Below are 106,491 nucleotides of genomic sequence, written 5' to 3' on the forward strand. Positions count from 1 at the left end.
TTCAACCACTCTGTCTTACGACTATATTTCCTCTTTGGAGGGAAATTTCTTGGTGCATAAATAATGAAGACAAAAATTTTTTTCTGATTTGCGCGTAGCTATCATTTCGCACTAACTGCATGTGATATGTATACATATCAGATTACTCAGTGATTTTTGTCCTCCTCACTGATTTATTTTACTGTCTTCACTTTTCGTCTACATGCTCATAAGGAACATGCCAAATTCAAATACAATGCATTACATTTAACGTGCTCTAGATTGTAAACTGAATATGTTTCATGTAGAAAACCATTACCAAAATGCCAAAACAGTTCTGACACCAAATAGTTAATATTGGATAGTTGTCTGGATAAATACAAATATTATTTTTATGATAAGTTAGATCTGTTAGAGGGAGGAGCAAAAACAGTAGTCCTAAGTACATTTTATTAATAGCGTTATGGAGTAATGTAATCACACTAGAATTGCAATCTGGCAGCTGAGATATTTTTGTTCTTTACAAAAAGAAGTTGCTTTCTTAGGGATTCTATATTAGAAAAAAAAAACACAGTATTTTTTATTGCCTGGGTGGGGATATAGTAAAGGACAGGACTAGTCCTGTCCTTCAGTACTTCAAATTCTTTTAAGAAGAAAAGTGAACTGCAAGCACTGTTTTCAAATGTAGAACATGATCCTGAGGCTGTTGAGCTTGTATTTAAAGATTCCGTTTTGCCACTTTGCTATTTTAATGTAATTTTAAATCACTTTGCCACAAGGAGGAGAGAACAAGAAAAAGGTGAATGAATAAAATAAATATATTTAAATAGGGGTGTGGGATGCATGTAATCTATAACATGTAGTTTTGAGTGTCATGAATACAGTGACACTCAAAGTCTCTTTTGTTGCTTTTGTTTTAGTCTGAAAGGTAAACGCGTCACAGCTGACAGCCCAGCCCGTTGATCTTTTTGCAAGTTATTAGTTGCTAAGCTAAGGAGGACTGATGGGCTCCTAGGAAGAAAACCCTAAATTGTCTAAACAGGGACGCCAAATATCTTCATCCCCTTTAACCCAGATGTATTTCAAGAATGAGGTACAATAAGAGGTCTGATCCTGCATTATTGATATATTTGAAACTCCCATTAGAGGAAGATACTGTTTTATGAATCAAGAGTCTTAGGAAGCTTTGGTTAGCAATAGCATTTCTGTAACCTGCAATAAAACTCTTGTGGATTAAATCAAAGGTTAAAACACAGCTGTGTTTCTTAAAGCCCTAAGAGATTGTAGCATCCTCATGGAAAATATAAATAAATGCCTCCTTATATTTTAAATATGTTGCTACTCTGTTTTATTAATTGTGACTTCTGAATATACATAGCTCTTAGCTAGCACAAATCATTTTCACTTGTAGAATTTTCCAGGGAAGTGATGATGATAAGTTCTTGAGCATCATGCAGTCTTATTCATGTGTGTGACGTAAATTTTCCATTTGTAGAGGCGAACGTAATGTTTGCTTTGGCACTCACAAGGGTATATTGATTCTGGCAAGATTTTAATATGCTATGTTGTTAGTTAAACAAAAGTGTGACTTCACAAAAAACAAACGCTGAAATTTGAATGGCCTTAAGCAAAATCAGCTGTTTCTCTTCCACAATTTACACTGCAAGCATTGGTTGCCTCTTTTAGAATAATAGTGCCTGATTTGGAAGTAATAAGATCAGTGACTATTTTAAGTGTCGAATATCCACTGTCTGAACAGTTGTAAGATTCACAGAAGGGGATATGGAAAAAGGCATAATTCCCAATAAGAACTTTTGAATCGGAGTAGCACTTCCTGTGTTTTGGCTTTATGACATTTCAGTTTTCAAAAAGCTTAATCAAAGACATATTTTTAAATGCCTCCAAATTATCTATATTAAGCAAGAAGGACTACTGAAACAAAAGAAGAAGATGTAGATGCAGAGATGCAGACATCTATATAGAAAGAGGCAGTTTAAAATGGCTTATTGTTAATTAATTTCTGGAGGAAAGAAAAACTAGTTTATTGATATAGAAAACTGCACTAAAGTTTCACTTTTGACATGTGAAGTTAATTCTTTAATCAGATGTGTACCTAAAATTAATTTATACATATCCTATAAATATAAAACATTTTAATTTGTAATTGCAGATTTTCTTTAATTTTTTGTGGAGTTCTTTTTGGTTGTTTCAAGCATGGCTTCCTAATGGCAATTAGAGAAAGGTAGTCTTGCTAGATCTGAGCTTCAGCTTCATTGGCTTTGGCTTGCTTTATGAATACTATATATTTCTTGCCCAGATGTACATGGTACTTACTGATTTAGACCTTGCTTAGTTTTCAAGCAAGTGTGAGGCAGTTAAAAAGTGAAGAAAGTGACCAACTTTTTTTCTTACACTAATTTTGAAGTATCTAGTCAATAACAATTGGCTCATATAAAAAAAATTTTGTCTTTTTCTTAGCAAAACGGTGGTGATTGTGCCACATTCACAAATCCACTGAATCTGAAAAGGACAGCCAAATGCAGCCATGATGAATAGAACTCTAGGAATGCTAGGGAAGAGTTTATTGTCTTGGAAACTGCACAGCTAATCTCCTGATTCTGCTAGTTAATAATGGCTAAAAGGTTATAGCAAACAACCCCAGAATTTGTATTAAGCAATGGTGGAAATCACTTTACATAAATTCTGCTACTTTGTTTTCATTTGTGGTGTGAACTTTACTCACTGTTCCAGTTTGCTCTTTGATCTGTTGACATGTGGTTTGCTTCCTCTTTTTCCTATGTGTAGTGGACAATGGAGCAGTTTCCCAAGGAGCTATATACACAAACATTTGCAGTAAAGTTGGCTGTCTGAGTTATTGTTAGAATTGAAAAAAGGGAGATTTATGTCCTTCTGTACAGATTGCTTTTTCTTTTTGTGTGAATGCAATGAATTGTATAGATGCTAAATTTTATGTAGTGGTGGTGGCTGTATTTTTTAATCATTTTAAGTCAAATGTCAGACAATCATAGAATGGTTTGGATTGAGAGGAACCTTAAAGAGCATCTAGTTCCAACCCCTCTGCTGCAGGCAGGGACACACACCTCCCGCTAGACCAGGTTGCTCAAAGTCCCACCCGACCTGTCCTTGGATATGGGTATATTGTCTGTGATAATAGTTCATATATAAACAGTTTCTTCTCCATAGAGCATCTTCATAATGGAAATAAAACATGTCTACACATTGCAAAAATATTAAACGCTGCTATTGTTAACAATACAGTTCACTTTGCATTTCAGTATATGTAAACTTCTCCACGTTTGGAACAAGGATGGACGTGAGGGTTTTTTTACGTCAGTTATGTGCCAGTTCCCCTTTTCTTATGAATCATCCAGGATTTGGACAAGGTAAGTTTCCTATATGTGGTTGCACTTTGTATGTAGTCAGTAAGAATGACATGGTGAGAGTAAGAACTACAGTAAGAACCATGGGTGTCTTAGCAGGTTCTCCTTTTTACCTGTGCCTCCTGGCATGCAGGTCATGCCTGGACTGGGCTTTGAGCTGAGAAGAAACTTCTCTGTTGAGAGACCATCCTTCACCTCTTGCTAGTACCTCTCTCTAAAAGGAGAACTTGCCTGATTTGAAAGCAGGAGCCATGCATGCAAGAGGGGAGAATGATGAAGATGCAGCTCAAAGGCAGGCACGAGAATGTTTCCTCTGGGAGCTAGGGTGAGAAGCAATCTTGGATAGACTGACCAAGAAAAATGAGATACAGAACAGGGAACTGAGGAACAGGACACTGTGGACACGATTTACAGAGAAGATTTGTAACAGGATACAGTGGGACAGGGTGAGGACCTTGGGCCTAAAAATGAATGAAATGAAATTAATTTATTAAATTATTTAAATTAAAAAATAGAGGAGGCGAGAGGAGAAAGGGGACTATTCATCACAAAAATAGGGTGAGATCTGGGTAAGCAAAGCAATCAGTACAGGACTGAAGGTAAAAAGACATATCTTCAAAGTTTTTATTCTCCCAAATGGTAATGCATTTTCACATCTTAGTGGAATATTACAGGTTTTCTCTTTCATCCATATGTGCAAAATGCATTTCAATACATTAAAAAGATTGAATGTTTCATTTGTTGTAGTTTGTATGTGCTGTGCACATGTTTTCAACAGTGCAAGCAAGTGATACACCTGCTTTTGCTTTCTCCTCAGGGAAAAATGTTTTTACCTTCTTTCAAGTAGAATCCTATAGTGACAGAAGCTACATTCCTAACCTCCTGGGAAGCAAATACCAGAGAATAACAGAAGTGTCTATATCCTGATTGTGTGCAATCAAGGTAGAACAATTAAATTTACTCCATGTGTTCTGATGATGTCCCATTTAAATCAAGACAATATCTGCAGATTATCACTGTGAAGAGCCTCCCAATATCAGTTTCTGTTATACTTGCATCTGTTCAAGAGAACTTATAATGAATTTGTATAAACTAGAAATAAAACTTTAAAAAATAGCAGAATAGGCTTCATCTGGGATCATAGCAATTTAGAGATGGAATATGTTTTGTTATTTTAAAACACTTATGGTTGCAGAGGAGCACTTATCCAAGAGGCTGAAAAATTAGCTTATTTGAGGTATAATGTATGTCAAGAATATTAAAGCTAATATCTGTGTTTTAAACTTTGTATATTTAATGTTAGCTAAAGCTATCTTGTCAATTGTTGCTGTGAAAAAGGAGTTAGCAACAAGATAGTCTCATTTTCAGAGGATATTTTATTGATTGGGTTGCTACAATTTTGAAGGGAACTCAAAAGATTAAGGAAGCAAGTGAATTAGCTTAATAAGGCTAAAACCCACAGATGACATATACAATTTGATAAATAATTACATTAAGAATAATCCAGGCATTCCTGTGTTTTGATACTAAATGAATTTTTAAATTAATTTAAAAAACAGTGTTGGTGGATATGCCTAGTTATAAAAACAAGCCAAATGTTAAAATTTTTAAGTATGATGTAAAAATAGAATGCTCTATAGCTACTGCATAAATCCAATGTATAGTTTTCTCTGTAGTGTGTCATGTTCAGTGAGAAGAAAAAGATGCACCAAAAATAGATAGTGAAGTTTTTTCATGTCTCTAGGAATTTTCATATGAAAGCAGCTTTGGGAATTGAATGATAGTTTGAGAATGGCATATAATGTTATGTTTTAGTATTTAGAAGGTCTAGTTCATACCTTTACATGATACAAAAAGCAAGATGAATTAGTCAAGTTGGCAGGCAACAAACTTTCATTGTATATATTTATCTCCATGCCCTATTAAATCAAGGAATCCCAATGTTCACAAGGCTAAAAGATTGGTGAGTTACCAAAATCTGGTTGTATTAGATTTTTCCATTTTCATTGTTATATTTGTGAATGGGAAATTTTGCATATTTACTGTTCAAGATGTTTAAATGCTTTGATTAAAAAACCAAATAAACAAAGAAATAACAACCCTAAAACCTTTCTCATTACCTTTTGTGAGGTCCTAACATTGCTCAACAGTAGAGCTGAAGAATAGGCCTGAATATAAAATGGGTCTAGTAGACACAGTTACCAAATTAAGAAAAGATAGAGCGAGAAAACGGAAAGTAATTGGCAATAAGGGAAAACGGAGAAGTAATTGGCAATAATAATTGATAATAATAATCGGCATGACAACATGTAGTCCTGTAGCAATCATACAGCACTTAGTATTTAATATGGAATGACAAATTCAGTACAGCTCCTGAGAGAGCAGGAGAGAGATAACAGTGTTGCCACACTTCCCTGTCACTCCCGACTGTAAACTGGCATGTGGACAAGCCAAAGGCCAAAGAATGAAAGTAGTTGGTTTGCTATAAGAGTTACAATTAATTAATTATGCTTGAGGGTGGTTGTTTTGGAGGGTTTCATTACAAAGCCACCACTAATTATTTCTTTCCTTAGTGTCAGGCACACTGTAGCCTCCATTTCCTTCTGATATAACAAGTGCTCTTTAAATGGAGGAGTGCATCTTTCAACTTGAATAAAAGGGTTGTTGTGCAGTGTAGCATTTAGCAGATGGCCTTAGAGAATCTAAACCCACCACTAGTCTTTTATTTTACACTAGGAAGGGCTTTGCCATTTTTAATGGCTCTGTTTGCTACATTCCCTACTAAGCACAGTAGTCAGATGATGTTCTGAGGAATAGGGCAGCTTAGCTTCCAATGACATTGATTACACTCAACAGTGAGAGCATGAGAAAGAGTAGTGGGTGGAGAAGTGAAAAGGCAGTGTGAGGCATTTCAAGGAGGAGATTTGCACTGCAGCACTTGCATGTGGGTGACAATCCCTCAGAGAAACAATTTTTACTCTGAAGTGGAGCAGAGTTGAATCTTCTGTGCTCACTTCAGGTTTAATCTCCATCCCTGCAAACTACCAGTGCAGCCTGTAGTTAAATGTGCATTTACTTAAAATAAAAAGAAAATAACAGGAGCGAGAAGCTGCATTTTTTGCATGGAGCTCTGATTTCACAGAGAGAGACACTGGCATGTTAATCCCTGGCATAAATGGGTGCAATTCTCAATGACAATGCTAAGCCTGTTCCCACATGGGCTGAGCTAAACCCAAAGATGACACACAATGCTGTTAAAAATCATTCATTTAATCCCTTTTGAATTTTTGCGATCTAACAACCAGAGATGTTTGTGTTAAGAAAAGGTGATATGAAAAAGCTGTCATTGTTGTGGACCATGATTTTCTCTGACATATAAATTACGACAAACAGTCATTATCTTATTTTAGATAAAAATGTCTTCTTTTTATTCAAGAGTGAATATTAGTGAATTGAATAAATCATCAGGGATAGTTACCAAACTCTGAAATAAGATCTGCTTTTTAAATTAGAAACAGTCTGAGCTAGCTTATACAAAGAAAGAAAACCAAAACCATCCTGGCAGTGAGTCTACATTTTATTTTACCAAAGTTTATGAGGAATCAATGCAATCAACAAGAACCTTGGGTTTAGTTTCTTCTTCTTTTACATGTACTTATTTTAATAGCAAAAGAAAGCAGATGGAAAAGGAAGCTGCATGGTACACAGTCTACAGAAAATGCAAGTATTCTTATATCACTTAAGATATTTAACAAGCTACTAAATCACACTCTTCTTCTTGCATCAATTGCCTGGAGGCAGAATATCAGAAACAGTAAATATTTATTTTACTTAGAAACAATGTTAGTAAAAGGCCTCAGGGTTTAATCTGAAAGAAAAAAAAATCTTTGAATTTTTGACCCATATTTCCAATGTCATTTATGTCACTTTAAGTCCAGAAGACTCTCAAAGTCTGTAGAGCTTCTTCAAGATATTGACTAGTTGCTCACAATTAGAATCTAAATTAATGGCATGTGCTTTGGTTTTGGTTGGAGTAGAGTTAATTTTCTTCACAGTAGCTGGTATGGTGCTATGTTTAAGATTTGTGCTAAAAACAGTTTGGTTGTATAGAGATGTTTTTGCTATTGCTGGGCTACACTTGCACAGTATCAAGGCCTTGTCTGCTTCTTGTACTCCTTCACCAGTGAAAAGGCTGGGGTTGCAGAGGGGTATGGGAGGGGACACAGCACAGCTGACACCAACTGACCAAAGGGATGTTACAAACCATGGAGTGTCATGCTCAGCATGTAAATCTGGGGAAAACAGAAGGGAGGGAGGGACATTTGGAGTGACAGTGTTTGTCTTCTCAAGTCACCATTGCTTGTGGTGGAGCCCTGGCTGTCCTGGAGATGGCTGAGCAGCTGCTGGCCCGTGGGAGGTGCTGAATGAATTCACTCTTTAGCTTTGCTTGCGTGCACAGCCTTTGCTTTACCTATGGAACTGTCCTTATTTCAACCTATGACTTCTCTTGCTCTTACCCTCTTGACTCTCCCCCGCTCCACCAGCGTGGAGTGAGTGGTGCTGGGGTTAATCCCTGACAGGGCCTAATACTACCTGTAAAGATAAAATTACAAACAGACATTAAAGTACAAAAATACTTTATTCGCTACTCTTACTTTGTTTAAGGGCTGAAATTTGGTTGCTTACATATGTGTTTATATTTTTGTGTAGGATATTCCGAATTTTTTATCCTAATAAATTCTGTGGTGGATAATAAGTTTTATGAAACTTCATAACCGACCAGATAAGCATGATTTATTAAGGTAAGTGATTTTTAATAAAATCCTTAAGACATGTTCATATTTGTTGTTTTTCTCTCAAATACTTGAGAAAATTACTGTGAGAAAGTATGCCTATTCTTAAAACTTTTGAAGTCAAAAAAAACAACAACGTTTGTGAAGATAGGAAAAAAACCCAATAAGGGAAAAATGGCTTTTTTAATGCATTGTCAGGAAATAAAAATGCATATTTATGTTTGCCTATGTTTTTACATTTCACAGACGTGTTATTTGATTACCAAAAGACTTTGCACAATGGTGTGTGATTCTAAGGAAATCCAGTAAAGCAATATCATCTAAACTTATATTATGCTTTGGGCTTCCATTTTTTTCCAATTGCTCATTCTCCTTTATCTAAATTAGTAAATCAGATTAAAAAAGAAAGCAAACATGACACTCTTTGGGAGTCACAGATAGCTGAAGGTAATGCAGGCAAATACTAGCTAAGTGTTTTTTCCGGTGGACTTTCCATTCCTGTATGAGATCAAGAATACAGCAGTCTTATCTGGTGTGTTACCAGCAATTTTGTTTAGTAGAGGTATGCTATATGTATGCTTGTGATGTTTATATCATTTTTATATTCTTGTTTCCAGCTACACTACCTTCTGATTTATCTTAATAAAGCTTTGGGAGACTCTCAAGTGGAGTGTAAGTAAGTATTAGATATTTTAAGTATACATTACGTAAGTATTACTGGTTGTAATCTTAAAGTGAATAAATAAAAAGTTTAACATAAACATGCATGTGTATCCATGTGTAACTACATAAACAATGACAATTTCAGGCCTCTTGGTTTTTATGCTCAGCTTGTTTGGTGAGATCAGTAATGAATGTGCAAACTTTCCCCAGGGTAGCCGAGAGCAACCTTTTCTATCTCTCCAAGAGTGTCAGTACTCCCTTTTTTAAAAACAAAGCAAAGCAAAACCACAACAAAACAGTTATTGCCAAAGATAAGCCTAACAGGCTTAAATTATAGATATACATACATGTACATATGTATATGTGTATGTTTAAAAATAAAATGAGAGCATAGAGAACATCAGCAGGCTGAGAGGTAGAGAAATGGAAATTGGCTGGCATCCAAGTAAAGAAAGGTCCAGCCACGAGAAAAAAGAAATTCTTTAAACAGGCATTTAACAAGGAGAGAGATAAAGGTTGTTCACTTAGAAGTTTTTCCTTAAATAAATGGTTGTATGGAATGAGTTGTAAAAGAAGTTAATAAAGGTCTTTCTGGTTATTAATCTGGAAAAGTATACAAGCCATAACTTTCACGTTTGGACTTTTGAAGCACTTTTATGCAAGGGGCCTGCTGGGGATCTGCATTCTTCTGCAGTCAGTATGGATGCTGAGTCATCAGGAAAGCTGGCCATTTGGTTTTTGGTTTCTAAATATAGAGGTGAGCATTTAAAGCCCTAATCTGCTAACAATGGGCACTCGTATGCAGTGTTGGTAACATGAATGATTTCATTCTTAATAGGGTTGTATCAAAACCAAGCTGTGCTTGTGTGACACATAGTCCTGAAGAGCTATGGTTTCTATAACAAAAAATTAATTTAAATTTAAAAATTATTAAAAGAAATATAGAAGAGCAACAAGTTTCAGTCTTTGATAAGCATCAGAACCCTCTCATGGTAGGTTGTGTATCTTTGCTATATGCAGAGGAGGTGGAACAAGTAGACTTTGCGGGAGGGAACATAAGAGCAACCTAAATTAAGGAAGGAAGCTTAGATTAAGCCTTAGAAGGGGTGAATTATGACTCTTTGATTGTGCTTTAGCTATTGTATTCAGGGAATAAGGAGTTTGTGGGAGTATGCCTGAAAATTTTCAGTTTGATAATAATATTATTGAATAATATTATCAGAGATTTATACTAACATCACTTTTGCAGCTGGTGTACTATACTAGCATTCAGTACCTAGATTGGTGTGGGTTTTTAAATTTCTGATGAAGTTCTGCGCACTTGGTTTGTTTGGAAACTTTGCGAAAGTAGGACCTATGACATTCAAAATGCTGTGACAGAATCAGAATTATCAGAGGCATTTTCACTTTCACTTTAGATAAATTTGTATAATTCAGTATTCAGCAGTAGGAGGTCATTCTTTATAAAGCAAGCTTTTACATTGATGGTTCAGTGTTTTATTTTGACAGCATTCTGTGCCTTCTGCATAGATCCTAGCTGAAGAGATGCTGACTGAATGCTTTGCCACCTGAAGATGTGGAACAGGTAGGGAGCAATCCTGCCTGGTCAGCAATACTATCAGTTTGGCTAAGCACGTCCCAGACCTCAGCCAGTGACTCACCCCTGGCTCACTCTGCTCAAATCTGCTGCTGCAGAGTGTGTGCAGCACAGGTGCCATCTCCCCATCCGGGTCTTCCAGGAAAGTGAGTCCTTGAACAAGCTGGGAGCTCCCACGGGTATTGTTCTGGCAGGCAAGTGTGGCCCAGGGGTGCTCCAGCGCCTAGAGCTGCTCTAACTGAAGCACATGCTTCATTATTTAGATTGCTTACAGTCCAAGTGGGCAAAACTCCTTGTAACTGAATTAAAGAAAGACTATCTGCTAAGTGGATGGCAGCAGAGGAAAGACTGTTTTGAGGAAAAATAGTTTTTTAATTTAAACTTTGTGTCTTACTTTCATCCTGAGAATACACAGTATGTTTCAAGAGCTATTTTTTGTAGGTGAAATAGCTGGGAATGGAACTCTTTACCAGGATGTAAAAAACCTGTAGCTATGTTAAGTGACAAAGCTCTGGCCATTGCATCCAGCATGCAGTGCTTTTGTACAGTGGCAGTTCATGTGCAGCTGATTCATCTGTCAAAAACCAGCCGTTACCTTACTGTAGGATGTGAGCTTCAAAATGAGGCTGTGCCCTCATTTTCTGTGAGAGCTTAAAGCAGGCAAAGTTTGAAGGTTTAAAAGTTAGTCAGCCATGCATGAGTTTTAAAGCCACGACAAATTAAGAACTCATTAAATCTTGAAAATACTTGAATTTTATCAGTTTCCTTCCAGCTGGAAGGAAAGACTTTTGTTGTAAAATCAAGACTAACTTGATTTTACAACAAAAGGGGGTTTCTTGACAATGTTATAGCAGCATGATGAGAAGAATCTTTTTTTTGATTGAATGAGGGCAGAGGAGTCTCCTGGCACTAAAAAGTCTGGCCCTAGCATAATCATCTTGTCTGTTCCTCTCATGGCAGCAGGTAGGTGGAGTCAAGGTCTCTGGGCTCCAGAAGATAAATGCCTAATATGTGACCTACAAGTATATTTTTGCTGTCTGTGGTAGTTATAAAGAAAACAACAAAGTCCTGGTTTATTCCACTAGTAGAAAAAATTTTATTATCCAGCCCATTTCCTAATGTTCTTTGGAGAAGACTGAATCCTTATTTCAATTATGCAAGGTATGCTGAAGATATTAATTTGGGAATTTACTATTAGTTTCTATTATAATTATCTTTATTTTGGGTGCTGCCTTTGCACAGACTGAAAACCATGATACATGTCTTTTTCTTAATTGAACTTTTTACTGTTATTTTTCTATATTGTACCTACAACCTTCCAAATACCTAGTTATTTCATGTGTTCTACCATAAATATATAATAGTGAAACAATTGGAAAAATACAGAATACAGCTGAGGTGGGACAGAGATATGGAATGAGTTATTGGTTGTCTAAAATACAGCCACAATTCCAGCTTAAACTCTTAATATTGTGTGACCAGTTACTATGTCTTGTTTGAACCTTATGTGAAAAAAGCCCCATGGAAAATGCAGCATATTTAATGTGTTCACAAAACTGCTAGGGCTTCTTTTTCCAGTTTCACTCATCCCTGTTAGTTCTGACAATGCTGCCACATGACTTGTGGTGAAATTAAATTCCCATAAAAACCCACAAGTTTGGGGTATAAAATATACTTGTGAATTCCTCTAATGAATGTGCCTTGCCATAAAGAGCCTACAGCAGCTTACTGGTCAGTGGCTATTATTATGCACAAATAAAATCCCTCTTGTGAGAACACCTCTATTATTACACTTATATTATAATATGACATGTTTTCTTTCATGTGATTCCTAGGATGACCCTGTCTCAAATTTGATGCAACAAATATTATGAGGGTTCTGACCCTCAGGAATCAAGTAAAAGTTTTGCCACAGACTTCACTTAAGACAAGATCTCATCATAAAGAAATGTCATAGTCAGATCTAGAACTGCTATGCATACCTTTTCAGGGATCTGTTAACACTTTGATGAGTGTAATATCAAGAGTTGTTGGGCTCTTTTGGCAAAATTAAAAAGAAAGATAAAGAAAAAAATGCTGCAGTTTGAGTATATCTGTACATTGCTGTGTTGTCAGACCTGCTTTTTAAATTAGTTTTTAAGTTTTTATAGGAAATGCTTTAATAAAATACTAATATGGAATGTTCTGTTTGGCAGCCACAGAAAAGAAGCAGTCCGGAGTCTGTATCTGCTCAATACAGAAAAGGCCCATAACAGAAGCAGCAGAATGGTTTAATATGAAGAAATTTGAAAAGGGAAGCTAAGCTATTCTGTATTCTCATTTATTAGACAGGGAGAGGGAACTGAAGAGTAACCTTTAAGGAACTCAAATTGCACACGAATAATTTGCATTTAGAAAGGATGTTCCTTTCATGTTCAGTCGGTTTATTGAATCCATGCTAGATTCCTGTAAATGCTACACAGGTTTTGCATCCCCAGTATTTTACCTAAATGAAAGACTAACCTTTGGAATCTGGCTTGGCTATATTACATTTATGTTTAGTCTAATAGAGGTGAAGAAAGCCATTGAACTGCATGGCACAAATTCTCTTGGTCCTTTGGAAGCAGCTTTAACAACAATCTCACTTGGATGTTGAGAGTGACAGGAATTAACATCATTCCTGTACACAGGAACATCCTTCTACTTGAACAGCCTTCACAAATTCATGTTTCAGTAATCTACAAGGGCAGAGTGTGGTGCTGAAGGAGGAAAAACTGAATATACTTTTCATTCCTGTGAGAAATTAAAAAGAAGGCAAATTCTTTGAGTGGTAAGCAAGTCTGCCTTCATTTTGATTCTACTAGTCTGCCATAAAGAAACTTCAAACAATGCCTATTTCACTGAACAAAGATATTTTGAAAATTATTGTCTTAAGGAGCTGTGGGGTTGGTGTGAATGTGAATAGAAGTAATTTTGTTCCTTTAGCGTACAATATATGTTGACAGTAAATTCTTCCTGCAGACAGTGGTTATAAGAAGTTTTGCCTTGGGGGTTACACAAAATGCTGTATTAGAAGTATAAGAGAAACCTTGCTTTTTATGTGGGCCTTCTTAATAATACACCTATTTCAATCTCCTTCTGTTTCAGCCTTTGTGTGTAGATCTCTCAGGTATCTTGTACAGTCTTTGTGGACAAGATAATATTTAACAAGGTGCTTGAGACTTGTAATATTTTGGAATTTGTGATTTTTATGCAAAAGCAAAATCATATTGAAATCAGACAGGAATATAATTTGTCAATTATACTCAGGAAGTGCTTTGTGGAAAAATACCCAAATCAGTAATAGAGAGTAGATATTTCATATTCTATTTAATATACTTGGCATTAGACACATCAGATTGTAAGTAGCATTTTTAAGTTTATTCCTAGCAGTAAGTACTTGTTTGTATTAAGGCAGGGGGATAGTTTGGTTCTTATCCTGAAAAGCAAGAAAAAGCTAATGTCTTTGTGGACTCTGCACTCACACTGTCTTTATGGGAACTTAGCAATAACAGTGCAATTGCTCACTCAGCTGAAGTCTGGAATGTCCTGAGTTATTCTGAATGTGTGTTAGCCTCAGTTATTGGCACTCTGGTCCCCAGATGGAATTTTTTCTTCCAGTCCTCTGCAGCATTCCTTGTCAAAAGGACTACTCTTACCCTTTACCACATGATGGTAGAAGGTCTAGAGTTTGGAATGACAGTACTGAAAATTGAAAACTCCTATAAAAGAGGAATCTTAAATTTTCCAAAAAAAATTCCTATGTCATCTTTGCTTTCATTTTGTTGAATCCCATGACAAGAAACTATCCAGTAAACAGTTTACTATTGCTAAATGTCAGGGCTAAATAACAAGAGCCATGGATAAAATAACCAGCATAGTAAAGGTTGACTAAAGCCATATATAAACAAAGGCCTCTCAGACAACCTGCATATTTTTGTATGTGTCCTATCAGCTAAAAAAGGCATGGCATGGCTGCAATCCTCAAGTTCAGTACAGCTGCTAAACTAATTGGTTATGAACCTGTGTAAGAAGTTGTCCCACCCTGGTGAATAATCATCTCATCTCACCCATTGTTAACTCAGTTGGGTTAGAGTGAAGGAGATTTGGGAACATGCACAGCAGTAAGTTTGGCACTGAAGACTTGCAGAAAAGACAGAAGAATGCTGTGTATTCTCAGAGATGGAGGATACAGGTCATCTGATCGTCTGCATCTTCTGTTCTTTGCTCTACCTATTCAAAGAATAATAAATTGGTATCAGTATTCTGCTCCATTTTCTCTAAGCACTCCAATAATGAGATTTGAAGTACTTAAGAGATCTACTAAAGCTCAGAAATAAAACATCAGTCATCTAGACCAATGGACCTTTCTGCAGTAAGAGCAAAGCTTGACCATGACAGTGTTTTCCTTGGAAACATTTCAGCCCTGTCTCAGAAACTACAGGTAAGGAAGATAAGTATCCATATTTGTGTGCATGTGTGGGTAAACCAAAATAAAAATTCCAAAACAAAGCAAGTTGACTTGCTTCTTCCCAGCTCCATGTAGAATCATAGAACCACATAGATAGCAGTTGAGTTGCTTTGTGCATGCCTGAGGTGTGGTCAGGAATCAGTATAGAAATGCATTAAAAATAGAACAGAAAAAAGAAGCTAATGTGCAGAAATGTCTTGCTGCTATTTTGTTTGCCTCTAAATGTTGTTGTAAGTAAATGAGCATGTGCAATTGGCCATGGATTATCCTTTATACTAAAGTCAATTTGGAACAAGTTTTACAGCATACTTCATCACTTCTTTGGATTTTTAAAACTTTTTAATAACTTGGCATATGAATTTATGAGTGTACTGTCGTACTGTCATCAAAAAGAAGATCAAAATAGTGACTAGAATAAGTGAAAAGGAGATAGAACTGGCACAAAATCTGTACGGAACAAAGAAGTTACCTTTATTATTCAAAGTACAACTCCCGTTGGGAACTTGCCTAGGTATCATATAAATCATGATGGAATAGGTCCTCTAATGAAGGACCATTATGATGGGAAGCAGGTAGTCTCCATTTGAAATAAAAAGCTAGGCACAATTATACTGGTTGTTAACGTGCAAGCAGCTAAAAGAGCCCTGTGTGTTATTAGGCACTTACCCTTACTACCTGAAGTGGAATTGTCTGATAGGAAAATTGGGTGGGACTTTCTGTGGAAAAAAATGCAAATTGTGTACCAAGTTGTCTGTATGAGTCTTATGGCTGATTTTAGTGGTTTAAGGTTAAGTTTTCTTGGTAATGAAAGAAGTATTTTGGCTCTTTCTGAGGACTGTAAACTTTATTAAGCACATGCATGACAAGTAATCTGATAGCAAACTATGTCTTCTTTGCCTCCCTAGTCCCTTAAATGTGTGCTGAATCCCTTCATCTGAGACAGGCATTGCTTTCACTGTTGTTGCCTATGACAGATGAATATGAATGGTGAATCTGTCTTTGGAAGGCAGAAGATGAGATGCATTGTCTTTTAGTGGTCAAGTCTGATAGACATCCTTTTTTTATGTGTCAGTATTGAGTCTTATAAAAGATTTCTCAAAGTGAAAATAAGTTTTCCTGAGAGAGAAAGATAAGAAATAAAGGATTAGTAACTCCTACTGTGAAAGTCTAGCCCTATTTCTAATGCTAGGTTAATAGTTGGTATTTGTGATCTGAAAGGCCTATGATTCTAATGAGAGATTTGCTCCTGACTTCAGGATGATCACAGTTTTACTCCTATGGAGCAGTTGGCCTTTCCTAGGAAAGCTAATGTATAAAATACAGCCTCTGCCAGCACATCATGAATGCAACATGATGGGAAGAGGATAACATTGAATGACATCCATAACCAATAATAGCTGCTATGAGCATCCTGTCCATGGGTGTACTAATGTTAGCTACCAGCTTGATTAATGACATGGAAATGCTAACTCTTTTCTCTGAATAGTGTCTGAATGCCTCCTGCCAGAGCAGTGGAGATCACCTTCTGCTGAGCTTATACATATATGTGGGAATGGAGCCATTATGGGTGCTTCAGAGCATTGTGTAATAGCCTCTTCCAAATGAAGGGGGCTCTGAGGCACCATTCAGTTTTTCAGTTTGTACCTGCCTGTTTTTGTTTGCACATGTACAATCAGCTGACTCTCAGACCAAGGGGTGCCTTGTAGCTTTAAACTCAGCTGTGTAGTCTGTGTTAGGGATTTTTTCTGTCTCTATAAAACAAAAAACAAGACTTATACTAAAGATGGCCCCAGAATTTCTTTGCAGTGATCCTCCCTGAGAAACTTGAAGTTTCTTTATCAAAAATGGGAAAACACGTGAAGAAATGTGTGTACGTGGCAGAGAGACCTTGAGAAGGCAAGAAAAGGATTTCATTGAATAATTTCCAAAAAGTAAAAAGGAATTATTTGTATCAAACCAGAGGGAAACAGTAGTGTGAGGGGACAGAGTCCTTTTGCTGTCTGAAAGTACTGGAAATTTTACTCAAGACTGGGCAGAGTTCTGCATTGTGGTATTAGATGTCAACATCCTGAGATACTCAGCTTGGCACAGTGAGACCACTTCATTGCCTCATTTCATGCTAGTGTGCTAAATATGTCCAGAACTTGGCTTTTTATTCTATGTGCAATAGATTAAATTCTCCTATTTTGACAGGGAATATCTTTAGCAGTATGCCCTGAAATGCCTTAGGGATTCATGCTGTCCCTTAATCAATGCTGCAGACGATGCAGTTTTGATTTTTTTCCCCTCTAATATATGAACTATGACACTAGATTCATCCTGGCATACATCAGTCAGACCAGACTGAAAGCATTCAGTTAGAGCCACTTCATTACCAGCACAGAGCCAACAAATAGGGGACAATCTAAAAAAGGGAGATTGAAATATAGCATAGATGAGAAATATATCTCAAAATAAGGTCATAATGGAGGATATAAATTGCACAGCAATCCAGACAGCAACAGGACATCCTCAAAATATGCTACAGCATCTGCATACTGATACCGACTTTTACAGATATGCAACAAATACGGATTGTTTGTGAAATGAACAGCTATAGGTCAAGATGTAACATAACAGAAAAAACAACTTTGCAAATATAAATATTTATTATTAGTGGACAGTAATTGCTTCTTACTAAAATTGGCAAGAATTATGAACCCAACCCCCTTTAGTACTTATTGGAGAATTAGAAGGCTAATGAGCGAGTGTAGCAAAAAACCCTCTTCTGCCTTCTAGAAAAATCAGCAAAGCTAGACCATAATGAAGAATACTCTAGTGTATTGAGAGCTACTGGGCTGCAGATCCACCACTAAAAATCTCCAGTGCTTGATACTGAACCAAGAAAAGAAAAATACAAAATGAAAAATCCTGCATTGGCTGAAGGACATGCAGAATTCTTCCCCATCTCTATTTGTTGCGATTGTTAATACTTGTGTGAAACACTGCTGGACTGCCATACAGCAAATTACCAGCAAGAGATTAATGTGTCTGGTTTGATCTTCGAGCTCCTTTGATAAGATGCAGGGAAGAGTTAATGTCATCTCTACATATTGTGGCATGTTTAACATCTGCTATTTCTTTCTGGGTTTGCTTGCTGTTTCAGTCCTTAACTTATGACCTTTTCTTTTTTTAATTTAGCCATTGATTACACCTCAGGATATGTGATTCATTTGAACTGCAAAATCCCTATTTCTTGTGGTACTAATAAGCATTGTGCCTAGTGAAAGCTGTAGCAGAAGAGAAAGGGAGGAGGCCTAACAGGCTTGACACTGTCTTTTGTCTGTGTTGCAGCAAGGGGAGAAGGAAAGATGTATAGTAATTGTCTTATCATCGTGCACATATATACATGTACATAAGCATTTTTAGTTGTTTATCTAATCCCTTGGATGCTTTTTCAATGCCTGTCTTAACCCTTTGTTCTTGAAGTAAGCAAGGAAAAACTATATGACAGGCATTTAATTTTTTTCTTTCTCAAGTACAGCTAGTGTCCCTTGTGCTGAGAAGAAAATGGGACTATGTGGAAAGCTAAATTTCAATTAACACATCAAAGGGCAGTTTGTGGTGTTTTGCCTATAACTAGGATTTAACTGAGTTGCAGGACTCTGGGAATTTCGTGTTTTTCTGTAGGCTCACTTACTGCATTCTTACCTCTCCTACTTTTCTGCTCTTCCTCTGCTTCTCTGAAGGGGACAGATGAAAGCAGTATGATCTTGTTGAATATGGTTCTTGCTGATGAATTAGATGAACAGCTGCTGGGAACAGTCTAGGAATACAATTTGGTGAAAAAAAGAGATGAGATAAAAAAAATCCCTTATGATACCATTCATTCTATATGCAGTATTATACCATATTGGTGGAAAAATGGGAAGGCCTAAAACTCAATTTCACTTTGAGCTGGTTTAAAAAGAAGCAATTCTACATACATTGCAGCCACAAAAACATATATTTATAAGCACAGACTTACTTTGTAGGTAGCAACTGCACAGCTGTATGCATTTGATTTTTTGCATGCATAAGAACTTACTTTTACAGGCAAACTATTGTACTTTCCTCTCACTATTACCCAAACAGTTATGCTAATTCTTACATTATGTAGTTCATCTCTTTTCTTTGTGCTTTAAACCAGCTTGGAAGGGGAAGAAAATCCTACATTTTGGCATGCAGGACAATCAAAAATCCAATCCAGAAAATGGAAAAGTCATTGGTGTGTCAGTGTTCCTGCAATATCCTCCAGCTCACATTCTTGTATTGTAAAAACCCAGCATGCAATTGTGTGCTAAGATTGGAAATTAAAGCTAATCTCCTCAGTTGCCTTATGAGTGTTATACACCAAGTGAAGCAATAGTATTTTGCTTTCTTGTCTTGCTAGTTTAGTGAATTCTTTCAAAGTTCTTTTTCACCTAGCAGAGTCTGGGAAACACACAAAGAATTAAACACACCTGTCTACAGAAATGGGAAAGAATTACATTGATCTTGGATCAATTACCACTTAGTGTAGTTCTAATAATTTGCATATTTTGGAAAGGTTGATGGGGGTCTTGGTAATATAGAACCTGCTAAAGCCTTTGGCCATGCATCCCATATTTTGCACCAGATGTCTGTGGTTTACTGACTTGTTTTCTTTCATCCCACTGCAGGCCAGTAGTAGGAGTTGGATTCTTTTCTTGATTGGTGAGTTTAAAACAACTGAAAACCTTCTTATGTTATGTACATTTTGTAAACTACAAGCTTGGTCTGAAAACATAACCATTTTAAGAGTTTTAGGCAAGTAATTTTAAATAAATAATTTAAAATGTTATTCTGGAACAGAATTTTTTTCATGCTTAGAAAAATGGAAGAGGTCTTTTCGATAGTCATGAAAAATGGAAAAAGAAACATGCGGTTTTTAAAAATTAAATCTTATAAATAATCTAAAAGTTTAATAGTTATCATGAAGATTTCAACATAAGTGATGTTTTGGTTTCTTTAACAGGGATTGCATGAGTTCTTGGGATGGAAGTGTCACCAGATCAACTGTGACTATAGCTTGACACTCTGTGTGTCTGTGCATGTGCATAGCCTGATTGGATCTGAGGAGCAGTAACAGTGATACCTAAAGCTGCTGCAGATAAACACAGGGTTCTGGTGACAGCATCTTAAGTACAGGAGAAAAGCTCTTGTGCAGGTTATGTTTATAATACCACTATATCCCTGAGGTGCTGACAGAGCTTCATTCACAGCTTTTCTGTGAGTTGTTTTTCTGTATTTCATGTTTCACTTCTCTTTCTTGATGAAAGTCATTGATATTACTTCTCTTTAAATAATGACATTAAGAATTAACATCATAATAACTTTTAGTACCCTGGTTATTTTAAAAGAATTCAAAATCTCAATTTGACTTCTTAGTGGTTGTAAAAGGTATGTTTTGGACAATAGAATTGTATTTTAAGAAATAATGTAATTAATACAGAATAATTAATTTTGACGCATATATGTATAAAAAGCGCTAAAACTAGTTTTCTTAATTTTTTTTTAAATTTTATGAATTTTTATTTTATGTGGAGGTTTTTTTTTTATTTTACTAAGGCACTGGCTCCCCAGTTGTAACAGTTGTACTGCTTGATCTGTAGCAACCAAGCTAAATGAAACAGGTTCTCCAGTCATGAAATCATCAGAGTGGGGAAAAAAAAAAAAAAAAAAAAAAAAGGAGGTCCAGTCTATCCCTGTTGTGGCAGGAAATGGGTAACTAGGTCATCCCTGACAGATGTTTGTATAGGCTGCTGTTAAAAACCACAAATGAAGGGGATTCCACAACCTCATAAATCTATTCCATCTAATCTAGACTTTAGGTTAAAAGGATTTTTTTTTTTGTTGCTATTGTTTCATTTTTCATATCTAGACTACTCTTCTTTGATGCAAATTAAGCAGTTACTTGTTATAATTCAGGTGTGTACAAAGATCTGTTGATCATGACTTTATGTGTGCAACCTTTTATGCATTTTACACCAAGTCTTCCTTTTTCTGAGGAAGCAAAGCCTCATTTCTTCAACCTTTCCTTGTAAGTCACATACTCAAAATATCATTCTTGTTGATTTCATTTCAACTCCATCCAAATTGTTGAAATTGTTCTTGGAGTGCATTGCCCAAAATTGCACAGAATGCTCCAGCTGAGACCTCAGCAGCACTGAAGATTGCAAAATAATTAGGTCCTGCCTCTCACATACTGCTCACTTCCTAATACATCTTGGAACGTGAAATGCCTTTCTGCAAGATCATCATGGGGACTCATATTTAGTTTGAAATTCACTTGAACCTTCCTATCCTTCTTTGCAATCTTTTTGCCTTGTTAATGCATCATCAGGTTATGTTAATATACTCTGTCTTATTTTTCTCAATTTCAGCCTGTCTAGTATGAGCTTATTGCAGTTGTAGTTTCTCACATTATCTAAATATTTTGGATTGTGATCTGCTTACTTGTGTTTGCAACCCCCTTCCAGACTTTTTGCAAATTTTACAAGTTTACTCCTTTTTCTATTTTCCAAACTGTTCAATGAAAATTTGAGTAGAATAGGATGGATGAGAAGTCCCTGAAGGATGTTACTGCAGTGCCATCCTACTTTGCCAGAAAACCACTAAATAAATACTTTTTGGAAGAAATACTTAACTACTTTTGTGTCAACTGTTACTTGACTTTGTCTACACCATTTTTTGTATTGCAGGCAAAATTAGAGAGGACCCAACTAAAGACTTTGTTAAAGTACAGATACCACATTTACTGCTTCCTTCTTGTTCAATAGGCATGCTACCCTTTCTAGGAAGGAAATTGGAGAGGTTTGACACAATAATGATCCTAAAATTACATTTTAAATATACTATGACAGTATCTCTCAGAGATGCATAGTTATTTATGAAAGGCCAATGGCATTTTGTTTCCTAAGGCAGTGTTTTCATAATTTCTAGTCTTTTTGAACCTCTCTTGCACTTCATGAATTCTCAAAAAACCCAAACCAAAACAATGACCCCCTCCAGAACACCCTTCCCCTGCTCCCGTCCCAGAATCATGATTCAGAGATTATTTTATCTTTTAAGTGCTCCAGGGTAATTTTTAACACATTTTCCTATGGAAACACAGTTTACACAATCCCACATATGACCAGTCAGGCCCCACCATGCCTTTTGAACTTGTTGCTTACTCTCCAACTGAAGTGGTCCAAGTAGTTGTGGTCTCAGAGATGCCACATTTCTAAAGATTTTGTGAAAATAAACAGGTAAATAGAGAGCCTACCATGGCAACAAGGAATTCAGTGTAAATGAAACCCTGATATCAGGTACTGGAAAACTCACAGAATAATGTTATGAATATTCCAGCCATAAATTTCAGTCATACTTTTTGCTCTGGGCTAATGCAATCAGGAGACATGAGGGTACAGGGAGGCTGGCTTTATCTACTGCTTTTGGAACTACATGTTTAAGTCAGCAAGATTGGAAACTGGCATTTCTTAATATTGCTTAACACATTCCTTCCCTTTTCTGGTCTGTGTGTCTTAGACCTTCGTTGAAATTAATTGCTTTGCAAGTCTGACACCAAGATATTTTGTAGACACATTAGGCCAATAAACTTTGAATATTTCAGAATTCTTTGTGTGATGTTATTTTCTGTCTTTTACTTAGTCTTTTACTTAGATCCTTCCCTAGATTAACTCATATAGCCTCTTAGCCTTCATCCTTTGTTCCTTGTGTGAGTTTACTATTCTTTTAAATTCCTTTTTAGTAATCGGTTCTTGTTTTCACCATTTTGCATGATTCCTTCCTGTTTTTCAGTTAACCAAATAGCTCCTGATGAAGCCTTGCTGCTGCTCTCTTTCAGTGCTTACTTTTACATCAGGGTAGTCTGCTGTTGTGCCTTTAATACACTTCTTTCAGTAACTGTTGGCTCTCCTATTTCCTTATGAATTTCTTCCAAAAGATCTACCCACCCATTCATTCCGTAAGCCAAGAAAAATCCACTTTTGGAAAGCCATACTCTTTCTGTCACTCTATGCTTTCTTTGGCATAATTAATTTTATTGTTTTATGATCGGTTTTGTATTTATATCTTCCACCTTTGTCTCATTAGGAAGCATTAACTGATGAGCTAAATATGCAAAGCAGCCTTTCCTCTCTTATCTCTTCAACTGTCTCAGTACCCTGAAAGAAAGGTTCTTCCAAATCTGCTGACTATGGGGCTGTTATCTTTTTTTTTTGGAGGTGTACTTGGACAGAACAAGGGGTAGGACACTGAACTGAGTGGGTGTCAGAACAGTTGGAGCAAAGCAGCTCCCCTATTCCCAGCACAGCGGGCATTGCAGAATGATGCAGCAGACCAGCTCATCCGGAGCTGGAAGGGAACAGAGGCAGAGAATCTGTAATTAGAATACTATTATTTTAGATTCTAATATTTAATTATCTGTCAGGCTTATTGTTGGTGTTTTGTGGTCAAAATTTGAAGACTTTATTCAACAATTACAAAAAACCCCAAACCAACAACCCTAAACTGGTAAGCCTGTTGCCTGAAAAAAGCATCAAGACATGCCCCATTGCTATTGGAAACCATATACATGGCTCTCTGCAAACACTGTCTGTCTCTAATGGCTTAAAATCAAAGGCAACAAAATAAGCTCCAGGCAAGACAGATACTTCAGGAAAGAAGATATAAGGTGTAAAGAGTGAGACAGAACTATGAAAGACGTGTGGGAAAGCATGAGCTTAAAAAAACACGGAGAGGAAGCCTGACAGATAAGAGGGGCCTGTTTACCTGAGAGCAGCATTGTAAAAGGAATAGCCTGAGTGTAGAAAAAAATTGCAGGGAAGAGCAGACAAGTAGATTGCAAGGGACATGGGAAGGAAAGTAATATAATAAAATGAAAACAGACAGATGGGGAGAAAGAAAATGAATGTAGCATCCATCCAGACTTTTTTTTATTTCTTCACCAGGGAACATTTTAAACCAAATTATTTTTTATTAAAATTACATAAAAAATAAGATTGTAAAGTTGTCCTTGATTCTGCCTGGAATGTAGCTAATAATCAAAGTAGCTAGAGCTGGAGTAGAAAGGAACATTTGCATGGCAAAAAAAAAAATCCCCCAAATTCCATTTAATTTTTGTGTTTGGTTTGACAGGAAGTTGTTTGCAGGCTTCTTGGAGATTTGGAACAAAAAACATTATAGCAGAGGTGGATCACTGGATCTGACTAATGGTGATGATATTAAAGGTATAATAATTGCAGTTTATGACAATTACATAAATGATAAAAATATAACTGTGTTTATGCAGTGTTTGTGTCTAGTTCTTAAATGTAGGCCTAATGTGATAACATTGTTTTCATTTTAGCTTCTCTGCATCTTGATAAGCTGGTAGGGAAGATATTTTTGCTAGTGTATTATTTATGCATGTTTTTGTTACCTTGCAACTCAAAGTTGCCAGCAAGTGCCATATTAAAAAGATTGTAAAGCATGTAGTGCAGTATATGGCTTAAGAATACAGCTCTAATTCAGCGAGTCTCAGAACTGATTTAATTGAGTTCAAAATAACTTTTTCCTATAAAGGTGTTATTGCACTAAACCAGTTTTAGAAAACTTTAACTAAACTTTTAAATCAATGTTAGTACAATTGCAACATTCCTATTTGCTCATAAATAGAAATGCTTTGTGAGAAACAGCTGCAGAAGCTGTTCCAAGCTGAGATAGTGTTCTGTCACAGCAATGCACTTGCTGCCACAGTCACGTGGCATTTTACATTGGAGTTGTGCCAAAACTGCATTCTGAATCTTCTGACCTACAGAACACAGACTGGAAGATTCTAGCCATTATCCCAACCCAGACTGGCCAGGTGCATGTTGCTCTAATCCAGGGAGTGTCCATACATGTGCTCAGCTGTGTTAGGAGAAGGAAGGACAGAGTGTTGGAGCTACAAACTTCCAGCATTCACCAAGACAGAGGACAGTATTTTTTTCTGTTATGTTTTTGCAGTATATTGCATTACATCTAACCTAGAAATGTCATAAGTATATCATTTTGATGATGAAATAATTTCAGCATTTTCTACACAAGGTGCTATACCAGTGTGTCTCCTTAGTTGCAAAAATATTTTTCTACTATGCTAGTTAAATCAGATTGGCTGCTGGTGTTGGCATAGTTATAGGATTTGTGTAGGTCTTTCTATGTATGGGGTAGTGAGTGCATGTGTATACATATTTTTATGTATAAAATTCATAAATATTGGCAAATATGCAGTGAGGCATACTGTAAAAGCTTATGCTTTAAGAAAATAGTGCTACAGGTCTATTATCCAGTGCTAGGCTGACAAGGAACTAACAAAGAATTTGAAACCTCCATTTCACTGGCATCACAAATAATTGAGGGGATCAGTGAAAGGATACTATGTCTTGGTTGCTCTACTGTCTTGTGCCAAGTCCAAGGAGATGGAAGAAGCTATATGTGAAATAGATGCCAAAAGCATCAGAGGTAAAGACCCTAATGATCTCTGACTCCTGGCATTTCCCTGGTTTGTTGCTGAAAAACTGATTTAGGTTTGGAAGCATATGGTTTAGCATATAGTTTAGAGCATATAGTTTACTACTTTGCAAGGGTATTGTCATTTCTTGTAACACTTCACTTTCCTTCCCAAAAGAACCAGACTGCTAAATCAATTTCCTCTTCTACCTCTATTTCCAATCATCTTGTGAATTGGAGGCCTTCCTTCTAATTACTGACATAATTTTAAAATGGTCTTATTTGGAACCTCTGTGTAAACATACATTATTCATGTAGTCAGTTACCTGGTGTGGTCAGTCACTACACCTTGGTATTGCACTATCTGCTGCTTGGATGAAACCTGAGCCAGCTAATAGCAAACTGACTTTGGCGGGAACAACAGAAGTAAGATATATGCAGTTGTTAACAAGATGTAATATTTGATGTTATTAGGTACAAATCTTTCATGAGGACACCAAAATGTATTTGGTGCCCATGAACAATGAAGGTCTCAGAACAGGGAAGGAACTGCCATATCTCTGTAACTTGCCCCACAGTCACAGCATGTTCTTCCTTAAGAACATATGAGATAAATTCTGGATTTTATGTGTAATGTTTGAAATGATGTGTCTTTGTTCTCTAAAGGATATAGGGGGAAATTTTGTAATTGACATTTGACCTGAGCACACAGTAATCTTTATAGATGCAAGGCAGATGTCTCCAAAGACTCCTCCTGCTGTAATCTTCCTTATTGTCACTAGTCTGACAATTAATTATTTTCTTTAAGCACCTTGCTTTGCTATCTGCCAGTTAACTCCTCTTACTTCCTAGAGATTGTGAAATTACTGTGATAAAAGTTTCTTACATAGATTAATTCCAGTGACGAAATTGAAAGCTCTTACAATTTTAATGTTTTTCAGGATTTTGTTGCCTACCTTTTTTCATCTTAGAAATAAGGAAAATTCCTTATGCTCTTCTGTTCTTCAACTGTCCTCAATTAGAGAGTTACTACTCCCATAAACATTGCCAACTTTCATTTGACACATTCTTATGAGAAAAACAGCACACAGGCTTCTTACTCCTCTCTGTTCTGATCTGAGTTTTGAGGTCCTCCTCCTTAGGAATTAGCAAAACTAAATGAGTTTTCTGAGACTTCACCTGGCCACAAGTTTTCCCATGTAGATATGTGTGTGGTACCTTATTCATTGTTATCCAGAACAATCCCACTAAAAGTTGATTCCGTCTACCTACTATCTCAAGTTATGCCTGATGTTAATGGTATGCAGTGTTCATACAAACCTTGATAACAGACTATTCTGTTCCTAAAAACTAGAAGGCAAAGAGAAATATATAATATATATTATATTTTCAAAAAATAATTAGTAATACTTAGTACTATTTGAGTTGGATTTCATATTTATTATTTTGGGCAGGTGATGCTGACTGACTGCTCACCACTGTGAGAGGAAGGCCATCTCTCTGGCCACTGGATCATAAAGTTTTATTGCAAAATAAAGACAGGGCATTCAAGGAAAAGCATTATGTACATTTACGATGCTATTTGATAGGGGAAGTCTTTTGAAATTTGAAATTTCTGAAAAGTACTAAGGAAGGTGTTCTCTCCTGCCATGATACTATTAAATTTGTAACACTGAAGCAATGTGGCTTACAAATAAAGGGGTACATTAAAATCAGTGTCAGCTCTCACTCAGTAAGAAAGTAGGTTTTCTGTAAACTAAAGAGAGGAATATACCCAGCTCCATATATTCTTGAAGTTATACATGTTGTCTCATCTGGAGATGATCTATATAATTCACACTCTGCTTTCAATCTCTACATCAACACCTCATGAAACCAAGAGATACAGTTCTACTTTATTACAAAATGCACACTCAACCCGTATTTTGCAGCTGATACTGTGCTCTGTAGGGAAGTCCTGCAGTATGTGCCCACTTACTCCTGGTCCCTCGATGAGGTGTGGTCTAACACATTATGAGATGGCAAAGATCTGATTATTTTTCATAGTGCTAATGAAAATATAAAAGACACTTCAGCATTTTTATAATATTTAATCTGCATGTCTGATAGAGGAAGTAATGAATGGGATCTTCTTCATGATGTTCTGTTCCCCTAATCAAAGCAAATAATGCTTTATTTGAACAAGTCTCAACTGTGTCAGTGGAATGATTTGTAGGCAACAGTTTGTAAGCAAAACTGGAAGAAAGAATGCTTGCTTATGTATGGTTTTGTAAGGATAGCAACGGTTTGTGTTAAGTGGATGCAAAGGGCTATAAATGAAGAGACAATTTCTTTCAGTTACTGCTTTACTTGGCAGATTTTAAAAGCAGCATGCTGCAGCATGATATATTTATCAGGAAACCAGGTGCATGTTCACTTATGCTATCATATGGATTGTAGGATTATGAGTATGTTTTAGTTTTTACCTAGCAAGAATATTCTATACCAGCTGCTAAGTATTAATGCAGTCAGAGTGACCTAGCACTGTTTTACTTCACTCCCAAGTATTGGAAATTACCTGATGTAATTTGCTTACATAAAGTAAAGATATAGATATATATCTATATATTAGCTGTTACTAGATATATGCCCTGGAACTGACTTGTTTATTAAGTAAACATACAAATTTTTACTTGAAGTTAATACCAAACTGCAAGGAAACTTCCAGCTATACTTGTGGGAGGTGAAGATCTTAGATAATTTCACAGATGTCACTTTAAAAGGAAGAGACAGAATTAGTAATATGTATGTTGTGCAGAGAGCTGCAATCCAACATTAGTAATCTATTCCTGTCATTCTCAAATAGAGAGGAAAGTAGGTTAGTAGATGGACAGGATGTCTCCACACAGCAACCACAAAATAAGCGCCATGCCTGAATGATGAAGATATTCTTCATATGTACAAAGTGCAATGTATCTGCAACCCGTGATTTTTTGTAAGTAATCAAAGTCATTTTTATTCCTGTTATATATATAAATAGATATATATAATATATTTACCAGTTGCACTGGTAAGTTAAAAGGCTTTGTTTCAGAGGTGACTTCCATATATCTCACATTCTCAGTCATGATTATGTTAATTTTAAGGAAGGAATAACTGAAAAAATCGGCTAAGTTTGCACTTTAGTCTCTAAACTCAAGGCAGAGAGGGACGTTTTGAAATTTGACAGGTCGGCGTTGGTGCCCACCTGGGAGCTCCAGCCTGGTGGTTGAAGCGGGTGAGGTGATGGGCCTGGTAAATGGCTCCTGCCCGACTTCCAGTTCACCCGATGGGAGCTCCCGCTCCCCAGCGAAGCGGCTTGCAGCTGACGGCCAAAGCCTTCTCTCTCCCTCGGGACATCAGCTTCTCCCGAGTGCCCCCGAGTCTCTGCTGCCACACCGTCCTGCCCGGGAGAAGAACGCTGAGACGCGGCAGGCGCCCGAGAGCGCCCGGAGATGCTGCCTGAACAATGTTCACCTGGACCGCGCAGGGAAGAGCCCGCTCAGCCTCGCCGCTGCCGCCCGCACTCTCGCAGCGGCGGGCTGGGCTCGCCCCGCGCGGCCGCACGCCGGGGAGGTGCCGGGCGGCGCGGCCCCGGCCCCGGCCGCGGCAGCCGCGCGTACCGTCTTCGCCGCCGCTCCCGGCCCCCGCCGCCCCGCCCCGACACCACCATGGCCGTGGCGGCGGGGCGCGGGGGAAGGCGAGGCGGCACGGGCGGACCGCGCCGCCGAGGAAACCGAGAAGGAGGGGAGCGCCGCGGCCTCAGGGGAGCTAGCTCCGGCTGGGCCGGGACGGCCAACGAAGGGCCGCCCGCGGCGCGGAAGGTGCGCGCTTGGGCAAGGCGGGGAGGTATCGCCGCGGGACGGGCGTGCACGGGGAGAAGGGTCAGCCGGCGGGCGGCTGCGAGCCGGCCCGGCGTCGGAGCCCGGAGGCGGGAGCAGCCGGCGCGCTCGGTCCGCGCGGCGCAGTGGGGCCGGGGGCAGGTGCGTGCGCGGCTGGCGCCGCTCCCGCCGGCCGCCCCTGGGCGGCTCCGGCTCGGCGGGGCTCGGCTGGGCGCCGGCAGAGCGCGGCGCTCGCTCGGCTCGCGATCGTGTTTGCGCATGACCCCTCCCCGCCTGCGCCCTCCCTCCCCTCCCCGGCGGCAGCGGCGGCGGCGGCGGGGAAGGTTGGCCTCAGACACAGGCGGCTGCTCGGCGGCGGCGACGCAGTGCAGAGGTGCGGGCAGGTTGCGCTGGCCCCGCGCCCCGTCTCTCCGGCGCCCCGCCTGCCTCCGGAGCTCGCTCCCAGCCGGCGGCCTCCCCGCGCCGGTGTCGGGCCGGCCCCCGGCCATGAGCGCGGCGCTGGGTGTCCCCCGCCGCGCCGCCTTCCCCGCCGCCCCCGGCGGCTGCCGGGCTCCAGGAAAGTAGCTTGATGAGTGTCCAAAGTAGCAGTGGAAGTTTGGAGGGGCCGCCATCTTGGTCCCGGCTCTCCACGTCCCCACCGAGCCTGCAGGGCTGCTCCGCGGCGGCGGCGGCCTCCCAGCTGCACGGCGCGCCGCCCGGCAAGCCGCCCAAGGAAGGTAACCAGCGCGCCGCGGGGCTGCGCGGGGGCCCGGCCCTTGGGGAGGGGCTCAGCTACCGCCGCCGGAGGCCGGTCCCGGGCCGCTGGGAAGCGGTGGCGGGAGAGGCCGGTGCCCCCGGCGGCGGCGCGGGGTCAGCGCTGGGCCCGGTGGTGGTGAGCGGAACCTCGGTCGCTGGGCGAGCGGGGCCCCGCCGCCCCCGCCCGCTCGTCAGCGCGGCGGCGCCTCGTTGTTACCCCCCACGCCGGGCCGCGGAAGGGGACCCGCCGTGCTCCCTCCGTCCCCGGGCCGTCCGCCTGCCGCAGCCGCTCGCGTCTCCTCGGGCGGCCGCTCGCCGCGTCCTCCCCGAAATAGGCTCCCCTCCGCCAGCGGCTAAGTAGAAGTGCTGCGCCGGAGGATGCAGCCGCTGTTGCCGGAGGGAGTTGGGCACTTTTGGCATCATGGAGGTGGGAAGAGAGGGGCCGGAGGTTCGTCCCCGTGGGGAAAGCGCCCTGGGGGGCGGCCGGTTTTGCGGCCAGAAGTGACAGGGCGCCTTGCGGCCGCCACGGAATGACTGCAACTTTCTCCTGTCCTCCATCACGCCTTCGATGATAATATTTTTCTCCTCCCTCCCCTGCTCCTCCCCTCTTGTGTTACACCGACAGCGACAGCAGGGTGTTGTGGGTGTTTGCAGGGAATATCTGTATGAAGGTTATGAGCAAACAAGTCCCTTCGCTGTTCCCTTTCGGGTATTGTCTGCTTTTCCTCCTTGTGTTGTGTTGCCACAAGATGTAGCAGTTATACAGCTAGTGAGTTGCTCGGCGCTTTTAGCTAAAATAACTACTTGCTGAACGCCAGTTAGTGGCGGAGGAGAACTTTTATGCACAGATACTTGCATACCGAGCAGTTGTATAATTTTAATTGATTTGCCCCAGATTAATGAATACCATGTAGCATTTCTTGTAGCATCTGCAAAACGTCATCGCCCAAGCAGGAAACTTGCTAACTTAAAATAGAAATAGTTGCGAAGATGGAGAGTCTTTGTTTTTTAGGTCTTCCTGTGGTTGCTTGCTTGCTTGTTTTTTTGGTTTTCTTGTTGGTTTTTTTTTTTTTTTTTTATTTGGTTGATAAGCAATGTAGGGACTTGGTAACAGGGATTCGACATCCTGAAAATGTATAATGCAGGCTGGTTTCTCCATTTTCCACACCAGTAGTTGTCAGACTTGTATCACTCTGTCACTTTTGCACATGCTCCTGCAGGTAGATTGACATGAAATGCTCTAGAAAATACCTGGGAAGGAATTATGGTATATGTTAAAGATGCTGAGTAAAGTGGCAGGCATTTTGTGCTCGTCTTCTCTGGGAAGGCAAAGCTGTTAGAAAAACCACCAGCAGCAGCCAAATTCATAGTTTTAAGTTTATTGAGAGCAGGTTTCTTCGCTATTGCAACTCTTGTTATGAATATGCATGCAGGTAATATGTGTATGTAGGATATTTTTGGATGTATTTCAAATACCTGCCATACAAATTTGAAATTATTATTGCAATATAAATTATATGTCTATTTATTTTAACAAAAAATTGTGATCCTTTAGTGGCTCTGTTGAGACAAGAGAAATATGTTTTGTGAACTCATTTTTAATATGATGATTATGCTATTTACATTTTTCTTTCTTGCAACTCATCCTGTTGGATTTTTCTGGGTACTGTAATTTGCATCCTCTAATTCAGATTACGGGTTAAAAGTAATCAAAACCTTGGTGTTTGCTTGGTACTGTAATGTGTTGTATTTGCATGGTGTTCCTGGGTTGTGTTTAAATTGTGTGTCCTCGCTAGGGTAGCTCTCTTTCAAAATGAGCATAAGCTGCCATGCTTGGGTTCATGTTTTGCATTCATGCTTGTGGGATGTTATCAAGGGATCTTACTTTATGTATATATGTTTTACAAAGAAATATCTTGCCAGAAATCAATAGGCCCTGAAATAAAAATACATTAGTATATTCATAGACATTGCCTTATGTATGTGAAAGATTGATGCCAGCTCAAACTATTAAGCAAGGAGTATTTGCCGTGCACTGTGTTTATGGGAGCCTGGGCCATTATCAATTCTAAACTTGTGATACCTGGTGATGTTAATGGAGCTTGTGAGTTTTGGAGCAGTGCACAAGGCTGCTGGCCCATGCTGGATCACAGCTGCATTGCTGCTGGTGCCAGTTTTGAGTGGGTAATATTTACTGATACAGTGCTTTTGGCACTTGTGCAGAGCTTCTTTCCCAGCCTGGCCTTCTTGTTTGTGGATTAAAATCCCTTTGGTTGGCTTTGGTGAGAGTTATGTCCCTGTTGCCTTTGGAAGTGCAGACCTTCACAGAGTGTACCACGTGTGCTGTGGCTGATCTGACCTCACCTATGAAGGTCTGGTATCAGCTCACGTCTCACATGGGCATTTGAAGATTCTGGTTTATTAAGAACAGGAACCCTCACTATCTTGATTTAGAAAGTTCTAAAAATATTTTTGGAATCTCTAATAAGAAAAAAGTAGAAAAGGAAAGCTCTGGCATGTATAACAATTGCACAAACACATTTAAAAAAATGGCAATATCTTGTCAGTATCAAGAGACTACTTGGAAAAGACAGGTGAAATTAGAGGAAATAATATTTTAAAAATATTTTAATCTTTTAAAATGTGCTGTAACATTGCAGCAACATTTTCCATTGGATGCTGTCTTCTATATCTTGATCTAGAGTGGCCTCATGGCTTTGCTGTATTGATTTGAATTTATGTTTTGAGGTTTTGAAATAAAAAGACAGGGATGGACTTGAATACAGTTGCAGCTGTACACTTTTACTGTATAAGAACTATCTCTTGTTTGCATTTTAGTGTAGCTTGTAAATGTCTGTCATTCTGTCAGTTGTTTTATATTCCCATAATTTATGTGTGGTATATGTGGTCACTTAAGAGCTCTGCAGTAGATGTTATCAGGAATTTAGGAGGACTGTTATGCAGTATTATTTTACATACTGTATGTGCGATTGTGTGACTAAATCTTGTGCCATAGCTCACATAACTGCAGTCACACAATTTCGTGCTTGAAGTTTCTTTACTTTTGTCTGCTTTACGTGTGTAACTAAAAGTATTAGAGCACATACCTGCAAAGTGCTGTTTTGTAAATGGAGAATGTTCGGGCCAATGCTGACAAGGCAGAGTCAGAAGAGATTCCACAGATTGCCTTGCGTTGGAAGGAACTGTAAAGATCATCTAGTTCCAACCCCCTGCCATGGGCACAGACACCTCCTACTAGACCAGGTAGCCCCATTCAGCTTGGCCTTGAACACTTCCAGGCATGTGGCAGGTGCAACTCCACAGCTGCTGGAAGGCAGCCTGTTCCAGAGTCTCACCATCCCCAAGTAAATAAATTATTCCTAATACCTAATCTAAATCTACTCTGTATCCATTTAAAGCTGTTGTCCCTTGTCCTGTCCCTTCATGCTCTTGTAAAAAGTCTCTGTCCAACTTTCTTCTAGGCCCCCTTTAGGTACTGGAAGGTGCTGTGTGGTGTCCCTAGAGCCTTCTCTTCTCCAGGCTGAACAAGCCCAACTTCTTAGCCTGTCTCCATAGCAGAGATGCTCCAGCCCTCTGATCATCTTCATGGCCTTTGTCTAGGTTCTTCCAGTGGGTCCATGTCCCTCATTGCTCTCCAGGTGGGGTCTCAGCAGAGTGGAGTAGAGGGGCAGAATGCCCTCCCTTCACGTTAGAGACATGCTGCTTTTGGTGCAGCCCAGGACATGGTTGGCTCACTGGGTGGTGCTGCAGTGTCTTGCAATTAAGCACAATGCTTTGTAAGTTATTTTTTGTCTTTACTGTTGGCTTTCAATACTCTGCTAAAAGCAAAATAGAATGCCAAATAGAACTTTGAATTAACACAACAGAAATGCAAATTTCAGTCCAAATTTATATATAATGGCATAATGGCTTTTATATATAAAATAACTTTATATAAGTTATTTTTTGTCTTTACTGTTGGCTTTCAATACTCTGCTAAAAGCAAAATAGAATGCCAAATAGAACTTTGAATTAACACAACAGAAATGCAAATTTCAGTCCAAATTTATATATAATGGCAAAAAGGTAAATGGTAATATGATGGTAAATAAACTTATGCCATGTATTTGACAGTCTTTGAAGAAGTTATGTTGTATGGGTAGCAAATTTTGGTGGTGACTTTTTAAATAAAATTTGATAAATGTGTATTGTTTGTATTTATTGTTACCTAAAATGTGATGGTAGTTGTGTGTCTGAGCACAAAGGTACAGTTTATTTCCTCCTTAAGTTTCCAGTCTAGAAAATGCTTCTAGATGGCAGGTTGTATCTGTATGCTACATACAATAGATTAGTCCATGAACGTGAAAGCAACCTGAATCTCATTAAAACTTTCAGGGTTGTTGTTTGCATGTAGTGTAAAACCTCAGCTACTTTATTTGCTTTAACAGGAAGCTCTCAGTAAGTTTGTTGGCTTTTATCATTCAACTGGAGATTTAAAATTTTATTGATTTGGCCAGTTTATATGGGGGCAGAGAAGAACAGGAACACTTTTTGTATTTAAAAATGATGGTTTATTTTTACTCAAAATGAGCACAGCAATCATAAAAGGTTATTTAGGCTGTCTGTAGCATGAGAAGGTGTCTGAGATTAATGTTGTGCCAGTGATACACACAAATTCTAGCTTGTGGTATTATTGCTGATTTTGTTGAAGATGTGATTCTCATAGTAAGCTGATGCTTATGCCAAATTCTTTGGAGATCTTGTAGCATGTCCAAATGAGAAATGGGAAAGGAAACTTTTTTAATACAAATCCTTTTTTTGAATCTGGTTTTCTAAATGCAAGTGCTGTAGCAAATAGTGTAAATTAGTTCTTGGCCAGCTGTTTCATTTTAATTCTGTTTTATTTTGCCTGGAATGGAATTTCTCATTAGCCTATTCCATTTTAAATTGAGAGAGGGAATTGACATAGGGACAGGATGTTTATATTTATTATCTCCATTCAAGTAAAAAAACTTGTTATTTCTCTCATCCTTTTTTTTTCTCTCTATGTTTTTTCTTGTTTGCTTTTTCTTTCAGCAAGCTAAAGTAAACTTGCTTGTTAGTAATAACTGTAGTCTGCAGTTAGTATTGACATTTCTTTGGATTTTCTTAGAGCCCGATAATCCTAAATGATTGCAAAAGATTGTTGTTACTGCTGGGAAACACTGCCATATATATATGCATCATGAGCAAAGTTAGTTCTATAGAATTTTGCTACCTTAAGAATTGATATTATGGAAATATGACAGGCTTAAATAGTCCTTTATGCTTTTTGTGTTCTTGGTATAAGGCTGTGTTTGCTCCCAATCCACTTACTCCTGTACTAAATTTTTTGCTTCCATGCTGAGCTTTTTTTCACAAGAAAAAATGTTGAGGTTAGTAAATTGTTTTTATGCAGTAGAGTAGTTCTTGAATTGTAGCTAAAAAGCATAAAAGCACACAAGTGGGAGGAAGAAAAGCTTTATAAACTTCTTTCTGTTTGGCTTGGTGTGTTTCAGTTATAAAAGAGGAAAAGGCAGATTTGGGTTGCCACATTGCTCTTAGTGGATATGAAGGTGGGTAGAGGAAGAAGAGTGGTCAGGGTTTCTGTTGAGAATGCCAGTACTTCAGTTATGATCGTTGGAGAGCAGTTAAACAGAAGCTGGCCACCATAATATAACCCAGTTTTTTCAGGTGTTGCAAGTGGAAAACTTCTAATAGTTGCTGAAAATAACAAGTACTGCACTTTATGTTCAATACTTAAGGACAAAGTTCTCTAGGAATAGGGAAGCATTAGTGAGCATCAGAAGGTATTTTGGATCATCCATTTCCCATCATCCTGACTCCATCCTTATTGACATGCTTTGTTTGGGGTAGGAAGTAAGGGTCTGCTTCCTTCCCAGGCACCTTCTCTCTGGAGGTCTTACTCCTTTCTCTCATTCCTAGGCAGAGCAATGGGATATACTAGCAGAAAAATCTTGGCACTTAGGCTTTTCCTGGGGAGGATGTGGTAGGTGGCAGGAACATGACTGCTTGTTAGCTTTAATTCACCTCAAATTTAGTCCTGGAAGAAGGGAGCAGAAGGTCTTAAGTTGGACATGCTGAAGATGCTGGGGGAAGACTGGGACTGTGCGACCCTTTGGGATGGGTCCGTGCTGGAGGGATTGACTGAAATCAGTGACTGTATTATTAATCATGACTTAAATCAGTGAGCAGGAAACCCTGATTAAATAATTGTTTTTAATTTTATTTTGCATTTGTGCTTAATTATTTTTCCTAAAAAAAAGTTGATTCTAATTGGTCTAATTTGATCATACCTCTTGCTAGGCAGGAGGGGACACATCTATATGCATTTATTTAAGGAGTTACACTGCTTAGGTTCTTTATGTTTAAGAAATGTAATTCCCCATGCTTTAGACAGCTTTTAGCTAACTTTGTTAGTTAAATAAAGTGAATTCTAATTGTGTTACGTACATAATAAGAAACAAATATATCCAAATGTGCTTTGCATTTAAACCAGAAAAAGGAGAATTGTTTGTAGTTTGTGAAATGAGTAAATTACTTCTGGTCACCATGCCTTGCGAAATTTGGAATTAATAGATCAAATGTAGTCACCCGTCCTTCATGCTCATCATTTGGAAGAGAAAGCCAGGCTTTCCTGCTTTCTGAAAAAGTTGTTGGTTGCTCTTCAGCAGTTCTGAGTAAACCAACTGCTGAAGTGGTTAAGCAAACAGAAATGGCTGAGGTGGTTGCTGGTGAAAGCTGATCAAGTGCTTCAGAACTCCAATTCAGGCAGCTCACCCACAGCTTCCAGTGATGTGATGGTCGGTCTGCCAGCAGAGCATTCAAGTTTATAATGTTTGAATATTTTTGTCTTTTATGAATTTAATAGATCATAAACTTTAAACCTCACCATAGATTCTTATTGCTCCAAGCTTCGATTAAACATTTGGTGTTGAAGCATATTTTTAAAATACACAAATAACAAAAATTGCCTGCCTTGTACTCGCTCAGTAGCTTTAGGTGGAAAGGCTCTGAAGCTGACAACTGTCCTCCAAGGATTTAGAGGGACAGCTTGTGATTGTTGAGTGACTACACAACTGCAACAGGAATCTGGTCACTTTGGAGTGGGAAAGTTAATTTACTGGAGCTTTTATGTGAAACTGGACATCACAGGGAAGGTTGGTATTCCCTAGGACCACCTCTGCTTGCTGAGAGGTGACAGCAGGAGCTTAAGCAACGTATCTCACCTCATCATAGCTGCAGTTTTAAGTAGGTGGAAACCTAAGGCTGCAATGCTTTCTTTATAATGTCCTTAAGAACAAAGCAGTCTGAACTTTGTATTTGAAGAGATGGGAATGGTGGTAAGAAACTCCAGTGTCTTTTACAGGAAATGAAGCCTGACCATAGTTATTTGGGGGATTGAGGAGTACTAGATTACATTTCTAGATCCATTTCATAGATCTATACCTATAAGAGAAAAATAGCTTTTTTGGGGAATAAAGGAAATCCTGATGCTTTTAGAAAAATCTGTTGTGTGATGTCACACACCCCCGGACTTTTAGCTATTTAATTTTGTAACTACCTTGAACTGAAAGATTCGTAGATATTTCAAACACTGTGTCTTGCAGCTGTAACTTTTGGTGGATTGCTTTTATTTTTATTTTTTAATAAGTAAACAAACTTCTGAACTATATGCTGAAGGGCAAGAAATTGGAAAGTAATCTTACAAATAAATATATGAGTTTCATAAGTCCTGCAAATCTGAAACAGAGTCATTTAGATACTGGTCTTCCCACAGTGGGACTGTGATGATCTTGGGACCATGTAGGTTGACCAGCAGGGGTGTTTCCATTTCCTTTCTCCACCATGGAACTCTTTGGGCTCTTGGTTCTATGGAGACAAACTCAGATATGCTACAAGTAGGATTTGTAAACTTCTTTTTTTCACTCCTGTGGCTTAGACTAATCCAGCCTGTACACTGCTTAGCTGTATTTGGTAAATACAGGTTTATTCTTCTAGTTAATACTATGTTCCTATAGCTTCCACAGTTTTGTTCTTAATTTTGCAACAGTACTTTAGCCAATTTTAGTGTGTATCCTAATCCCCTCTTGCTAACTACTTTGCTTCTCAAGGATGTTAAAGCCTTTTCTATTTCTTAGAGTATTCTTAGTAAAAGTGATGTGAAAAGTAGTGTCCTTTAAGAAGTTGATATTTTCATTATAAAGCAATTGAAAATAAAATCCATGCATTATCAGTACTAATCACTTTAACATCTGTAGCGTAGTCAAGAGTGGTGGTGGTCTAGGAAGTGTGATTATTTTTATAAATAAGTTTTTTTTAATTTTAACTGTGGTAGCAGTGATGATAAAGAGTGGTTTTATTGGTATTACTAGGGTTTTTCTTTGATTTTTTTTCAGGGTTTTTTTGGCAATTCAGTTGTTTCTTGAGCTGGTGGCTGTTTGGGAGTGGTTGCTGTGTCTTTGATACATGTTTTAGAAGCTTCTTGACTATTAAATTAGTGTCATGGTTTAGTTTCAGTAGTTTTGGTCACAGTGCTAAGATTTGGTAAGAGGTTCTCTTGTAAGCTCTAACTTTGAATAAAGGGGAGTAATTCTTCTTACAGTACTTGTGTTCTTAGTCTTATGAAGGATCATTGTGAGGAGTGGGATTTTAGTATTTTAAAGTTACAAGTAGAATTCAAATAGAAGTAATTCCTGAAGATGCAGGATGAGAATTTTTAAATGAGATTTAAAAAGCACTTTCTGCTGTGCATGTTATGGCCTCAGTTTGCTTTTCTGAAGTTCATTGCTTACTGAATTTACTTATACAATCAGATTGTATATGCCTCTTTGTAATCAAATTGTATTATTAAATGATTGTGATACAAATAATGCTTAAAAGGAGTTACACCAGTATTCAAACTCCAAAGCAAATGTCATGTTGGTCTTCCTTGTTAGGTGGTATTTTGTATTCTGCATTCATACATGATTTTTTCTCAGTTGCTTGCTTGATACATACTACTATATCCAGAACATGCAAGTGGTTACTATTAAGGAAGCAGCAGTTTTATATGTCCTGAAATTACACATTTTTATATATACACAAACCATTTTCTCTGTGAACTGTTTTATCATTAGGAATACTAATGTTGCTGATAGGACCCTGCATTTCACAAAGCAGTCTCATAAACAAGCTAAACTTACACAAAGATTTCAGCTGCTTTTTAGTAAAAATGTTCTAAATTCCTATTGTTTATTGTTACATACCTCTTAAAAACTTATGTCATTTTTTCAAATACATAATTTTGTTAAATCTGATGATGATTGCAGATGGTACAAAGATTGGCATCTGATTGGTTAATCATGCTAGTTTTGCCATATCGTGAATTTCAGTTATTGCTACTGTTTGTTTTTAAGCAGAAGAACAGAAATGCGTAAAGTTCACAACAGCCCAGTTGTGTTTAGATGATACATTAATACTGTATTTCTTGTATTTTCTCCCTGTTTCTTATACTTGCAACATCTATCATAATTTGAGTATGAAATAGTGAAGCTATGACAATGAAATCTCCAGTGAGTTACCCTAATAGTGGCGGGGTATGGCTTTTCTTCCCCCCACCTTGTGTGATTGCTAGTTGACCTGATTTGTTCTCTTGGCCAAATCACAACATGCTGTTCTCTGAGCCTTTCACTTGTTTTTTTCTTCCAGAGAAGTGCAAACAACAGGCACCAGTCTCTGCCAGTGTCTGACACCACCTTCCTGCTGTTTCCCTTAAACCTTTCTCTTCAAGTTCGTTCAAACCAGGAAAAAAAAAAAAGGAAAATTTTCAGCTATTTTTACTATTTTTTGTGTGTTGTTCTTGTGGCTTTGAAATCCCATCTTTCTAAGGGAAGCAAGCAATGAGGCAGCAAAACCAGTGACTATCAGAAGTTGCACAATTTGGTAGTATGCCACCATTCCTGCTGTCCCTGGATGCTCTCTCCTACACCACCGGGACACACTGCCTGACTTCTGCATGGGTGACCTCCAGTACCATCCTGCTTCTCTGCTTCCCCTGTGCTTCTCTAAGCAGTGCTCCTCCTGCTAAGTTTTCATTTGTGCATGCTGTTGGTATTGCTGGCAGGAGGACAGTCTTTAGGTGTAGGGAGTGGGTGGGTGCAGTAGGAGCAGGGACCTTCTGGATGTTTGACCTCCCACACTCAGCTGGAGATGTGCTCAGTGAGACCATGGTCCAAGGACGTGCCCAGGCGTCTCCTCCCATGTCCTGCAGCACATCTCCATGCAGGGGCTCTGTTGCTTAGTGCTGGCAGCAAGGACAGTGCTTTGTGCACTTAGGATTTCCCAGTCACAGGCACATGTGTCTAGGAAGGCTGGAGAGGAATGCTTGTTTATCTGAGGTGTCAAAGTTCTCACTGACCACAGTTACCACTTGAGAAAAGGTGTAATCCAGTTTTAAGGTTCTTGTGGGTAATAGTTCAAATGAGAAATTTTTGGGAAATGACAGGTGTTTTTAGTGTTTTTTCAGTCTTCATTGAAATTGCTCATGATTTTTCAGGTTTAAATTAAGACAGGTTGTTACAAATGCTTTTTTTTGTATCCATTGAGTCATGGAATTTATTTGGTTCATTGTATCAACATTCCAAAGATAGTGAGTGGAATGGTTTATTTCTGAAAAAGAAGTCATTTTTAGTGGCATTTTCTCATTTGGTAAATAATCTTGTTAGTATGTAGTACTCACAGAACAACATTTTGTTGTGTGAAAGCAGTAGATGAAAGCAGTGACTCAGTGTTTCAGGTAACTACCAAAATAGGTAGCATGACTATCTATTAGGGATGGAAAGGGTTTCATTAGAGACTAGCCTGATTTTATTTTAACAGTTAGACCCAAACCTGCCCTGTGTACTCAGTTATTTGTTTTGCTATTTGCTACCTTGTATTTAGGAGTTTTCCCGTGGTTAGACTTTATCACATTCATATTTGCTGTGGCAGTGCAGGAGCCGAAGGGGACCTGGCTGCCAGCTCTGGGGGCGTGTGGTGTGTGTTGGCCCTGCCTGCTGGGCACAGGCAGGGCGAGGAGGGCAGGTTCCAGCTCAGCCTGTTTGTTCTTCAGAGTGCTGCTGCTGGTGAAACTCCTTACTGATGTGTTTTTATTCAGTTGCTTTGAGTAAAACTGAAGGTGTTGTCACTGAGACAGCTCGCTAAAGCAGCAGTCTGGGTGGGGAGTGTGGTGCATGTGGTGGATACCCCCATGCACCTGCAGACTTGTTGGGGCCTTGGCAGTGTCCAGCTAGGGCAGTGGTCTCATTTGGACTGTTTCTCTTTTCCTACTGATGGAAGTAAGCCTGGTCTGGTTCTGGGTCCTCTCTTAAGTCCGTCATCTGTTTGGTGATAGATCTATTCAGTTTTAAAGCATTTTCCATGTGGTTAGCTGGTGCTTAGTTACCCCAAAGTGGATCAGTTGTGTTAAATATGTGCCAGATAAAAGGCATCCCAGTTTGTCAGATGTTGGTAAGGTGTGCTGCTGCCTCCCAGTAGCATGGTCTGTTCTGTCTCTGTTAAGTTGGCTGCTGGAAGTAGGCTCCACAAAGCCTGCTTTAACCATCCAAGGGATTCATGGTACTCCCCTGCCTCTGGTGTGAGCTATTTGGAGGAGAAATCCTGCTTTATCTCCTGTCAGATGGGGAGGAGAGGTTGGATCACTCTTGCTTTTGCTAAAATTATGCCTACAGTGGTCCACAGAAGGCAGTGTAACATCCTTATCCCTTGAGAATAAAAGGGCAGTAGTTCTGTGAGTGTTCATGCTTCTGCATGGTGGATGATGTTAATTACAGATGAGTATTTTTACTGGTGTCTTGAAGTATGTTTTTAACGTATACCTGAAAATATTATTTTGATTCTCAATTTGTGATATCAAAGACTTATAACTCCGCTCTTTCCTAATTTCTGGTTGCCCCTAGGGCTTTAACTGCATTTTTGAAGTTTTATTCATGTGATTGTAGACTGTGTTCCACAAGGTTCGCTTAGCCAGCAAGATGGGCACTTCTTCGGAAGGGACTGTGTTGAAAGGAATGAAAATCCCTTCTGTTTTTTTTCTTCTAAAACTTGAATGAAAGTGATAGTATAGCAGAAAAGAAAACTGGTTTAAAATTAGGCAATGAGCTTTGGATAGGAGAAATGGCTGTAATGCAAATTTCTTTAGTGATAATGCTGAGCAAAACTAAAACTGAATTTTTGACAGATGATTACATAGGATGTTTCTTTGTGTGTGAACTGAGTGAGTTTTAAATTTTTAAAAATATTCAGTGCTCAAAGTTGCAACTGAATTCAGTGTATACTGTTGGTATCAACAGGCTTTGTAGCTGTGCTGTAAGGCATAAAAAGCTTGAAATATTCCCTCCCCCCGTCATAGCCTTAAACCTAGTTTTTTATGGATTCATGTGTCATTTCACGTAAGTCTTTCTTTTCCTCTATCTGTAGAATGGAACCAATGCTACAAGGTCCCACAAAAATGTAGGTGTAGTCATTAACATGTCAGCTCTGTGTGTGTGTGTAATTTCTCTAGCCATGTTCTGAGAGTCTCCTCCCTACAAGGGACTTTGAGGAAATGCGTTTCTTCCTGTCTTCAGTGAAACTTGGATTGTTTAAGATGTAAATTAAAACAAAATAGACCAAGGTTTGGTTCCAAGCTGAAGGAGCAGCTGGTTACTGACTCCTCTGAGCACCACCTAGGCAGGGTGCCTCCAAGAGAGCAGAGTGAGCCATTTCACAGGTAGCATGGCCTGCTCAGCATCCTGCATAGGATCCCTGTTGCACAGGCCCTCTGGTGGTTTGTGCTGATTCTTGTGATTCTGCAGTCTAAATATCTTAAAATATGTTATTTTTGTTTCAGTTTTTTGTGGTTTCTATGTTGTGTGGGCCATACAGGTATTTTGAAAAAGGAGGAAATCAGTGGTGTTGCTGGAGGTTAATACCTTTTTCTTAAAATGCTGTAGTGCAAAAGCCAAAATATTTTGTGTATCTTGTAATTACGATTAATGGTGAATTTACTGTCCTAGTTTAATCTTAGAGGTGTAATGAGCTTTTTTTCATGTTGGATGTTAAAATTGTATGGAGTCTGATGTTCTAGGTGAACACAATGTAATAAGTGAAATAGATGAATATATTTAGAAATACTTATGATTTGTTTTTTTTTAGTTTCTTATTTAGAACACGTCCATGTAACAGCAAAACCAGTAGAGATTAAGAGTTAGGTACTGCAGTCAGCAGTTTATCCTGTGTGCTCCAGGGAGCAGAGCACTTGCCTCGAGGGTCAGTGGGCTGTCTGTACTTGGGAGATTTTGTAGATCATGAGGGTAGAAATGGCAGTAGGAGCTAGAGAAGTAAGGAGATTAGGAAGTTCGGGGAATTAGCAACTGAAATACACTTCTCTTGACACAAATACAGCTTTCAGATACGAAATGACTGGTATTGTAATTCAGAAAAATAAATTTCTTCTATTAAATTGTTGAGGGGTTTTGGCCTGCCTCTCTACTTTATGGGTAACTTCAAAAAAATTTATTTGGGGAAAAGCTGCAGCATCTCGTATTTCGTCCTTCATAGTTTACTTTTTCTGAGGAGGGTGAGAACCAAAAGCCCTATGGGAAGAGACATTGCTTGCTCTGTTCCTGCTCAATAGGTGACCTCTGCTTTTAGCTTCCTTTCCACTCCTCCTTCAGATAGCAGAAGCTACTGTTTGTTTTTGATATGAGCAAAAGGCCTGTGCCATTTTAAATTCTTGCAGAACAGCCATTTCGTGGACACAAGTGTTTAGAGCTCTTGGTTTGCCTCCTTATCACTGAATACTGCAAATAAAATTTGCTGTACTTTCTGGTGTTTCTCTAGGTAGCTGTTTCTTTTTCAGGACTGCTCCTGGCTTTTAGTCCTTTTCAGCATAGAAATAAATGGAGGGATGGAGTGTAGTGAGCCTTTTGTTCAGAGTGGCATGATTTGAGAGTATCACAGAACTGGTGTTATCTTGTGACCTGTTAGTCTGCATCACCAACAAGTGACCCATGAACTTGCAGTGTGCTTCTCCCTGCTTGCTGCCTCTTCCCCAGGGGGACAGGGAGCGTCTGGTTTTGGCAGCAAATGAAGCTGAAATGGGCGGATTCTGCTGCTCTCTTTCTGTTTGGATACCTTTTACAGAGTTGCCTGGAAGCAAGAGTAATTGCTGCACATTTCTTTACATAGATGAAGAGGGAGATGTAGAGATAGGCAGGCAGCACGTCACCTGCAGATGTGCAGCCCAGGCTTTAGGTTTTATCTCTCTTGACATAATGCTGTGTTCCAGGCAGATGTTTGCTACATAGACAGGCAGTCTTCTAGTGGTCTGCCACAGATGTCTTGTTAACTTTGGCCAAGACAATAGGTGCTTTCTGAAAAATATAAACAGGTTTTTCTTACCTTATAGAGGGATTGTAAGCATGACCTTGTCTGTGCATTACATATCTGTTTATTGTAGTGGGAGTAATACAGTGTAATACATCAACATTTATACTGCTCTATAGGACACTAGCAAGGACTTGTTTTACTTTTGGTTGACAAAGGCAACCTAAAGGAGTGCCATAATATTTTTTTAACTTTTCTTCTAACTTCATAGCATACAGTTATAAAGCAATGTAATTAGTGGCATTTTTTCTTAACCAGACCATTGATTTTAACTCTGAAAACAGAAAAGTTACTGCTTTTGACCTTATAACTGTGTAGTAAATATTCCCTTTCCAGGAAAAAGCTGCATGGAACCTAGATAGGATTGTTGAAGGCCTTTTGGTAGATTTTAGAGACGTTAGGATCACATTCATGCATGCATAGACTATAGTGGTTGAAGATGACAAGAAACATGAGGTGGATGTGTTAGCTGGCTATCCAGTTGCTGCCAAAACTGACAATTGTCTGGAACAAAACTTTATTAAAAGCACTTTAAAAGAGAGCTTTGTATCTCTGATTATTCCGTCACTGTAGCAGATGTTCAAATTAGATGCTGTCATTAAAAATGAGTTTTCCTGAAGATGTATTTGATTTTCAGTATCTGTATATTTGTTCTAAATGGACTAAATGCTTAGAGCAGTATTTTCGACAGTGAGAGTTAACTAAACCTGGTCTCTGTTATCACTTCCTTTAGCAATGAGCAGTGCAAAATGGTCAGTGAGTACTGCCTTAACAAACTTATTTTTTTCTGTTTCTTTGTAACATTCAGGCTCTGGCAGCTTGCTATTAAGTGGTGGAAGTTGGCCTTGTTGAAAAAACACCAAAATCCTTTTGCCAAATCAGAACTTGCTCTTGGTAGTTCAGAATAATGTAGAGAACAGTTGCAAGTGAGGAATCCAGACCTTTTTAAAAAGCAAGTAAATGTGACACTTAGGATGATATAGCAACAAATTTCAAAGAAATGGATGCCATTCTTTGTCATGAACATGTTCAGGATATCACTTGTGTAGTTTTATATGTTCAGAGTGTTGATTTGCCATGCTTGTTCTGTATGTGGTATTGTAGCCAACAACATGAAATACCTGGTTTTAGCAGATTTTTTATTATTTAAACTGTTAATTGTATGAGTTCAGAATAAACTTTGTAAATGAGGGCATTTCCAGAAGGAATATTATTCACTGTTGATACTTTCTCAAGTGGTGTTTTTTTTGTAGCAGCTTTTCTGTTTTATTGATACAGGAGGGCTTTCATGATGGGGAAGGATATTGCAGACTGGGATTTTGACATAGGGAGTACACTCTGATCATGCCTAACTCAATACTGTTTATTAGAGCTTAAAAGGCATTATTGGACATGGAAAGTGATTTTGGATGTGGGGAGTTATTCTTCCAAGTGGACTGTTCTGCAGTGGGGCACAGCAGTGTTTCTGTTATAGTGCCCATGAACTGATCTATTGAATTCAGTAAAGGTGTGCAAAGGAGAGGAGAGAATACAGTGATACCAGTGTTCAAAGTGTAGCCTCCTAAGTGCCATTGAAGGGTGGCAATTCCAGACAAACGGCTTTTGATCTATTATAAATACAAAAATATAGAATCTTCCAGGTTGGAAGAGACCTTCAAGATCATCCAGTCCAACCATTAGCCTAGCAATATCATTGAAACCAGTATATATCACTCAGATCTAGACACCTCTTAAACATCTCCAGGCCTGGTGAATCTACCACCTCCCTGGGCAAGTTATTCCAGTGCCTGACCACTCTAAAAGTGAAAAAGAGATTTCTCATATTTAATATGAATTTTCCCTGTCTCACCTTAAGGCCATTTTTTTGGGTCTTCTTGCTGAAGGCAAGAGCCTGGAAGAGCCTGGCCCCCACCTCAAGAGCTTGGAAGAGCCTGGCCCCCACCTAACTACAGCCTTCCTTGAGGGAGTTTTAGAGATGATGGGGTCCCTCCTGAGCCTTCTGAAGACTGAACAACTCACTCAGCCATTCCCCACAGCACAGGTTTTCTAGACCTTTCACAAGCCCTTTATTTGACAGGCTCCAGCACCTCAATGTCCTTTTTAAAATGAGAAGCCTAGAACTGAACACAGCATTCAAGGTGTGGCCTCATCCATGCTGAGTACAAGGAGAAATATACTTTGTGTTCTTTCAATTGTTGTTTGTCCCTTCATTCCCTTCATTCATCACACGAAGCATTATTCAACAGACTCAGGAAGGACCTTGCCGTGGTTCTGTTGCTCATAGCAGTGTTTGCTATGCTAACGCTTCCTGTACACAACGCACCTGGAGTTTTATTGAAAGTCTGGGAAGTGGATAGAGAGATACCATGTTGAATGTTCTGTGCTATATCTTATTTTCTCTTTATTAATTAGTTCATACTTGCCAACTCCTATCCCTAATACAAAAAAACCCATCCTGCAAAAATAATGGCATCATAATTTCTGGGGCAAGATGAGAAAAGTTTGATTGGTGAAGAATTCCTTCAAGAAAAGCTGCCAGAAAGAAAAATATGTCTGAAAACTGACCTATTGAATGGTTTTACCTGCCAGATAAAACTAAATGTTGATTTAGTTTCTGAATAATGAATAAAATTGAAATGAGACACAGCACACCATTGTTTCAATGAATATTGTGAAAAAGTAGCTTTCAGACCATCAGCATCATTAATTTAGATTTCAGTCTTGAAAGCTGTCATAGGCATACCGGTTTTACCATTTTTTATACTTTGGTATAATTTTTACAGGTACTCAGTTGTGGCTTTTTTTCCCCTTTTCAGGTCTTTCTCTTACATTACTGTTTGTCTTTCTTGGGTACTGCACTGCGCCTCAAACAGGTTGTATTTACACCTGTGCAGTTGTTGTCTGTGGAATCGAAGGAAAATGTAATTTCTTGTATAGGGGAAATACTGTCACTCAGAAATTCCTGAGAATTAATTCTTTATTGATTCAAGCATTACTCTTGAGCCAGGTGTGTCTTTCAGGAATTCAGTTGTACTTCCAGGGGGTGGGATTGGTAGAAGGACTAGTCAGAAATGAGGTGTTGCTAGGACAGGGTTGCATGGCATTTTAGCCCCAGTTACAATAGAGTAGACCCCAGGGATCTGTTGTCCTCTCTGTTGTTTGAATCGCTTGCTCCCTGGGCTGTCAACGAGCCATCCTGAGCTACCATCCTTGTGACATACACCTACTCACATGAGTGTATGTTGTTGGCCTTTGGCCAAATTAAAGCATTGGTAGGCAACTTGTAAATTCATCTCTGCCTCTGCTGCCTACAGCCATCTGATGAGACACATAATCCTCAGGAGATCCCTAAAATACAGCGCCTAGCAGGGAGAATTAAACATTCTTAAATTGTTACCCACAAATGTCTCCTAGCTGGTCTGGAGTTGGCCCTAGTGCTTTATTCATAAGTCTTTTTTCAAGGTGTTGGCAGGGGTTCCCTCAGGAACATATTTCTCTGTAACTCTCTTCTCTTTTCCAGGTTGTTGGCCACAAAATTGAAATAAAAAATTGGCAACACAGATATGAAGTCTTAAGATCGTTACAATTTTTTTTAACATTAAAGAATTGATTTCTGTTATAGAATGACTAGCAGAAAATTACTTATCTATACAGCAGCCAAAGTTTTCTTTATTTTAGATCGAGTTTCTGAACTGTTGAGCTGTTGGGTAAAGCGAAATAAACAACGTTCAAGAGCTACTGTAAATTTAAAAAGATTTCCAAAAGGAAATAGACTGCTGCATCTTGAGGACAGAAGGGACATGGAATATTTTCCTGTTCTTTGGGCACTAGAAAAATTAATTTTTATTAACCCAGCAATCTATCCAGAATACATTTCCTTGTCAACTTTTTAGTCCATGGGAAATTGGTTAGAAGTTACTGTGTTTGGGGATATTTTTTTTCCACATCAGAAAAACCTTTAATTCTCTGCTTAGTATTTTAATATGTATAATATTTGTCAAAAACTGCTGTCTTTTTATGTTCTTAGGAAAGGAGTTTTTTTCTTATACTTTTAGATTTTCCACAGTTGTGCTTTTTTAGGCTAAAATTTGGCAGTTAGATTATTTCCCTCCCACAGGTTTTATGTAGACCAAAGCCTGATCTGTCTGCTAATTATCTGTCTTTTAGCCCTCAGTCTCCTTTAGATTAATAAGAAAAGCATGTTAAGTTCACCTAGGCACCTTAGCAGTGCTAGGGGGGTGTCTGCAGTGTTATGTGCCTCAGTGTTCTCAAGTGCTGAGGAATACTGCATTTTCACTGTGCTTTAAAATGACTCTTGATTAATTAAACAGATTCTGTTTTTTCTTTACCCTGGGCTTCGATATATCTCTCTGCCATTAAGATTTTCTTACCTTTTATGATCTTTTCAAAAGGCTAGTTTCACTTGAACATCAAGATATATTTTTATCCTTTCCTGTTTCATCTACTGCCACTGTTAGTTTCAGATACAGCTAAGGTTTTCAACTTGAATGTGGTACCTTGAACTTTTTCAGGTTACCTGTTGTTTGGAGGTTATGGTATCTCCATAGTCTTCTGTAAAAGAAGTTAATCCTGTTCCTTGGGAACTCAATGCTTTTAAGCATTTCTAAACTCCCAGGGTAAACTTTGTCATGAGTAATCTGTAGCTGTTTGTTCAGTAGTTTGGAAGAGCTGTAACCCTGGGGCATTGGTAAGTAGTGTCCTCTAGGCTTTGGATTGTCTGGACATAAATATAGGTCTGGGATTTATTTGATTTGCTTTGCTTTAAATCTCAGAGATTGTCTCTTTTTCTCTGCCCTACTGACTGCTCATTTCAATTCAGTGGGATCTTCTTGATGTCAGGATTGTGATTACCATTGGATGGTGACGTACTTCAAAGGCTTCTGCTAAGAATGGGCTGTATTTCTGCTGTTACCTTGAAATTGAACTCTTCTCAAATTAAAACTGCTTGGCTTTATGCCATTATACTATCATCTCAACTTGATTTCTTAGCACATTACTCATTTTCAAGGCTGTTTCCAGTTCTGTTCTCTGTGATTTCCAAACCACACAGTGGAAGAGAGACTATCCAAGACATGGTTTCGCAACACAGGTCAATTTTGTGACTTTGTTTTTTTGTTTTATCAGTTTCTCAACCCCCCTGCCCAAATGTTCTATTTTAAATTGAACAGGTGTTATTTTCCAACTTAGAAATCAAGATTTCCATTAATTCCATACAGTTTGATGTTTGTTGGTTTGTCTTGCTTTTTCACTTGGTCAAGCTTATATTTTAGTGCTCCCTCTATTGCTTGACTGACAACTTGTCCTGGGTCACTTTATTCTCCATTGCTTTTACAAGGCACAGAAAGTATAATCTGGAAGAGACTTGGATAATGTTTACCTAACTACCGAGTAGTTTATTACCAAATAGTTTATTTGAGGCAGAAATATTAGCTTCATTAGCCTATTTTCCTGGAAATTAAGAAGTCCTTTCTGGTTGGTTCTGCAGTAAGGAAAACCCAGACTTTCAGATGGATAGGGAGGAAGAAGGAAGTTGAGTGCATAGTTTGATTGGTTTGGTTTTGGGTTTGGTCTGGGTTGGTTTTTTTCCCCTAAAGGAAGCAAGAGAAGAGCTCAATTAAAAGGAAATACATGTGGATGCAGATATGTATCTTCATGTTGGTGAACAGAGAAAAGTAGTTATGTGGCCTCATTTTTAAGAGACTACTTAAGGGTTTAACAATCTGGGTTTAGTAATTTTCTGTAGTCTGTTCTGCATTTGATGTTTTAAAGCTTTTCTTTTACTTGCTTGCTGGTAAATGTGTATTCTAGAATGACAAGAGCTATCATACTCAATTGTTATGAAGTTAAATTATTGGAGCATTACATAGTGGGTGGGATAAAACCATATTTAGGATATTCCAAATTGAAAGAAACAGTTACTTAAGGACTTCAAGGATTGCATTGCAGTGCTGTTAAACAGTGGCTTCTATACTTGGAGTGGTTACTATGCTTAAACTCTGGTTTGATACCTTTAAAGGAATCTTGATGAAAAAACAGATAAGGAAGTGAGGGCAAAAAAACCCCAAAAACCTGCTTTCCAGGCTGCTTTTCCTGCTACTGAAAATGTGTACGCTGCCTCTCTGCCTCCTTTTTTGCCCCTTGCCCTTTTAGCTGGTTATTAGTTAGAATTACTGTTCTAAAGGATGCTACTGCTATTGAGGAAGACTACATGGCACCAATATTACCCACCTTAATGTGAAGTTTTCCTAAAAATATACAGCACAGAACTCTCATACTGTGTGCATTACCATAAAATCTGAGTGCCTACTAGGAGCACATCAGGAAATTCAATTTACATTTGGGCTTTTGTTAAACTGTCTTTTTCTATTCAACAGATAGGTCTCTGTGTTGAAGTATTTTGCTTTGGCATTAAAAGCTATATGCATATAAATGCATTAAAGAAACCAGACCAAACCAGTTTGGCTTTCACTTAAGTGAAAGGTGGTTTGTGCTGGCCTTGAATTCAGGAGAAGGGGGCCTCAATCTAATCTGGAGAGTTGTTCTAAGAAGAATTTGGCTTCTGCATAATGAACTTTATCTTCATTGTAGAAAGCTGACAATGTGTGAAGCTGTTGATCTTTCTTCATTTCAAAGCTGTAATTGATGGCCAGATAATAAGAGTCAATTCAAGGTAATAAGAGAGTCAAAGATAAATACTGAGTTGTGGGGCTTGATTCCATATTTAGTGGAAAAGAAAAATAGTCTGATCTGTCAACCCTTTGTGTTTGGATCTGCAGTGCTGTTCTGTGTAATCTACCAGTGTTCAAGATAGAAGTTGTAGTACAAGAGTATCACAAAAGATGCAGTTTTAGAAGGTGAATAATTGCAGCTGCAGCTCTCTGCTAAACTTTTTCTCTTAAAGAAAATATCAATTTTATTGAGGCCTGAGCGAGTACTTGGTTTCATAAGTGGATCATTTGGATCATTGTATTTGGAGGTGGTGTAGAGCCTTGGGATACAAGTGTAATTGCACTTCACTGTTTTTTGGTCACTGGTTCTGAAGTGTTCTAACTACCATGCTTTTTTTCAGAGTGACATACACTTAGAAACTTCTACTGTTATAAAGCAGATTAGTAATAATTTAAACTTTTCTGACAAATCTGTTGTGATTAATTCCTTATGCTTTTTCAGAGCAATAATTTCCCATTAAGGTATGGATTATATCCATGCATACTGGGAAAGATATGCTGAACACATCTACTAAAAAAATATATCCTTACTGCACAGTCCATTAATGTAAGAAATATTTTTTATGTGTATAAGAAGTGTTCAATTTGTTGTAGAAACCCTTGAAAGCAGTACACAAGCACAATTTAAGGAGCAAGAGTTTAAAGAGGATTCCTGATTGTTCTGCACTCAGCATACATGTATGTACACAAACAGTTTTAAACCCAGGCAGTTTACAATGTAAAGGATGTAGTTGGAGAAATTTTTACTAGGCAAGTGCAGGAGCAGCCTTACAGCTGCAGAGAAGGCAGCTACAGTTTCAAACTGTGTCATTCTCCTGCCTTGTTGGAGAAGAGTCTCCAGCTCTATATATGGCTGCATTTGGGTGTAGTAACAAAATATGGTATCTCCAACCTGCCACTCATGGTTTGATTTTTCAAAAGATTCTGCCACAAACATTTCCTGAGTGTTTCCTTCCCAGCTGTTTATGTCTTGGTGTGATTTTCTTCCACTGGAGGAGATCTGTTAGCAGTTCCTGTGGTAAAGGTGTGTTAACACCTCACTTGTTGTCATCTGCCTTCCTAGAGGAGCAAGGGCAACTTGGATTAGCCAAATAGCAGAAGCAGTGCTTTCCCTGCCTGTGGTTAGCTCTATGGCCAGGAGTGGCCAGAATTACAGAAAGATCTGTCTAGGGCTTGAATGCTGAAGATTTTGAGATACCCAAGAGTCCCATAAGAAAGTGTCTTTTGACTTCTTAATAGCAAGGGAAAAGCTACATTGATGCTTTGGTTAGAATGTTAAGCTGATGGGTAGAGATTTATAGCAGCAGTTAAACTTTGAAAACTAGTTTTCATAAAAACAGAATTTCAAAAGCTTTTTTTCATGGCACCGTTCTTTGGTGAACTGCTGTGTTGTCCTGTGGGACTGAAAAACACCAGCTTGTTGTGTCTTAGTTGGAAAAAATTGAGCCTGTTTTACCATGTGGTACTTGAAGGATGTGCTATTACAATAGTGCATTAAGACTTCAACATGAAATATCTTATTTAAAATAAAGCAACTGAAATGTTTCCAATTGAAGAGAAACTGAATGTTCAAATAGATGAAAAGGTAAAAAACACAGAATGCAGTTTGTGTAAATACAAAAGACTTATTTGTCTACATCGTCTTTCAGACTCATTAAACAGCCATAAGTGATTTAAATACAAATTAGGAAGCTGCACATCATGTTGCAGCCTACTCATGTAGGCTGAGCTCATCAGAAACTCCTTTTGTTCCTCCATTTCCTTCCACCTTACTTTCCCTGCAGATGCCAGCAGCACTGCTTTACTCCATTTACAGGGCTCTGTTGAAGCAATCACCTCTGCAAGGGTCTCTGTTATTCTGGGTTCCTTTTTCATTGCTGATCCTGCTCCTTTTTTCTCTGACCTTTGGACCTCCATGTAACACTGCATTCCTGTGCATGGGTTGAGGACTGCAATCTACCTTCTGATTTTCCATTTTTCCCCCTGTAATTCCTGCTTGTTGATCTTTGACACTGACAGTCTAGCATTTAAAAAATACAGAAAACAAGAGCACTGCAGAATATATTACAGAATTGGGAGGTTTTATGCTGGAAACGACTTTGTTCCTGTCAGCTAGTTTTTAATCTATAAATAATTGCCGGGTTGGCGTATTGCATACTGCAGGCTCTATGTCTCTTCCATGCCTCTAACAGGTTCTCATTTTCAACCAGAACTGACAAGGCTATTCTGATATGCAGAACTTGCCACAACATTTTTGTAATTCCTTGAGTGCTTTGGTTATTAGGTAACAGGTGGTGTGTCATTGTCAAGTTGAGGGTACAAATCCTTTGTTTGCATAGGCCAGTGATATGTTTGGCTTGTTTGTGAAATGTTCCACTGTAAATATTAGGAAATGTATATAAATTTATATATGTATTTTTAGGAGCAATGGATGAACTTCATAGCCTGGACCCAAGAAGACAAGAATTGTTAGAGGCAAGATTCACGGGAGTAGTAAGTGGCAGCACTGGGAGTACTGGAAGTTGCAGTGTTGGAGCTAAAGTAAGTCCTAAGAGCAGTCATTCACATCTGCCATTTTGAGATGCTAATTTATCTCACACCATCTCATTTTCATACTGTTAATGTGATTTACTTGTAAAAGCACTGGGTTGGAAGAGGCTCTCAGAAAAATCCCTGTTTGTTATTTTGCTTTGAGATAGGATTGTTTATCTTGAACCTTTCTGTGACAGGGATGTTGAATTGTTCTTAAAAACACCGAAGAATGAGCTTATACAGGCTCTTTTGTGGCTTTGCTGTAGTGCACATGTGATCAGAGATGAAAGATTTTCCCATTATTTAGGTGGAGTTGTCCCTGCTGCAGATGACCGTCTACTTACAGAGTAGTAGTGTGTGACATCTGTTTTAGTATTAAACTTTTTTGAAGATTAGTACATATAGATAAAAAAAATATTTCAACATTTCTAGACATTTACATCAGTTTCTCTTACTTTCATTCTAGAATTCCTGTCTTTTAGTATCTAAGCCAGGATGCAACACTTTACGAAGAACCTTATGAACACTGAATAATTACTTTCCATATGTTGTATATTTCTTTTCAGTTAATACATCTGCAAAATAATTTTGTCTTTGTTGCATATTCTGTTCAAGTTACTAACTTCAGCTTCTAAGACTGATTGCTGCAATACTGTTGCCTAGCCAGAGGTACTCCATTTTGTATTTGTGCATTGGAATGTTCTCCATCAAGTATAGTACTTAATAGACTGATATTAAAAAGGTGTCATACTAATATTTTAGGTGCGTTTCCCTCATGACTAAATTACTTCTGAATTCTGTTTCCAAACTGTTTGCAGTACCCTCATGTTTTAAGTGCTTTACACAAACTTGTAGTATTTTTAGCTTCCTATGCTGTATTTTAGTTACCAGTATAGATGACAGAACCAAATACTTCCTGATAGAAGACATTGTTAGAATTTCTGAAGACATGTCATGTATCAATGGCTATGAACAAACTACACAGAATTGAAATTATTATATAGTGATCTTGCATCATAATTTGCTTTGGAGAGTGACCTGAGGGTAGCTGTCACAAAGCTGTAAAAAGGTGATCAACTTGTTACTACCATTTAAACCAAGAAGTGAGTTAGATAGTCAGGGGAAGAAATGAGGTTGGATTGACACAGTGACATTGATGCACTCTCTAAGTGTCTTCTCATTATAATTGCAAAATTGTATATTTGCCATATCTTATGCTTAAAATTAGAAAGAGACAAACACAATGATTCTGGCCAGTTTTGTTTATTTATTCCTTGGGTTCTCTAGTACTGCTTACTCCCCTAATTAATTAACTCATTTTAATAGCTCAGGTAGTTTTCATAGTTCACATTTCTATTTATCCTTTTTTATTACTAAATCTGTACTTCTAACTTCATTGAACTTTTACTTTTTGATACAGCTGTTTCGGTCCATTGCTTTGTTGCAAATTTTCCCTCATAATCTGTCTGCTGCTGTATGTGTAATACATTTTTTAAAGGCATTATCAGGTTTCTTGGGGTTCCTCTTTAAAATTTGATTCCCTGTGAGTCACTGCTTACCATTTCCATAAATCTGTTGAAGTCTTTTTCTTGTTGTCTGTTGTTCAGCTGATTTCAGCTGTTAGCCAAATTATGTTCCACTTTCACATTCTCAGTTTGTTCATCTAAGTTAGCCAGAAAAAGAAATTTAAAAGAACTAATTTCCTTTTTCACTCTGCCACGGAAAAAATACATTTCTTGTCCCTGGTGCATTCCAAGATTTGTATCTCATCCAGTTGGTTTCCAAATGTATATCTAGATGAAGTGTTTTTTTAATACTATCCAATGCCTTAATAAATGTTTGCAGAAGATGCTGTTACCACTGTTTCTTACAGATGCAGATCCTCATCTAAGACACTGTTGTTCTTACCTCTAGTCCTGTGATTTGTTACACCATCAGTAAAGCTACAATTCCATCAGTTTTGTTTGTATTTCTTTTGTTTGTGACCATTCAGTGTATCCATGCAGATAATGTGAAGTGTAGTAGCTGATCTGGGCTGTGTTTGGGAAAAAATACTTTATAAAAAATATAGTCTGTAGTCTTGGTGGGGGATGTTCGGACAGGCTTAACTGATTCTTATTAAAAAAACTGATAAAACATTTTTGATCTAATGTGCAGAGGTAATTGGGAAAATATGAGGTATAAATGTAATATCCATTGGTCTACCTTCACTTTGAAGACCAAAAAGAAAAAACTTCTTTGTGTACAATCCCGAATCCCCATGTTCCAGATTCTAATTTTCCTAAGCTAGCAAGACAATACAGAGCTTGCAACTTTAATAGTTATTTTTTAAATACTCTGGGTCATTATATACTTCTAGTTATTAAATTGAAATGGACTCTTATTTATTGGGAATACTCTTTTGAAAGGCTATCCTTACCATATATGTTGCTGAAGAGTTTTGGAATTTATGGGGGTAAAAAAGCCCATCATGTTCAAGCTTTTTCAGCAAGCAAGGTTGGAAATACAAATGTAGGTTACTGATATTATTGTTGTATTAGACTTCGATGGCCAGATACTGACACAGGACAAGGAAGAACAAGATACAGACATTTGTGTATACTGAAGACTGCCCTGGGGGTGAAAAACATACATGGAAACTTTGTGTGTTTAACTAACATTTCTCTGGACATTGTAATCCAGAGATGATCTAGTTATTCAGATGTCACAGATGAGTACTGTCCTGCAAACTGATACCAGGCTGGAATTTAATGCTCAGGAGCAAACTGCCTTGGAACTACTTCACTTCAAAGTGTTTGTTCTGCCTTCTTATATAGAAGAGACTGGTCCATCATTATAAGAGTTTTGGTGGGTTTTTTTAATAAAAGACACTCAGCTGATGATGACTCATTAAAATGTCCTTGTGACGTGCTGTGTTCAAAAGATCTCTGAATAAATCAGCCTTAGTAAATTTCTAAAAAAATATTGTAATTTGGGACTGTATCACTACTTGGGGTTGTTGCTGTTTTTTCTTCCCTCACTAATGTAAATTTATTGTGTTGGGGGAAATTTGTTTTAAAAATGTAGAATAATACTGTCAATAGGTTTTAATTTTCTCCAAGATAGACTAGACTGTTGCAAAGATTATTTTTTAAATCTATTTCATGACAGAAAATTAAAACTTGTTTTAATTAACACCTCTTTTTCTTCAAAAATTGAAAAATTCTAGTAGTCTCTAGAACTTTCTCCAGTGGTTTTGAATATGCTAGGGTTTTACTTGGCTCAAAAGCAATGGAAATTCAAAATTTATTGTCCCCTGTCAAAATATTCACCTGTCAAACTTCTTCTCCCCTTTCCAGTTACAAGTGCTCTATAGTTAATTTTTCCATGAGAGCATGAAATTACTGTTACTGGTTGTAACTGTGAATGGTAACAGTGGATTATGTTTTATAATTCTGTATATAATGCTGAGTTTTTTATTTGTCTTGGTAGGCCTCAACAAATAACGAGAGTTCAAATCACAGTTTTGGAAGCTTGGGATCTTTAAGTGATAAAGAGTCAGAGGTAAGTGTATGGGGCAGATCATTATTACCTCAGAATTTTAATGCTAACAAGTAATTTATTTTTATTCTTTGATGCCATATTTTGTATAGGAGCTTTTAAAGTAAAATGCAGACTACTCAGATAGGTAGGAAAGAGCTTAAATTACTGGAAGACATTATCTCTTGGAAGAGGAACCGTGACTACAAGAAGTGTGTTTCTTTGCATTTTGGGTCATGAAACTAGCTGCTTCTGCTTCTCTGTTATCTATGTAGTCATGGTCTGAGGATGCATACAGCCTTTGGAGGTGAAAATGCTTACATAGTTTGCTGTCTTTTGTTTCATAAGTAAAAAGTGTTTCATCAGTACAGATAGCTTTGAGTGATCTTTGGATGAATCTTTGAAAATACTCTAGAAACTAGTTTTACTGTGTTTTCTTTCCAAATGGGGATTTATGCCAAGGACAGACATCCTTAGTAGACGTCATCTTTATTTGTAAAAGCTGCAGTTGTCACTGTGTATTTTCTTACCTAAATCGAGTTTGTAATCCAAAAAAAGGATTCATGCTTTTATTAGGTTTAAATGTGCACAGCTCAGACTTGCCTTGAGTAGAATATTTTCCTCTTAGTGATGAGCATTGCTGTAGTTGCACTAATACTACAGCTCTTAGAATGTACCTATTTCGGGGTTGGTGAGTGTCTGACAGTTTTGCCTCTGTGTGTCACAGATTGTGTGGATAAGATTATATCCTTTGTAACCAGGAGTGGATTTCTGGCCTAGGCTACGCCTTGTGTGACGCTGTGTCATGCTGGAGAGATGGTTGTTTGGAATGTGCTGTTGGTGTTATTTTCATGTCAGAGCTTTACTTTGGGGCCTGATTGTTCATTTGCTCAGTCACTACAAGATGCTTTTTTACTGGGCTGTCAGCAAGTGAATTTAATTGGTTCCCAAAGCTGATACCTTATAAATAAAAGTTCTGTATGTGTGATTTGTTTTTCTTGTTGAAAAAAGCTCAGCTATGTTTTTTTTCCCCCTCACCTTTCCCAGCTGGATTATGCATCCAACTGCATAGACTATTTTCTTAACCAGAAAATTCTGTCTGCCTGTTGTTTTTATTCATGGCTTTTCCTAGAAATACTCTGGGTAGTGATGCAGTTCTGATGTAGGTGTGGGAATGGAAATGTGCTGCAGTAGCCTGAAGGTTATGATGCATTATTGCAATTCCTTGACAGAAAACCATATCTATGAGTAGTTGAATGAGCTCAGAACACTGACTACTTGCGTAATAAGTTTTTGGTGTAGGAAAATGTTATTTTACAGTTCTATACATGAGATACAGAGGCAAAGATTTTCCAAGGCATGTGAGTTTGAAAGTCTCTGCACAGTGTTTTAACCTCAGGTCTTGCTTCTGAGTAAGGATAGTATTTTGTCTTTAAAATATTTTAAGACTTGTATTCTAAAATAGAAATTGACATATTTTTCAAAAATGCCCCTGCACAGAAGTCCACTGTGCTCCTTTGCACAGTGAAAGATGAGTCTTACTGACATTGAGTAGCAAAATGCATTTTCTTGCCTCTTTTTCAGAAGTTGTTAGTTGTATTCACTCTATTATAATTGTAATAGAGTGAATACAAGTATGTTAATAAATTTTTACAGTTATTAAAGTTACATCGGGTTACTTATACGCTAAAGTACCATAAAAAGTAAGCTGTAGATCTTAGTACTGCAAACAAGTTGTGGGATTGCTTTGTTGTGCTGGTTTTTGTTTGTTTTAATAGCATGACCTTGAAGGCTTCATAGTTACAGTGATGGTAGTATATGGAAATCAGACTTGCTCACTGGGGAGGCAGTGCCATCATTTGATGTTGGAAGAGCACTGTTGTATTGCAGTAGATCTTGGGAGAAAAAAAAAAAGTAGATATGCAAATCTCAGAATCATTGAAATTAATTTCTAGCAAGAGTGTCAATTTCTGATCAAACCCTGATGATGCATTCATGTCATTACTCTGTGCTTTCATCATGAAGTGGCACATTAAATCTGTGAATGTGAAGGGAAGACTCAGGGGAAGCACAGTGAAATTGAGGGGAAAACTAGGATCAAGACCAAGATGTATGAGGCTCTGCTAGTATGCCAAGCTGTGTGTGACTTTAATCTAACCCTAAAAGTATTTTATCTTGCTTATGAAATAGTAAGATTTTAATTTAAATCTTGACTATATGTAAATGCTTTGGCAGCTACAGAAAGTAGGTTCAGTCTTCATTTACCAGGGAGATACTCCCCAGCCCCATTAGCCTTCAGTTTCTTGTAATTCATAGGACTCCATTCATTAGGAAGGATTTTGGAGTACATTTTCTAGTGATTGATGTGTGCTGTACATTATCATGCGAATTTTGTGCTTAGAAAAGGGGAACATGACCTTGTTGAGTAACCTCATTAATAACCTCATTAGTGTGCTAGTACTTTCTGGTTTGGAAGGTTAAATTAAACACTGAAAGAAATCAGAAGAGCTTAAGGAAATAGACATTTGTGAATTACTTGAGTTTTGAAACTATAAACCTCTTTAAATGGCTGGTTTTACAAGCCACAGCAGCTGGAAACTAGTTTTGGTGGGGGAAATCTTATGTGGCTTTTCATTAATTAGATTTTAAACTTTTTTTTTCTTGATATGGTTGGTAAAAATTACTACATTAGAATGTAACTGCAGAATTGAAAGTTGGAAAACAAGAATAACATGAAAATGCTTGGTTAAGTAGTTTCAATTTAGTTAGTGGAAAGGTAGCTTAATGTTACCTATTTACCTGGCAATAATTCCAAATTATTAAAGTTAAATTTCTAAGCTATGCTTTCTGCTTTTAGAATCAATAGTCTTGAGTTAACTCCATTTCCAGAAGTCTGTGTTATATACTTTGCTAATGTATGCTAGCACTGTAGAAGATGCAGATGTCAGTTGGATGAGTTTATTTAAAATAAAATATATTTAATTTAAACTTAATTTACAGCCTGATAATACAGCATTTATGGTTGTAAAACTTCCAAAGATATCTTTATGATATTTTGACACACAAGAGTCAAAACACATAAAAAATACATGGTATAGGTAGGGAAGACCTTTCTTGTCCTGCTTGTTCTTTTAGTCTAATAATTTTCTAGGGATCACAGGTAGCTTAAAGTGGTTCTTGCCAACATAAATACTATTGGATATTTGTAGTAAATTCATGTTTGAGCATATCCACACCAAGATTTTGGAATTGAAAGGTCCTTGAAATGATTTACTGATGGTTGAAATTTGAATGTTGATATAATTTGCTGTGTTAAGAAAGCATACTTGGAGCACCAAATGACAGATGCAATAAAATTAGAAAATGATGGTATCATGAGAGAATTAATATCTTGTCACTGATCTCAAATTTAGTCTGAGCTATTAAGGACCTTTGGTTTACTGGTAAAATAGATCATGTAATGTCTCCTGTGCTTCCTCCAGTTATGTATGAGGCACCATGAAGAATACACACACACAAAGCTGCAATATGCTGAACGAGAGCAGCTTTTATTATCTAAATTGGGGAGACTAACTGGTTTGAATCCTCAGATCAAAGAGGAGCAAATGCAATTTAGAGATGCTTCTGATCACAGCCCTTTCTTGTTATCTATGTTGTACATGGTGATTGTAATTTCCAGGCAGCTGTATAGAAAAATTTATTCCAGAAATATTAACAGATCTCTGTTTTATCACTTACCATTGATACTTGTCTTTCTTTTCCTTGAGATAAAAGTATATGGGGAGGATGACACTTTCTAAGTGGATAGATATTAACATTTAGAGGAATTTTTGCTCTCTCGTTTTTCCTCTTTTTCTTTCTTTTTAATTCTCAGCAGATTCTAGAAATCTATACAAATTTTTATTAGTTTGGAAATATCTTTTACACTTATGAAAAAGTTTAACATTATTGGCTTCCTATAGAAGTACTGGAACTTTGTGTTTATGCTACAGTGGTGTGTAGGAAACACCATCAAGAATCAGATTATTTCACTTAAGTATTAAGCTTTAAAACACCCACACTAAATACAGAGATCTTGGTAAAATATAAACATAAATGAAACAAAAATGGGTGTTCAGAAATCCTGGAATGAATGAAAAGGAGTAATTGCTTCAGAATTAATATGTGGAATTGCCTTTTGGAAAATAATTTAAGAATTACTTCTCACTTTCTTAAGTACCTCTTCTAGCTTGTACCTGATTGACCAAAGATCATATTATCTAGTTTGACTACGATCTGAAATTGCATCCCTGCTGAATTGTGAAATCATGTTTTATGGATGAGGATTTAAATTTATTTCATAATAATACAGCAGTAATACAAATAAATAGAGCCTGTGTTGCATCATGTTCTTTTTGTTGTTTGTAGACTCCAGAGAAGAAACAGTCAGAACCTTCCAGAGGAAGAAAAAGAAAAGCAGACACTCAGAGTGAAAGCAGCCAAGGTAAATTAAAATGTAAATTGACTAGGTAGTGATTGCATGTAATACAGTTTTGATTGTTAGCCTTAAAAATTCTGCATTTTCGCCTACATAAGATGGCTGTTATATTTTGGATGATAAGTTATGCATTCTTGTCACCCTCCCATTTGTCACTGGGAGGGATGGGCAAGTAAAACATGAATGGGACTGGTAATTACCCAAAGGAATCATGGGCTACTGCATGTGTAACTCACAGCTACGATACAACTCTGTAATATTGTTAAGAATTACAGCAACTCTTCTCATGCAAAATACCTTGTGGTTTGAATTTCTTTTCAGTAGATAAGGGGAAAAAAGGATTACTGATTACAATATCTGATGCTTGATTTACAGGTATATATAAGAACTTAATTATATTCTTCCTTTTTTGTGGAAGATTGTAGTAGTTCAGAGGGGTGGGGAAATCATGATAAGACTGATTTCTAATTTAATATTTACAAAGTTTAGTTTTTGTCATTCCTCTCTTTTGTGTGACTTTTGGGTGAGAACTGGTGGAAATTTAACCTCAAGACAAAAATTCATCAGAAGGGGAGCAGAAATAGTTCTGATAACATCTGCATCAGCTTTATTTTTCATTCTAACAGAGCTAGAAAATGCCACTTCAGATATAAAGCAATGGGCTCCATATCTGGAAGTCTTCATAATGCAGCATGCTATTAGTAGAATAATCATGTTGTTTGATTAAAATTAATTTCTTCCTAAGTGTTACTTTGTAGACACCTGCTTTGTTCAAAGAACCTGAATGAATTTTCCAATTTTCATTGTTCTAGTAGCTTATCCTTCCTCTTACTAATGAGTGTTGAAATTAGAGATGATGGAAATCTTTTGGCCTTTTTAATATAGAAAATATGATAATAATATCTTATCACTGTTATACTGTCAATAGCAGTAAAACTGAGTAGTCTGCACTGCAATATTCTCAAGGAGCTGGCCTAAGAAACTGCAGCTTCTTGGAGTGGTACAGTACAGTTGGAGCACAGCAAAAAACCTCTTATTGTATTGGGAAAAAAACAAGAAATCAATCTCTTGTATATTGCATACCCAGGATATTGACTTTTTAATATGTAAATTAATCCATAAGTGTTGAAGAAAGGGATTGTTTAGAACACAGAACTAATTGGAAGGTGGTATAAATCAGTATAAATCTATTCATAATTGGCTGTGCCAAAATAATTTGACGTATTTCTTCAGTGTGGAGCTCTGTAACATGACATCAAATAGATTTTTCCATACTGAAGAGGAATGTAGTCTGTCTCTTTTACCTGCATGAAAGTAAATTTGATAAAGTGAAATATGAGAATTAAGCATGAGGACAGAAATCACTAGCAGAATTACAGAGCGTAAAGAATTGGCTGGAGGGAAGTAGTAGCAATGCATATACTGACTGGGTAACTACTGGAGAAGTTGGCTGTGTGCTGTTCTAGGTCTTGGAATTATTTTATCTAAATTTTTCTGTTAGAAGTCTTGACACAAAAAGGGCTGACAAATGTTTCTAGTTTTTTATGTTACTTCTTAGTGACACAGCATTATGCAGCATTGTCAGTACAGAGGTATATTGAACTAGAGAGAGTTCATCAGGGCTGAAACAATAGAAAAGCTTGAAAATCTTTGCTAAAAAGTGGAAATCAAAATTATGGATCTATGGGTAATGACCTCCTAATATATTGCAAAAATTTCTTTCTATAAATAAAAAGCTCTGAACAATTGTCCATTTCCAAGATGTCTCCTAACAGGTTGTCTGACTTCTACAGGAGAAAAGCCCAGTCTTAAGATTTATGGGTCATCTTAGGGCCAAGCAGAAGAAAACATTTGTGCATTGGATAAGGTATAGGTGCAATCTCTGGAATGCCACATGTAGCTCAGGTCCTCCTGGTGAAGAAATAAAATTCATGTTTGTTCTTCTGAAGTCTCAGTCCATTTAAGATAAATTCTAATCTCAATCTCTGGTGTTTTATTTCCCTAGTTAACACTGTGAGTTACCCAATTCATTATCAGGTTAAGAGTACTGGAAATACTTGTCATTCTCTATGCCCTCACTGTTACTGGCACCTAGGAAAATCCTTGGACATAATATGTGGGCATAATAACTCACCTGGAGTATATCATGTTAGTAGATGTGGTCAATTTGATGCTTTGAGATAGGCCTTGAAAAGGGGAGGGACTTAAAACAGAAGGTTTGATCTGTAGGATGAGAGATAAGTTTTGTGTTATCTTTAAGAGGTCTAGGGTTTCTGTAAAGTCTACTCTAAACTGGTTTAGGAATTGAAGGTGACTTAATATCTGATTTGTTTTGGGAATCCCTTAATTACCTATATAGGGACATCAAGTATTACCACATCAAAGAAAACCAATTAACAAGTGGTAAGATTTTACTATCATTATTTTATAGGTAAAAATGTAAGACATCTCCACAAGTAATTTATTTAACCAATTCTAATGTATTGCTGTATTTATTGCAGGAAAGAATATTGGGGGACATTTTATAGGTAAAAATGTAAGACATCTCCACAAGTAATTTATTTAACCAATTCTAATGTATTGCTGTATTTATTGCAGGAAAGAATATTGGGGTTTTTAGGTAAAATGCTTCCACAAGTAATTTTTTACAATTAATGGTTTTATTGCAGGAAAGAATATTGGGGGACGTGGTCACAAGATTAGTGACTATTTTGAGGTAAGAATTTTGTGAATTTTACTTTGGTTTTAAAATTTTCTTCTAAAATATCCTTTTAGCTTTTTTTCGATGCTACAGCATTTTTGGTTATAATGGACAGGCCTCTTGAGAGATTACTTCTCTTTTCTTTCTGTATGCTTCCGAGTATTAAACCTTGAAGTAGAGATGCAGTCATCTCTTGATGGACATGAACTGAACTAAAATACAAAAACCATTATCTTTCACACTGCGGTTTAGACAGCTAAAGGTTGCACTGATAAAAGTGATAGAATCTGATTTAAAATTCTGTGTACAGATGAGCTGTAGAATGTAGTGTGTACTTTCAGTAGATGTTTAATGTATTTTGAGAGGACTTACTCATTGGGGGTCCCTGTGTGCTCCGCAGTACCAAGGTGGGAACGGCTCGAGCCCAGTGCGAGGCGTGCCTCCTGCAATCCGCTCTCCTCAGAACTCACATTCCGCTCCTTCTTCTGTAAGTCTGCAACTTCATAACTGCACCACATGGTTTTATAGCCTAAAATTGAAACATTGGAAATAATATGTATTCAAGGGGGGAGTTTACAAAGGAACGAGTCCTGGGAAAGAATTCATTCTTCCACCAGGAAAAAAAGAAATCAAATGAAGTATTAAAACTAAATTCTCTGTTAACACTGGGTTGTTTTTTCTTAAACGTCTTTTTAAATACAAGGTAGTTATGTAAAAGGTTGAATAAATGTTAAAATGTTGTAATGATGTCTATTCGTAGGCCTCACACAAAAAAGGGGAGTTTTTTTTGTTACTTTTAAGGAAACTTGGACCCCTAACTTGGGACTTCAAAAGCTGAGGTTTTGATAAATTGTAATTTTTTTCAATAATTGATACCTTTTGCCTCTAAAATTCTCTTTGGTTGTGCTAATTCCTTTTTTTTCCTTCTCATAAGCACAATTTCAGTGCCCGGCATACCAACGTGCTAAATGGCTAAACAAATTTTGCCAGTTACAGAAAAGAGTTGTTTCTCTGAAGGTGGACCTCAGCTTTTATTCCATGTGCTTTCAACTTCAGGCATCCTCTTGGTCTTGCCAACAATATGGAGTGTAATACAGATTTTGGAATTCAGCTTGAAAAAGGTCTCATTCGCACAAACTAGGTTCATTAACAGGATTTGCTTTCTGATTTGCGCTAGCTTCCCCTCTCAGGTTGTCCCATCAGAACTAAACATTCCAAAAATAACTCACATTATTCTTGAGTTGTGAAAACTCAGAATCAGAAAAATAAGTCTTTGTAAGACTAACATTACCTTATGTCAGTCTTGTATTGTCTTAAATCTTTCAGTCTGTTTCCCAAAAGTGACAATCTTACTTTTCTCAGAGAATGTATTGCATCCTTCCTGAGCTGCAAGTGGTGTGTAACGCCATACTGATAGCTCTCAATGCAGTGCTCCCAGTGGTGGCATGTGTACAAAAATACCTTATTTCTCTGTTTCTTTGAGATGTTCCTGCCAAGAGTTGTACCAAGGCTATGCTCATAATTAAATACTACAGCTGTATCTGAAATTCTTTGCTTTCATGCTTTTCAGGTTCGACAGAATAGTCCTTCTCCTACTTCATTAGCTTTTGGGGACCACCCTCTCACACAACCAAAGCAGTTATCTATTAAAATTACTCAGGTAACTTTTTGAGTAGATCACTTTACATTGCAGGGGAAAAAAAAAGTAGTTATGTTTATTTCTTTGTCTTTTAACTTCTTATAAACTCTTAAAGACTTTGAAAAGCTTTGGTTTTTAAAATTGCCGAAGCATTTTTTGGTTAAGTTCAGCAGCTCATAATTTAAATATCTCTGGTGAGTTTTGTATTCTGCACTTGCTCAGCTCCCAGCATGGCACTTCATGATTACATAGATGACCATGGCATTGGTAGGTTTTTGCTCAAGATTTTAGCTGTTGTGTGGTTTTAGAAGTAGAAGCTGCTTTTTCAGGCAGTATTTGAATTGACAGCTGCCATTGTCATACTGCATTTAAAATCCGACATTGAAGAAGAAAAATGAGATGGATGAGATGGCAATCAAAATGATCAACACAATTCTGACATGACTTTTAAAAGCTGAAATCAACTGTTTAATTCTCTCTGCCATTTCTGATGTGATCTGTTCTTTCACATTAGTCAGAAAAAGGTTGCTTACCTGTTGACTGATACAGAGAAATTAATTAGTGGATGTTTACATTCTTGCCCTGTTTTTTATGCTTTTTTATGTACAGTAACTTCTCAGTTGGTGATGAAATCTGTTAATCCTGCTAATGGTTTGTCCCAACTGTTCACAGTTGTCCTCATGAAGAGGGAAAGTGATTTTGAATAAGAACCTTTAATGACACTTCCAAACACCTGAAAATAAGATTTTTCTGGTCTTGTTGAATGTTTTAAAGTAATTTATTTCTCTGCCTAATAAGCATAAAAAGAATAATGCTGTAGTTGTAAAAGGAAAGGATAAATATTTCAAAATGTTCTTTCTAGACTGATCTCACAATGCTGAAATTAGCGGCACTAGAAAGTAATAAAAATCAAGACTTGGAAAAGAAAGAAGGTCGTATAGATGACTTACTCAGGGTAAGTGTTGGACATGGGTAAAGGTATTTATTCAGAACAGCAAACTGAATATGAGGACAATTGTTTTTATTTTTAAAGAATTACTTAAATAAAAAGTTATAACAAGTTTTTAATTTTCGTTATTTTTTTCTTAAACCTAAGAAGTCTGTATAATGAAATGTATAAGTTTTTTTCAGCTTCTGTGCTACAACTTGTTAATGACTAAATATGTTTATAGACTTCTGAAGGTGCAAAGAAAGCTGATGCCATTTGCAGGCAGTTGATTAATTCCTTAAATTCATATTATAATTCATCTAATGGGTGGTTTTGGAGGTTTTTTTTTTTGTTCTAATTGTGAATAGCCTTTATCTGTGGAAAAACTGTTGGCATTTTCAGAATGGAGTTGATTTTGACAGAAATAAATACAGGAATGAATAACTACTTTCAATTTGAAAGCTATACTATGCTCTAAGACCTGTTTTCAGAGAAAAAAGAAATATGAAATATGAAACAAACCTGTGTTTCACAATTTGTAGTCTGTTTAGTGTTTGTATGTGTACATACTTAGGTACAATACATAAAAATATTAACCCATACAATGATGTACTATGAAGTTTTATATGTAGATTGTTTTAACACATCTTCAACAGTATGGGATAGACAAGCCTAAACTATTTTTTTTTAATCAAAATAATATTGTTGTGGGATTTTTAAGGTAATAAGTATAATTGGAACACAGAGAATTTGTTAAACTTCCTACTCAGATCATTGAAACTTTTATAATTGCAAAATTTTTTGCTTTCTTTTAAATTGGAGATGTTAGGATTCACATGACTTGAGAATCATATATAAAGATCTGATGCTAAAATTTTGCAGTTTGAATGTAAGTGGAGCCCTCAGTGAAGAGCTGAACATGAGATTGGTGCAGAGTCTTTATATCTTCTCATTATGCTGAATGCTCTATAATACAGAATGCAGGACAATGTAAAGGAAATAAAAAAGAATCAAGGCATCCTTCTATAGATAGGGATGTATGTGTGAAATGAAATTTTTATTTAGATAAAGAGATGTGTTTATGCATGTATGTTCCTTACTTTAGTCATGTGAAAATAGTTATATTTCTTTTATGTGACAGCTGATTTAAAAACAGTGTTTCAATATATCTCTTCATATTTTGTATATATTTATTAGGCTAATTGTGATCTTAGAAGACAAATAGATGAACAACAAAAACTACTTGAAAAATACAAAGAAAGATTAAACAAATGTATTTCCATGAGCAAGAAGCTTCTAATTGAAAAGGTAAGTTTACTGCTCTGAAAATCTTTGTGATAAAAGCTGGGAGATTTCTATAAAACTCCATTATGATTCCTTCATTTTATCTTCAACTTTTTCACATTTGTCACTTGATTGAAACTTTGTATCCACAGTCTGTATCTGGCAATATTTTTATAAACCTGAATAAGATAAATAAAACATTTAACCTTTTTCAGATTGTGGAAAATGTACCTTTTTTAATTTAAGGATTTGCCCATCATAAGTAATTCAAAATAGCAAATAATTAAAGTTATGAATTAAATATATGGCATATTTTCTGGAAAAAATGTAAGATCACACTGGATAAAATAATTTCTGAACATAATCTGTTGTGAAGAGGAGATGTCTTTGTGAGACACTTAAGTGGCTATGGTAGTTTTTGATGTAAAATTATAAAATGCTGTGTTAGCTCAGAATTCATGGAAAAAAGGAAATGAAGATGACTGCCTTCATACTACCATTAATGAAAGAATCGCTTTTTAAAAATTTCACACCAATTACATTTAAACTAGTAGCAATTTATTAGGTGACAAGGATACCTTGTTTCTCTCCCTCTTCTTTAAAATAGCCTATTTAAAAAAAATCTTAAAAAGTTAATAGGAAATTGTGTTATTAGAAATTAAGGTACAAAATAAGACAAACAGCCCCAGTGCCTTTCCTTGTGCTAGCTGCTGGATCCTGCTGTCATGCACAATGGCACAAAGGGAGCCATTGGAGGATTCAGGAGTTTTCTCACTAGCGTGTCATAAATAAATTATTGCAGATCTTTTTGAGTTCCAGCATGAGGGAATGCAGGGAAAAGATGCATCAGATCTGTTTGGCCTGATAGTAAGTGCATACCTTCAGACTGAGAATCCCACAAGGGATGTTTCCTGTGAAAAGCCCTTCTTCAGTCTAGAAGTCTGTAAAAACAGCCTTAATTCTGACAACTTCTCACTTTTTGTGTGTGTGATTTTGGGCCATAGACATTTGTTATGAAGAAAGCATTTGTAGCAATCAAAGAGGTTTCCTTGCATTAGGTGTTCACAGTGCTCTTTCTTTGAAGGAGAGCAGGCAGACTCAGTTGGTTGTCACATCCCAAGGGTGCTTGTGGTGGCAGTGCTGGTCTGAGAAGGGAATCTGCTTTACTTCTGCAAGTGGATATCTGAGTGCAGTCAAGGCTGCCCACAGTGCTATGCCACACAGAGATCCCTGCCCCAAGTCACTTGGTACCAGTACTAACGTAGATGCTCTGGCAAGGAATTTCCAGGCCAAGTGTAGGAAGTGCTTTCTTTATCATATCTGAGTCAGTTATTTGTTGTAATAGACATGTACAGATAGAATCTTAATTATATCCTCTATGATGCTGCTACTCTAAATAAAGTGCTTTTTTAATGAGGAAGAGCAGCAAACTTTATAGGGAAACAGAGCCAAACTCAGGGGGGGATTTGGTGCATAAATTGTCCTCTAGTACTGGTTCTGGCAACTGCAGCTTGAGTTCTGTGGAAATTAGAATAAATGGGGTAAATACTACAACATATTTTTGTTGACACTCCTCTTATTCTTGCCTTAAAAGGCTCTTGGAGGAGAAAAAAAGCCCTGAGTGTTTTATTGACTTTTTGAACATTTTAGTGTTACTAAATATGAATTTTTTTTTTTTTTTTGTTTTCTTAGAGCACACAGGAGAAGCTGGCAAGCAGAGAGAAGAGCATGCAAGACAGATTACGCCTGGGGCATTTTACAACAGTTCGTCATGGTGCTTCATTTACTGAACAGTGGACAGATGGCTTTGCTTTTCAAAATCTTGTGAAGTTAGTCAATGCTATATTCTTAAAGTTCTCACTAATTGTTACTTCCCTCTAGTGGACTTTTTTTATTACTAATATTCTAGGATTGAAGCAGCTTTTCACATGTTGTATTTTGCTTTGCCTTTTGAAGACTGAGAATAGAGTATAGAACTCCATTAATCAGGTGAGGGAATGCTAAGGTTGTCTGTCTTTAAAAAACAGTTTGGTTCCACTTTGTTTTAACTATCTTTTCAAAAGCATGAATGTTGTAAATAAGCAGCACATAGTTATTCAACTCAGCTGATAGAATTAAAAGATGAATCAGTGATTTTTCAGGAAGCTAAGCAAGTATGCCTGGTGGTCACTGGGACAGATGAGGTCTGTGAAGTTCTCACTGGTCACATAGGTGCTACTGCACATCCTCATGGCAGCAGCTTTCTCTGGCATCCAGCTCCTTAGTGCTTTGAAGGAGCAGTGACAAATCTGGCAGCCTCAGATGAGATTTAGTGCAAGTGGATGGGGGAGAGCAACCACCTGGAAAAGAGCTACCATAGCAGGTATTTCAGCAGAGATGGGGCCAAGGAAAAGAGCTCTGCAAGGCTCTCAGAGATGGTGGTAAAATAATTATGCAGTGCTTCCAAAGGAGTACTTTGGTAATGAGTCTGATTCATGGGAAGTACAGATAGATTTATAGATAGAAGAATACATATATTTTAAGAAGAAATTAACCAAGAGTTTTGTTATTGAAGGACAGTATTTAGTCTTAGCACTATGGGATTGCCTGGGACACTTTTTTAAACAGTCTTAAAACAGTCTGTAGATGTGTTTTGCATAAAAGCTGTAATCGTTTGCCATACAACCAAACTGATGGTTTATTTGGGATAAGATAAAAGATCAATTCAGTATTTGGCCCATAAAAATCAGGTACTCTCTATTGATGCTGTCAAGGGAGTGTTTTCGATAGTATAAAATAAGATATCCACCAGCTCAGATAGATATTTTTTTTCTTTTTCTAATGCTGAAGTCATGCATAGCACTTTCAAAAACAAAACAAAACAACCAAAACAAAAAACCCCACAAAACCCCAAAACAGCAACAAAAACCAAACAATCCCCCTGAAACCACCATATATTTAAAAAATAAATTGTGCCATAACTTTAGCAAAATTTTTCCACTTCATGAAGAACACTGGTGTTCATTCTCCTAGGAAACATTTTCACACGTTCAGTAAGTTTTTTTAAATTTCTAAATGCCTTATCAGTTAAAAAGATAGTTCTTGAAAAAATGCTAATTGATGAAACTTTAATAAAGCTTTTTTTTGGGGTTTACAGGCAGCAAGAGTGGGTGAATCAACAAAGGGAAGACATTGAAAGGCAGAGAAAGCTCCTGGCCAAGCGAAAGCCTCCAACTACAAATAATTCTCAGGCACCATCTGCCAATTCTGAACCCAAGCAGAGGAAAAATAAAGCTGTGAATGGGGCAGAAAACGATCCCTTTGTTAGACCCAATTTACCACAGCTGTAAGTTTAACATTTCAATCAGTCTTTTACATAAATTCTGAGATATTGTCTGTGTGTGTTCTATTCAAATAACAGCATAAAAAGGCACTCGGTATATTCAGCAGCTATATTCTCACTAAGGACTTGCTGATGCTAGGGAAATTTGCACCACTGTCTATGAAGTTGTTGTACAATTGCACTGTCTATGAAGTTGTACAATTTATTTTTGGTAAGTCACCAGAGAAGGGCCCATTCTGGGGATAGGCAGTGTTCCTTATGTTACCCTGAACTAGAAGTCTCCTTATCCTGTCTTCTTAGTCTTCTAATGTCACTGATACCAATTGAACTTCTCTGTATCCATGTTGGTTTAAGAGCTTCTCTTTTAGTTGGAGATTATTTTTTTTCCATATAACAGTATCTAGTTGACAAAAAAAAAATCTTTTTTCAGCCTTTAGTTTGTGAAGACATGTCTTAAAGCAAATAGAAATATCTTTTCTCTCCTTCTGAATGCTACATCCTGAGACCAGCTGTCAGAAGTTACTGATCCCATTTCACGTATTGACAGTGTTGTCCTTTTTTGTCATTGAAACATAAAAATTGAAAGTCCTTTAAGAACTTTCTTTTTTTCTGGGGACATCTTTTTCCTGCAGACAGAAAGGGTATAATTCAAGGCACACGAAGATGTGTTCTTGACATTTCATTTGAATATTTTATGAAATTGCTGCTTCAAGATATTAGTTACTGCCCTTTAAGCAAATATGCTGCAGCTGATAGTATATCTGTTCCTAGTTTATTTTTAAATAAAAAGTAAATAATTAGGATTTAAAAGAGTAGCAAACTAATCTGTGTTACTTTGCAGAAGTAAGCTACCTGTATTGAGCATAGTCACTTGCCACCTCTCACATGTGGAGGCAATAATTTATACCTGCAGGGATGGAGGGTATATAAATTGCTCTGGTTAGATCTGATAAATAAATACATTTGGACCATCCCTTTGAAGACAGCTGCATGTGTTTTGCATAATGCATTATTCTTAAAATTCACATTGTGAAGTTGTTTTACTGTGACAAAAATAGCATGAAAATACAGTAGTAAGGTTGGCAATGTAAGCAAATCTGGGTTTGCATTACTCCTGTTTTGGTAGAGAGCTGAAGAGTCATTGCTCATTGTGACTTTTTAGTAATGCTTAGTGCCTGTGTTTCTTCTTAGGCCATAATTAATACTTCAGAATAGTACAGTAAATATTGCTGTTGTGTTAAAAATATATTGCTGTGTGTTTGAATGTAATCCCTCCTGTTATTAAAAGTAACATTTAAGTAATGGAAAATACCTGAAAATTTACAGAAATTTTTATTTGCTAACATTTGACTGGTTATACTCCCATAATCTTATTGCTCCTTTGAGAGATGATGAAATATAAATTGGGGAAAAAATACAGACAACATGTTCTAATTTTTAAGTAGGGCAAGATGGATTCTTGGTAATAAACTTCAGAATATTTTCTAGTGGTCCATGGTGTTAAATAATTTCCAATTTACTAAAGACTGCAAATTTTAATTTCATCTGGCTTAACCAGTTACATGTTAAATGACACATGAAAATGCTTGCTTGTTATGGAATTGTCAGGAGAACAATGAAAATTGTCCTTTTGCATCTAATGCTAGCAAAAATGTAAGCAGTAATTGAATCAAAACTGTTTTGCATTTAAGTGTCATAGTTTGATCATTATATAATCTAGATATGAGATTACTTGCCTATATCATAAGCTTATAGATTTTGTTTCAGATCTTTGAGGAGATCTGTAATGCATCCTGTGATCACAGAGTCATTTAGCCACATTACGCTCTTAGGCCTTTTCTTGAAAGGGGTTTTTTGTATTTAGGATTTGTTATAACTTTGTATTGTAGTATTATGTGTTGAGTCCTTTCTGCTTCTCAGTACAGAATTAATTGTTTTGTGCATCTTGGTAAGACATTAATTATGTAATTCCATTTTAGAGCAAATTTGTCATGTACTCTATGTGATTCTCTCCTATTACATTCCTTATCACTGTTTCTCCATTACTTTGACAGTAATGATCTTAATTAGTATAGTCAAATGGAAAAGGTTCTGTTTTTATGAGGCATGAGGAAGTGCAGAGCTGCTTGAGATTAATGAACTAAACCAGTAGTGAATTAATACAACATGCATACAAGTGATCAAGCAGGTTTATTTAAAACATACAAATGACTTGCTAGGGTTTGTTAGCAACAGGTGTCTTTACCACTGCATTGTTTGCTTTTAAAAATATCTCCAGCTTCTGGTATTGATGAGACAAAATGATCTGCAGCTTCGTAACAATCAGGAGTATTGAAGTTTTTCTGCAAACAGGTGTCAACTATTTTGAAACAGACTGAAGATGTTGCCTGAGGCATTCTTAATAAGCACATTGTTTGAGTTTAGCTGAATTTACTGTGGTCTCTGATAGGAATATAAAAGCAGACTTTTTGCTCTGAAGTTACTGCTATAAAAGTGGCCAGTTTGGGAGTGTCTTGTGAGTGAATGGTGGATTGGTGCTTCAAGTAACATGGAGCACATGAGTCTAAACACTGTCCTGGTTTTCCATCATTCTTCCCCTTTTTGTGGCCTAAGCCAAAACTAAAAAGTAGTTTCAATTTTAAGAGTTCTGTTTTTTACTGAGCAAAGTAGTTTTATTAGTCTTATGTGAAAGGAATAAATTTAAATATATTTAAAGAAAAAAATTATTTGAAGTAGAGGTTGCCTTTTTAGCCCTGGAAAAAAATCTGTTTGAAAACTCTCTTCCAAGTTCTTTGAAGACATGAGGGAGGATTCTGTAAGAGTATAATTCAAGTCCCCACCTTTTGGAAGCAGCTCTTATTTCACAAGACAGCAGTTTCTAGTAGCAATATTTTATTTGGTTTAGATGGTGGAATCCTTTTTCTGCAGCTTCATCCATTTCAGTTGTATTCACTTCCCTGTCACCTGTTCAAGTGCTCCCCAGTTCCTCCATGGCAGCCTGTAAGCATCCTTGTCCCTGCATGTCATTTGGACTAGGGGAGCAGAGAGAGATGGCAGGGTTGTGACTGTGGCTGAACAAATGCATCATAGCAGGAGCGTTCTGTTCTGTATGGAACAAATAAAAATATTTTCAGGAACTTTTTCAGGCTGAAGTGCCAACAATGTGTCTGGGCTTTACTGGGCAAGTAAAGACAGCTCCTTTCCTGAGGCAGTCTATTTCTAAGGCAGACATGGAAACAATGGGTGAAAAGACGTCATGAAAGGTTTTGACTTGGTTGGAGTTTATTCATCCTTGTAGAAATTTGGGGAACTGGAGTGAAAATAAGCTTGGACCAAAGAGAAGAGCTTCAAAAATTGTAGCCAGAGAACTTGGATTGAATGTGTATATGGCTGTTTGGGAGCCTGCATTCTGCTGTGCCTGTGTATCCAGGATGATTTTCCAGCAGGGCAGAGGTGGGAAGAAAGATGCTTGTAAACATACCAGGCTTGATCATTGGGAGAACCAAGGAACACATGGCTAGTTTGGGTTTTTTGTCTTGTCTGTACCCACTAGTAAAAGAATTTTGATTGTAGAAAGTTTTGTCTGTACTTGTGAGGAAGAAGTGAAAAGAAGACTTGTTATGTCAACACATGTATATTTTGTCAAAACGTTTGAAATTTGGTGGTGAAAACATAAGCCTCTGAAAGGGCTATTCTTTCTAATTAAAAAAAAAAAGTTTTAATTGGTACTAGTCAAGCCTTTCAGGCCAGGAAAGCTATCTGCTTTCTTCCAGCAACAAGTGAGAGAAGCACATTGTGGCTCTTTATGTCACAGGAGGATTATGCTACCTACACAGAATATGTCCAGTGCATTTTGGAGTATTTCTGGAATTCATTGCATGTGTTTCAGAGTTTATTTGGCTGCAGACAGCAGCCAAATTAAAATTATTAGGATACAGCATTTATTGTACAGTAATTTTGTGCAGAGAAGATCATGGTCAGGACCAGACTGTTCGATATTAATTCATGCAACCTGTTCCCAGCTGCCCTTCTTCCCCAGTGCTCCTCAGATTAGCCCCAGGCCTGACTATCCAGCTTTACGTGGCAGCAGCCTTGTTTCTGGCTGATGTCCCTACCCTGTGCTCCTCAACCTTTCTCCCTCCATGTCTGTCTCAGGTGATAAAGGAGCAACCCCTTCTGCAGGAAACTGTGGTGTGTTTGTAGGTGCCTTGGATGGTGCTCTGAGCAACCAGGTATAGTAGGTGGCATCCCTGCCCATGACAGGAGGGTGGGAACCAGATGATATTTAAGGTCCCTTCCAACCCAGACATTATGTGATTCTGCAATTCTGTTTTCAAAAGGTGCCTCCAGCGTGCCACTGTCATGCAAAAGGTGTGGTGAGTGGATGCAGGTAGAGCGTGGTAGGCTGATGCGGAGCAGTCTCTAGGCTGGTAGGATGTTTTCAGACTCTGCAGTGAGCTGGTGCCCTACAACCAGAAAACAGACACTGTTATTGGCTTACTGCTCTTAGTTGTGTGCTATTTTAATACAAAGTACACTGTATTTTTAGATAAAACTAATAAACTCCTAAAAAAAAGTGTTTCTGAGTATAAGAGAATCAAGTTTTGTTTTTCAGAAGTAAATGAACAAAATCCAAAGTTACTTTATCTGTGTACAGCTCTGTGTTTATATGCCTTTCTCCAAAATGTGGTGGTCAGTAATGACAGTTTTAGATTGCTGTGAAACATGCTGTGCTTCTAATAGAGTTAGATTTGTAAGGAAATAGAAAAATGGAAAACAATCATTTATTGGGTTGTGGCATAGAAACATGGAAAGAGTGACTTTGAATCTTAATGTTTTCAATATGATGTCCAAGTTGTGCTCTGTGCTCAAGAGGGCTGTCTCAGGACTTTCTGAAAGGCAATACTTGCTAGAGCAGTCTAGGCACTTTAGCTCTGTGGGGACACCTCAGGTTTTAGAAATAGGACCAAATTTTCTGTATTATGTTAGTTTTTAAGGGGATCTGTGGTTTTAGGCTGTCAGTGTTCACTGAAAGTTCAGATAGGTCATGTCATAAACTTCATATTTTGAGTGTGTTTTACTGGTGGTTCAGCTTTGCAAAGTCACCTAAAATACTCACTCTTTTTCTTGAGAAAGACCATCTTTACTATCTGTATTTCTAGAAACCTGTAATTCATAGTGTACACAAGAATCCGGAAATGACAATATTTAACCTTGTAAACATCGGCATTGGTCTTTTTTAACTGAGGAATTAATCCACTTCAGAGTAATTTGCTGTTTTAGTAGAAGTATTGAAAAAGTGTCGGGGATATTGTTTTAAGTCATCTAGCATGGTCTGCATTTCTTTAGTGATAGTGCTGGTAGATGTATTACAGCAGAAATTGGAGCATTTGTTTCTGATGTTTCTTGCTGGTGCTTGGACTGTACGAAGTCCAAGTACATTGCCAGCTTTCTCAGCTATGGAGACAGCCCATTTTACATTTGCTGTAATGCCTCTTCTTTTAAGATGTAGCATACATTGTGTAAACCCAGAGGAGAATCTGCTAGGAAAAGAATATAAATGTTAGGTCCCAAAATCTGGTAGTAAGAGGCCTTTCTCAGAGAGGCAAATTTCCTCCCTCCATTGCCTTCAGAGTGTTCGGGGATGTCGATTGACTGTAATACAAGACTGCTCTGAATTCCAGTAAGAAAACAAAGATGCAGGGTAACTTTGTATGGCATGTCTTAAAAGAAACGATGGCTTACTTCTCAGATTCTGACAGGATGTGATGATGGGTGCTTTTGTCACCTGATCTGAGTGTTTCCTATATGTTACAGACCCAGAAGGCTGATTAAATAAGTACAGTCTTGTAAGGCTCTTTCCAATTTCTTGAAAATTTAGATGGTGTGGTTAAAAAAACCCTCAATAATTTCACTGAGATGTGGTTGAATCAGTTTTCTGTTTTGGTCAAATCATAAAATGGACAGCAAAATTCTGTATTTATAATAGCAGGAATGGAAAGGGCTCTATGAAAGCTTCAGAACCACCAGATTTTATCTGAAAAATATGCACTCCTATATCAACAACTTTTGAGATGCGATAAGAATACAGGTGTTGGAATTCTGAAAACTGTGGTAAACTTGAAGTTTAAATGGGAGGAAGAAGTCTCATAGTCTATTAGATTTCAGCAAATTTTGTTGAAGTTGGTTGGCATTTGCTGTAAGAGAAATCTGAATTAGTGTCCCTCATGTCTGGGAAAACTGTTGGTGATTCTCAAGACATTCTAGTCCTCAGACTTGCAATATAAACAGCATGTTTATATTGCAAGTCTTCTAACCACCTTGCATAATGATCTTCCCAGCTGATAGTTGAACCCACAGAAATATGGACTTTGTGAGAACATATTATACTGTGAGTTTTAGCTTTATATCATGCAAGAAGTATTAGGTCTAGGCAAACAATAAAAAGTGTAATTTTAGTTTCTTTTGTAGGGATTTGTGTGAACCCTTTCAAGGAGACCACACCTCTTTCTCCTTCCTCATCCACTGTTTCTCTTCCTCATATGTGCATGGTTTTGTATCTGGAACTTAAGTCTCTTGGGTTTGTCCTTTTTGTTCATCAGATGGATACTGCATGCAATCATTTTCTTAGTTTCTCAGGTTTCTTAGTTACTAATCTGTGCAAACAGTCCAGATTCTCTGCATGATAACTGGCTTTATGTCTGAGCAAGTCTATAGACAGTGAGGGACCACTGAATTATTTGTAGCCAGAAATTGCCAAGAAAAGGAAGATGCAAAGAGGACAAGCAGGAGAGTCACATGTGAATTCAAAGCTGAATTTGTGGTTTCATGCAAAATGTAGTGCTAATGAATTTGAAATGTATGGTTTTGCACTACTGTCTGTATATCACAGCTCAAAAATCCAGTGTTATCATTCTTGTCTAATTTCTGAATGTGTTAGAGTTGAGAACCAAGCAGTGGAGTAGCATCAGCTGAAATCAGGGATGGTGATATGATTCAAGATGCACCTAGGTAATTACAGGTTATCTGGAAGAAGCAAAGTCGTTCAATGGGAGAGGCAGTTAATATTGCAGAATACCAGATATAGGCATTCTGTGGGTATGTTTTGACCCTGAAATGACAAATCCAAGATGTTCAGATGTTCAAAAATATACTTCTAGTACTTGTAGTGACTTCTAAATAACAAGACAGTGGATATACTGTAGTTTTTAAGTAAAAATGCTGTTGTTTTGTTTGCCACCATATAAAAGTTATAATTACATGATTGTTTCATTTTTCAGTTTGACGCTAGCAGAGTACCATGAACAGGAAGAAATTTTCAAGCTTCGATTAGGACATCTCAAAAAGGTATGTTTTTTTAATCATGGCCAGACCCATAAGAATTAGTACTGTCAAAATGAAGAGATAGGTTGTTGAGAACTGTCTGATAAAAAAACCCAATACTGAAAGTGCTGTACTACTTTATACCTAATAGTGGCCTTCCTTTTGTTTCTGTTTGTGCAACTTTTCATAAGCGCTGGGATTACAGGGGAGCAGTAATGAGTCCATCCAGTGTAACACTGTCCTGGTTCCTTAAATCCCTCTAAGAGTGCTAACAGTGATGATGCCGCTGATCCTGCCCTTCCCCTTCCGCTTTCTGAGCTCTTGTTTCACAGCTCAGTGAGCCAGCCAAGTTTGATGCACGGGCTCTTTATTTTTGGTTTTTGGCCTTTAAAAAGGTCTAATTCACAACATTGTACTTCTGAATTAATATAACATTTTCATCCTCTGCAGTATTCACTTCAGTTGTTATCAGTTAGCATATTCCCTAACAGAATATAATTTTGCTACTTTTATGGAAAATCTATTCTCTATGTCCTAAATTATTTCTGCAGTCAGATATTTTACTCCTGGCTTTGACTTTTGAAAAAACCTTTTTCTTGAACCCCATCATTCTAATAATTCTGTGTAGTGAGATAATTATTATATGAAGAAAGTATTGGTCATTTAAGCAAAGCATTTCTGCAGACAGAAATATCTCAACAAGAGTGAAAGAAAAGGACTTATATGTGCTGAGTAGTAATTCCCGAGTTGCTGAGTCAAAACAGGTCATAGTGCTTTCCCCTTGAAATGTTGCAAGTCTGTTTCAGGCCCGTTCTCTTCAAATGTACAAGCCACCTGTTATAAATCCTACTCTAATAAACTGAGCTGGGCCCCTTGAGAAAGCTGCAGCTGTTTCTAAAGAATATGACAGGAAAGTACTTGAATCTGTAGTAGGAAATCTGCATATAATTTGCTGGCACTGGTGAAGTCGACTGCCCACATTGTTCTTCGTTGTTAATGGTTTAGAAGCTCCAGCTTCACATGAAATTCTGTTAGGAAATCCTGTAGGTTTTTTTTCCATGCTTTAACTTTATGGAAGTGTAATGGGGATTTCAAATGATAGATGAAATAAGCTGTTACAGAATCATTTAATACTGGAATTTTGGTTTCACCTTGAGCATCAATGCTGGAGTACTTTGCAAAAGATGGAAATTCCTTGACTAAATGCCAGGGGCAAAACAAATATTATTCTCAGCAAATCATACTTGACTATATCTGAAGAAAATAATAAAAATACATTCTTACATTATAATTCTTATATGTGATACAGATTTTGTCATTAACTAATAACACCAATTTTGTTACCTTCATTTTACATGGCTGTATTTCTTCCCTGAGCCTCTTTGCTATTTACATTTGTTTTCTTCATTCCGTCAGCATATGCTGTTTTGCTGACTGCTCCTCTTCCTTTTCACTCTTGAGATGCTTTCCTGGTGCTCTCATTTTTGGTGCCCTGTACATGCTGCCACCACCAGTTTTCTTTTCCTACTGCTACCCAGGAAATTCTTTTCCAGCTAGTTGCTTTGGTCCTGGAGAGAGGCTCTTGTTTTCTCACTTCCTTTTATATAGCAGTGACCTGAGGCAGCTAAGCTGGTTTATTCTTGCTTAAAGGTATTCACAGCCTGAGTGTCCTAAATAACAGCTGGAAACAATGCAACCAGCCAGTTCTCTTTGGACTAACATTGGCCTATGAACCACATTTTGAGAACCACTGAATTGCATAATATATGAACAAAAAGGTCCAAAAGAGGCATAACTGATGGATTTTTTTTTGTTAGCCTTTGGGAAGAACATAGACAATTGTGTGTATAAGTGTGTGGCCTTTTGTGAGGAGAGAAGGACTGAAATTCTTTATAAAGGACTACTGGATTATGAGGAACTGCCTATCATTTCAGGGTATTTAGCAGAGAACTGCAGGGATGTGTGTAAATATAGAAAAAAAGAGTTTAACATTATATAGACAGGAAAAACCTCAACTCTTGACACTGTATCTTAGGAAAAATAAGTAGCACTGCTGGCAGATCAGTGCTACTTAGTCCAGCTTTTAAATTATTAGGAATTTGATTTTCATTTCCTCCATGGAGGTTCATCTCATATCTTGTTTTGGGATGAGAAGTTTTTTTTCATCACTTATGGGGATGGTTTCAGGGTACTCACTGAAATCATCTAGTCCAGACTCCTCAATTCATTGGATATGTGGTCATTTAATATGTGTTTTAGATCATACAAATACAGTTGTTGCTTCAGGATATGTGTTTGTGAAAATGCTGTATCATTATGGCATTTACTCTCTACCTTGCTGACTTGTGCCTCCATCCCCTTGTGCCCTGGCTTGTTGCCCTGTTGCTTTTACCAGCACCACTGGGTTGTACAGAGAATAAATTGGATTGGAGAAATGATCTGGCTTCTTTCAAAAAACAAATATATAAATTTTTTGTGATACTTGTTTCTTTTTTTCTTTTCTTTCTTCTGATTTTTTTTCTTTTTATTTCTTAAAGAAAAGATTGATTAGTATTCCAGTTTGGTATACCATGTGGCTGCGCAAAAGGCTGTGCCAAAATAACAAGAGGTGGTGATGGGTGCTGCTACTAAAAAAATATATATCAGATGCCAGGCCTTTTTCCTTCTCAGTTGAAATAATTCCATAATTATGAGCTTTCTGATATGGATTAATTTTATCTCCCCTTTCCTCAAATTTTCAAGTCCCAGAAACTCTCACTCTGAAATTAATATAACCCTGTCTACAGTATCTTTCAATGAGTATGTTTCTCAGTTTGAGTATAGACACATAGGTTTCCACAAATTAGGCATCATGAAATCTTTATGATTTTAGAGGACCTGAATAAATAATTATTTCATTGTTTCCTAATGCGTAGAATAAAGATGAGATAAAATTAGGTGCTGAAATTAGTTAAGGAATGTGCTCCTACCTGACATGCTTCTTTTGAAGTTGCACTTAAAATCTTACGCAATGCGCATTCTTAATTTGTAATTTTAATAAGATACAAATGGAAGAAACTTTTCTAATTAGATTGGTTTTGGTGTCTTGTATCAGCACCTTAAGAATGTTTCTGCTGTAATGATGTTCTCTTTTATTCTTTTACTTGATTTGCACTTCAGCCTTAAAATATTTTACATGTCTTTTCTTAATCTGTTGGTTTGTACAGAATCTATAATTGCCCATATCTCAGTTTTTTTCTCTTTTTTTGTACATCAGTTTCAGAGCGCTTCCCAGATAATTTATCTCCTTGGCTGAGGTACAAAACCCAGCTGCCTCTCATTTGAAATAGCATCCCTACAGTGCAGAACAAAACCATGAACATCCCATTACCTGTGGGTTCATGAACAGAAAAATTTCTTGAAACAGGCTTTTGCCTTATCTTTCTGAATTTTTCTGCCTTTAAGAGAAAAGCAGTGCTTTCTTCTAGTTCAGCAGGGTTTTGTAATGTAATGTTCCTCCATCACCACTAGTATTGATGCAGGGGTAAAAATACCCTTTTCAAATGGGAAGTAAATGAGCTTTTATATTTCCTTCTTTTCATTTGCAGGAGGAAGCTGAAATACAAGCTGAACTTGAACGTTTGGAAAGAGTTAGGAATCTTCACATTAGAGAACTGAAAAGAATAAATAATGAAGATAATTCACAGTAAGAATCTTTACTATCTTAATTTTGCATGTCTGTTTTAAAAGTAATTCTCTAGTATCACATTTTACCTATAGAAGAGAGACTTGTTAATTATTTCTTTCTGCATTTCTATGTTTATATATGTATTTTAAACACCAATGTATTTAACCTTAACTAAAATTTCTTACAATTTAGTAAATTTATTATTGTTTTTGTTGAATATGCAAGAAAAACATACCTACATAGCTTATAGTGAAGAGCTGAAACTTGATAGACCGAATTACTAAATTAAAAAAAAAAAACCACTTGTGAGATAACTTAATGCAGTTCACTTAGTTGATAATAATGCAAGAGGTTTGATGCACCAGCAGCAATTTTGTGCTGTACCTAAAATTAGTTTGTGTTTATGGCTCTGCGATTTAATTCCTACTAGGTATAGGTACCTAGCAGGAAAAGCCATATCATGTTGTTACTTTGTATTTCACCTTGAATGGCAGTGTATCACAATGTTAAATTGCTACATAATGTGAACTGCTACTGTGTAGTTTTCAAAGTAATAATTACATCACTTCATTAAGTCTGTTTTCCATCATGACAACTTCAGACATTGCAGTTTCACCAACACTTTCAGCTGGCGCTGTTGCTTGAAGGGAACTGGTTCTGCTTCTCCCTGGCTACTTAGCCCTGTTTTCTTTCACATGCTTGCACTGGCATTTCTTTACTGAACTGATGCTGGAAATCAATCCAAATTAAAACCAGCTCCTGTGGTTTATTTTTCTGGATTAATTTTAATCCAGGATCAATTTCCTGGTCTAGATCTTTGCCCAGTTGCAAAAATGCTAGCATGAGGAGAGAGGGCAGTGCAAGGGTGGAATGAGCTGGGGGGAAAGACGTGATGGTTCTGGACTTCCCACTTTCTGCACTAGGAAATGTTTATGAAAAAGTAGCCCTAAGCCTTCAGTATTTATTTTTTACTTTATAGACACGATAGAATTGTGCATACACTAAAGCTTTTAAGTACTAAAAGAAAAAGGTGTGAAATTGTGCCTGTTCTGATGGTACCTACCATGTAGTAATACAGAAATTATTTGTTACCATGTGGCTTTACTGCTAATTGATAGCTAAACTGTTCTGTGTTTTGGTATGAAGAATAATGAGTATTGATACTTACATCTTGAGGGCAGAGTATTTTCTTTTTAAAAAATATATATTTTAAGATAGAAATATACAATAGTATTTTAAAATAAATGCCCTACAACAAATAAACAAGCAGGTTAAATGACAACTTTTATAAATCTTCAGTGTTTGCATTAGAACAGGTTTAGTTTTTTTTTTTAAAAAGGATCCTTCAGCAATAAGGAATAAATGGCACAGAAAAATTACAGACTTTGACTATGAAAATACTGCATAGGTGGGGCAGAGAATGTCCAAATTACAGTCACAGTTGAAAACAGTTACAGGACTTGGACAAGCTTCAGTCCATGGTGCAGCTTCACTGCTCATCATCTGCAGTCAATGCTAACCCGTTTCATGGTACAGAATGGAAAGCTTTAAACTGTGTGTTCATGTTTTTGTGGGAGTTTAGACAAGTATTTACCACGTGGCCAAGCCACAGCTTATGGTCCTCATGCAGAAGAGAGAAGCAATGGAGAAATAATTTAAGTCTGTAGCCCCTGCTATCTTTCCTAACATGTCTTGGTGATGTGGCTCTTTGGTAAGGGAGAGAGTTCTCAGCAAAGCAGCTGCTGGGTTCTGACTCAAATCCTGTTGGGATTTCCACTTCCAGCTGTGCTGTAAAGCTAAGCCCATTTTCTTGTTCTAGCAACAAGTCCATCTACCCTTGGGTAAACTTGTATGTCTGCAACTGCCCTGGAATAATGGGACAAGTTGAGAGTGCAGGTTAGGGCTGCCTTGGAATAATGGGACAAGTTAAGTGCAGGTTAGGGCTTCCCTGTGTGGCTCTGGAGGCCACATGATGTTGGGGTGCAGGTTCTGAGCCATGGAGAACCACGCAGAGTAGCACAAGCAGTGGAGAGGAAGGTGGTAAGATTCACAAGATTGGCCTACTAGAGGTACACGTGTAATAGAAAGACCATAAAAAAAGAATTTGGCTACTGGTCACATGACATCAAGTGCCTAATGATACTGCTTCTAAATTTGTTTTTCTTCCACACTGAATACATTGTTTACTATTTATGGTTTCTTTAAATAAATATTTAGCATTAAAGTATGTATCTTTATAGAATAAAAAGGAAAGTTTTATTTCTGGAAGGGGCACAGTAGGCAAGATCATCTTCTCTCAAATACTTGACTACCTATGACCATACTTCTAAAACTGTAGAGAATATGGAAGGATAGGATGAGCTATTGGCAGACTGGCCCTAAATTTTTCTTTAAAGTTTTCTATGGAATATAACTGGCAGCTTGCCTTAGATTCTTGCCTTGTCTCATTACTGTACTAAGAATGTGATGAATATTCAGATCCCTTCCCTCTGATTGGATGGAAGAATGTATTTTGTCTTCTATATATTTTAGGAGAGAGAATATGGTCCTTTTTCTTGGTCTGGCAGTGTCATTTTATATTTGGAAGAAGTATTTCCATTTTGCTTTTGCTTAAGTGTGAGCAGATAGTCAATTTCTTCATGTGTTTTCCCCATATTGCTGTTAATGATTTGTTTTAACTTCTTAGTGTTATACAAAACCATTTTTAAAGGCAGTAATATACATATCTAGTCATGTTTTATGTGAAATTGGAAGAATGTCCTTGTTGTCTGTTCCAGAAAGTTGAAATGCGAGTCTTCTCCAAAATTTGGCGCAACAAAGAGAGACCCATGTATAAAATGTTTAAATTTAAGCACGTTTTTCTTATCTTCAAAAAAACCAGAGAAAAATAACAAAATATTTGCCAGGATTGATTGTTTTGATGATAGCGTTGTGATAGTATGTGTAAACTAAATAGTCAAAAGGTATTGGTCATGTTGTACAGTTGTGGCGTAAGATTTCTTGTGGTGTAATATTGCTCAGCATATTATATGTTGTTTCTGAAAAGAAAACTTTATTTGATGAGTAATACTAAGAAATTTGCATTTTAGATGCTACTTGTTTACCTTAAGCAGAATAAAACAATTCTTTTTTTCTTTCAAGATTTAAAGATCACCCCACATTGAATGAACGGTATTTGTTACTCCATTTACTTGGCCGAGGTGGCTTCAGTGAAGTATACAAGGTAGGGTTTGTTGAGTCTGATAAATAGAATTTTTGAGCCATGTACATTTAATCTGGGGGGGATAAAATGGGACCTAATTAAGTAGAAAGACTGTAATGGGTTGACCAGGCTTCGATTAACCTGTGGAGGAGAGGTAGCATGACAGTAGCCTTGTCAATAGATTTGTGAATTACATGCCATCTTTTTTCCTCGCTTTACTGGGTGTTATTTTTATCACCTTTGGTTATAACTTTGCCATATTCATGCATTTCTTTTTTTAGGCTTTTGATCTTTATGAACAAAGATATGCTGCTGTGAAGATTCACCAGCTTAACAAAAGTTGGAGGGATGAAAAGAAAGAAAACTACCACAAGTAAATACTAATTAGTTACACTTCATATGCTAAGCTTAATAGCATTTTGTTGATTGTAGAAGGCTAATGTATCCATCTTCTTTTAGACATGCCTGCAGAGAGTATAGAATACACAAAGAACTGGATCACCCCCGAATAGTTAAACTGTATGACTACTTCTCCCTGGATACAGATACGTAAGTAGAACTTGGCAGGGATTTTAGTGCTGTATATTAGATAAACAGAAATGAAGAGTATTTGAACAAAAATAACGTATGTTCTTGCTTTCAGCCAAAACATTTAAAAAAACCCCATGCTAGTTGCAGAATTTTGTCTGCTAAATATTGCAGGCTTTCTATAAGGTGATGAAGAGAGTGTTTGGAACACCTGACTGGCATCAAAAGGCTGCCATACCTTAGACAATTTTCCAAGACTAAATGGCATCAGGAGCATTACTAGCCTAGGCATAGACCCTGGTGACTGGGCTGTACCTCTTTGCATGAAATTGTGACATCTTAAGGGATAGTTAAAGCATTTTGATTTTGAGAAGTGCATCTACTATAAATAAAGAGGTTTTTCTTAATTTCTCATCCATATGGATGCATTTTCTCTCTTAGTATGAATGTTCTGATTTATATTAGTTTTCATGAGCTAATAGTTACACCATGTGTTCCATGAACAATTTCATTCATGTATTTTAATATTCAGGCAGCCATTCTTAAACTTGTGAGAATGAAACTAGGTTGTCATGTCTGTTTCTGATTGTGCAGTATGATACATTCTTTCATTTTGTGTCTCTAAATTCAACCCTAGGTTTTGCACGGTTTTAGAATACTGTGAAGGCAATGACTTGGATTTCTATCTCAAGCAACATAAATTGATGTCAGAGAAAGAAGCTAGGTCCATTGTAATGCAAATAGTAAATGCACTACGGTATCTCAATGAGATCAAGCCCCCTATTATACACTATGATCTTAAACCAGGTAAGTGAGAAATGTTATGATTGAAAATGTAATTTACTTTTTATCCTTTATTTTGTTTGTAATTCATGCCTGAAAATGCCAGAGTTATCTTCTGTGTGTCAGGGTTATTGCAAACAACTGGAAAAAGTATGTATTTTTCTTCAGAATTTCATTGCCAGAATCATCTGACTCTTATGTGGAAAAAGTTTGTTAGAACTTTTCTATTGTGCATTATTTTGATTTGAATTTGTAGGAAAAAAATCATACAGCTAATAGGTACATGCATTGGTAGTTAGCAGTATAAACAGATGAGATCATTAGTAGGCTCAATCCTGTCTGGTAATTGTGGAATGCTGATGTGTAATTAATTTTTCCCGTATGTTTTTTTTAAACCTGTAAATATGTAATCAGTCACTTTCAGCATCCCGGTATAAGCATTCCAAAACAAGACTTTACAGATAGTTTTCTTTACAATGGATAATAAATATATTTATAAATAATATTTGTCTTGATTACATTGTCTTTGTTTCACCATCCTGCATGAATGATGCTTATATTATTCATGTGCTTTAATCTGCTACACTTCCAAGTATGGGGTTTGTAAAGTAATTCTTAGTACCAGGCTGTTTGCTTTCTTTTCTGTAATAAACTGCTCACACAGGTTTATTTTGTCTTATGAAATTGTACAGAATGTATTTTTAGTCTCATTATTTTTTGTTCTCAGAGGAACTTCATCAAATAATTTTTATATCAAGAAATTATTGTACAACTTTAACCCATGGAGTAAGAATTGTAGGATTGCAGCAATTTCTTGGCACAATTTTGTGGCATATGCAAACCCTGAAAACTGTAGTGTAGGGTTCATTCTGGCAGAAAAATAATGAAACTTATTTGTAACTGGTATGTGGCTGCATTCTGATATTTCCTCACTCCATTTTGGTGTTTCTTTGCTGACCAACCAGCTCCCAGATGAGAGAGCCATTTCAGATCATCATGGTAACCTAGAGAGATGCTGAAACTGCACAAAAACTTGTCATAGTCATGTTACTCTAGAGCTGAGGATGTAAAGATTATGTAAATGTGTCTCAGTTGGTTCAAGCATTGTGCTAATAACACCAAGGCTGTGGGTTTGGTAGTGGCTCCCTTTTAACCCAGGCTGGTTTATGGTTCTGAGTCTTTGATTCTGTAAAATTGTCACTTATCCTCATGAAGTTAGACGCTCTTGAAAATTGAACCTGGTTTTGAAGATAAAGCATTCTTTTAGCTTTTTTAAAGTAATTTTTCTTTCCTCCCTATATAGGTAATATCCTTCTTGTAGATGGAACAGCATGTGGAGAAATAAAAATTACTGATTTTGGTCTGTCCAAAATAATGGATGATGATAGCTATGGGGTGGACGGAATGGATTTAACTTCACAGGGAGCAGGAACTTACTGGTAAGCCCTGGTTTGATTTTGATGTTTAGACTTTGGATCACTGTTCAGGTTTTATAGATGTAGTCTTATAAAGCCAATTTGGAGAGACAACTAGGACTAAAAGTATTAACATGGGGGGCCAACAAAGGTCTTTGTGCAGTACTGTGATGTTGATATTCCCAAATGTTAGAAGAATCTAACTTAACAAGTAAAATAAGAGAGTTTGTGTTATTTATTTATAAGTATGTGTGTATAAATAAATGTGGAGATGATCACTGTGATTTAGAAACATGGTAACCTCTGAAGAGGCAGGTATTATTTCTTTGGCTGCTGGTGGTTGAAGACATTTGACAGAGACATTTGATGATTAAGTGTGGGTGCTTAGTACTTGGAAATTGTAGAACAGGTATTGCCAGCTAGTAATGTCCTTAGGACCAAAGAGTATTCACTCTTCCTTCCTAAACATTCATGACAGCCCAGCAGTTGTGGTTTATTTTTTGTGTGCTTGCATACTCATCCAAAACACTGGGGTTTTACAGCTGCCAAAGCATAGGTATGACAATAAGCATGTCATTGCTTACAGAAAATCTGTTTTTAGACTCTCTAAAGATGCAGATTCTTCATGGCAGAGTAGTTCTTTCAGCCTGGGTATGTGCTGGCTGCGTCAGTGGGTGGATTAGAAATCCTGTACTGGGCAGGCTGTTACAAGTCATTTGCTCTACAGAGAAGCCAGTGTCATTCCCATTTGCTTTGCACCTCTTCCCATATTCAGGAGTTGGAAGTCATAAAGTTTTTGCCTTTTCCTTCAGAGTTTTTAGAAAAGGAAACACATACTCTTTCTACAAATGCCACTGTGCACATGCTGTGAGAAAATGATTACTCAAGTTGAAGCATTTTAGAAGTGTTAGGCTTTTGCTACTCTTTTTAATGCTTTACCTATTTAAACACCAGTTTAAATGTTATATTTTAGGAATATAGATCAGAAAAATTTTGACTTTTGGATTTCATCTAGAATGCCTCAGGCACTAGTGGTGCTGGAAACTTAAAAGTAAAAAAAGATCTGTAATCATTACAGATTCATGATGAGTCTCTGCATTTCTAATTCATGCTTTCTCTGAGCCCAAAATCTTCATTAGGGAGGGAGAAACTTAGAGTGAGTTTGAGGTTGGTAATGAGTCTGTTCAGAGTACATTGCACAAACTGTCAGCAGTATAGATAGCCCTGGAAGGGATTTCCTCAGTCACTGGGTTCAGTTACCTGCCTTCCCAGGCAGTTAGGTTATATAATCTCTTTGGCAAACTTCTAGATGTTTATATTAAATTAAGCTAGTGTTTTGGCCCCAGTAATCTGATTTGAAATGTCTTCTCCAAAATCAGTTCTCTGATCATTAGAAATCTAATCCTCTAATTTGCAGACTGTGTGTATTTGTGGCCAGTTTATACTTGTTTGTTCCTGTGCTAACATTGTCCTCCCTCAAGTAGGTTGTGCCCCCTTCCTAGTACTTGCACCTTGGTGTTTTTGTAGCCTTCACTTTTTTTTCCCTCTGAACTGTAGGCTATCCATTCTTCAGATCGTTTTAGTAACCTTCTTTGCGTTTGTATCACTTTAAGATCCCTTGTCTTGATTGTTGTAATCAGAATTGTAAACAAGTATTCCAGAAAAGAGTTTGTGGTACTGTCTAAAATTGCTGCATTTTTATCTCCTTTTTTCTGCTTATTTCTATTTCTACAAATATTTCTTCAAAGTTTCACTTTAAGTCTTATATGTTGTTGACAAGAGAGTTCCTGTTCTGTAGTTGCCCTAATAGTTGTTTTGCATGTTTCAATTTTAAATATTATGGTGAATAACACTTGACTGCCCTTAAATTAATACATATGGAAGGTTTTGTTTGCTTTTTAAAGGAAGTTCCATTTCATCAGTTATTCTGTAATTCAGGAATGGCATGGGAACTTCGTCAACTTTCATTAAGTAAAGTTTTCTCTCTGCAAAATACAGGGACAGAAATAACAATCACCTTTGTCTATCATATACGCTTCTGGGTAATGTTACCATTTTTACTAAAAACTTAGTTAAAGGATCTTTAAGCCATATCTGCATTTTCTTTGATTCCTAACCAGGTCTTGCTGTTAAATGCCCTATTTGGCTTTCATCTTTTCTTGCTCTGATAGATGGCTTCATATTTAACCTGGGGTCCCAATTTAGAAAGAAATTATAATTGCAGCTCAGGCAAAAAATGTTTATATTTGTGCTTGTGTTAAATAGACCCCTCTGTTTTACTAACTGTATAGAAACTGTGATATCAGTTTTGGTGGGTTGCAAGGTGTTGGAATGCAGATTGTAGGGCAGCTGTACAATTGTCAAAAGCTCAGAGATGTGTAGGTGAGGTGTTTGTACAGTTGGATAATTGAGCACATTCTAGTGATGCCATACTTACAGACTGAAATGCCTGTTTTGTTTTCCAGGTACTTGCCTCCAGAGTGTTTTGTAGTTGGCAAAGAGCCACCAAAGATTTCTAATAAGGTTGATGTGTGGTCAGTTGGAGTAATCTTTTTCCAATGCCTTTATGGTAGAAAGGTAAGGAAAGCTTTAGAAAATCTAAAGAGTTTTAGTGTACGTGCCTATTCTCACAAGATTGTGAAGACATGAATATACATGAAAAATTACTTGTGTTACTTTTTGGCAGTGTACATTGATTTTGCAAAATATTAGAAAATCTTGCCTGTAACTTTTTTATTTGCAGAATAGCTGGCAGTTTGTATACTGCAACAACTTACTACAGGATAAATATTTATGAAATCAAAGTAATTGGATAAATCTCCTGAAAAAAATCATGTGCTTGTTTTGCAGCCATTTGGCCACAATCAATCACAGCAAGATATCCTACAAGAAAATACAATATTAAAAGCCACAGAAGTTCAATTCCCTGTCAAACCTGTTGTAAGCAATGAAGCCAAGGTAACTTTTACTATAATTTCTGAGTAAAACATTCATCTTGAAGGATTCAGCTGTAAAATTGTTGTTAACGCAAGAATGCTGTAAGACATAATAACTATGTAGAAAAACATACTTGAGAGCTAGTATGTGGATGTTTTTATTTAAGCAGTCTTATTCTGGGACTTCTGAAAATCATGTACTTCAAAGCAAAACTATATATATGTTCCAGAAATTTGCAAGTAGTTTTTAAGTAGGCCACCTCAAAAATGGTCTGCTTTACTTTTTCTCAGAGGACCTTATGTGTCTCATTCAGGCTGTCTTACTAGAAGTTCTTGTGAAATGCTGCTGCTAACAGTAGCAAGCTCTTTCTGGAAATAGTGGATGTTAATTCTCTGCAGCCTTATTGGCTAGAAGAACTACTTGACTACTAGATACCTGAAGGATATGACCTCTAATACTCTTCCCTTTGAAAGGTTGTAGTGTGTATGTATTAACTTATATCTGAGTTTAGAAACATGAATTTCTGAGATTAAGAATCTAGAAGATATTTTGATGCTGATTCAGGAAATAAGACTGCCAAAATAGTTGCTCTGCCCCAAAGGTGTCAATTCCTCTACACAAACTGGCTATTCAGAAACAGATTGAGGTGGTTTCCCAAATAATTACTACTGTCAGTATCTGTAACACAAATCCAATTCTGTGAAAGTGGAAGAAAATATTATGTTAATTGCTTGTAAAAACTCTTCCAAAGTTTGAAAGATATATTCATGACCAGATGCAATAGATGTGCTCTTTGAGGAAAAAAATGCCAAGATAGTAGAATGCTTATTCAAGTTTCAGCAACTAATTAAACATACTTAGATTTGGGACACACCAAAAATTTAGGAATGTTAAGATTCAACTTCTAAAGATTAAAAGGAAAAGAAACATATTACTACAGGCAGTAGCTTCCCAACAAAATAAGTCTTTTGGATACATAAACTTGCTGTTACAAATGGTGGTATATTTCTGTTAATTATGTTTTCTAAAAATAGTGTAGTGAGAGAGTTGCAGTTAAAGTTACGAAAAACTGGTTGAAGAATTGTAGTTAGAATTGGGTTCTTTTTTTAATTAAGGTTTTTGTTTGCTGTTGATTTTTCACTGGCATTTGAAAAAACTATCCCTTGAGTGCAGCTGACAAACACATATCATGTTACTGATACCTTTACACAGTAAGAGTTTATATCTGTGTCTTGTAACTTTGCCTTTCTTTGTCATTAATAGTTTTTATACAGATGATGTTAGGAAGGAATAGACAGTTCAGCATGGAGAATTGGCAACTTTTTGCATTCCCTGTGTATTTGCATGGTCTGTTTGTTTGAAAGATTAAAATAAACTTCCAGTATTCTCCACTCATATTAACCATTGTCATGATAGCTGTGAGAGAGACGGAGCAATTATTCTCTGGTGGAAATGCTATAAAACAATTTCAGACTAACTTCCTAATGTAGACCATTTATAATGACTGTGTAGAATCCAAACTGTTTTTCAGATTTATAGGCCTGGCAGTTGGAAAAGAACAGCTTGTAAACTGAAATTCTGATTTGGAAAACACGGAGATTAAATAAATATGGAACCTCAAATGACATTGTTAGTTAGTTTTCAGACTGTAACTGTCCTTTGATCCTCCTCACTGTTTCCTATTTTGTACAGTGGTCTCCTTTGCTTCACACTAGTGTGGCTACAGTGCCACAAAACTGTGAAGTATTTTAAAAACATTTCAGACACAAACTGTTACTCTGAGGATCTTGAGAATAACTGTTTACAGTTCATTTGTTTTGAAGGATTTACTGTGAAGAATTTGATTAAAATCTGTAATATCCAAGAACATGTGAATATCTACTAACAGATGTGCATGATTTTTATGTTATACCTTGTTCATGCTGGATATGCAAATGTTAGAAGTAAATTCTAGCATGATTCTTTGGAAATTGTATCACAGATTCTTCTCCTTTAATCTCCAGATTTTAATTGGAGCAAAGAACAAACAGCTGAACAGATTTATCAAAGAAGACATATGTAATTCTTTTAAATTAAGTTCTAAATTAAGTAATGATGTGCTAATCAGTTCTGTAGCAATAATAAGGATTTTCTATCATTAAATGTTGAAGCCCAGGCTCTCAGGAGACCAAATGTTCTGTGTGTGCTAGACATAAAACTTGACAGAAACTTTCAGCATAAAATGATTGGCATAGATCGTATGGACCTAGATGTAGGGACGACATAGTGAATTTAGCTACAGAGTTTTTCAATTGATTAGATAATTTTAAGCAGGTGTGATTGAGTTTTTCATGGGAAGAGAGTTTCAGCAAGGTAGTGGTTTCCTAAATACTCTTTACATAATGCCTATTGAGCATGGCAACCATCAATGTCAGTTTCATGTTTTGCTCTACCCTGTCATGGCACATGTGGAAATGCTTGTTTTCAAAAGTCAACTAAAGCATTGAAATTCTGTCTCTGCATCGTCCACCTATTCTTCCCCACTCAATGGTTTGAGAAGCTCATTGGAGAAAGTAGAAGGGTCTCCTTTTTCAATCCTCTGACACTTGCTCCTGGTTTTTATTCATCTGTTCAGGCATAAAACATGCAAAAATCTAATTGGGTGAGGTGCTAATGTTTTACTTGTAAATATAGTTCCTAAACATGGAAATAAATATTTGAAGTGTGATTATTTGAAACCAGTTAATTTGCTGATTTTTCCTTTCAGCCATGATGTTATATTTCTTCAGTGGGCTCAGCAGCAAAATGTTACATGGTCATTTGAATTGAATTATTTAAGAAAAAGAATTTGTTTAGAAGCTAGTTTATCCAGGAGGACTTGCCTATTTGCCTGAAAGCAAATAGAAGTATTTGGAATGTTACTGTAAGTTTCTACATTTCTTTTCTAGGCCTTTATCAGACGCTGTTTAGCATACCGAAAAGAGGACAGATTTGATGTCCACCAGCTGGCTAATGATCCTTATCTTCTCCCTCATATGAGGAGGTCAAATTCTTCAGGAAACTTGCATATGACTGGCCTAGCAGCATCCCCTACACCACCTACTTCAAGCATTATTTCGTACTGAAATTTCTCCAGCTGAGGAATGGGATGATCTTTGTTTAGTTTTCAGATGCAGACTTGAGCTTGAAAGCATTTGAGTGTTTTTATACAGGACAAGTTTGATAACTGTGTTTTCAGACTGAAGTCCTCCTACATAGTGTCATTTGTATGATTGGAGTGGGTCATGGACTGTGAATAAATGTGCCCTTCTGAGAAACACCGTTAAACATTGAAGGATGAAGGATGACACTTCCTGTTACAAACTAACAGGTATACTGTGTTTAAGACTGAAGAAAAGTTTTTAGTTTTTTTCTGGGGAACATTGTAAATAATCTTTTTAATACTTTAAAGTACATTTGGTGGATACTGGAAAGTTCTAACATGAAGGGTAGTTTTTCATTATTTAAATAAAAAAGGATAGTGAGCAAATTTGAAAACACAGGAAAAATTTTGTGCCTGGTTATGAAGTAAATGAACTGCCATCTTTCCAAGACATTGATCTTTCAAAACCAAAGTAAGAAATGTGAGATAGTGAAAGATAATGTTCAGCATCAGATTTCTCAAATAAAATTGGAGTATTTTATTTGGCTACTCAGGCTTGTACCTCCAAAAATGTGGTGGTGTTCTATTGAATTTAGATTGGAAGGGTGATATGGAATTCCTGGTACTTACTTCTCAAATAGATTGCTAATTTTGAAATCCATTCGGTTTTTTTTAAATACTATACTTGCTGTGGTATTGAAACTTGTGAAACCTTCCAGGCTTCTAATAAAAGCAAGCAACAGTATGAAACCAAATGCAAACAGGTCATGTATAATGTTCTATGCAGGAATAATGATAAATTCCCTTCTAGCTCTACTGTAAATTGTTGTACAGATGTCACATTTTCAGTTAAATTTCAGCAACTTATTCCTGTACAAATGTTTAAAGTATGGCTTTTTCTAATTGGATATTGTATTTTTTTTAAGTCTCCCTCAAGGCGCTTTTAATTGCTGCTAAATGACGTTGCTTTTACTTTTACAAGAGTCAAATGACCTCCTTCAGGTGCGAGTCAACTGTACGAGAGATGGAGCAGAGGCAATCGTTATCAATCAAGGCATGTACAGCAGATCTGTGTTGGCAATTTACAGTACAGTTCCTTCAGTCCGTTCACTGCGTTCTCCTCCTGCAGAGCGCATCGATTATAGGTGTAGAAGTTGCTCATGGTTATTCTCTATTTCTGGAAGTTCCTATCAACAAGGAAATGTTTCTTGTGGCTTGTACAGATATTTTAAAATGTGAAACATTTTCTAACTGCCTTGTATGGTAGAAACTTATTTTTCAGAACAGTGTATCTCTCTCCTGTTCACTATTCTTTTTACTATCCCATTCTTGATGCTGAATACCTATATGTAATTTTGTCCATGTTGCAGAAAGAGGAGGCTGTATTACCACAGGTTTTCATTTAGTATTGTACAGTTAAACTGTTGCTCTTGTTTCTGATGTTGCAAGCCATTTTGTTTTCATTGTATATAAAGAAATGTTAACTGTCTCTTTAAAATGCTGCTGAAATTGTAGAGAATGTAGCCAAAACAGTAATAAACAACAGGCAGTTGAAATTTCAAGGTTTTCATTGTGTGCTTTTACATTTCAGCATAGGGCAAATCACATAACCATATCAGTGAGAACAAAAATATTTAAAGCAAACTCTTCTTGATTACAAACAAAAGGCCAATAATACAATAATTAATTTAAGTAGCATTGGAGGTGAAAGTGGAAGATTCATGAAACGTAAAACATCTGTCATGATGAGGTAACCAAAACCTCATTTGATTGAATGGACTGCACAGTAACAACTTGTAAGTATTTCAGTGGTTCATTTTAAAATATTGAGCTGTGGGATAACATTAGCTCATAGAATTATTAGAAAATTAGACTCAAACAGAATACTGGGGCTCCATCCTTTCCACTCTCTACAGCCCAAGTCTGAGTGCAGAGTTCAAGGAAAATATGCTATAGCTGTAAGTTCATGTTAAATTTCATTCCTTCTTATTCTGCATGTTGGTAACTGAAATAGAATTGATGGTTTTACCACGTGAAAATACGTTGGATAGTAGAAACTGTGTTTTCATTTTGTGAAGGCTGGTCAATATTTTGACTTTCTGAGAAGTGCTTTTGACGCTCACAGAAGTCAGGAGATGCATGGTGGCAGTGCGGGCACCGGAACAGCGCGGCCCGGGGAGCTCCGCGCCGCTGCCACCCGCGTGGCGGCCTGAGCAGGTTTTAAAACACCTGCGTGTTTTAAAATCAGCAACCCCGAAAAGGAAAGCACCGTTTTGGAATTTAAAGCATCCTGCGTGTTCCTGCTCCAGCTTTGATGTCTTCCGGATTGTAGGAAATCCACAGGTCTGAGGCGGGGCCACCAGCCCGGCCAGGCAGGACACGGCACATCCAGCCGGGTCAGACAGGACACCAGGACACGGCACATCCAGCCTGGTGAGGGGATGCAGGTCCCCAGCAGCGTTGCTGCTTCACCTGTGCCCTGAATTCCGGCCGGGCTGGGGCTGTGGGGCAGAGGAGCTGGGGCTGGGGCTGTGGGGCAGAGGAGATGGGGCTGGGGCTGGGGCTGGGGGAGGAGCTGCTGCTGTGGGGCAGAGCTGCGGCCCGCGGGACCTGGGCCGGGCGGGTGCAGCACCGCCCCCGCAGCCGTGTTGTGTGGGTGGAGCGGTTCGGCGACGGAGTGGAGTTGCCAGCAAGGTGAGAAAGTGTCTCTTGGTCTTTTATTATTCTTCAAAGGGCACTCAGGACGCGGTGCTCTTCTCCAAAAGTGGGATATTGCATTGGGAAGGGAGACTGGAGAGCCTGGCCTGGCGGGGTAGGGAGCTGGGCAGTGTATTAGGACAGGGGAGCCTCAAAATTTGGAGCCAGTGTGGTTAAGAGAGTGTCCTTATATCGATGTCTAAAATACTTGAGTCTCACAATTGCTATTGCATTTTTAAAAACACTTTTTTTCTCTGTATCAGCTACAGCCAGAGTGAGGGCTCTGGTTTGGTGGCTGAGGGGTGCCGGGCCGCAGGGCCTGCACAGCCCCACACTCGTGAGCCAGCCAGCCCAGCGTGTCCATCTGCCACCACAGCACAGCGACCAGGGCACTGCTGGGGCCCAGCAATAGCCTGCCAAGGGCTCCAGGGGGTAAATGCCCTTCCTGAGGCCTGGACCATTCCTCCAGGCAGCCATGGACTGTAGAGCTGAGGACTGTGTTGCCTTTGCAGGAAAGGTAAGACTGCATATTTTTCAGAGAAATAATGAACGATCCAGAAATCTCATGTCTTTGTGATCACAGATTGGTGAAAGGAGTCCAGTGAGGTACATAGAGCTCCCCAAGTCACCATCCTGGGGGTCTGTCTGGCATTACATACCTGCAACCTGAGGCCAGTGTGTTTCTAAGCACCCCTCCTACAAACAAAGCAGGTTTTACTCAGTCCTTAAAGCTTCCTAGGCAAGGATCCCTGAAAAATCCTCTAACCTCTTCCAATATCTGAGTTTGGCTCAAGTTTACTTATATCCTGACAAATTTGTCCACCTTATTCTTAAAGATGCCTCTCAGTGATGGCTGCATTACTTATCTAAGTAATCTATTCTAGTTTTTCCTAGCACGCTGTCTTTTTTACTACTCTTTAAGCCTAATATTTCCAGTCCTGGGCACTGGCACAAAAAACAGTTTTCTGCCATGTATAGTACATGAGCTTTGTTTTCTGTACAGTCACCATATATTTAATTTTGAACTTCACGTGTATCTTTTGAAATTAAGATTATTGTCCTCTGATAAGTGAGGTTCTTGCAGAATAATTTCAGATATTCAACTCCTAACAGAATGTTTGAGAAACTTGCTGTTGGAGAAATTTGATTTTTCTTTTTTGCTGGAAGAAATTAAGTCACCTTGCAATCTTTCCACTATGCTACGTTTCCCAAGCCAGTAAAATGCTGTGTGTAAATCAAGGAAAAATGCTTTCCCTAGAAATCTCATTTTGTATCTAGTGTCTCGAGAGCTAATTGGGTATCATTAAGAAATTACGGGATGTTTAAATTTCAGAATCCCCTTGTACAAATCTTTTTCTCTGCACCATTCAAACACACCCAGGGACTTTCTCTCTAAACAGTAGAGGAGATCAAAGCCACATTTGCTGTGTCCTCAGAAGATGTGCAGATCTGCAGGTCAGCCAGCAAAGCGAAATGTTTTCTTGCTCTTGTATGAAAGCTATGCCATGGTATTCAGCAAAGCACAGCTCTGCAGACCAATGGAACAAGAGTTTCCTGGGAAGAGAATGCCATGGCTTCAGCCCCAGGTCTCTGATCCATTCCTGTTTCTGTAGTTTTGCAGTTGTACTTACAGTGCAAAAACCAAGCAGTCCCTGGACATCACCGTTGTGTCTGCTGTTACTCTTGGGAAACCTGTTTACCCGTATGCAAAGTTTGAATCATTTTGCAGGTGGCCTGGGGTTGTGGCTTCCTGTTATTTGTCGTATTGATGTCCAGGGGGGTTGTGCAGTTACTCCCTTCTCCAAAACTGGAAGGACAGTCCTTAGCAGAGTTATTGTCTTCAGTAAGGTCTGGGAGCAGCCATAGCTCAAAGAGGCATAAGCACTATCCAGCGTTTCAGTGCCTAGAAGGGCCTGACAGCACCTTACTGAATCAATAGAATATTTTTGATGTTGGAATATTGGAAATATTTATAGCTCAGGACAGAAGACTGTCGCTATAGGACACGAAAGAACACAAGCACACCACCACTCTCAAGGTGAAGGAAAAAAGGGAAGTTTATTTTCTGACTCCAGCATTTATAGTTTTCCAAAAGTGACAGCGGATTGGCGGGTGACAGTGACGCCTCTCAGTGGTTTGACAGTGGTCAAACCAACAGTCCATCAACTCTCTCCTCCTCCATAAAGGAATGCAAAACAATAAGTTATTTACAGAAAGTGTGTGATAAAGTTTACTACAAGAATGTCAACATCAGAAGGCTTAGAAAATCTTAAAAAACCAGGGTGAAAGAGGACATGTTCAAACCAGCTTCTTCTAAATGTTGTTCAGTAATAGAGAACTATGATAGCTCGTAGTTGATGTTGAGAGGTCCAAGAGTTGTTAAAATGCAAGACAAAGACAGGAGAGATGGTTGCTTGTGTTTTGTGTCCAAACTTGTTGGGACACTCATGGGTTTAGCAGGCCTGGAATGAAAGCTGGAAAAGGGAGCTGATTGCCTGTTAGCATTGTCAAAAACTTTGAGGGAAAGAGCATCAAGAACTGCTTTCCTCTGTACATTTGTGAGCAGATCAATAGATCTTCACTTGCCTTCATTAGTAGAACGGCAGTTTCCACTAGAACTGATAGAACTAGCAAAGATTTAGAGGACTCAGAGAAGCAGAACACGCCCCATGCTCTGAGAATTCTGCCATCTACCTCCTCTGCCCTTGGGCTGAGCACAGCAGAGGAACAGGACTTGCCAAACAGTCGCATACATGGGGCTGACCTAGGAGATGGTGCAGCTTCTTTCATTCCCCTAGATTTGTCCCTATAAAAAGCCACATGAAAAGCTGTTGCATAGCTTTGTATATTTACATAATGTACAACTTCCTTCACCCTAACCAACACACAAATTGTTTGTTTCAGGCTTGCAGCTGTGGCTCATTGGCTGCTGGCTGAGCTTTCCTCGCTGATTTGAGCACTGCAGTACCTTCCCTGCATGCACTTCTATTGCAAAGACAAGTAAGTAACCCATTGGCTGGCAAACTCCACTTGCCCATAGTGGTTATTTGGAGCATCTGTTCCATTGGTTAAATGTCAATTCATATACATTTATGTGATACCACAAAATCCTCATGCTGCTTGTAGGGTTACATAAGAATGTATCAGGAGCTGAGCTGATCTCATAAATTGTCTTCTTAGAACTGTCAGGTTAGTTTTATTACTGAACCCAAATGAATTCCAATTTTAAAAAATTACCATATCCTAAAGGTTACTGTCCCATCACCCAATTGACAAAACCTTTACACATAAAATTAGAAGAATAACTCCTGTGTCATCCTTTATCATCTGTCAGGATTCCTGTGGTTTTAATGACCCTCATCCTTTTCCACTTAAATTAATACTTTAATATATTGCTAAAATGAAAATCATAATATGTAGGTAGTACATTCAACAAGATATGGTTCTAATGGTGAAAACTGTAAAGATTGGTGGTTTTTCTCCTTATCTCAGGGCAAAGGCAGCTCTCTCTTTTGGCTGGGTTACCCCTCACCCAGGCCCAGAGCCAGTCCAGGCTGCAGGCACTCCATGGTGCAGGCACCAGGAAGTGGGTGAGCACTGGGGCCATGGGGAGCAGGGGGGGGACACTTCTGGAAATGACAGCATCTTAGCTTGCTGCAGGACAGGCCTTCCCTTTCACATCAGGCTGTGCTCCCCAGGCCCTGCAGGAGGAAGGGCTTCCCCAGAGGCAGGCCTGCCCCCAAGCTGGGCTCTGCTCGCTGGCTCTCCCTCATGAGGAGCACCTCTCCTAATGGGAATGCTTGGCTGGCTGTCCTACCAGTATTCTCAAATTTTCAGTGTGTGGACATCTTGCTGGGGATACACAGATTATTTCCTTCTCCAGGAAATAAAAGTCCAACCAAAATTTCCAAGAAACAGCAACAATCACAGCAGCCACCACAGAGATTTAGGTGCTTACCAGCATACAAGCCGTCAGTGCCATTTCTGCCTGATTGTCTCCAGGGGGTAGGAGTTATGAAAACCCACCATCATTTTTACTCATTCCTTGACTAAACTAATGCAGGAAGAACCTGGTGTTCTAATTATTCCACATCCCAGGGTTACTAAAGGGTAGTTCCTCTACTTGCTGCATGAATTCAAGCATCTGAAGCTCAAATCTAATACTGCATCTATGTTCATTATCCTTTGGACACACAAATCTGAGGTGACACTGAGCATCAAATGCCTTTGCACTCTGTGACTAAGCAATGGCATCTGTTCTTGGCAGATACATACCAATCGAGGATGCAAGTGTAAAATGCTTTCTTAAGTGCAATAAACTTTAGTTTTGAGGGCAATAAAATTCTCACTCAATAGTTTTTCTATGTGGTTTGATTAATTAATAGTATTTCTGAGTCAAGCAAAACCAGTGATAAAGGATTAGCAAATACTAAAGCCATGGTGGAGAGCATGTTTGCACTCTGTGCTTTTAGAAATGCTGATGATGTTTTCAAATCTTTGTCTTTTTAGATGCAGCTTCTTAACTGAATTTTTAAGCAGACCTAGAAGGAAAACAGGTGTTTGCATCTTTCCTCCCTGCCCCATTCCTTCCTTTTAGATTAGCTGGTGCAGAAGTGCTTGTTTAAACCCCACCTTTCTCAAATGGAGGACATCCTCATTGACATCTTGGACAGTTACTCTGCACATGGACTGAGAACAGGCTCCCTCTCAGTGAGCAGAGATCTGTCTCTGGGGGCATTTTCTTCAGGGAGTAGGGGAGTGGATCTCCACTCTTTCTCAGCTGAACCCCTGGGTAGAAGTCACAGATTACTGTAGTTTATTGTGGGAGTGGGAAGCTTCTGGAGCTGTGTTGTGGCTTGTGTGACAGCACCTTTGATGAGTTTGCTGTGGGAGTTGAGAACTTACTGAAGTGTACAAAATGAAGGGCTTGTGTAGCCAACACCTTTGTGGAAGGCTATTGCAAGAATTTAAGGGCTTGTTAGCCAACCCCTTTTTAGTCTGAACAGTGGTCTGGTTGCAACAATTATGGCAACTGTACAATAAAAGCATAAATGTTCCTGACCCCTGGTCTGGTGCCTTTGTTCAGCCTGATGAGAGTTTATAATGACCATCATGATAGGTCACAACAACAAGCATATGGAAAATATACTGCCTCTGCTTTGTTAGGAGATAGAAACCCATAGCAGTCACTCTCTCCACATGTACACACAGACCCAGCACAGGAAGCTGAGAAGTCACTTGAGACCTCTGAGCTCTCACAGCAGTGCAAATATAAAACATAAGCCATTGCTTAACCAACATTTCTCACTTGTAAGGGATGAAGTGTCAGCATCTTTTCTATTTATGACTCAAGCGGACAGGTCCTTAAAACTGTTGATCTCATAAGAGAGAGGAGTATTAGATGTGAAGAGGATTACAACAGGGGAAGCAAACACTTGCCCTTGTGAATTTGTATGAACTATATTTAGAATTTAAATCCAAGCATAATTAAACAGTGCTAATGAGACAGAGGGACTTATCTTCATTTGGCGTGTAATTGGTATCACTGATTTCCTCATTCATTTTTTCCTAGTTTTAAAGCCTTCTTGTTCCAGTGAGATTAGATGGTAAAAGCTACCCTGCAGAGAGAAAGTATGTGGCCTGGAGCTAAAATTCAGTTGGAAGCCTTTTAGAAGATGTTGCTTTCTTGATAGCATCAATAACTGACAGCAAAGACACCTGTGAACATGTAGCCAACAGTCAAGCAAGGCAATCTTTGTGCAGTGTACCCTTGAAAAAAATGCACATAATTTTACCAAGACCATAATGGGGGAAAAAAGTTCACCTTTATCAGTGAGGGAAACAAAATACAGTAAGAGTTTTAATAGTTGTAGGTATATAATGCACCACTATTAACTGAAGTTTGAATTCTTTCTCAAGAATATGCTCCAACTCATACAGGAATGTGCAGCTTGCGTAGGAACTTTTGGTGACATTTTGTGGTGGGCACACTGCAGCAGGTCTGGGTAGAAAATGATAATGGTCTTGCCCAACCTAAATAGCTCTGAGCCCATAACCAGAACAGCAGCCTCTGTTTCAGCTCTGTGCCAATAGCTGATTATATTTCTCAGCAAAGGACAACAGCTACCAGCAGCTGCAGGGGCTCAACTTTTTGTTTTTTAAAGTTAAAGCCAGTTAAAGCCAGTAAAGAAGTGTGCAATAGGCAAAGTCAGGTTACCAAAGTTCCATTTTTGCTTTTCAATTTTGTTTTTGGTTGGATTCGGGCTCCTTTTAATTATGCCTCAAATGGATAACAATTTTTTGAGGGTTTAAGCCACATCTGTTGTTTCAAACTGCAGCAAAATCAGCTGTTTCCTGAGGGGTAGCACAACAATGACTATGCCTGTATATTTCAGTGCTGTCATGCATGCCAGGGTGCTTGTGCTTACTGGCTGACAAGGGTGCTCAGGAGCATGAGACTTTGCTGTGCATCACATCCTAGTGGGAGTGCTTGCAGCCAGCTGGAATCTGTTCTCAGATTCTTCAAACCCTCCTCCCTCCAAAGTGACCACCACTAACCAAACGAGTTCAAAGAGGAGCACTACAGTGTCTGTGAGTAAGCTCTGCTGGATAGGAAGAGGATAGAGTGACATGAATCCCACAAAAACAACAAATGTTTTTCATCATAGTCCAGTAATTCAGCACAGACTTATCCTTTGGGTTGCTGAACCCAAGACTTTGTTTTGTCCTTTTCTGGAAGGGGATTTGAACACTTCCCTGCTAAGACTGCTATGCAAATTAATCTAAGACACAGGAATTGTTACGAACATTTGGTCTCAATTTCCCTTTGCTCAGTTTCACTGGACCACTCTGACTATGTCACCCTCTTAAATACCCCTCTCTCTTTTGGAGACTGTCTCTTGACTACTTAGTGCCCTGTTTGCTGTTCCATAAGGTGAGATTTGCAGCTGTACTTCCTGTTCATCATTGCCTAGCTAGGCTATTAAGTCAGCCCTCTGGCTACTTACTGGTAGTCAGTAATACTGGGTTTAACTTTCCAGCAGAACACATCATTTTAGAAGTTGTTCTGCACCCCAAAAATACCTTCATCTGCCTATATATTGCACAGAATGGCATGTCTGCTCTTGCTGGTTTTTCACAGTGACAGTCCAAATGTTCAAGCTCTTCACGCTGCCTTGTGGTTGAACAGCATTGAGAAAACACCATTGGTAACCAGAACTGAGAGCAGCAGCAAGTACAGCTGCTCCACTTGTGAGCAGTCCAGAGCCACAGCCACTTGTCCAGTGACTCCTGCTGATAAGATGCCCTTTTTCAAAAGCAGGATTTCTTTCTCACTGAGCTGTGAAACAGAGGTCCTGACTGTCTACAGCCATGAAAAATCCCATGACTCTCAAAGTGTCAGAGATGGGGACTTAAAAAAATTGATGTCTTATCACTGCTTTCTGCTGCCTTAACAATTATATTCCTTCTGAACCATCTTAGCCTAACTGCTGGGGAGTCCCACTGTCGGGATTAAACAGATGTTTTATTTCCTGCTAAAGGTGGGTGAAATAATAATCACCAGCTCTGCTTCATTGGCCACCATGTGGTCTGGAAAGGAGCCATATGCCCAGCTCGCAGACTGCTGCAGACAGGAGGCTGGGGGCTTTATTTATTATTTGCCTAATCAATTTAAATACTGTATTTCTTTCAGAAAGCACATTTCTAGTCTTCATAAGGAGATATGTACAGGACTCACCAAGCAGCCTTCCCTAGTGAAGTGCATCTTCTGTTTAGACAGCCAGTATTCTGCTTGCACAGCATATGGGGCTAGAAGCAAAGACTTTGCACTTGGAGCTGCACTGTGCTCGTGAGCTTTGCTCATCACAATCAGTTGTAAAGGTTGTTGAAGTTCAACCCCAATAACAACAATTTTCATTTAATACTTTTGAAGAGTTCTCCTTGAAGGGAGTGTGGTGCCTCTCTTCCAGCACGCATAACGGTGTGGGCGGAGCAAGCTGCTTCCAGAGGCTGACCTGCGTCTGGAGAAGTGCTGCTGCGCCTTCACAGTGACACCATGTGGTGTCTCAGGTGGCAGGCGTGGGCAGTGCCTCTCTCCCACCCAGTGACTTCGGATCCTCTGCCAGGACAGCCCACATGTTCCACAGAAGCTGCAGGGCTCCGAGGTGAGCACAGGCTGGGGCTGGATGGGTGGTGACCAGAGTGCGCAGAGCATGCCAGACACTGGATGTAGGTGGCAACTTCTCTCTTGGGAGGTCTGAGGAGAAGCAGTTGAAAATGCATGGGCACTCCTTGTACAAGGATGGTAAATGAGGAATCCCCTGCAAGAGGTGACAGTAGGACCCCTCTGCTCCATGGAGTAGCCAAGCAGAGTGCCAAATGCAGTGATTAGTGAGAAGACAGCCATCTGGCTTCTGTCCTTTAGCAGCTCTCTTTCACCACCTCTTCCTATACACCACAAGAAATTTCTCTGTGTTTTTGGCAACCCATTGTAGCCTGTTTGAATCATATTACAAGTTCCAATCTACAAATGACAGGTAGAGTAAGGTGAAGAGAGAAAAAGGGGAGGAAGATGATAAAGTGGACAAGAATCTGAGAGTTCTTCAGGCCTTATCTTGAAGTATTACCTCAGTAGTGCTGGTTATGGCAGCAGCCACGAAGGCAGCAAGTCTTTAGAGCAGGAGCTAGCAATGTACTTACTGAGGGAGGGTGTTGAGCTGTCAGAGGCAGAAGTTTATAGACTGACAAGTAGGCATTGCCAAGACTGGAGTAAAGGCTGACACAGGTCCTTCTGCAAATTGGTGAGGCACTGGGGAGCAGCCTGTACTGAGCTCCAGCAGTGCATATCTGCAGGTAAGGATGCATGAGTACACTTGCATGTGAGTGACATATGGCAGCTTCCAAGGAGTGTTTGAAAAATATTTGGTTCAGTTCCCCACAGTCCTCAATATTTTACTCTGAATTCCTCCAAGTCTTTCTATTCCTTTTTGATGCATACTTTTAGGCTAAAAATATTCTGAAGCACAATGCAATCCATAAGTACATTATTTTTGTTACTCTTAGTAGTAAGGAATGAAAACAGTCAGGAACTGGGTTAGGAACAGTAAATTCCTTTTTATTATTAAACAGCTAGTGCCCAGACAAGTGTGGGTTTGGGTTGTGTAGATTTTTGTCTTCTCTCTGAAGAGGT

The 106,491-nt window shown here is 38.0% G+C and overlaps 1 protein-coding gene across 2 annotated transcripts; it reads left to right on the forward strand.

The window, feature by feature from the left end:
* The first annotated feature begins 29,144 nt into the window (after positions 1–29,144).
* TLK1 (tousled like kinase 1) lies at positions 29,145–96,166 on the forward strand. Of its 2 annotated transcripts, none has more exons than XM_030951820.1 (21): positions 29,145–29,276; positions 53,649–53,767; positions 57,230–57,301; positions 61,685–61,760; positions 64,424–64,470; positions 64,856–64,942; positions 66,026–66,115; positions 66,957–67,049; positions 68,220–68,330; positions 69,999–70,135; positions 71,443–71,631; positions 78,909–78,975; positions 82,539–82,636; positions 85,760–85,841; positions 86,102–86,193; positions 86,280–86,369; positions 86,986–87,155; positions 88,435–88,570; positions 91,012–91,123; positions 91,397–91,504; positions 94,411–95,187. In XM_030951820.1, the coding sequence occupies exons 2-21, from the start codon at positions 53,654–53,656 to the stop codon at positions 94,585–94,587; spliced, it is 2,148 nt and encodes a 715-aa protein (XP_030807680.1). In that variant the 5' UTR covers positions 29,145–29,276; positions 53,649–53,653; the 3' UTR covers positions 94,588–95,187. The 2 variants fall into 2 exon arrangements, with proteins under 2 accessions (XP_030807680.1, XP_030807679.1); XM_030951819.1 differs by lacking the exon at positions 29,145–29,276 and adding an exon at positions 29,569–30,010 and having other exon boundaries at positions 94,411–96,166.
* The last annotated feature ends 10,325 nt before the right edge of the window (positions 96,167–106,491 follow it).

Source organism: Camarhynchus parvulus, chromosome 7 (genome assembly GCF_901933205.1).
Source record: "Camarhynchus parvulus chromosome 7, STF_HiC, whole genome shotgun sequence".
Lineage (NCBI taxonomy): Eukaryota > Metazoa > Chordata > Aves > Passeriformes > Thraupidae > Camarhynchus > Camarhynchus parvulus.

Bases quoted from the DNA above. Each gene is read 5' to 3' on its own strand.
- TLK1 (XM_030951819.1), top strand. From the start codon at position 29,863: ATGAGTGTCCAAAGTAGCAGTGGAAGTTTGGAGGGGCCGCCATCTTGG. The intron at 61,761-64,423 runs GTAAATTAAAAT...GTTTTATTGCAG, and splicing joins TCAGAGTGAAAGCAGCCAAG to GAAAGAATATTGGGGGACGT. The intron at 78,976-82,538 runs GTATGTTTTTTT...TTTCATTTGCAG, and splicing joins GATTAGGACATCTCAAAAAG to GAGGAAGCTGAAATACAAGC.